Source organism: Gorilla gorilla, chromosome 10 (genome assembly GCF_029281585.2).
Source record: "Gorilla gorilla gorilla isolate KB3781 chromosome 10, NHGRI_mGorGor1-v2.1_pri, whole genome shotgun sequence".
NCBI lineage: Eukaryota > Metazoa > Chordata > Mammalia > Primates > Hominidae > Gorilla > Gorilla gorilla.
Genome location: NC_073234.2, coordinates 35,393,714 through 35,537,892, shown reverse-complemented (window position 1 = coordinate 35,537,892; position 144,179 = coordinate 35,393,714). Strand labels below are relative to the sequence as shown.

At 37.9% G+C, this 144,179-nt stretch overlaps 2 long non-coding RNA genes across 2 annotated transcripts; one reads left to right on the top strand and one right to left on the bottom strand.

Moving 5' to 3' along the window:
* The first annotated feature begins 8,573 nt into the window (after positions 1-8,573).
* On the top strand, positions 8,574-23,901 carry LOC109029117 (uncharacterized). Its single transcript, XR_002008136.3, has 5 exons — positions 8,574-8,882; positions 16,923-17,065; positions 19,045-19,141; positions 20,385-20,439; positions 23,725-23,901. It is a non-coding gene; the product is annotated as an uncharacterized lncRNA (long non-coding RNA).
* Positions 23,902-45,978: 22,077 nt separating this feature from the next.
* LOC109029072 (uncharacterized) lies at positions 45,979-131,693 on the bottom strand. The gene is made up of 3 exons (XR_002008071.4): positions 131,287-131,693; positions 126,672-126,736; positions 45,979-46,095 (listed from the first exon to the last, which is right to left on the bottom strand). It is a non-coding gene; the product is annotated as an uncharacterized lncRNA (long non-coding RNA).
* Positions 131,694-144,179: the final 12,486 nt, after the last annotated feature.

Below are 144,179 nucleotides of genomic sequence, written 5' to 3'. Positions count from 1 at the left end.
ATAGGAATTAGAAGAAGTAGGAAGAGAAAAATCAGAAGAGCAGAAACAGTAGCAGCTGACACCACCACTAGGATCAATTTATATGTTTAATAGTAATAAAATATTTATTGTTCATAACTAATATTATGTAACTAGTATTAGATTAACATTCTAACATTTCCTTCACACTCCAATGGCTCATCTTATACGTGCATTTCGAGAACACCATCTAGGTGATGTCACCATTCATCTGAATTAAGCACCAAATAACTTGCTCTTTCAGTTCTTGATGTTCTTTCAGTTCTTGTTCTTTCAGTTCTCAATGTTCTCCTTTTATCTCTGCACCTGGTCTTTTCTTTTGTCATCTGTTAATACTTCCCACCCCACCTCAAGCTTCTGTGCTTCTAGATTGCTTGCTTAACTATTCCTTTAAAATGATCTTATGTTGCCTAGAGACATCCACTCTACTAATCCCTGTCATCATCCATATATATCCCCTTTACGGTCTTCACTTCCTTTCCAATATGACACAAAAGACACAACCAAGTACATTGGTCAATGTCTAGGATTCTAGGGTCCCACAGACCTGAATGTGTAATGCAGGGTGAGTTGCTTTACCTCTCTGAGCTTCAGTCTCTTTAACATGAAAAGTGGGGATAAAATAGAAGCTGACATAGTCTTCTTAGGAATATTTAATAAAATAAGGTATGCAAAGTATCATCTAGAATGCTTGTGGTTCTGAAAAAGATCAGTCAACTGCATGAATGTTAGTGAGTGGCCAAGTGGATGAAGTCTAAAAATAGTGAGTTTTGCAGCATAAATAAGTAAATATTCTGTAGTATTTTGATCATTTATGCCTGTTGATTTATCAGCTTCCATTCATCCCCATCTGGACTCTGCATCACCCTAACACAGCTGAAGATAAAAATGCTGACAGTTTGCCACTGTTTGCCTTCCTCACAATCTTGTCATTTCATTATTGATCCTTAATACTTCCCTAGATCTTGAATAACTCTCCTCTCCCAGCTTCACCATTGACAGCTCGATTTGGACACTATCAACGGGTTCAGTGTTAAAAGCACTGAGACACAGAGAAGTCAAAAAATGCAGGGTGAGTAGGCTGGGATAATATATATCCTGAGATCTACCTCCAATACTGCACTGTAACGTTTAGGATTGGATTTATATATTACTTTTAGGATTGGAATTCAGGGTCATAAAATAATTTGGTTTAGAAAATGATTAACAGTTATAGAAAATTAAGTTGGGGGCTTAGAAATGCTTCTCCATTTCTACCTGAATAATGCAGTCATCAGCTTGACAATGAAACATGCTCAGTGGCCATTCTTCACACAGTGCATGTGGTATTTTGGGTCCAAGTCATCAGTAGCTGAGCAGATAATTTTTAAGGACAAAGTGTCATTCTTAAATTTTGGGTTAATTTGTACATGCCAGGTTTGATTTTGAATGCATGGACTTGGTGAAAATGTAGGTACATGTGGCTTAAGCTGTCACTTGCAGTAACACTTTCTCATGTATATGTTCCTGAAGTCTCACATCTATAAACTGCAAATGTGGAACAATTGCTCTGGCAGTAATTGCTAAAGCACACAGGAAAGTTTCTCCTTCAGATATTCTCATTTCTCTGGTTTCCAGGCAGTCTCCCATCCACGGCACCACCCCACCCCACCACATTCATTCTCATTCTGCCTCAGATCGTTTCCCCCAAGTGGTCAAACCTTGTAAGTCAAGTGGCATTTCTGTGATGCCATTCTTTCCAAATTCTGCAGATGGGCTAAAACTAATGAAAGCTAAACCTGAGCATAAAAGGCAATGACTTTTATACCTCAGGTACACACAATAGCAATCATTTAAGTTTACTGGAAACTTCATATTTTATATTACTAGAGCCCAGAATAGAATTCTGAGCACTTAAATTGGGCTCCTAGGATTCTATTAGAGGTTAATTTACACTGAAAGCATCTAGGATATGTAATTTTATAAACGTTGAAGCCCGGAAAATGTTCTTAGTGTTTATAGGTTGGAAGAAAATAACTGAAAATGGTAACAAAAAGAAATAGTCTGTTTATGCTTTTTTAGGATTATGTATAGGGTTACATTTTGATAGTCTGCCCAGAATTTTAAAACATTGGATATATATCAAAAGTGCTTCAGACATGCCTTCATCTTTGCCTTTATTATTTTAGAGACACAATTTCCCTCCACCTTGGCAGAGGCTGTATGCCATAATTTCTCATCTGCAACATGTATATCAAGATAGCATGGCCAGACCTCAATTGAGAACCTTCATGCTTTCATGAATACCAAACAGACACAGCCATTTAAGATGATGTCACTTCAGAAGACATTGCTAACCCTGAACCCATATGGTGCAGAGTAAAATTGAAATGGCCAGTTTCTATCAGCCCTCACAATATGGACAGCCATTTTCATTCAGCCCTATGCAATTCCATTCAGGTTCTCCATCTTTTTCTTAAGTTTTAGATACTAGGGCTATGTAGTGTGCATTTTATGAGCTTAACTACTGGTGAACAAAACAGGAATACTGTACTTTGTGAACTGTTTATACTAAGCATGTTTATTCATTCCAGCATTATTCTGGCTTTTAAAACATGCAACATATTTCACACATCCTAAACTTGTTCTGTTCAGTAAGTCAGAATGCCTTTAAATCTTTCAGTGGTATAAATAACAGCAAGTAGTACCTAAGAAAAGAGGAGGCATGAGCATACATTTCACCCAGTAGCACTTGTATGCAAAAAAAAAAAAAAAAAAAAAAAAAGGCTAACGTTATTATTTGGGAATTGCAAATAATAAAAAAAAATAATTTTTGCTAGGAGGACCAGATTTTGAACTTATGTATCTGCAAGGTATGCTAAGACAATATTAGACTTAAAATGAGGCTGGGCGTGGTGGCTCACACCTGTAATCCCAGCACTTTGGGAGGCCAGGGTGGGTGGATCACTTGAGGTCAGGAGATCGAGACCATCCTGGCTAACACGGTGAAACCCTGTCTCTACTAAAAATACACAATACAAACACACACACACACACACACACACACACAAATTAGCTGGGCGTGGTGGCGGGCGTTTGTAGTCCCAGCTACTCGGAAGGCTGAGGCAGGAGAATGGCGTGAACCCAGGAGGTGGAGGTTGCAGTGAGCCGAGATCACGCCACTGCACTCTAGCCTGGGCAACAGAGTGAGACTCCATCTCAAAAAAAAAAAAAAAAGAAAGAAAGAAAAGAAAATGAGAAAATTGTGGTGAGAAAATAACTGTAATGGATGTAATTGGACTAGGATAGTCTGCTCACCAGCTGAATGTGCTGATGGGGAACATGTTTAAGAGGAGACACTTCTGCACGCCTCAGCCTTAAAAAAAAAAAAAAAAATTAGAGAAAGTAGAAATGGCCCAAAGGTGAGTAGCTTTGGTAAGCTACCTAACGTCTATATTGCTTCATTTATTTACCTTCACAATAGGTTGCACTTATTTTTGTAAGTCTTGTTCAGAGGGCAAAAACAAAGTAGGCTGGGGCTAGCCACGAGCAGCTGGGTGTGTGTCATGATATGAGGGTACCAAGGACTGGATCAAATGTGGAGAGCAGAGCATGGTCAAAGCCAAAGCTTTACGGTAACTGTTAAGTCCAGAGTATGAAGCTGAGGTAAAAATAGGGTAGTAAGTAATGAAGTTTAAGACCAGGACATAGAGTGGGACATGGTACTAGGTATTAATTAAATGTTCTGGAGGATATTATTAACGATGTATTCTGTGATTTATGAATAGGGACCAGAGAGCCCCTTCCATGTGACGCCTATGACAGCACCACATCAGCTTCAAGGAGAGGTGTCAGCAGAACGTAACTCATATTTCAAACCTCTCCCAGCTCTATAATCTCACAATCATTGTTCCTCTTTTTCTTCCAGGCCTCAAATTGAAACCAACCCAGTCCAATTGCCCCATGGGTTCCCATCTTCAGAGAAAATTCTTAATCTCTCTATGAGGACTTAGAAGGTCATTTTCAATAATCTCTTTTGTCTTTTACTTGCCAAATTTCTTATATTTCTTCTGTTTTTTTCTTTCAACACACTTTTTATTTTTCCCTGCAACACATTGCATTAGGCCTTGTTCTATGCTTTATTCTAACATATTTATTCTTTATTTACTTTCTTCTAATGTATTTTATTTCACTAACATGCCATTCTATTCCTTTTGATTTCCTTGGGAAGCAAATTCAATGGTGTATATTTTAACAGTCTTAAAAATTATTGTCCTATTTTCCACAAAGAAAAAGTCACATTATGATAGAGTTTTCTAGGTACTTTTTGGTCCTTTTTTTTTTTTTTTGAGACGGAGTCTTGCTCTGTCGCCCAGGCTGGAGTGCAGTGGCGTGAACTCCACTCACTGCAAGCTCTGCCTCCCAGGTTCAAGCCATTCTCCTGCCTCAGCCTCCTGAGTAGCTGGGACTACAGGTGCCCACCACCATGCTCAGCTAATTTTTTTGTATTTTTAGTAGAGACGGGGTTTCACCATGTGACCCAGGATGGTCTCGATCTCCTGACCTGGTGATCCGCCTGCCTCGGCCTCCCAAAGTGCTGGGATTACAGGCGCGAGCCACCACACCTGGCCTCTTCATGCATTTTTCTATAGCCATATTCACTGAAATATTTATGCTATTGCTCCCTAAATATTTAAGAAACATGATAAGTTACACTATTTCTTAGTTCAGGCTGCATTTTATCATAAACATATTGCCTTTTCGTGAGATGCAGTGTTGGCTCCTAGGTCTTGGACCATCTAGAAAGTGTGCCAGTCCATGCATCCAATAAAATCCAAGTTTGGAAAAAACATTCATTCTCCTTTATATCAGAGTCCAGGATAATTCTGGTTTCTTTGAATTTCAAAGCATTACTAGATTGTGGGCTACATTTTCTTGCAACTAGTATTCCTTCCTATATAATTTTTGCTGTTGTTTCTTGAATTACTAAATGTTTTTAAAAATTCGGTGTATTTCTATCATACAAGTCAAATTATAATAAAACTCAAGTCTCTGCTTGTTTTCATTCTGGATTCTTTTCTGGGCCAAGGATTGCCCAAATTAAGATAAAAAGTAAACCCCTGGGCTGCGTGATAACACTTAAGTTCTAGTGCTCAATCCAGGGCCACCACATTGAGCCAGGTAGGCCACATATGCCCAATATTGTAGAAAGTCCTCAAGTTGTGCAATTTGGCAAAGCCACGGATCCTCCCTAATGCCATGACTTATTAGCTTTATGATATATGACAACATAACTACATGATCCTAATAGTATCCAGTGCTTCACCATGCAGTTGTATTGTGAAAGCATTTCGTAAATCATATTGTTCTATACAAATCCATTTCCTTTTCTCTTTGATAATCTCAAATTCAAGGAGCTTTAAATATATAATACGTTTTCATTATACTTTTGCTGTAAAACTGCCACTGTTTCCTGACATTTAAATTTTCTATCTAGGCTCAATCAATAGATATGGATATGTTTTCAATCTCTGAGTCACCTAATACCTAAGTGCTCTGAACAGGTGTCAGCTAAGAAACATATAATCCATTTAGTGGAGACCTATAATACTAGTTTTGTTTTCACAGATGGTGTTGGATTATTAAAGTGGAAATAGGCCAAGAAGTTTTAAAAGTACCTTTCCACTTAAGAGAGGGACATGTATTAAGCTGGACCTTGTATTATTTAAAGCTGTGGTAAGTAAATTCAGCTCTAATCTTCTCATAGCCCAGTCTGACTAAATCTATTATTTTCTATGTCTCCTAAATTTTAGTTTTCCTGTTACTAATCCCTACATCATACAAAGAGTTTCTGGGAAGAAAATATATCATTCACCTTCAGTGTGTTTAGTTCGTGGCCATATCCTTTTATTTTCAGAAGGCAGGTAATGGATACTAAGGTGTTGAAACAGAGTTAGGAAAACAAATAATGCTAAATCTACCACAGTTTGACCATGCGGAAGTCACTCAATTTATCTTTAACTCAGTTTGGGTATCTGTTAAATAACGCAATAAGGTTTTTTAAACTACTAAGTTTTTTAGTTTATAGAAGTGTTAAAGTAGCTCAAAATGTGTTACTTTTTGAGATATAAATCCAAAGTGTTATCATTATTTACCTAATCATATACAATATCTACTACTGGTCTTTTAGTTAATAAAGGTGACAGTGTTGTGGAGTAGAAAGATTTGGAGTTAATGAATTCAGCTCTTTCACTTAGCTCTGTGACCTTGGGCAATTACACTTGTATGATTTTGGCTGCCTAGAATCTGACCTACCTTTATATTTCTGGAGAATTCCCAATGGTATGTGTTCTGTTGAACAATCTCCTTCTACAGATCCTGAAAAGAGCCAAAACCTACTTGTCTCTCTGTCTCCCACCACCAGCACCAAGAGCGTTGGCACAAAATCTGGGCTTCTCCAAGCAAATGCTTCCATCTGAGACTCTGAACTTGGGTTGAGTAAAACAGGCAAAGAGAGTGGAATTCATTTTGTCAATGGGAATTGCAATGGTGGTACTCTTTTGGTCAGGATGGAAGTTCCAGGAGTTTCCATTTGGCTATTTCTCCCACGTGACTTTTATCGTATTGTCAAAATGCCGACTGAGAATTTAGCTGATTGTTGATATATCTATTTCAGCTTTATATTGAGAAACAGAGAAAAAAAAACGGGATGGATTCAGGGTGTGATTTTTATATCAAAATTATAGTTATCATCTGACCTCTCAAAAACTGTCACTCAAAAAAGTGGATTCAACAGTGTTCAAGGTTCCAAACAATTAGTTTTTAGCTCAGAGTTAGTGCTGATTAAGTCCAAAAGCAATTTTTTTTGTAATTTTTAGGCTGTCCTAGTCTATAGGGTAGGCTAGAGGAATGTTTACACTAATGACATGAAGCCATACTCTACTGCCCATCCTCAAGCATATTTGGGCTCCCTTCAAGTGATGCTGGATATGTAAAAGTACAGTTATCAGATTACAGTAATTTTCCTCTCTTTATGAGGATACTCTCCAGGCAAATGAATTTATCAGAAACTACATTGAATGTAATCCTAAAAAAAACTAAATTTTTTAATGTGCTAAAACTTGAATATCTAAAATACATTAAAATCTCAAGCATATGTAAATGCTAAATAAGTGAATACCATTTAATTGAAAGATATTAAATCTGTCATTTTTTATTACCAAAAACTCACTTTGAGGTACATACTGCATCAGACCATTTTACAGTTGGAGAAGTAGGCAGCGAGCAGTAGCCTTAGAGGATATTAACTTAGAATTTAAAACTTGTGGGTTTTTTAATTTAAAAATCAATCACTCTATAAATAAAATCCCAAAGGTACCAATACTAAGAAAATATTTTAATTTCTTCCATTTTAGAATATTCAATAAATATTTGATTTCAGAATTAATTTCACTACTTTTGAAACATGTATTTTGAAAGGAAAATAATTAAGATGGATAATACCACATTCAAAATATACTTAATCTATGGATCATATTATGAAGTATCTCTTTAATCTAAAAAATTATTTTAAAAATTTTAACAATTGGGGCTTGGGATGAAACTATGATAATTAACAGAGTGGGTGGCCTAGTGATTGTCAAGTTGACCAATGGAATAGAGTACAGAAGCCCAGAAACAGAAATATTCAAGTATGGAAATTTGGTATATGCAGAGATGAGAAAAGAAGGGACTCTTTAATAAATGGAGTTAAAAAAAAGTTATCAGTTATGAGAAAAGATAAATTTGACTTGCACATCATGTCATAATTTAAAAAAACTCTGAATTGAATAAGGATTGAAAATGTAAAAACTGGGGAAGGTGGCCAATTACAAGCAGCTAGTGTGTGCTGCTCTCATGGAGAGAAATAGAAGGAGCAAGTGAACACAGTGCCTTCAACTGAAACATCCAGGTGGATGCATTGGGATTCATCAAGACAACAATTCAAGTGATGAAGAATGGAGAAACGCAAGGCAGTACAATCATCAAGCCAGAGGAGGCTCCCCAGCCCAGGGAAGTGGTGAGTGAGTGAGCAACCCCGGACACCCATGCTTCTCCCATGGATCTTTGCACCCCCGTGTCAGGAGATCCCCTCAGGAAACCACTCCACAAGGGCTTGCAATCTGATGCACAGAGCTACAAGGAGTCTTTACAGCAGCCACTCAGGCACACATGAATTCGTGGGAGCTTTGGATAGCCAGGCTTCCCAGCAAAAGTGGCTGCAACTCTGGCAAAGTGGGAGGTTGGCCCTCATACATACCCCTTGGAAAGCAGCTGATTCCAGAAGGCTGAGCAGTGATGATCTGCAGGCCCCACTTCCGTGACACGTCACAGGACCCGCTGACTTGTAACTCCAGTAAGCCACTGGTAGCAGCATTGCACCTCTCTGAAGGAGCTCCCAGAGGAAGGGGTGGCTGCCATCTTAGCTGTTTCTCAGTTTTAGCCATCGTTGCCTTCAGTGTAGGTGCCCTATGAAAAAGTGGCCAGACTGTTTTTTATGCAGGTCCATGACCCCCACTCAGTGGGACCTCCTGACGGGTCACCAGCCCTTCTTGGTGTTTTCCAGCTGGCAGTGGTTCTGAGTCTCTCTGTGACGGAGGCCCCAGTTGGGGGGATGGACCGCCATCTTTGCTGTCTAACAGCCTTAGCCATTGTTGCCTTCAGGCTCTAGGGAGTCCGAGGAAACCAGGGAATGAAGCGCTCCCCAGCACAGTGCAGCAGTTCTACAGAGAAGCAGCCAGACTGATTTTTCGTTCAAGTCCTTTATCCTGTTTCTCTTTACTGGGCAGAATCTCCAAACCGAGGACGACAACCACCCCCATAGATGTGTTCAGGCAAGCAAATAGGTTCGTACCTCCCTGGGATGGAGGTCCCAGAGAAAAGAGCAGGCTGCCATCTTTGCTGTTTTGCAGGCTTTACTATTGACACCTTCAAGCACAGGAACACCCAAGGTCACTAGGGACTGAAGTGAACCCTCAGCATACTGCAGCAGCCCTAGGGAAAAGCGGCCAGGCTGGTTGTTATGTGGGTCCCAAATTTTGTATCTTCTTACTGGGCGGGTCTTCCAGGATTGGATCTCCAGCCACCCCCTGCTGGGACTATTGAGCCAGTAGGAGCTCTACAACTCCCTGGGACAGAGCTCCCAGTGAGAGGGGCAGGTTGCTATCTTTGCTGTCTTGCAGCCCACACCCTTGCTGCCTCCAGGCTCTGGGGAGTCCATGAAGCCCAGGGGCTGGTCTGGATCCCCAGCACAGAGCACCCACCTCACAGAAAAGTGGCCAGACTGTTCTCTGTGCAGGTCCTAGTCCACACTTCTCCTCACTAGGCAGGGCTGCCTGACCTGGGACTCCAGTAAAACTGCCTTGCCCCTGCCTGATTACCTCAATTAGAAACAGCCCGGCAGTTAAAGGAATACCAACATGCAGAGATGAGAAAAAAACAACACAGGAATTCTGGCAACTCAAATGGCCAGAGTGTCTTGTGTCCTCCAAACAAGTACGGTAATTCTCCAAAAAGGGTTCTTAACCAGCCTGAGTTGGCTGAAATGACAGAAATAGAATTCAGACTATGGATAGGAATAAAGATTATTGAGATTCAGGAAAATAGCAAAACCCAATCCAAGGAAACTAACAATCAAAATAAGACAAAATAGGAGCTGACAAACAAATAGCCAGTATAAAAAATGGACCTAACTGATCTAATAGAGCTGAAAAATACAGTACAAAAATTTTACAATGAAATCACAAGTATTAATGCAGAATAGACCAAAAAATGTCAGAACTCGAAGACTGGCTCTCTGAAATAAGACAAAAATAAGAAAGAATAAAAAGCAATGAGCAAAACCTCTGAGAAATATGGAATTGTGTAAGGAGGCCAAATATACAAATTATTGGCATCCCTGAAAGGGACAGGGAAAAAGTGAAAAACTTGGAAAACATATTACGGGATATTGTCATGAGCATTTCCTCAACCTCACTAGAGAGGCCAACAGTCAAATTCAGGAAATACAGAGAACCTCTGTAAGAGATCTACTGTAAAGCACCTATAGTTAACAATACTGTCTTACATACTTAAAATTTTACTAAAACTATAAAGTAGTTCTTAAGTGTTCTCATCACAATGATGGTAGTAGTAACAATAATAAGTGAAGAGGGTATGAGGGAATTTTGGAGTTAATAGATATCTTTATGGCAGATTGCAATGTCTACTTATATCCAAATTTATGATGTTGTATACATTAAATATCTATAGCTTTTTGTATGTCAATTTTACCTCAATAAAGTGGGTTTTTTTAATATATAAAAAAAGAAATGCCTGTAGTCCTGGCTACTCAGGAAGGTGAGGCTGGAGGATCACTTGAACCCAAGACTTTGGGTCCAGCCTGGGCAACATAGTGAGATCTCATCTCGAAATTAAAAAATAATAATAATAAGACATCACAGTATCAAGGCTAGTAATCTTTTCTGTGGCTTTCACTGTACTGCCTGATGACACACGGGATTATAATGAAATATGAGGTGTCCTAATTGCAGTAACTAGATATAAAATAAAGTAGAATGAATTTGGAATGGTAAGAAGGGCAGTAGTTTTTCAAGATGTAAAGAAATGAGAAACAGGAATACGATTGTTGAAACGTAAACAGGAAGAATCAACAATATGAGAAACATGCAAGTGAACAGAATTAAAGACCTCTGCCATAGAGTATTCGAATTTAATCTGCATTTGGCAAGCATTTCATGACACAGCTTCATCCACTTTACCACTAAGCTAGCCAAGACAGTGGTCCTCAAATTTTAGCCGAAATCAGAATCACCTGGGAACCTGGTCTAACCCTCAGAGCCTCAGGTCTATCCTCTTCAATAAGCCTGCCCCTCTCTGTTCTTTCTGAGTTCTGGTGTTGTGATATGTACTAAAGTTTGAAAGCCAGCGATTCAGAAAATACACAGAGGGAAAACTCATAATGTCACCAATAGCTGTAATTATTCCCCAAAAGATAGAGCAGAAAACTATTCTTTTCCCTCGGTGCCCATGCAAATCTGTTTTCTGAGGCTCTTTGGATCATTTTAACAAAACCTAGGTAGATGCCATGTCTCTTCTGATCACTCAGAAGATATAAAGTCCTCTAGTCACTTTTAGTTACAAAAAGCTTGATTTCGGTATTCAAAATATTCTGAAGTAATAGTTAAAGCTCCAAACTTCATTTAAAGTTTATCCTCTCCTGGCTCAGGCTAAGGAATAGGTTGCTAGACTGCAGAGTGGAAAGGGCAACGTTTTTGGGTTTTGTTTTTTTTTTTTAAGTTTTAGGTGTTTTTTTCACTGCCTAAAACGTTCACCCCACCTCCCTCTCTCAACAACTGGTTTCAGATCATCTAGATCTGTGGGAGGCATATTAAAAAGCAGTAAGGTCCAAGAAAGTTCTCACTTGACATGCACCAATATGGTCTGGATTTGGTTTCTCCTGATTCTTGGAGCATTTTTTACTTCCTATGGAACCCTGTCACTGGCAATGGAATCTCCTCTCCCACTGTTGCTCTTTAAATACAGCTGAGGTCTCTTCTGCCTGGCCATTTACGACTTCACTCTGATTTTTTGAGGTCCATTACACTCTCCAAGGAGACAATCACCACTCCAAGGTGACTTCAGGTGTGCTTCTCTCTTCCATTTGGCCTTCAGGAGCCTTCCTTCCGAAGACCTTTGGCAACACAGGCTGTTCCTAAGGCAACCCGCCTCCTCTCTGGACAACTGCTGGGCTGGTCAGGGCAGCCTGTGCCTTTAGGCTTTTCTAGCAGCAATTTCTGCTCCATGACCCCAGACTCACAAAGCAACCTCTTACCCTGAATCCCCTCTTACTCAGCTGGAGGGGAGTTGAAGCAGACATGTCATAGCAGTCCAACTCAAGTAATCTCAACTTAAAGAGATATAATTAAAACTAAATAGCATGAAAAGGTAAACACAAAGCAATTGGCCACAATGTATTAGGTAAAATAAAGAAAAATGTAATAATAGCCATATTATTTGAAGAAAGTAGAATTGAAAGTAGCTTTTTTTAACATGAGTAAAAAAAGGGTCATTAAGATAATATGAGGTAAAACTCATAAAATATATCAAAATTCATAAAGCAAAATTCTTGGTATTTAGCAACAATTTGACATAGAATTATTCAATTTTATACATATTTTCTGTCCTTTAAACAATTATACAGAATATATATTAAAAATTAGAATAATGAAATTCAGAATTTTATATATATCAAATTTTGTAAGCATTTAAACAGAGTTAACCAGAGCACATAGTCCTTAAAAAACTATATATATAATAATAAAGTCTATATATATAAATAATATAGTTTTATATATAGTTTATAAACTATGTATTATATATAAAATAATATATATAAAACATATAGTATGTTACACATATTATATTTTATGTATGATATAATGTTTTATTTATTATATAATATTAATCTGCAAAAAAAACTAGATAAATTCCAAAGTGTCAAAAATGTGCTACCTATATTCTTTCTCTAGTAAAACTAGATATTTACAGGTGAAATACTGAAGAAAGACCCAAGTCAGTTGACAATTTGAAACATTTCTTAAATATTGGAACAAAAATATCAATCTACAATTATAAACTATTCAGAAACTAATGATGATGAGTGACCTCTATTCCAACATTTTCAGGAGATGGTCAAGGCAATTTTGTTTTTAATTATGATTTAAAATCATTTAAAATGAATTATTTGTCTTTTATTTCATAAATTTAAAACCAAGAATTTGGAAAACAATCCATAGAAATCTAAGGAAATCAGAAAGAAAATATTAGAGTTTTGGGAATACAATTCTAGATAAATCAAAATACCTACCTTTTCATTTATTTATGAAAAAAATTATTGGCTGCTTAATTTGTGCTCAGCATTTTTCTATACATAAAATAGGCAAGATTCACAGGTCTTGTGCTCCAGAAATTTAAATTCAGCAAGGATTTATTATTTATTTACTTCCTTTATGTAACTAGATGGTTAAAATATAAGTGATAAGCTCCCTGATAGTAATAAGTACAGGCAACAGAGAGAAGGTAGCTGGACCCCCTACCAGCCATAACGCAGCAGTGATGGTTTGCTGAGGGACAAGTTACATAAACTAAGTCCTGAGGGTAAATAGCATTATCCATCAGGAAGGAGAGCATTCTCAGCACAAGGAGAATGTGAAAAGAGAGAAAAGTGAGTATGTTTGGAGAACTAAAGATATTTCAACATTGTTAGATATTAATGATGAGATGTAGTCTGAGAGAGGTAAGCTTTAACCTATCATAAAAGCTTTATAGAAAATATTAGGCCGGGCGCTGTGGCTCACACCTGTAATCCCAGCACTTTGGGTGGCCAAGGCTGGCGGATCACGAGGTCAAGAGATAGAGACCATCCTGGCCCACATGGTGAAACCCCATCTCTACTAAAAATACAAAAATTAGCTGTGCGTGGTGGTGTGCACCTGTAGTCCCAGCTACTCGGAAGGCTGAGGCAGGAGAACTGCTTGAACCCGGGAGGCAGAGATTGCAGTGAGTCAAGATCACAACACTGCACTCCAGCCTGGCAACAGGCAACAGAGTGACACTCCATCTCAAAAAGAAAGAAAGAGAGAGAGAGTGAAAGAAAGAAGGAAAGAAAGAAAGGAAAGGAAAGGAAAGGAGAAAGGAAAAGAGAAAGAAAAGAAAGGAAAGGAGAAAGGAAAGGAAAGGAAGAAAGAAAGAAAATATTAAGGAATTTCAACTTCATCCTGAGGAGGTAGAAAGGATTGTGTGTAGGAGTGTGACTTGAGAAGATGTATATTTGAAAAATGTTATGAGATGGGAAGGATACATAGCCTCTCCTTTTCAGGGTGAGACCCACACTATCCTAGGAGGAGAAGGAGTTCGGAAGAAGAAAGGAACACCCCAAACCCAAAACATATGTAAAGGGAGTCAGAAACTGAGTACCAAAAAATACTGACTACTAAAAAACAGAAGTGCCAAAAGTGAAGGGTAAAAGTAAAAGCTGCCAGAGAGAAAGGGACAAGAAGAACACAAATCTTGAGTGAAGACTGGAAGTGCAATACTATAAAATTTACAGAGACTTTATAAATGACTAGAAGTGAGGGAAATTGGCACAGCATCCATTGATAATGACAGGAGAATAATTTCAGCAGAGGGCTGCACCACAATTTCATTAGGTTTCCTTTAGGTATCCTGGAATGCTACTTTCTAGAAACTGGCCATCAGTCTTATTCTGTAACTTTAATTCTCCAACCAATTTAAAATGATTATATTCTCATCCCCAAGATGCCTAGTGGGCTGAACCGTAATACTTAAAATTCAGGTTTGTCTATGAGATAGTGGTGATTGCTTGGAACTGGTAATAGTGGTTACTCTAAGCAAGGACTTTAAACAAAACAAAAGCTTTATGAGAAATTTCTGGCTAATATCTTTCAAATAGATTATTATTAATACTGGAAGGTTTTAATAAAATCATGCTAATGTCATTCTAATGTCATTCTCAGCAACAGTGTTATTATAGCATCAACTTATAACCAAAGCAATATATATTAGAAGTGACCGGCTAAAATCAGAAATGTGAATTATGGGAATATATGAAATTGCAACAATAAGTTATTAGAGGTATGATTGATGAAGCATCCACCATGTGGCAAGTCTCACCCCAGAGCCACTGAGCCCTTCTGAGTTCATCAGTTTGGTTACCAATTATTTCCCAATATCCATTAATGGCAGGCACTAATTTTATTTTTCTCTATAGTATTCTTAAAGTACTCTTAAGGATAAAGTAGAATGGAAGTGAATCATTTGTTCTTGCTGTAATGACTGGCCAACTCAAAACATTAAATGCCAGCTCTGAGTGTTATGATGAATGCCACCTTAAATACATAAAATGAAAAACTTAATTATGTTGACATAATAGATGAAGTCATAATTTGCAGAATTTTAGTAAAATCGGAATTCTAGGATTACATATGCATATGATTAGCTGTTCATTCATTTATTAATTTATTCACTCAATCACCTGTATACCAAATATGTATTAAGTATCTGTTATGTGCCAGGAACCTGTTCCAGGTTCAGAGAATACAGTGAATAAACAGACTGAACCCTGCTCTCAATGAACATCTTCATGTTACTTGATATGAGTTCATTCCTTGAAGTAAGAAAAATTCATTATGAATTGCCTGTTTTAAAGACAGGGCATGTGTACTTTGAAAGATTTAGATAGAGATTGGTTTGTGACATATAGTTTCTCTCTTTCCCAAATATATTTAAAATATTTATTGTCTCTCTTTGACAAAAAAATGAAATCATGGCTCTCTGTTGAAGGCCAAGGAAAAGGATCCATAATATATTTACATTTCTATCCTTGAAAAAGAATTCTAATCACAACAGAAGACTTTTTTTAAATAAGCATTTTAAAGAAATTATAATTTCAAATTGGAAATCTGTCAGCCAAACACTTAATTCATCAGTCATCTGCATATTTCAAGACTCAGTAATCTCCAGATGTGTCTCAATTATACCAATAAAATAAGACTAAGTACATGTCAACCCATGTTTTACAACTTGCATAGCTTACTTCTAATGCCTTTGTTCTGCTTACATATTGTGAGGAAGTATTTATCTTTTTGCATATTTCTGAGTGATAGCATATAAAGACATACAGTATTTAGGATTTTTACAACTTTTTTACTTACTCATGAAACATTATCACTCATAAATGCAAAAGGCATGCATAATGGTAAGGAAACCTCTGTGGTTTTCTTTAAATTCAGAAAGAACTTCATTAAAATTCCCACAATTTTATGACTGTTGCAGTCTAGGCCACATAATTTATTTTTATTTTGTGACTTGCTACAAATAAATTCTTGCTTAGTCCCAGACTTCTCCTAGCTTGATAAAATTTAAGAGCCTCTTTTAAATTTGGATACATTTTGACATCTTCAGTGGGTTTTATATGTACTCAAGTTGTTCTTTCCCTACACAGTTTTCTCGTATTATCGAATAAGCTAAGGAAAAACTGATGTTATTACTATGTTTGGTGAATTTTCAAATTTAGTATTAAATGTGTGCTCTTTTGTAAAAATCTACTTGTAATTCATGTGTTGAAATGTTTCTTCACCCAACATGGCACATGTATACATATGTAACTAACCTGCATGTTGCGCACACGTACCCTAAAACTTAAAGTATAATAAAAATAAATAAATAAATAAAAAGAAATGTTTCTTCATCTTTTACTCTAATTTAATCCACCAATTGATCAATCATTAATTCAACATTTATCTAGCCCCTACTGTGTTTGACACACTACTCTGGTTGCAAAAAATATAAGTGAAGAAAATGAACGAAAATTCCTGCCCTCATAGCACTGTCATGCCCTCTCAATAGTAAACATTTTTTTTTAGAAATGCAACCTTCTAACCACAAAATTTAATTGTGCTTCACTGTCTTCAACCTCTCTTAAAGTTTCAATTATTTATAAGCATAGTTTTTCCAAAAAATAGATTTCAAAATCACAATAACATAAAGCACGTTTCACATCTCTGTTGTTTCCTAAATTTTTCCAGGACTTACTTTCCAATTAGAAACACCTTGTGTTATGTCTCTTCTTATATCTAAAATTTTTGGTAAAACAACTGGCACAAATAACAGAATGCTCGATAGTTTTACCATTGAAAATATAAATACGAATAATTTTTAAAATTTAGTAGTATACTTTAAAATTTCATATGTTGAGAAAATATAGAAATTGTGGCAGAGGTTGATAGTAGTCCTCCAATGGATATTTTCTCCTTTCTTTGTAATTCAACCTTGCCCTTGTTGGGTTCTTTTTTCGTTTCTGCCAGCTAGAACATCAATAAGATGCTGGAGTTTAATCAACCACAGCAGACTGTGAGGTGGAAGCCACTTGGTGATTGTGGGCCAGCACCAAGATCGAAGGCATTTGGATCCCTGGTGATCACAGACCTAGCATGTCATCTCTGCAAAGGTGACATTAGATTCTATTTGAAGAAGAAGACATCCATATTGTTTAAGACATTGTTATTTGGAGTTTTCTGTCAGTAGCAGGCAAACCTAATTCTAACTAACATAGCCTACAACTTACTTTCACAAATTTAACAATCTATGCTACATCCTGTATAATTCTTACCATCTTGATTATTTACTGAAGATGATGAAATGTTCAGTTATGTCACATGCCTATTATTGGCAATAGCATGATTCACCAACTCTTGGAGATTTTCCTGAAAAATAAAAACACTAGTGTTTGTTATGACCTTATTTGTATATAATCACAGATATATAGAAATAAACCAAATCAATCTTGAACAAAATAGCAAATAACTGGTGATAATAAAAACATCTATATGGAGAGAGACACAGCTAAAAAGGGAAGTGGAAGCCCCACCAATACCAGCTAAGCACGGGGAAGGCAATGCTGGAGTATTTAATTGAGTCATTTCAAGTTGTGTATGACTTTTACTTGCTTTTATCAAATACAATGTTTATTTCATTTAACCGCAGTAAAACGAAAACTGTGACTTGTGTTTCACAGTGAGTATAACTGATTTAATGGAATTGTTGCAGTTTTATCACTTTTCTGAGTTAAAGTTTGCCTCCCCTAACTATTCTGGAAAATAAAAATTCACATATTCTCTGTTCTTTTTTTCCTTCCTCTACTTAATTCTATCTTATGTATGACATTTTATAGAAGGCTCATCTTCATTTTCTAATCAAGATGGCATATATTAAAAATCAGATACATCATGTGTCATGCAACTATCATACGACACTGATTATTTTTCCAAATTCCAATGATTTACAACTGCCGTTTAATTGCCTGAGAGCATTTTAATCCAGGGTAGTTAACATTACTTGAACTGCTACATCATTTAATTGTAACATTATAGGTTTACAAGCAAAAGCAAGCCTTGAACTAGAGACAGCAAGTCTACAAAAAAAAAAAAATCCAAGAGAAACCATCAAGTTTTAAAAGTTGATGTCAGAAATATCTATTTCATTCAAATAAACTACTGTGAAATAACACACTTTAAAACATGTCAATAAAGAGCTAAGTACCTAAAAGTCAAAAATAATACCTAGATGAAAGAGATAATTTATGTGTTGGATAGTGAGACTGGGCGTAAAAAGTCTGGTTCCCACAACATTTATGAAATATTTACACCATTCCTCAGGAAATAGCTAGAATATAAACAAAGTACCCTACCTAGAAGAGCTTCAAAAATCATTTTTATAGTGGCAATTAATTTAATTTCTGAAACTCTGAGGAAATTACAAATCTATTGTGAATGTTTATGGTACTTGATAAATCAAGACCAGAAATGTTATCATCATTAACAATCATCAATAATTACAAAACTATTCAAGAGAGTCACATAAGAAAAAAATACTTTTAGCTTAGATGCAACAGAGCAAAAGTATGTTTCAAATTGTTTTTTAGCATGATACACAGAAGTCCAAGTAACATTTTAAAATTTTTGATTCTACTACACACAATTTTAATAGATTTTAATACATTACTAAACCAGAATAGCAAATGCTATACCCTGGTATCACACCAGCTAAAAAAAAATATGATCAGAAATTCACTTATTTCATAAATATAAAAGTGTGAAAATTTATGGACTTTCTTTTTTTATAATTTTAATTAAGTTTTAAAAATGTTAGCAACTCTGTGTTCCCCACTGCAGCACAGAGAAGCACTATGGTATTGTGATTAAGAGTGGTTAATCAAACTGTCCTGGGTTCAAATCCAGGTTCTGTGCCATCTGTGTAATCTTGAATAAATTACTCATCTCCACTTGCCTCAGTTGTAAAAATAAGAATAACATTTATCTCATAAGATCATGTAAGGAGTAGCTTGCAAAGCTCAGAGCTTCAAGTAAGAAGTGGGCATAAAAATCCAATTCTGGCCTCATTTACTCTCATTTATTTACTCTTTTTTAGGTCTTTGAGCAGGAGCCCAAGGAAGGAAAAATAAGGACACACATTTTTGGCTGGATTAGTAACATCTTTCCTTTGTCTTCATCCACCAGTGTTCTGGGTACACTGAAATGAAACAAGAAATTTGAAAAATCTTATTTTCCATGTCAGAAGCTATTACATCATTCCATTTGCAATAACATACTTTAATCTTCTCCAGGTTTCATAAATTCTTGGGACAACTATAATAAATGTTATTTGCTTGGAAAGCTAAAGAAGAACGCATAGTTAAATTTTTCAATGTATGACCCCCATTACACTAATACTGAAGGAGAAGCTAAGTGGTTGAATTGGAAGGATAGGCGATAATATTGCTATGCTTCTGAAAGAGTACCCATTCAGGAAATATTAGGAAATCTTAGTATTTGGATCCAAAGCCCTTGCCAAGAGACCTTGGCAGATGCAGCGAAGCAGTCCTTTATTAGATGTGTCAGTCTCAGCTGCACACATATCTTTATAGTTAAGATGTAAATGCTCCTCCTCTAGTCACAATGGAGACAAGTGCTGAAAAACCTCTAGAGACAGGCTATTTAACAACTAGTGAGATTCCTTGGACTACCCATGTAGAATCTCCTTCGTTTCATTGAGGTTTCCTCCCAATATACTCAGATAATTGATTTTTTTTTATTTTTTCAATTAATTCCACATTAGATTCTGTATTACTGTGAACCACACTACCGTTTATGGATAATTAACATCTGGTTACAAACAACGGTCTCATTGTTTTAACCTCATGTGGGCTTACAGGATTAATGGAAAGTTCACTGAAACCAACACTTCCTTATTCTGTTTAAGGATTATCAAAGATTTATGAATTCATTTTATAAAATTTCCATCCTTAATCATACTTTTTAAACACCTTCTAAAAATCAATTACCTCATTTTCAATTAATTAAGCTAATTAAACTATGAAAAATGTTCACGTGATGATGGCTCCCTAGTTAACACATTTCAAGAAGCTGTTTTGCCTTTCACATATCTTCTGTTACATGCCGAGTACTAATCTCTACCCCGATCCTCTCTATATTAATCCTAATTTTTAAAGGTAGAGACCCATACATTACATCTTAATATGTATTTTTTACATTTAAATTGTAGTCAAGCTTTTTAAAAATTATATCATAGTAAAATGCCTATTTTGCCATTGAAACAGTTGCAATATGACATTAACGTATGAAAGCATCCTTATGAACCCCACAAATATGTACAATTATTATTTGTCACTTTAAAAAAGTAAAGAAAAAAAGAGCACTTAGCGTTTCAGCAAATCAAGTCTTGTAAGTAATGCAAATATTGTCTTCTAGCTTCCCAGAAAGTGTGGAATATTGGCCTTCCTTTTCAGATTCATGTGAAAGCTTGGTAAGTATTACTCTTAGATAAATGAGATAGATGAGTGTTCTAAGCTCATCTTTTTGCTCCCAACTCTGGAGAGATAATGATGCCTACTTACGCTCGGATGCACTGGGTCATATACCTTCACCAGATCACAAAGCCCAGGTCAGATACATATGTGTGATGGTGTGTCACTTTCTACCTAGAAAATAGCTATCATTCCATCAGCCTTCAGTGTGTTTCTTCTAGGGGCATAAAAGGTAAGATGGCAAGGATGCCTAATGCTGAACACTAAGTGGACAAGTGACCTCCAGCAGGTTAGAGTTGCATAAAAGAAGGCTGAGTTAGTCGTGAAAGGAGCTAGAAGCCAACAATATTTATTTCCTAGCTATGTTACTCTCCTAGCCTCAATTTACTCTTACATAAACAGAGTAAAATCAACATGAGTGACCCACTAGAGCAGAAGAGGGTGCAATATATAGGAGGGCAATGATTTAGACCAGGCAGAAGAATGGGCTTGAAGAAGTCTTTCCCAGAGTAGTTGATGCTTTAAGAGAGGTATAGGACTCACCCGGGTGAAGAAGATTTTGAAAGAAAGGTGGCTTAGACAGAAGGGATAGTGAATGTGCAAGGTTATTGTGAGGATTCATGAGATAATCAAAACATTTATCCCACATTGTGCTTGGTCCTTAACTGTTAATACGTTCGCTCTTTAGTCCAACAAGGCAGATGTTGCCTAATCCAACAAGAAAATGTTTGCTTTTGGCAAATGTGCTGCCAGCGACATTCTTAGCACTCAACAGCAGAGCACCTTAGAACTATGGAAAGGCATGTCAAAGCCACTGCACTAGTGTATGACTTCTGCCATTGCACAGAGCCCTGCACTTAGGAGGTTTCTAAGCTTGTTAATGCTTTGCTGTTGCTGTCTTAAAATTCTTAATAATTTTGAACAAAGCACTCACATTTTCATTTTTCACTGGGCCCCACAAATTACATAGCCAGTCCTATTTGTGCTATCAGATAATCCCAATTTGTGTAAATCAGATGGATTGACATTCTGGTTTTCTTACTTCCTAGCTTCATGAACTTCTAGGAGCTTTAACGATAGAAATACCAAAATTTTTTTACTCATTTGTGACGATCAAACATATTTTGATTATAAAACTAATTTTTATTTTATAAAATATTACAGAAACAGAGAGAACACTATTCAGTCAGCTACTGAGATCCTTGTTTATTTAAAAAAAATTCACTATTTAGAATGATTTCAAATATCTGGAAATTAGTACATGCCTATTGCCATTTCCTCTCTCTTCTTCTCCTTCTCTTTTTCTCTGTTCTTATTCTCTCCTTTACAACTGAGCTTATAGTATATGGTAAATACTGTACTGAGTGCCAAAAACACAGATCCAAGCAGACACAGTCTCTTCTCTTGAGGAGCTTATGCTTACATAGAAGAAATAGAAACAGAAACTGACAAGGTTGGTGAAGTAATAGGAGTGTAATAGGCATTTCACAGAAAAAGCACAGGGTGCAATAAGAATACACAAGAGAGCAGTAGCTAAGACTTGGGGAGGTGATGTGAGTGAAAGTGGCTCTGGGAAGTCTTTCCCAAGAGAGTTGATAATTCAAGAAAGGGACAGGATTTAGATGAAGGAAGGAGGCATTGGAAAGAAGGGGTTTTAGGCAAAAGAGAAATTGTATGTGCAGTCATAAAAGCTTGAAACACATGTTTCTTATGAGAAAGCACAAGTAGTTCTATTTATTTGTGTCAGAGTTGCATGTGGAAGAGTGAAGAATGAGGAGGCTGGAAAGGGAAATAGGCAAAGGCCAGATCCATGGGTATTATAAGGGGTAAACCAGAGTTGTAAATTCACCCTGAATTTTCCTTGAAAATTATGAAAAGGTAATGAAAGTACAGAGATGATATGGCTAGATAACAGTGTAGAGATGAATGATAATGCAACTTAGATAAGAAATATTTGTGGAAGAACAGTGGACTCTAGTGATACTATAGAGTGGAAATTCAGAGCAAGCTTCAGGCCCTCTAGAAATATTTTATGGAGCAACTATTATGGAGCAAGTACTTTGTTAAGTTCAGAGAACACAGAGATAACTAAGATAGATCCCCTCTTCTCCGGAAGGGTTGAATGCAATGTAGTGAGTGCAGTGAGCATGCTATACCCATAATATTGAACGGAAAAGGGGCCCCCAAACTTCCTAAAGGACATAGAGAGTCTTTTGCAAAAGAACTGACACTAAGTCTCAGAGGAATGTCCTGAATCGAGACTTAAAAGATTAAAGGAATTAATCAGACACAGGATGAGGTAATTAGAAAGAAGGAAATATTCTAGGCAAAGAAAGTAACGTAAGCAAAGAAAAGGAAATGAGAACTTATATAGACAGTGCAGAGTCCAGGGGAGAGGTGGATAAGAGACTGAACTGGAACAGTAATTGTAGAGATGACGAATAAAAAGGAAAGCCAGATTTGTGGAATGTTTAGGAAGCATTAGCATGACTTTGTCATTGTTTGGATGTGAGAAGTGATGGAGGTGGAGGAATGAGAGGAGATTTCTTTTCCACCTTGCCTTTTTTACCCCTTAAGTGCCAAAAACCACAGACAATTTCCCAAGCTATTAATTTTAGCTAAGTGTTTTTCCTCCTCAGGCTATGTTTTAGGAGGACAGTCTGTGGTATAAATCTACAATCAATGTAAATTAATATAACTACAGTCACACTACTTACTGATTCCAAAACAGATATACTTGGAATCCCAGCACAAACTCGTTTTTTCACATATAGCTCCAGACACACTCATGGTCAACATGTCCCCTTGTCAAACAACAACTACTTACCATCAACTTAATACATCATATACAAGGTGTAAAGATATCTCCTTTCTCAAATCAAATTCAAGTGGTTCCACTGTAGAATCACAGAATTTCAAGTTGGAAGGCATCTTAATAGTTATAGAATCCAAATATTTGGGACACTCTGCAATTTGAATTTTGTATTCACAGTTTTCATGAGGTCAACAGGCTAGAGAGCAAGACAACTTACCACTTGCTTTCATAAGTTTTTCTTTAAGTCCTAGGTCTGAGAAATAAAGTGATTTGAGAACCTGAGAACAATAAAATATGACTACTGATTTCATAGCCCCATGTACTTTCAAATTCACTTTCCTATGTTGTCAAAGCAAGGTTGATTTTTTTCCCTCCTCATTTAAATGTTTCTCATGCTTTTTGGTGTAAGAATTATATTAAAATGAAATTAGTCACTGCTTGTTTTTATTTTGCCTGGTTTCTTTGACAGGAGAAAAGAACACAGACTAAAAGGAATATAAATCCAAAAGAATGAGTGAAATGGGAATACACAAGGCATGAGCAATAAGACTGTTCTCTCAGAAACAATGAGAATAACTGCTCTACAGCTTACAAACCAGAAACTTACACGTTGTATCTCATTAAATTTTATTTTGAATATTGAGAACATTCAGTGCGTGGATAATATTTAAAAGTCATAACTCCGGAGGTAGAACCGGTTGATGAATAAGAAAAAACCTCTAGTCAAAACATAATTTATCTATTATGTACAGGACAGGCCAAAACCTTGTTTTGCCTCCTGGAAAATTATTTACAAGAAAATGATTGCTTAGAATGTTCCTTCTTAAGGAGGTCCCCCAAATCTCTAAATATAGATGGTTACATAAACTAATTCAACCTAGAAAACAAGCACACCCCCTACTTATGTATATACATGTCTTACCAGATTTATAACCTATACCATTTGGAGCAAGGAAAAAGGATTTACATATTGAAACAAAAGGAAAATTATTTTTTTTATTATTTGATAAGGCAGTCATAAATTTCTGACATAAACACATGATTATAAATGGAAGGTGTCTTTCTAATATATCATACTAGATATGCTATAAGCTCTGAAACATGAGATCAATCCATGACTAATGGCCAGATAAAAGTCATGACTGAATAAATGGGGTAACAGCCAAGGAACAGATTCCTGTGAATAAATAATAATCAAATGCCACACATATAGCTTAATTAACACTGCCCTTTACTTATTTTTAAAAATCTTGCATTCATTCAGTGAATATTTGAAGATGTACTATATGCTAGACTTAACTCAATTTGTAGCAAGTTAATGATCATAAATAGGTGATGAAATCTAATCTCTTCCCTAAAAGATTTTTGTCTCATTCACTGCTGATCTTGTGTGCTTTTTTGTTGTTGCTGAAATTGATAAATGTTCACCACATTCAGTAATACTTTCCAGACTTCCAGACAAATGAATTCATAACATACACATTCGCTTCCCGTTAAATACACAAGTTTTATAGTTTTTGTTTCCAGAGAATCCAGACTAAGTTTATTTTTAAGAAGAATTAATGAAATAAGAAAATGATTGCTTCACTGAGTAGTCTAGACTCAAAGCCACCGGTGGTCTAGATAGTAACTTCAGTGACGCACTTCTTTTTTCCTCAGGGACCTATTCCAATTAAAATGAATCTACTCTCCTGTAAAGCTGTCTTTATCTGGCTACCACGTACTTAATGAGAACTTCAATACCTGCTCCTGACAGGTTCAGATAGGCTTTCAGGACAAATTCCTTTATTTTTGCTATTTTATTTTATTTTATTTTTATTTTTATTTATTTATTTATTTATTTATTTTTGAGACGGAATCTCGCTCTGTCACCCAGGCTGGAGTGCAGTGACACGATCTCCGCTCATTGCAACCTCTGCCTCCCAGGTTCAAGAGATTCTCCTGCCTCAGCCTCCCCAGCAGCTGGGATTATAGGCGTGCACCACCACGCCCAGCTAATTTTTTGTATTTTTAGTAGAGATGGGGTTTCGTCATGTTGGCCAGGCTAGTCTAGAACTCCTGACCTCAGGTGATCCGCCTGCCTCAGCCTCCCAAAGTGCTGGGATTACAGGGATGAGCCACTGCGCCCGGCCAATTTTTGCTATTTTAAATATCGACTTTGCAATAACTTTTCCTAATATTTTTAAAGAGATGGTCTTATTTCCTTTTATCTTTTCTACTATAGTTTCCTGGAAAAGGGAAGACTTTTTTAGGAATGGAATTTTGTGATTTCTTTTCATTGTTCTGAGCATATATCTGTTTTTTGTTCATCTGTTTTACTTGCACTTGAGGGCAATGATCATATTTATGGTTGTATTTTGCATTATAACAAAAAATATTTTTAAACCATAATTCATCAGTTTAGTATGCCTCTGCAGATTATGCAGATTAATATAGACATGTTTATATTATACCAATCTACTAATATTAATGTAGACAGTAGTGATTTTATAATGTTCCAAATAGCTAATTAATTAAGGTTTTCTGGGATTGACACTCTGGAATCGAATTTCTCTAAATATTAGTCTACAGAGAATGCTTATGAAATTAGACTGTGGACATATACAAACTAGTGTTAAGGGCTCAATAAAAGAATCTTATTAACCTCAATTCTTCTCTAATTATTCAATGTTCCATTAGGTAACTTGATAACTGTATCTATTCCTTAAAATGCTGAATTGATGTCTCTCTCAATTTGACTCAATGTCTTCAACAACTTTCCCAAGGTCACACAGCCAACAACAACCTAGAAATGGATTAAGATCTGTATAACTGAAAGGCTCGCACGTTCCACATGAGACAGAATTCCATCAACACACTGTCCCCGCCTCCCCCATATCCTACTGCTTTTCTTATATTTCTATATAAGTGACGAGCAACCTAATCTACTAAGTCACTCAAGTCAGAAAACCAAAAGTCATCTCTAATGGAATGGATGTTTGTGACTCTCAAAACTCATGTTGGAATTTAATCCTTCATACAGTGCTATTCGGAAGGTAATGAGGTCATGAGGGTGGACCTTTATGGGTGGGATAGGTGTCCATATATAAGGGACCCAGAAAGCTCTCTCACTCTTTCCACTATGTGAGGATACAATGAGAATAGGGCAGTCTGCAACCCTTGCCAGAAGCCAACCACGCTGGCACTCTGATCTTAGACTTCAATCTCCAGAACTGTAACAAATGAATTTTGTTGTTTATAAGCTACCTAGTCCATGGTACACTGTTAAAGCAGCCTGAACTGACTAAGACACCATCTGAGACTGCTCTCTCTCCCTCAGAGGACATTTATAATTAGGCCCTCAGAAGAGCTGAGTTTACTTTTTTGACATTCCTGGTGCCTGACCCTTTATTTCCATTTCTTCTTCCACCATGTTAGATAAAGTCTTCATGCTTTTCCCCAACTGAAGTTCTCCTCTTCCCCTCCATCATCAATCTTCTATACATTCCTATAATGTCTGGAAATTAAATAACAGGTGTTCAAAAACTATTTTTTTAATGGATAAGTGTGTAGAGCAATTCCACTATTCCAGGTAGGTAATTCAGGAGCTAGAATTCCACATAACTGAAATGAGGCAACATAGGCTCAAATCAACTAACCCTTACCAATCCTCCCATCATAAATCCTCCTTAACATAGACAAACTTTCTAAAAGGAAAAACTAACTTCATGTACACACACACACACACATACACAATTCTTGAGTGACACCTTACAAGATAAATTTCAATTTCATTTAGCATGTGATATATTGTTCCCTGTGATCCAAGCCTTTCTAGCTCTTCCTGGCATTCCACACCTGTACCTTATTCTCCAGTTATGATTAACCACTCAGTCTTCCATGAACATGTCAAGGGTTTTCGTGTTTCTACAACTTTGTTCAGCTACTTAAATTATCCTAATGTATCTTGCTTTCCCCAGATTCTTCAGGTCAAATGGTGTCTCCTTGGTGATGCCCTCTGTTAGTTTCTCTTATGGAGATATTGTGACAATGTGAATGACTGACCAACATTAATGTCACCCCAAATAATTGGTTTAAATCAGGATAATCTCATTCTTCTATTCTATACAGATTCAGAATGGTGCAACATGCAACTCTAGCCTACATCCTCTGTTACTTTGTATGTTTGACATCTATTACAAAACTTTAGTTTCTTTAGTGGCAAGAAATCTATCACTTAACTTTGTAATGGTCATATATATAACTCATCTAGTAGATACAATCATATATCATTTATATTGTAGGTATTGTAGGTAATCATTTATATTGTAGGTATTGTCATTTAGAAAGCAGAATTATATTTGCATTTGTGATGGTTAATATTGAGTGTCAACTTGATCGGATTACAACAGCAAAGTATTGTTCATGGGTGTGTCTGTGAGCAAGTCACCAAAGGAGATTAACATTTGAAAACTGGGAGTTGCAGATTCACCCTTAATCTGGGTGGGCACCATCTAGCGCAGCTACGATGATAGCAGGCAGAGGAATGTGGAAAGACTGGACTGGCTTAGTCTTCCGGGCTACATCTTTCTCCTGTGTTGGATGCTTCCTGCCCTTGAACATCAGAATCCAAGTTCTTCAGCTTTGGGACTCTCCGACCTTTGACCATAAACTGAAGGCTGCACTGTTGGCTTCCCTACTTTTGAGATTTTAGGACTTGGACTGGCTTCCTTGCTTCTCAGCTTGCAGACAGCCTATTGTGGGACCTCATCTTGTGATCATGAGAGTCAATACTCCTTAATAAATTTCCCTTTATAAATACCTATCCTATTCTTACACTGACAAAGCCATCAAAATGGGAAGGATAGGGGAGAACAGCAGCATAAGCGGCTGGCAGAGGTAGGGAAAGACCAGCAAGAAGAAGAGAGAGAAAGAGAAAGTCAGAGAAAGAGACAGAGAGAGGGAGAGACAAAGAGACAGAAAGTCAAAGAGGGAGTCAGAAACAGAGACAAAGAAAAGGAGTCAGAGAGAAAGAGGGACGGACATAGAAAGTCAAAGAAAAAGTTAAGAAGAGAGGAAAAGACAAAGAAGAAGTCGAAGAGAGTAAGAGAGAGACGGAAGTAGTAAAGAAAAAACAGTGTACCCTATTCTTTTAAAAGCCAGGGTAAATGTCTATCTACCCAGTCAAGGCAAATTCTACTTACATGGATCTTCAACCCATATCGGCCTCTCAAACAGTTTGCAAGAAATAATGAGATCTATTCTTACTTTACAATCTCAAATAGACTCTTTGGCAGCAGTGACTCTCCAAAACCACTGAGGCCTAGACCTCCTCACTGCTGAGAAAGGAGGACTCTGCACCCTCTTAGGGAAAAAGTGTTGTTTTTACACTAACCAGTCAGGGATAATATGAGATGCCACCCGGCGTTTACAGGAAAAAGCTTCTGAAATCAGACAACGCCTTTCAAATTCTTACACCAACCTCTGGAGTTGGGCAACATGGCTTCTCCCCTTTCTAGGTCCTGTGGCACCCATCTTGCTGTTACTCGCCTTTGGGCCCTGTATTTTTAACCTTCTTGTCAAATGTGTTTCCTCTAGAATCGAGGCCATCAAACTACAGATGGTCTTACAAATGGAACCCCAAATGAGTTCAACTAACAATTTTACCGAGGACCCCTGGACCGACCCACTGGCACTTCGCCTGGCCTAGAGAGTTCCCCTCTAAAGGACACCACAACTGCAGGGCCCCTTCTTCGCCCCTATCCAGCAGGAAGTAGCTAGAGCGGTCATCGGCCAAATTCCCAACAGCAGTTGGGGTGTCCTGTTTAGAGGGGGGATTGAGAGGTGACAGCGTGCTGGCAATCCTCACAGCCCTCGCTCACTCTCGGCACCTCCTCTGCCTGGGTTCCCAGTTTGGCGGCACTTGAGAGCCCTTTGGCCCGCCGTTGCACTGTGGGAGCCCCTTTCTGGGCTGGCCAAGGCCAGAGCCGGCTCCCTCAGCTTGCAGGGAGGTGTGGAGGGAGAGGCGCGAGCAGGAACTGGGGCTGCGTGCAGCGCTTGTGGGCCAGCTGGAGTTCTGGGTGGGCGTGGGCTTGGCGGCCCCGCACTCGGAGCAGCCGGCCGGCCCCGCGGGCCCTGGGCAGTGAGGCGCTTAGCACCCGGGCCAGTGGCTGCGGAGGGTGTACTGGGTCCCCCAGCAGCGCCAGCCCACCGGCGCTGCACTCGATTTCTCGCCGGGCCTTAGCTGCCTTCCCACGGGGCAGGGCTCGGGACTGCAGCCAGCCATGACTGAGCCTTCCCCCACCTCCGTGGGTTCCTGTGCAACCCGAGCCTCCCCGACGAGCACCGCCCCCTGCTCCACCTCGCCCAGTCCCATGGACCACCCAAGGGCTGAGGAATGCGAGCGCACGGCGACTGGCAGGCAGCTCCACCTGCAGCCCCGGTGCGGGATCCACTAGGTGAAGCCAGCTGGGCTCCTGAGTCTGGTGGGGACATGGAGAGTCTTTATATGTAGCTCAGGGATTGTAAATACACCAATCAGCACCCTGTGTTTAGCTCAAGGTTTGTGAGTGCACCAATTGACACTCTGTATCTAGCTGCTCTGGTGGGGCCTTGGAGAACTTTTATGTCTAGCTCAGGGATTGTAAATACACCAATCGGCACTCTGTATCTAGCTCAAGGTTTGTAAACACACCAATCAGCACCCTGTGTTTAGCTCAAGGTTTGTGAATGCACCAATCGACACTCTGTATCTAGCTGCTCTGGTGAGGCCTTGGAGAACCTGTGTGTTGAAACTCTGTATCTAACTAATCTGATGGGGAGGTGGAGAACCTTTGTATCTAGCTCAGGGATTGTAAATGCACCAATCAGCGCCCTGACAAAACAGGCCACTTGGCTCTACCAATCAGCAGGATGTGGGTGGGGCCAGATGAGAGAATAAAAGCAGGCTGCCCGAGCCAGCAGTGGCAACCCGCTCGGGTCCCCTTCCACACTGTGGAAGCTTTGTTCTTTTGCTCTTTGCAATAAATCTTGCTACTGCTCACTCTTTGGGTCCATGCTGCTTTTATGAGCTGTAACACTCACCACGAAGATCTGCAGCTTCACTCCTGAGCCCAGCGAGACCACGAGCCCACCGGGAGGAACAAACAACTCCAGACGCGCTGCCTTAAGAGCTGTAACACTCACCGCGAAGGTCTGCAGCTTCACTCCTGAGCCAGCGAGACCACAAACCCACCAGAAGGAAGAAACTCCAAAGACATCTGAACATCAGAAGGGACAGACTCCAGACGTGCCACCTTAAGAGCGGTAACACTCACTGCGAGGGTCCGCGGCTTCATTCTTGAAGTCAGTGAGACCAAGAACCCAACAATTCCAGACACACTATTAGTTCTGTCCCTCTAGAGAACCCCGACTAATACAGACTGTCATGTAGGAGACTTAATCTTAGTTGCAACTGTCATAGAGTAGGCATTTAAATGTTGACATAGTAAATTGATATTTAAAAGTAGTGTTTATATGATAATTTAAATAAAGATGTGACTTAATTTGAACGTTTTTCAGCATAATGCATTTTTGCCACTCTATTACTATAGTTGATGTATTAGTCTGTTCTCGCACTGCTATAAAGAAATACCTGAGACTAGGTAATTTATAACGAAAAGAGGCTTAATTGGCTCACGGTTCTGTAGGCTGTACAGGAAGCATGACACTTAGGGAGGCCTTAGGAAACTTTCAATCATAACAGAAGGTGAAGGAGAAGCAGGCATGTCTTACATGGTCAGAGCAGAAGGAAGAGAGAGGTGGGGAGATGCCTCACACTTTTGAACAACCAGATCTCATGAAAGCTATACCATGAGACGGATGGTGCTAAACCACTGGAAACCACCCCCAAGATCCAATCACCTCCTACCAGGCCCCACCTTCACTATTGGGGATTACATTTCAACATGGAATTTGGGTGAAGACAGATCAAAACTATATCAGTTGGTGTTTTTTCTTAGAGATTTCATCCAATATTTTCAGATTCTTTAGACTGTTTATGGTAAACTTTTTATATTTCAGATAGCCCTGTCCTTAAAAAGATGTGCTACAATGTATGCCATTATACTCTTTTCTTCTTTCTTGAGATTCTATAATTGAATCTGATTTTGTCATGTTTCCTCAATATATTCTTAAAACAGTTGATCTGACCATACATTGCCCCATTTCAGTTATATGGAATTCCAGCTCCTACAGTACCTACCTGGAATAGCAGTACTCCTCCAAACACTCATTCATGCAAAAAAATAGTTTTTGAACACCCATTTTAAAATTTCTAGACATTACAGGAATGTATAGGTGGCATTTTGGTTCTCAGTTTCTCACACTATAAGATATAGGAAAGAAATAGAGCAGTTTGGCATTAGAAAGCTGTTATTGAAACACCAGGGGTTTGGCCTAGGTCCTGCTGCTCACTACACAGAAAGCGAATCACTGAGGCAATGAGTGTTGCTAGGGAAGAAGGGTTTAATTGGGTGCTGCAGCTGAGGAGATGAAAGATCAGTCTCCATTCCCTGACCAAATAAAATTGGGGGTTTATGTAGTAGGGAACAAATGTAACTCTTTGTGGGAAAACAGGAACTAGGCAGGAAGCAATCACGATGAGTGAGGAGCTTGGCCTCTCATAGTCTGGATGTGAGGACCTGGTGAGTTTCAGTTCTTTGATACGTTTTGAGACATCTAGTAGTCCTTTCCTGAGGAAGGAACTCAGATAAAACAAATGTAAATTTCAAGCATTAAGACCAGAATTATTTCCATGTTTAAATATGGTCAATTTCTATGTTTATTTTAAAAAAAACCTGTATATAGAACGATTTAGGTGGTTTTAAAACCATATAAATATTGGAGGGAGATATATGTAGATTCGGTCCCAGGCCTTAAATTTCTAACTGCCAGACTTTGGAGAAGTTACATCATGTCTGTGAGATGCTCAGATTCTCCATCTGTAATCTGGAGTAAACTGTTGGGTTATTGTAGGATTGTATGTCTGTGAAAAGTATTTTGCATTCTGCCTGATCTTTAGTAAGGAATCAGCAAGCAGTAACATTTCAACAGAAGTATTTATAGGCAATCATGAGGTACAAGGAAGAGAATGTCCAAGAGGAAAATAGGGAGGCTTCATAAAGGAAGTGTCACAAGAAGATAGACTTGAAAAATTAGTGTTGTTTTGCAGGTAGACAAAGGAGGGAGGACACTCCAGGTAGAGAGAGCAATGTGAGTAAAGGCACAGATACTTATGATACAGGATTTTTCCCTGACCCTTTCATGGGACTCGCTATAGTCCCTTTCTTCTACTGGTAACATATATTCTGAAAAAAAATATATGGTTGGTTCTAACGTCTCCCTGTTGTATTCTCATTTCATTATCTGTGTAGAAGGTAAGCCCACAGTGCCTTTATCATAACTTGGCCCGTTTTCCTGATGCAATACTTGACTTGTTGATAGAGTTGGGCTGTTGAAAGTATCTAACTATAATCTTGGCAACAAATATTATACCAAAAGCTAACAGTTTTCCCTCATAATCAGTTTTTTTCTTAAGCACACTAGCAACTCTATTTTTACCTCTTTTTTGACTCATCTACACAACAGTTGAGCTTCTGCCACCAAATCTACTTGATACAATTCATACCACTCTCTCATGACAGTCATTCCCCATTTTTGTCCAACAGCTTTTTAAGAAAGTCAGTACTGAGAATTCAAGTGCATTGACTCTCCTTTGCTTTCAATTATCTTCTCAAGATTATCTGAGTTCTTCTTTTCTTACTACCTTAGTGCTTCCCTCCGTGTGTGTGTATTTGTGTGGTATTGTAGATTTCTGAGCATAATTAAGATCACCACTAGTGTCTCCTAGGAGTATATCTTTACTGAGAGAATAGTGATATCAGAAATGCACTCTACACCTGAAGGCAGAAGATATTTATCTATTAAGTTTAGCTGTAGGCTGGTCTACCTTCTCGTCCTTTTCTTAGGATAAAGGAAGGTATGGAAATAGGATTCCCATGAGAGGAATACTATTCCTCTAGTGTAAGACATGATATAGAAGACCATGAAATTCCTTATAATAGAATACGAATGAAGTATTCAATTATGTTTTTAAGTCACATAACACAAAGGCAAGTAAGGTTTTGTTCACTAAGGCTAAAGAGTTCTCTAAATCATAAGTCCTAAGGATTCTAGGCAATTCTGAAAGATGTGGCAAGAATGACCCACATGATCTTGCAGTCACTGAGGCTAAGTAGGGTACACTGCCTGGAGTCCGACATAAGTGGTGAAGAAACAGACTCTAGAGCTAGGATACCACTTGTAGCCACGTCATCTTGGGAGAAGACCCTCACCTCTCATATGCTTCAGTTTCATCACCTCCAAAATAGTTTTGGCCTCATAGGTTTGTTACGAAGAGTTAAAGAACTGATACATTAAAGCTTGGCTGGGACGTGGAAAGCCTTAATATATGTTGAATATTCTGGTTTATAATTCCAATGAGACTACTAAAGCAGAAAGATGAAGAAAAGACAAAAGTGCCATGCTGATCTACTCTCACTAAAGCTAAAAGGGTTTGTCTTGGCCTGAGTACCAAGTGTTTATTTTACGGGATTAAGAATGGTTATGCACTTTCTACATGCTAAAATTTCACTGGTGCATATATCACATAGCCCTCCTTCCCTAGTGGCTTCTCCTGCTCACCCCCTCTTCCCAACTGTTTTTTATACATAAGACAAACATTCTTCTCTGAAAGTCTCCACTATGTGCACAATTGATCCAAACGGGTCAGAGTTTAACTCTTTATTCCCTTGTATCTTTCCTCTTGCTTAGTTTTTAATTATGCCGATTCAATGTTAAATTCTAAAAGGATATTTCCATTCTGTTTTCAACTCTTACCTTTTGATATATTTTAAATGCTTCACTACTAACATTTCTCATAAAATAAACACACATATCATTCCCAAATCAGGAAGATGTGTGATCCAAAACCATTCATTCTAAAAGAAACAGAAATCCAGATCAGTAAAGGGAAAATGGGTCAGAAAAAAACACTGATGCACATTTTTATTTTAAATATATTGTGCTTACATTTCCTGTAAAATTATAATTATCAGGAACCAGCAGAATTTGACTTATGGTTTTTATTCTATTTAAAATCCAACAGGGCCAACCAAATGTCATAAAAGTGATTTTTTTTTTCTTCTTGCCTGATTGAATTAAGACATGACTGTTTTGGTACAAAGTTATCCTCAGAACTCAGTAGTTGACTTGAGCTTTGTTTAAGGGAATGAACAGTAAGGAAAAAGTTAAAGGAGTTCACCAAGACCAAGCAAGAGAAACATGGGACTGAATGCTCTCATGAGTCCACTACAGAATAAGATTTGTTTTAAATGAATGCGGTATCTCAGTTCAGATCTCTCAGTTTGGGGTTCTGTAGCAGCTGGCAGTCATTCTACCTTTTTTTAAAATGTCCTAATTACAGTATATGTATCTAATCATTCTATCATACGTTTCATTTAACAAGCAAGCTCTAGGCCTTCTCTGTGTCACAGAAGAAAATATATTTTCATGAAGATTATAAGAAGGCAAACGAGGAAGGGAAACCATTTCCTGATAAAAGCTGTTTCTAAAAGATATAAATAGAAGCTTTTCCAGGACTGTAGCTTGATGCTATATTGGGAATCACATAACATTTACAATCCACTTCTATGCAAGGCAGTCTTGTGCTAAAGAATCGCTAAAAGAGACAGTGCCTTTGGAATGCACCACATGTGTTATTCAAAAGCAGTGGCAAGTCGAAGCTCCTATCTTAATCCTCGCTTGTTATTATGGTGGGTAGCTTTCTGGTTTTTTGCTTTGTCCAGGTAGCATTGCAGTATTTTGCCCATTAGAAGTAGATAGTGAAAACTCTTCTCAAAATTCAATTTACTTGATCTGTTGCTACTATGATAGAATTTAAAGTTTTTTTAAAAATGGGATAAAATATTACAGTTCAGCTCCTTTAGAATAAAAGAAATAGATTTAACACGAAAAGGGAAAGAGAATTCATTCAAATATCTAAAACTGTGCCAATGCATTGATCTAAAATGTTCATGAAAAGCTAATAAGAATGCCTAAAATTCTGAATTTAGAAACTTATTTTAATATATGAGAGTTTATTAGAAATACCTACTCATTGCCTTCCTAAAGAACCTGTGATATGTGAAATTTTACATCCCAGTGTCTCAGTTTTTTGCATAAATTCTAGATTGTTCAATATTTTAAGCAGTTCTTAGAAAGAAATCTTACAAACAGATGTGCATAATAAAGTTGTTTGTGAAGCTCTCTAATTAAAATAATTCTGTGAACTTGGATACCAATGTCACTGTGATATTTCCCTAACACTAAATTTTATCATAAATTTTCAAGTTATAAATGCAATTCTTAACCTGAAGATGATGTAAAAGGATAGTAAAATTATGTTACATGTAAACCTGAGGAGGAATGATAATCATAGGACTATAGACAAAATTTTTCTCAAGAATATCAAAGGGCTGGCCAGGTGTGGTGGCTCACACCTGTAATCCTAGCACTTTGGGAAGCCGAGGTGGGCGGATCACGAGGTCAGGAGATTGAGACCATCCTGGCTAACATGGTGAAACCCCATCTCCACTAAAAATACAAAAAATTAGCCGGGCGTAGTGGCAGGTGCCTGTAGTCCCAGCTACTTGGGAGGCTGAGGCAGGAGAAAGGCGTGAACCCGGGAGGCGGAGCTTGCAGTGAGCCGAGATCGTGCCACTGCACTCCAGCCTGGGTGACAGAGCAAGACTCCGTCTAAAAAAATAAAGAAGTGAATTGATAGTTCAATATAGCACTTATAATTTCAAGTGTAATGCCAAATAAGTAGAAAATGAATAAGTAACTTCTGAGCTAGAAGGGAAATGAAACAGTAAGAACAGTGGAGATGAGTAGAAAGTAGAAAATAAGATGGTAGATTTAAATCTAAATGTATAAATAAATAATTACATTAAATGTAAACAATGCTACAGTGAAATGACAATTTTGTCAGAGTAGATATGAACAATTCTTTTTAGCTAAAGAGATATATAAATGAGAATACATGAAGGTTGATGAATAATGAAAAAATCAAACAATAATCAAAGTTGATGTTGGCTTCAAGAGGCAGTGTAAGTTTCCTACAGCCCGTTTTCTGCTGATTATAACTGAAAACTCTGCGTGGGCAGGGGGAACTGTCTGAGGCTCTCTGAAACGTAAAGGGGAAGGGAGTTAAAACTTGAAGAAGTGGCCAAGGTGGGCAGATCACGAGGTCAGGAGTTTGAGACCAGCCTGACCAACATGGTGAAACCCCGCCTCTACTAAAAATACAAAAATTAGCCGGGCTTGGTGGCGTGTGCCTGTAATCCCAGCTACTCAGGAGGCTGAGGCAGGAGAATTGCTTGAACCTGGGAGGCGGAGGTTGCAGTGAGCCGAGATCGCACCATTGCGTTCCAGCCTAGGCGACAGAGCGAGACTCTGTCTCAAAAGAAAAACAAAACAAAACAAAACTTGAAGAAGTAATCCACACACAGGAGTAAGTTTCACTTTTTTTCTTCCATTTCAGCTCCAAGAGTGGACCCCTGTTGGACAGTAGTACAATGCAGACATCTAAAACTCAAAACCCCACCTTCTCTTTTTCCAGATTAGTCATGAAAAAAAGCTCTAGCAGGCAGGAGAGTAAAAGAGACAGAGCCATAAAGTTTCTCCTAATTCTGTTTATGAATTCACAAGAGTCTTGTCCTAGGTTCTGAACCACACATGCACAGGACAGACAGAAATCAGGATAGCAAAGGCTTAGAAAACTGCACAGAGATGTAAGGCACCATGCACAGAAAATGAGTCAAAGCTCATAATATGCAACTAATTAGGTTGATTACCTGCTAAAGCAAAAACAACATCCTCCAATGGAATCTCACAGAAGCCAGAGTCTACACTCGTAACATTTACAATGTGCTGCATAAAATCCAAATTACCTGACAAAGACCTATTCTTTTTTCTTTTTCTGAGACAGTCTCGCACTGTCACTTCGGCTAGAGTGCAATGGCGCGATCTCGGCTCACTGCAACCTCCGCCTCCCGGGTTCATGTGATTCTCCTGCCTCAGCTTCCCGAGTAGCTGGGATTACAGGCGCACACCACCACACCTGGCTAATTTTTTTTGTATTTTTAGTAGAGACGGGGTTTCACTATGTTGCTCAGACTAGTCTCAAACTCCTGACCTCGTGATTAGCCCGCCTCGGCCTCCCAAAGTGCTGAGATTATAGGCATGAGCCAATGCACCCAGCCCCAAAGACCCATTCTTAACAGAAAGGCAGCTGTAATAACTACATCCATACAAAAAGGAAAACAAAAAATAAATGAAAAATAGAAAATCACAATAGAGATATATACACTATAAAAAAGAGAAGTGAAAACTTAAGGACTAAAAAAATACAATGCCTGAAATAAAAATGTCAATTAATGGTCTTGAAAGTAGAATGAAGTGACAAAGAAAAGATTCTGTGAATTTGGAGATATGTCAATAAAAAGTATCCATATGAACAACTGAGAGAAAAAATGTTTTTTAAAATATCTATAGCCTAAAGGATCTATGGATTAACACAAAAAGATCAAAGACGTGTATTTAGCCCTAGATATTTATAAAAGTTTAAGTATGTATATGATAATCCTCATAATTCCACTTTAAAAATACAGAGATGTAACCAAAAAGACAACAGATAAATTAAAATGAAATATTAAAACAAAAACTGCCAATCCAATAGAAGGCAGAAAAAGAAGAAACAAAAAACAGAAAAAACAAGCACGTTCCCGCTCCCCAAAATGGTACACTGAAATCCAACCATATTAATAATTACATTAAATGTTAATGATCTCAGACAAGTGAAACAAAATACTGCCTTACAGGCCAAATCCAGTCTGCCACCCATTTTTGTAAATAAAGTTTTATTGGAACACAGCCATGCTCATTTGTTTATATATTATCTATGGCTGCTTTGTATGACAATGAGAGTTGAATATGTGCAACAGAAATTGGTGGCCCACAAGGCCAAAAATATTTATTTGGTCCATTACAAAAAAAGTTCACCAACCATTGGTCTAAATCTCTGCTATGCAATAGAAATATAATACAAGCCACTTATGTGATTTTTTTCTGTAGGTACATAAAAAAGTAAGCACACTTAAAAACAGGTGAGAATAATTTTTAAAATATATTTTATGTAACCCAATATGTCCAAATTATGATGTAAACACATAATCAATATAAAAAGGTATTTAAAAGATATTTTACAATCTTCCTACTAAGTCTTTGAAATCCTGTGTGTATTTCCAATAAAAGCACAACTCAATTCATACCTGCCATATTTCAAGTGCTCAGTAGCCACATGTGGCACATAGCCATGGTAATGCATTGCACAAGTCTAAACACTTCAAGAGATGAGACTTTGGTACGAGAGATCAGCATGTGTTGCTTGGGAAGAATGTAAATAATGGTAGCCAGAGAGAGGACTGTGATATATTAAATATGGCCACAAAAACATTGCAACTCCTGTCATTAAGTAGTGGAATCTATTTACCTATTCCTTGAAAATAGGCTTACCTTCTGACTTGTTTTGACTAACAGAACGTGATTAAAAAGTGTTGTATGAGTTCTAGAGCCTAATTCTCAATAAGTCTTGCAGCTTTTTCTTGACATGCTTGGAAATTACCCTTGTTGTTTAAGGAAGCCTGGATCCAACTTTTGAAGGATAAGAGATTTCACAGATCATTGATTACAAAGGCAATAGCCAACACCAACACCCCAGACAAGAGAGGGATGCTACCTTCGATGCAGCCTCCCTGCCCGGCCCCAGTCAAGCCACCGATGACTGCTACTACCTGAGCAAGCCCAGGGGAGGCCTGCGGAAAACAGCCTGGCTTACCCAAGGCAAAATTTCAGAATCATGGGCACATACATGGTTGTTGTTTGAAGCCATTAGGTTTTGGAGGGCAGGAATGTAATGCAGCAATAGATGACTGACAGAATATAATTCTATAACCCATGCCACCTGTGTAAGGCCTTTCTGGGAAGTAGGATTTCTTGCTGAGCAAACTTCTATGCCTTTTACTAAAGTACTGAGGAAATTCAGCTGCTCTCTTTGGATGAAAAGATATTTAGGGCTATTTTTAGCCCTCTCTGCCACTTATAGTTTCTAAACAGCTCTTTTCATTGCCTATTGTCAGGTCTATGGCCAGGACACATCTGTAAGACTACACTTTCTGGCATTCCAGTGAAAAGAGCCATTTAGTCTCTCTACTCTCAGACTTACATTCCTACATTTAATAAGAAATGCTGTAATATTCCCTTTTTCTATGTGTTCTAAGATTATGGTTGTCTAACTCCCTCCTTCCCTCTACAGCTTAACAAGATTAGCTTATACGGTGGTGGAGTGGGTGGCTGCTTCTGCCCAGTCACCTCTTTTCCTAATTTTTTCCTGTCTTAAAGCTATTCATGACAGATTCCCTTTGAAAAACCTCTGGCTGGCCAAAATGCAGTCCGGTCACAAGTCTAAAGTATACGAATGAGAGTGAATAGAGAATGGGAAATACATTGGTTGTTTGCACATTATCCTACACTATGGTTTCAATGGTTGTCTCCTCTGAAATTTATGTTGAAGCTTAATCCCCAACGTGGCAGTATTGAGAGGTGGGCCTTTAGGAGGTGACTGGGTCATGAGGGATAGATTAATCCATTCATAGATTAATGGATAAATGGTCAATGGATGGGTTTTCACAGGAGTGGGACTGGTGGCTCTGTAAGAAGAGGAGGAGGCACCTGAGCTAGCACACTCAGCTCCTTCACCATGTGATGCCCTGCACCACCTCAAGACTCTGCAGAGTCCTTACCAACAAGACAGCACTCACCAAATGCAGCCCTTAGACTCTGGACTTCTCAGTCTTTTTAACTGTAAGAAATAAATTCCTTTTCTTTATAAATTACCCCATGTTTCAGGTACTCTGTTATAAGCAACACAAAACAGACTAAGACATCTTACCACATTCATCTATCCAAATAAGTTGCAAGTATATGGTCAGTAAGTTATCTTATAAGTGCTCCCACACTGAATGCATGGTAAATGCCAAATATGTAATTGTAATTTATTGGTTGAGCCAATAAATCCATCCAGATAGAATTCATGCCCTTCACATGTTGGTTTTACTCTTCTCTGGATGATGGTGTTACCTCCGATCATTTTGTACTCAGTTGGCATAAATTTTTCTCTAAGGCTGGGCACAGTGGTTCACACCTGCAATCCAAGCACTTTGGGAGGCTGGGACAGGCGGATCACCTGAGGCCAGGAGTTCAATACCAGCCTGGCCAACATGGTGAAATCCTGCCTCTACTAAAAATACAAAAATTAGCTGGGCGTGGTGGCAGGCGCCTGTAATCCCAGCTACCTGGGAGGCTGAGGCAGGAGACTTGCTTGAACCCAGGAGGTGGAGGTTGCAGTGGGCCGACATCGCGCCACTGCACTCCAGCCTGGGTGACAAAGTGAAACTCCATCTCAAAAAAAAAAAAAATTCTCTAAACAGCCATGTAGACCATTAGTGTCTACTGGATAATTTTCTACTCAGAGACAAATAGAAAAGTGAATATGAGAGAGAAAGAGAGAGAATTATTGTTCACTTCATACCCATGAGAACATATTCTTAGTTCCCTTTTGACAGAAAATAGAGAAGTCCTTAATCTATAATTTTTGATGCTTTGATTAACCCAACAAAACAATAGCTGTGGTTTACAATCTGCTTCAATCAAGTAGATTTTATAGCTCACTGATTTTCTAAAATATCCTCATAAATAGATTCTATTATTATTACTATAAGACAGTGTTATTATGCCAGTCATTGACACAATGTATGTGGGAATCAGTGCAAGACCCTGGAACATTGGTCTGGCATGAAACATAAATCAGATGCCATTCATTATATGAATGAATAAAAATATGGCTGGGTGCGGTAGCTCACACTTGTAATCCCAGCACTTTGGGAGGCCAAGGCAGGCAGAACACTTGAACCCAGGAGTTTGAGACCAGTCTGGCAACATGGAAAAACCCCATCTCTACTAAAAATATAAAAAATTAGCCAGGTGTGGTGGCACATTCTTCAAGTCACAGCTACACGGGAGGCTCAGGCAGGAGAATCACCTGAGCTCAGCAAGTCAAGGCTGCAGTTAGCCATGATCATACCACTGCACTCCAGCCTGGGTGACAGGAGTGTGACCCCGTCTATAGATTCTCTACTAATTTTCTAAATTATCAATGTGATTAGGAAATGGCAAGAGCTCAGATTTATCTAACAAGCAGCATTTTTTCAAAAATCCAAATTCTTTTTTTTTTTTTTTTTGAGACGGAGTCTTGCTCTGTCGCCCAGGCTGGAGTGCAGTGGCGTGATCTCGGCTCACTGCAAGCTCCACCTCCTGGGTTCATGCCATTCTCCTGCCTCAGCCTCCCGAGCAGCTGGGACTACAGGTGCCCACCACCATGCCCGGCTAATTGTTTTTTGCATTTTTTTTTTAGTAGGGATGGGGTGTCACTGCGTTAGCCAGGATGGTCTCGATCTCCTGACCTTGTGATCCACCTGCCTCGGCCTCCCAAAGTGCTGGGATTACAGGCGTGAGCCACCACTCCTGGCCCAAAAATCCAAATTCTTAGCTATCTCTTTTCAGATCCTATTGAAACTTTAAGACAAAATAATAGAAATATTTTTGGAAATAATATAAAATGAATACATAACATGTTTTCCATACATATGTAGGTCAAAGTGATGGCAGCGGTGTCCCATCCAGAGTGGTCTCTGCAAAGATGCCGACTACAGCAGGGGGAGGCATGGCTGGGGCTGCATGCCCTGTGGAGCTGGCAGGGCCGGGAATAGGTGGAACCCTGCCCCCTACCCAATTGGCAGAGCGGGAGCCCCACACTCCCAGGCACAATTGCAGCTGCTCAGCTGTGGCTCTGGACCCAGGCATCCCTGCATTCTTAGGGGCAAGGAAGCCCTCTTTCCTAGGCAGGCTTGGAGGTACCTGCTCCTGCTCCCTGGCCTTGCTCCACTCCTTGCACCCGCTCCAGGACAGAACGAAGTCGTGGCTGAGCCTGAGCAGTGTTGCAAACCTGCTGGCTGTGCACACACTTGGGGTGGGACTGACACACCAGCCTCCTGCTGCCTTGGCCCCCTCCAGACTTTGGGCACTAACCTAGCATGGGAGGGAGGCCAAACTGGGGGCTGAGGGCAGCTTGGCACAGGCCTGCAGGTGCCCCTCTGTATGAACAGCCTGGGCATGGTGGACAACAGGAGGCACACAGACTCCTGGGTAGAAAGGGGTGGGTTCCTGGTGAAACCCCACCCTCAAGCCAGGGATGGCCTGAAGCCTGGGGGCTGGGCTGCCAGCTCCAGGTGGAGGTTGCAGCCCATAGTGAGAACTTATGGTGCTTTTTCCCAGCCACCCATGGCCATCCATGGACCAATTGACATGTACTTCCTCCCTTCTGAGCCCATTAAAAAAAACCCAGACTCAGCCAAACTCAGAGAGCTGTCAGGACTACCAGCTGCAAAAACGAGCTACCCATTTTGGGTCTCGTTGACTGTTGGGATGATCTGCCTGCAGAAAACAGCTACCCACTGCAGTCTCTTCGCCACTGATTGCTGAGAGCTGGGTACTTGTTGGGACAACCTGCCTGCTGAAAGGAGCTACCCACTTCGGGTCTCCTGTGAACTGTCCTGTGCACAATGAAGCTCCTCTCCGCCTTGCTCACCCTCCAGTTGTCCACATACCTCATTCTTCCTGGATACGGGACAAGAACTTGGGACCCACCAAATGGGCAGGACTGAAAGAGCTGTAACACAAACAGGGCTTAAACATGCCCCCTAGCTCACCAATTTGCAGTTGATGAGAAGGAGACAAGAGCTGCATCCCTCTGGGGAGCCCAGACCTAAGGGCTCCTGGAGCCAGGGCTGTGGCACCCTCTTTGGGGCTCTGCAGTTCCTGATGTCTCCAAGCTTCCAGGCAACATTGTGTTCCCCTTGTCCAGATGCAGGTGCCCACAGTGGGAGCCACATGTGGTACATCTGGTCCAGCTGCAGCCTCTCAGTGAGCCAGCACCTGTGCTGGCACCTGGAGCTGCCCACCCCTCCGCAGGGGCCAGCATGCCTGGTTGTGTGCAGTGGCCGGATCCGTGCTCACTCACCCACATACCCCTTGCCACTCCATGCCTGGCTCACCCTTGGCAGGTGTGGAATTCAGGCCAGTAGTGCAAGCTGAGTGCAGCCTGCCAGGCAGAGTGGGCGGAAGGAGCCCAGCGAGACCCAGCAATACTCAGGCAGAAGGCCCCGCCAGCTACAGAGGTTTCCAGCTGGTGAAGTAACACCCCAAAGAATCTCATAACAGATGTTTACAAAGTGAGCAAACTCTGCTGTCTTATTCTAGAGAGATAGCAAGCAGAATGACATTGGCAAATATGGGAGACTCTTAGAAGGTCCTGATATAAATTTTGAAAAAAAAACTTTATGATTTCGAAAAGCTAATTTCAAAGTCTGATTAAATATTTTAGCTTATTAACTTCACTTAGTAAATAATTTCAAAGTCTGATTAAATATTTTAGCTTCTTAATTTCACTTAGTAAATAACTACTTCCAAAAATGTAATAATGTAGGTAAATGAGCATCCCATAACAAAAGGTCCATTAAAAGACAGTTTTTAAGAAAAACTTCCTGCTTTTTACTACTTTTTATCCAAAAAGAAGAAAAGGAAAAGGAAAGAAAATACCCTTAGTACAATTTTTATTTCTTTGTTGCTTTTGTTCTCTCCACTCAGTTTATTTTCTTTTTGAGTCCAGGTATTTAATTTCATCAAGCCAAATGGTTGCATCATTATAAAAGATTCTGATTTCAAATAACGCTGGATTTGATGGAACCAGTGATTCTAAACAGGCATAACAATGCATCAGGACTTCTCAGAGAAACACAATGGAATAATAAAATATGATTCATAAATATAAAATTTACAATATTAGTAATTTTGTTGAAAATACCTACTGAGCCAAGTTTTCCTTGGTGCCAAAGTCACTCCCCAACAGTAAACATAACAGTTCCAAAAAGTGGAGTTCCAGTAGCCTGAGAAAGTTAACACTGTTCTTGAAGGATTAACTGAAATCCAAAGAAAACACAAACCCGTAAGTGTAGAGAGTTTCATTAAACTGAAATTAAGAGCAGTACTTTGAGAGACTGCTACAGAGAAAGCCAGGTTAAAAAGTGTCTTTTCAGTTGAAAAGAGTAATAACCACTTAAAAACTATTCAAGGTCATTTAAATACAAATATTATATTAAGTCTATTTGACCATAGTTTTTGGAAGGCTTAAGACTTTTGGGGATTTTTTAAAAATACAATATGCAAACTTTTTAATGCGTATATGTATTTTCCCCTCAGACTTTTAAAGCAAACTAAATTTCCACCCAGATATGTAAATATGCATACACAAAATGCCTTTAAGTTACTCTCTTTCTTGGCTCAGAATCCTGTGTATAGTATGTATGATGTTAATGAAGTTAATTACAAACCTGTGGTCAGGATGCGAACCCACCCCCATGACCTCAGGGATCTTATTCTATCTGTTACAAACTCTTTCTCCAATACCTTCAACATCTCTGTTTACCCACGCAGACTGGCACCCTTAATTGTTTCTTCTCTGTGGGCAACAGAAGCTCTATAAGAAAAGTGGTGACTACGTTCTCAATGCATAAGCAACTTCAGGATCTACCTCCTAGGGTTCACTTTAAGGCTTTTCATGACAGCTTTACTTACTCTTGTTTGTTTTTGTTTCCATCGTCTCCAATTGAGGGTCTCCCTTAGATACATGACAGTTGAAAACTCCACTTGCCTTTTAGTTCTCTCCCCTCTTGGAGGACTTTTTCCTTTGTTCTGCAGCCCAGAGGCCAGTCTCACCCTCATTCTGCTGACTGTTTTCTGGGTCTTGGGCTCACCTCAGGGCCTGGCCTGTCCATGGCCCCGCTTTACTCTTTATCCACATATGGAGTTAGCAGAAACCGAATCTTTTCTTACAGCTTTTAAATATGTTTCAGTCTATCTCATCTAAAAAAATCTTTCATTACTTAAGTTCCTACTGTAGGTTCAATCCCGCTGTCTCCTTCTCTTTTTAATCAAGCTCCTTGAAGATATAGCCTGAACTTCAGTCTCTATTTCACGACCCCCAGAACATTGGCTTCTGTTCCCAGCAGCACAAAGAGCTTGTTCTTGCTAAGGATGCCACTGGCCACATCACTAGCTCCAGGGGATACTCTTGTAAATTTATTTCAAACTCACTGTGGCTTGAGACACTATAGGCCATTCCCTCTTTCTTGGAATTCTCTCTGATGATATGTGTGGCACTTCATTCTTCTGGCTTCCTGGAAAAAATAATTACATTAAGTACAAATGAAAATTATCTCAAACATTCATAAAAGTATGAAGATAGTAATATGAAACTTGTTAATAGTACTACACATTGAGTACAAAGCAGCAAAAACTGCAGACACACGCTACATGTTGGTCTTCAATATCTACTTGTTTCACTTTACCGGAAAGGTGCTGAGTGGGCCAGGAGTTATTCCAAGTTGGTTTTGATTCTCGAGGACAGGGAAGGTAGTCTGGGGCCCAAACCAGATCTACAGCCTGCACCAGACAAATTGTATCAAAGCCTAATGCTTCACCTGGAGGGTCAACTCTCCAGAGCTAAGATTCTCCTACAGTTGAAGCAGGTATGGTAGCCTGAAGTTTCCTGATAGAAAAAGAAAAATAAAATGAAGGAAGAAGTGAAAAATTGGACAGGCGCAATTCTTTGTCTCCACTGTAATTTTCAGAGTGGTTGATGTGAGGTGCAGGGCTGAAGGCTGGCTGGAGGGAACGAGGTGCTTTCAATGATATGCTGGCTTTTCTGAGTGGAAGGGTAAGTGTCAGATCTGCTTTACCCTCCCACTGAAGTTTCTTTCAGTTCAACAGGTATTCCTTGAATGTCCACTATATGCCAGGCATTCTGATGGGCAATAGGGTCACAAAGACAAGGAAGGCACAACCTGTATCCTCAAGGAGCATCAGTTTGGTGAACACTTGATTTCATCAGGTGAGGATCAGAGAGGCTCCTCTCCAGTGAAACATCAGGATCCTTAACTCATCTGGTGGATTCTCCCCATTCTTCTCTGCTGAATTCACCAACCCAATTACACTCCTCAGTGCCGTGACAATCCTGTTTGTACCTATGCTTCTGAGCTTTCCTAATGATACCTTGGATAAAGATTTTATTACTATCCTCAGTTTGTTAAAGGAAATTTCATTTCCTATGAATTTATTATTATGGGTATCAATGTACTGCCTGCATTAGTCTTTAAGAGATGCTGTTTCTGTTGGATAAAACATTGGCAGAGTCTTTTGGCTCATCCCATGTTATCCACATTTCTGTTCCTTTTGTAAGTATTCCTATTGCTTTGGGATTTTAGTTGTTAAGAGGATAGTCAAATAGAATCAAAACAATTATGCAATAATGTGCATGCCAAGGTTTCCTGGCATCACTTACCAAAAATCTACAGTGTTACAGTGTATTGCCCAAATATTTTATTTACATTCAACTTGTCCCAAGGTATTGCTAAGAATAGATATGAATATATAGCCTGTTTGCTCGGAGTATTAAGCTACATAGCCAAATTTGGATACGTTAATGTTGTATCTGTATCTCCCTCATGAATAGAGAATATGGAATTGAAAAATGACTAGCATGGAGGACAGAATGACTCAGAAATCTAAGAATAGCCAAATCATGTGAAAAGACCCAAAGGCTGCTTCAGAATGAACTGCATCTGCCTGACTCACAAAACTGGCAAATTACAGTATTTAGATCTATGCAAAATAGCATTTCACCAGCATTTTATCTGCATATTTAATTTTGCTTTGGGTTAGTACAGATTTTACCTTCTTTCTGTGAGATAATGTACAGGTTCAAAGGTGTACTCTAACTCAGAAAATAATCAAATTTGTTTTGTTTCTATCAGATTATAAAGTCATAACTTGGAGTCTTCAAAGTTGTTTTAGGAATAGATTTGAAAATACACTTTGGTTGAACCAAATGCTCCTCAGGAGTCTAGGAGACACTAGTCACCGAAGCACTGAGAAAGGAACATAAAAGCCTCTGTTACTATGGGAGGTCCAGTGTTGCCCTAGATAAGCACTTATCCAGGATTCTGGGAATAATCAAACCTTCTAAATAGTGTCCCCTCTGCTTTAGGATCATTAGCTGCTTTATTGGAATCTAACTGGGAAGAGAGCCAACATTAATATGGGGAGACACACTCTTTACTATGCTCATCACCACACTCACCACCAATATACCATCAAGGAAAGAATGCAAGAGGCGGTCACAAAAGCTGAATGTCCTGCGTTAGCCACCATGTCAGTTACCCTCATTACCATCACACTGTGCCCCCTTGAATTCCCACAATTTGCCCAGCAAACAAACCTACATCCCGAACCTCTCCCCTGAAAGTCCTTGAAGCCCCTTGCCTTTGTTAAATTCTGGATCTCGTCTATGGGCTCAGCTTCCCTGTGGCCCTCTCACATGAAGGTTGTTTTCCTCAGAAGTACTAAAGGCATCCTTGCAACCACCATAGGCATCTTTGCAAACACCATTGCTGTCTCCACACCATTATTTCATCTGTAAATCCGCTGCTTCTTCTAGTTTCACGCCAACTGGAAAAAATACCCAACTCCTTTATCCTGGCTGTTATCTACCAGTCTCCCATTTATCTCCCCTCATTTATTGAAGATATTAACTTCCGGTTAGCTCTCATCATGCACAATGACTCCAACATCAATACAGATGACTCACTCAGCAGTCTGGCTTCTCAGTTTCTTGACCTTCTCACTCCAATAGTTCCCTTCTGGTCCACTTTGGCCACTTACTTCAAAGAGCTCATTCTTCACTTGTTTACGCAAAAATGCCCATCCCTAAAACTTTGATCGCAGATGTTCCCTTCTCTCACCACTACCATTTAGCTTTCCACCCATATGGCTTAGATGCGTCACCCTTTGATGTCAATGAGCCAATCTACCATTTTCTGCAGTTACCTTCAGTCCCCTCCACGCTTCAATTTCCTCCTTCTCTGTCTTAGATGATGTGGTCCTTCTTTATGAATTCTCTTTCACAATTATTTTTAACTCCCTTTTGCCACTTTTCCCTTATGTACCAGCTTACTAAAACTCTAATCCAGTATGGATTAAATCATTTATGTTCTCCTTGCCAGTGAATATTGCACAGAAAAATTACATGACCAAATTGACTTTTTATTTTACTTTATTTTTTTTTCTTCTTTTGTATTTGTAATAATGTTAAGGAGTGCAAATGCAGTTTTGTTACATAAACTTATTTTGTAGTGATGAAGTCTGGGCTTTTATTATAACCATTACTTGAATAATGGACATTGTAGCCATTAAGTAATTTCTTATCCCTCACCCTCTCCCACTCTCCCACCCTTTTGAGTCTCCAGTGTCTATTACTCCACTCTGTTGTCCATGTATACACACTATTTAGCTCCCACTTATAAGTGAGAACATGCAGTATTTGACTTTCTGTTTCTGAGTTTTTCACTTAAGATACTGGCCTTCAGTTTGTCCATGTTGCTGCAAAAGACATGATTTCATTCTTTCTTACAGCTCAATTGAATTTCATTATACACACACACACACACACACACACACACACACACACCACCACCACATTTTCTTTATCCAGTCATCCATAGATGGATGCTTAGGTTGATTCCATATCTTTGCTATTGTGAATAGTGCTGCAGTAAGAGTGCTTTTATTTTAAGTGCATTTTCTTTTAAAAAGTCAAATTCAATAACAAGTTGACTGTTCAATAACAAGAGCAATCTGTTGTGTTTTTCTAATAGGCTTGGTTTTCTATCCCAAGATGATTATTTCACACCTGTTTTGTCTCCTCAAACTTCATCCTAAGGTATTCTTGGTTATCCTTTCAGCTGAAGACTTCGCCTTATATGTCAATAGAGAAAGTAAGAATGGCCAGTGGGAAATTCTTCAGCCCTTCACCACTGCTTCTACATACAAATAAGATTCTAAAGAAAATGACCTCAATCAGATGGCAGCATAGGAGTTTTTGGTGCTCATCCCCTAACGGAAGCATCAGTTTGAATAAGCATCCATGCAGGCTGTACCTTCGTGAGAGCTAAGGATTCCAGGTGAGAGATTATATCAGCTCAATTGAACACAGCAATAAGAAAAGAAACACTGAAGATAGTAGAGGACACAATTTCACTTTACCCATGTCACCCCCTCCTCCAAGCCCATGTAGTGCAGCTCAGAGAGACATACCCTTCTCATGGGGAAAAGAGAGTGTAATGAGTACCCAACTTCACCACCAACCCCAGGACCAGACCCAGAAAATCCCAACACCGAGCCAGCCCCTGTCGATACAAGCTCCAGGCCCACCTGCCCACTGACCCAGACACTGGGCCAGCCTGCCCAAGAACTCCAAAAGCAAGCTTGCTCGTGGTCCCTGCCAGCTAACCTACCTCGAATCTCTAGATGAGCTGACAGATGAAGGGCTCTTTCTGCCAAAGCCAGTCTGTAAAGATTGGCAAAGGTGCCTACTTCTCCCAGTGCATAAACACCCAAAGCCAGGCCACAGAAACATGGAACGTCATCGCTGACTCTTCCTTTTCTCAGGACATGTCACCATTTCATGAATTTAAAAAATCTGTCTATTCTTTCACTAAAATGTGTCTTAAATCCATGCACTTCTCTTCATTTTCATTGCCAACAAGATAGCCTAAGTCACTAACATCTCTTTTCTAGATTTCTCTGTGAGCCTCTTAACTGAGCTACCTATTCAGAACAACCCCATGGGCATGAGACCTGTGCAGTCACCCTGGCCCTGCACTTAAAAGAGCCCTGAGTTTTGTTTAATGCTCTGCTGTTGTTGTCTTGAATTTTTAATAATTTTTGATCAAGGGGACCACATTTTCATTTTGCACTAGAACTCACAAATTATGTAACATGTCCTGTTCCCATTTGTAGTCTTGTTTCTTCTTATCCACTCTATGCTAGAAGTCAGGATAATATTTTAGTAATGTTAATCACGACACTTCCCTGCGTAAAACGTACTGATGGCTTTTCATTGCATTTGTTTTTATTTTTTTATTTTTCTGTAAGCTATTGGGGTATTGGGATACAGGTAGTATTTGGTTACATGAGTAAGTTCTTCAGTAGTGATTTGTGAGATTTTGGTGCATCCCTCACCCGAGCAGTATATACTGCACCATATTTGTAGTCTTTATCCCTCATCCCCCTCACACTCTTCCCTAAGCCAATGTCTAGAAAGGTTTCTCCAATGTTATCTTCTAGAAATTTTATAGTTTCAAGTCTTAGGTTTAAGTCCTTAATCCATCTTGAGTTGATTTTTGTATAAGGTGAGAGATGAGGATCCAGTTTCATTCTCCTACATGTGGCTTGTCAATTATCCCAGCATCATCTGGTGAAAAGGGTGTCCTTTCCCCACTTTATGCTTTTGTTTGCTTTGTTGAAGATCAGTTGTCTGTAAGTATTTGGGTTTATTTCTGAGTTCTCTATTCTGTTCCATTGGTCTATGTGCCTCTTTTTATATCAGTACCATGCTGTTTTGGTGACTATGGCCTTATAGTATAGTTTTAAGAGGTGACAGCATGCTGGCAACCCTCACAGCCCTCGCTGGCTCTCGGCACCTCCTTGGCCTTGGCGCCCACTCTGGTGGCGCTTGAGGAGCCCTTCAGCCCGCCACTGCACTGTGGGAGCCCCTTTCTGGGCTGGCCAAGGCCAGAGCCGGCTCCCTCAGCTTGCCGGGAGGTGTGGAGGGAGAGGTGTGGGCGGGAACCAGGGCTGCGCCTGCTTGCGGGCCAGAGCAAGTTCTGGGTGGGCGTGGGCTCAGCAGCCCCACACTCAGAGCGGCCAGCGGGCAGTGAGGGGCTTAGCACCTGGGCCAGCAGCTGCTGTGCTCGATTTCTCGCCACGCCTTAGATGCCTCCCCGCGGGGCAGGGCTCGGGACCTGCAGCCTGCCATGCCTGAGCCTCCCCACCGCTGGCCGCCATGGCCTCCTGCACAACCCGAGTCTCCCCGACGAGTGCCACCCCCTGCTCCACGGTGCCTGGTCCCATCAACCGTCCAAGGGCTGAGGAGTGCGGGCGCACAGCTCGGGACTGGCAGGCAGCTCCACCTGTGGCCCTGGTGCGAGATCCACTGGGTGAAGCCAGCTGGGCTCCTAAGTCTGGTGGGGACTTGAAGAATTTTTATGTCTAGCTAAGGGATTGTAAATACACCAATCAGCACTCTGTATCTAGCTCAAGGTTTGTAAACACACCATTCAGCACCCTGTGTCTAGCTCAGGGTTTGTGAATGCACCAATTGCCATTCTGTATCTAGTTAATCTGGTGGGGACTTGGAGAACCTTTATGTCTAGCTAAAGGATTGTGAATACACCAATTGGCACTCAGTATCTAGCTCAGGGTTTGTAAACACACCAATCTGCACCCTGTATCTAGCTCAGGGTTTGTGAATGCACCAATCTGCACTCTGTATCTAGTTAATCTGGTGGGGACTTGGAGAACCTTCATGTCTAGCTAAGGGATTGTGAATGCACCAATCGGCACTCTGTATCTAGCTCAAGGTTTGTAAATGCACCAATCAGCACTCTGTGTCTAGCTCAGGTTTTGTAAATACACCAATCAACACTCTGTGTCTAGCTGATCTAGTGGGGACCTGGAGAACTTTTGTGTCTAGCTCAGAGATTGTAAACGCACCAATCAGCACCCTGTCAAAATGGACCAATTGGCTCTCTATAAAACAGACCAATTGGCTCTCTGTAAAATGGACCAATCAGCAGGATGTGGGTGGGGCCAGATAAGAGAATAAAAGCAGGCTGCCCGAGCCAGCAGTGGCAACCAACTGGTGTCCCCTTCCACACTGTGGAAGCTTTGTTCTTTCGCTCTTTGCAATCAATCTTGCTACTGCTCACTCTTTGGGTCCACGCTGTCTTTATGAGCTATAACACCGCGAAGGTCTGCAGCTTCACTCCTGAAGCCAGTGAGACCACGAACCCAACTGGGAGGAACGAACAACTCCAGATGTGCCACCTTGAGAGCGGGTCTTGCGGGAGCAGTCCACTTCCTTCAGGGGGTCTGTGGGTTCTCTTGGGATTGCTGGTTTGTTCTTGCAGTCAATCTGCAGCTAAAATTCACAATGCAAGCCTCCGCATGCTGCTCTGTCCACAGCTGCAATCTAGTCCTGCCTCCCATCCACCATGATTCCTTAATCTCTTTCCATTGCGTTTGAATAAATTTCTCACTCTTACGATCTGCAAAGACCTGCCTGCTCAGGCAGCAACCCTCTCTTTCCAGCCTCATCACCGTCACTCACTAAAGTTTCAGGCACACTGGCATCTTTCAGCTTATTGTACATGGTGGTTTCCTTCCTGCCTCAGATCTTTTGCACACGCTGTTTCCTCTCTTTAAAACACCCATTCACATAATACTTCCATCTCATCCCTCAAGACTCAGCTTAAATAATAGCGTTTAATTTGTCAGGTATGCTAATTGCCCTAACACCACAAAAATCTCAGAGGTTTATCACACACTAAAAAAAGTTTATTTCAGAGTCATACACAGTCCAATTAGCTCAGCTCAGGTTTGTAGGGGCAGACTTCCTAGTGGGGATGCAGGGCCCAGCCTCTTCTAATGAAGTGGCTCCATCACTTTCTAAGCCCTCAGATTCCTGGACTGTATCTGCTGTATGCAGCAGGGATATGAGGGAAAAACGTGTGGAGGTCACAGGAGAGAGGTAGCACCAGGGATTGAAGGGGAGTTCGTCAATTTTGCCCACATTCTGTTGGCCCCATTTAACTGTACAGGAGGTTGAGAAATGGTGTTTAGCTATGAGCTCTGAAGGCCAAGGAAATGGGTTTCAGTGCATACGACTATGTGACCTCTGCCACTTAGGGAGATAATGTCCCTTACTATGATGTGCATACTCACCATCCTGTATATCCCTTACTATCCCGTGTAAACTCACCTTCCAGTACATCCCTTAGTATCCTGTGCATAATCACCATCCTGTACACCCCTTACTATCCTGTGCAAACCCACCATCCTGTACACCCCTTACTATCCTCTGCAAACTCACTATCCTGTACACCCCTTACTATCCTGTGCAAACCCACCATCCTGTACACCCCTTACTATCCTGTGCAAACCCACCATCCTGTACACCCCTTACTATCCTGTGCAAACTCACCATCCTGTACACCCCTTACTATCCTGTGCAAACCCACCATCCTGTACACCCCTTACTATCCTGTGCAAACTCACCATCCTGTACACCCCTTACTATCCTGTGCAAACCCACCAGCCTGTACACCCCTTACTATCCTGTGCAAACTCACCAACCTGTGCATCCCTTAATATCGTGTGCAAACTCTTGTTCCTGTACATCCCTTAGTACCCTGTGCAAACCCACCATCCTATGCATCCCTTACTATCCTGTGCAAACCCACCTTCCTGTGTATCCCTTACTATCCTGTGCAAACCCACCTTCCTGTGTATCCCTTACTATCCTGTGCAAACTCACCAACCTGTACTTCCCTTACCATCCTGTGCAAACTCACCAATCTACATCCCTTACCATCCTGTGCAAACTCACCAATCTGTACACCCCTTACTATCCTCTGCAAACTCACCAACCTGTACACCCTTTACTATCCTGTGCATACTCACCTTCCTGTACATTCCTTAGTATCCTGTGCACATGTACTCTCTAGGCCACATCTCTTACTCAGGGAGATTACTTGCACTTTTGAAGACAGTGCAGAATAATATTTAGAGGCACATGTTCTGGAATTTGATGTCAAACTCCAAGATCATCACTTATTAACTATGTAATCATGAGCAATCTACACAACCTGTCTCAGCCCTAATTTTTTTGTTGTTAAAAAGTGTAAAAATAGAATCCATATCACAGAATCATTATGAGAAGACATGAGGTAATATATGAAATATGCTTAGTACTATGCTTAGTTTTTTTGTTTTTTTTTGTTTGATTGATTTTAGACTCGGGGATACTTAAGCACATTTGTTACATGGATATATTCCATAATGTTTGGGATTGGGCTTCTGTTGTACCCATCACCCAAATAGTAAACATAGTAACCAACAGGTAGTTTTGCAACCCTTTCTCTCCACCATCCATGCCTCTTTTGGAGTCCAGTGTCTACTGTTTCCATCTCTATGTCAGTGTGTACCCACTGTTTAGCTCCTACTTATAACTGGACAGTATTTTATTTTCTGTTTCTGTGTTGATTAACTTAGTATAATGGCCTCTGGCTGCATCTATGTTGCTGCAAAGGACATGATTTTTATGGCTATTCCACGGTGTATATGTACTACATTTCTTTATCCAGTCAACCATTCATCGGCATCTAGGTTGATTCCATGACTTTGCTATTTTGAATAGTGCTGAAATGAACATATGAGTGTAGGTGTCTTTTTTTTGGAGGGGGCATGGGGGATGGAGTCTTGCTCTGTTGCCCAGGCTGGAGTGCTGTGGTGCGGTCTCGGATCACTGCAACCTCCTCTTGGGTTCAAGCGATTCTCCTGCCTCAGCCTTCTGAGTAGCTGGGATTACAGACGCTCATCACCACGCCCAGCTAATTTTTGTATTTTTAGTAGAGAAGGGATTTCACCATGTTGGTCAGGCTTGTCTCAAACTCCTGACCTCGTGATCCACCCACCTTGGCCTCCCAAAGAGCTGGGATTACAGGTGTGAACCACCGTGCCCAGCTGAGTGTAGGTGTCTTTTTGATAGAACAATTCATTTTGCTTTGGGTAGATAACCAGAAATGGGATTGCTGAGTCAAATGGTAGATCTATTTTCAGTTCTTTGAGAAATCCCCAAACTGCTTTCTACAGGGACTGAACTAATTTACATTCCCAGAAACAGTGTATAAGCATTCCCTTTTCTTCACATCCTCGCCAACATCTGTTAATTTTTGGCATTTTAGTAATAGCCATTCTGACTGGTGTGAGATGATATCTCATGGTAGTTTTGATTTGCATTTCTCTGATGATTAGTGATGTTGAGAATTTTTCATGTTTGTTGGCTATTTGTATATCTTCTTTTGAAGAAGTGTCTGTTCATGTTCTTTGCCCCCTTTGTAGTGAGGTTATTTGTTTTTGTTGTTGTTGTTGTTGATTTGTTTATGTTCCTTATAGATTCTGGATATTTGACCTTTGTCAGATATATAGTTTGCAAATATTTTCTCCCATTCTTTAGGTTGTCTGTTTAGTCTGTTGATAGTTTCTTTGGCTGTGCAACATATGATGAACAAAAAGCTAATTTTACTTAATATATGCAAAACTGAAAAAATGAACAATCATCCATAAAATGGTAAAAAAAGAATGTATGAACAGATATTTCACCAAAAAGGGAAAGAAATACTAACAGTCAAAAAACATATAAAAGAATTTTTTTAGTCTAGAATTTTTAAAAAACTAAACAAGAATATATTATGATGCTCAAACACTTAAAAATTAAATAAAATAATTCAACTTTTTAGAGAGCAGTTTGCCGAAATTACTCAAAATTAAGGCATATATTATTTGACTCAGAGATTTCCCTTTTAAGAATTTATCATGCAGATATATTCCCAGAGATTTCCCTTCTAATAACTTCAGTTTAATTAGGTCTCAATTGTCAATTTTTATATTTGTTGCATTTACTTTTGAGGTCTTAGTCATAAATTCCTTGCTTAGGCCAATGTCCAGAAGAGTTTTTCCTGTTTTTTTTTTTTTCTAGAATTTTTATATTCTGAGGTCTTACACGTAAGTCTTTAATCTACCTTGAGTTAATTTTTGTATATGGTGAGAAGTAGGGATCCAGTTTCATTCTGCATATGACTAGCCAGTTTTCCCAGCACCATTTATTAAATAGGATATCCTTCCCCATTGTTTATTTTTGTAGACTTTGTCAGAGATCTTAATGTAGACACCTTTATTAATATTCAGCACTATATACCCAGTGTCTGGCCTAGTATTAATATATTACACAAGCAAGCACTGAATGCTTATTGGTTAAATAAATGAAAAATAATAAGTAAAAAACTTTGCCTCATAGCTAGGACTCCAATAAAGACAAGAGTTATCTACTGGAACCCTCAGTTTACTAAGGACCTTAGTTGCTGGTGCTTAGCTCTCAGAAGGCTCTAATCTTTTAGGTGGTCTTAGACATGGCAATAACAAGCAAGCCCTAATGTCATCCAATTATTTAAAAACTGTCTAGCAATGTGTGTAAACTTAAATAAAATCAACATATCTCTTTTTCTTCCCTTAAAATTTTAAAGGCACGTCTCCATTTACATCATTTGATTTTCATGTTTTTTAAATCAGAAATTTTTCACACCTGTGGGGAGCGCTGAGATTTCTTTTAAAGCAAGGATAATGATGAAAGGAATAAATTATTGATTAAAATTAGCATAAAACTTGAAACTTAGCATTACCATATCATTTTAAGATAGTTTGAAAAGTTAATCATAAAAGTAAATATGTGTTTTAGAAAATTTCAAATGCTATAGAATAATGCAAAGTACAAAAGAAGATATTGTCCTCCACTACTGAACCCCAAAGCTCAGTCTCCAAAAAGCAGTGTTTACAATTTTTCATGCTTGTTTTCAGAAAATGTCTATGCACATATAAGCCTAATAAGGTTTTTTTATTTTTGTTGTCAAAAGAAAACACGAAAACATGTATACAAATTTTTCTGCAACTTGCTTTTTTTATTAACAATTTAACTTTGATAGTTTTCTCCAGTGACTCATTTCTCATTCCTTTTACTGACTGCATGACATTCTATTAATAAATATACTATTATTTATTAACCAGTCTCTTATTGGTAGATATATAAGTTGCTTATTCATTTGCTATTTCACATGACTCTGTAATTGGAATATTTGAATATACTCTGTAGAATTACGGGAATAGTTCTGTGTAATAAGTTATTAGAAGGGAAATCTCTGGGAATATATCTGCATGATAAATTCTTAGAAGGGAAATCTCTGAGTCAAATAATATATGCCTTTAATTTTGAGTAATTTTGGCAAACTGCTGTCTAAAAAGTTGAATTATTTTATTTAATTTTTAAGTGTTTGAGCATCATAATATATTCTTGTTTAGTTTTTTAAAAAATCTAGACTAAAAAAATTCTTTTATATGTTTTTTGACTGTTAGTATTTCTTTCCCTTTTTGGTGAAATATCTGTTCATACTTTTTTTTTACCATTTTATGGATGATTGTTAATTTTTTCATTTTGGGTATATTAAGTAAAATTAGCTTTTTGTTCATCATATGTGCTGTACATAACTGTTCCCATTTTGTCATTTTGCTTTGACTTTGTTTATAATTTTTACAATTGAACAGTTTACAATTTTTAATAGTCAACGCATCCATCTTTTCCTTTCCTGATTATTTCATGATGCATAGTAATGATTTTTACACTTATAAATAATATTCTATGCTCTTTTTTGGTGATTTTCAAATTTTCTTTAAATCTTGGATCTACTTGAAATTTGTTTTGGTATAATAAATGAAAAAAGTTACAAACTTATTATTATATTTTGAAATTTTAAATGGTTAGGAAATTGCTTCATCTTTTGCTAACTTTTCTTCATTATCTTAGTTCACACAGGCTGCTGTAACAAAATACTGTAGTATTGTGTATTCTCCAAAATACTTGGAGATTGTGTGTGTGTATAGCTATATATATATGCTTCTCTGGAGAACCCTGACTAAAATACTGTTATTTTGAAATATAGCCAAATGTACATCTATGAGTTCCATTTAATTAATTCCATTATTTTGATCCACTATATTCTTATTTCATTTGCCTGTCATGTGAGGTGAGTTATAAATCTCCTACTATTATTGTTTCTATATATTGCAGCTTTGAATTGTTTGTTATTCTATATATTGCTGCTTTGAATTGTTTGATGCTGTTTTCTCTGGAATGCAAAGATTCATAATAGGGCATGATGGAGCATCTTGCATTAAACCAAAGCCTCTGCTGAACACAACTAGATAGCCAAGCAATAGAATAAGCCTGTGGCCATCAGACTGCTGCCAAGGGCAAACAGGACATGAAAGTTCGAGGTCTTGGGAAGGACAAATGGCTTGGGGAGCCAAGTGGACAATTCACAGCTGGGTGTTGTTGTTGTTTTGTTTTGTTTTGTTTTCCCCCTTAGAGCACTTGTTAGTTTTGTGCATAGAGCAAGAGACTGAAGATTCAGGTAAAAGGCCAAGAAGCTGCCCCTGCTAAAGAGGCAGAAAGACCATCAGAACTTCAGGCCATCTCATGAGGTTGGAAAGACACAATTTAGAGGCTTGAGGGGATGGGATTCTAGTGAGAAATTGGGGGGTGGCGAACAACATCCAGTACGTTGCTGGGTTTCGTTGATGATGTTGGTTGAATTCTACAGCTATGTGAGGAAAGGAATCTAAGAAGCCAAGCAAAATGCTTTTGGAAAACGAGGAGTTTTTAGCAGTCTCACAGTGCTTAGGAAACAGACTTTAAGTTCTAGACACATGAAGGGATGGAACCCAGGAAGCATCCTGAACCTCAGTCAGAACACATTGGGAACTACATCCTAGAAGCAGGGATGAAAGAAATCTAGATAGAGCCTTAACACAACTTCAATTTGGCCTTCAATTTAGTTTCTGACTGGATTAAGAGGATCAGGCCCTCACTCCTTCTGCTCTTTGGAGATGATAATATGATCAGTCTTTTATAATTTTTTATATATGATGTCAGACATTGAATAAAAAACCTACCAGCTGTTATAAACTTAATGTTTGTACTCTTCAAAATTTGTATGTTGAAATCTTAACCCTCAATGTCATAGAATAAGGATGTGGGGCTTTTGGGTGGTGATTAGGTCATGATGATGGGATTAGGATCCTTATAAGGGGATGAAGAGCCTAGAGCTACTTCTCCCCTCCATGTGAGAATACAGTGTGGACACAACCATCTGCATACCAAGAACGGGCACTTACCAAGAACCCAACCATGCTGGAACCCTAACCTTGGATGTCCACCCTCCAGAACTGTAAGAAATAAATGCTTGTTGTTTAAACTACCCAGTCCATGGTAGTTTCTTATAACAGCCTAAACAGACTAAGAACCAGGCATACGAAAACACAGGACTATATGACCTAACACCACGAGAATAAAACACCAATAAAAAGAGATCCACAGGTGATCCAGATATTGGAATTATTCAATAAGGACATTAAATCATTATAACTAATACACTCAAGAAAACAAAGAGAAAGATGAAAAATAGATGAAAAGATAGAAAATTTTACCAGAGAATTTAAATCTCAATAAAAAAGTCACAGGGCAAAAACAGGGCAACAATACACACTCGGCACTACTAGAGGCGGGAGGTGAGGAGCAGGACAAGAGTTGAAAAAGTAAGTGTTGGGTACTATGCTCACTACTTGGGCGGTGGGATCATTCATACCCCAACCTCAGCATCATGCAGTATCCTTAGGTAACAAACTTGCACATGTACCCCAAGAGTCTAAAATAAAAGTTGAAAAACAATAAAAAATGAATAAAATGAGTAAAGAATTTCACATGGAAATTCTAGAAATGAAAAACAAAATAACACACTTGATAAAGGGACATGATCGCAGATTAGACAGAGTGGAATCGTGACTTTGTGAACTGAAATACAGATTAACATAAAATCTTTTAGACTAAAGCTCAGAAGGATAAACGATTTTAAAAATGCAAAAATATATATAAGAAAAATAATCCAAATGTCAGACACATGTTATTGGAATACCAGAGGAGAGGAGAGAGAATCAAGCAAAAGCCATATTTGAAGAGAAAATGATTGATGAAAGCCATCAAGCCACAGATTCGAGAAGCTCTTTGAACTCTCAGGATGAATACAGGTGAGATGAAACCTGGACATATCATAGCAAAACTTCTCAAAGCCAAAAACAAAGAGAAAATTTGAAAGCACTCAGAGGTAGGGGGTTGGGGAGACTGGAGGGAGATACATTATTACAAGGAGCAACAATAAAACTAATTGAATTTTCAACAGAAATGATGAAAGCCAGAAAGTAATGAAATGCCATCTTTAAAGCACTCCCGATGAAATGCCATCTTTACATCTTTAAATTAGTTCTCTAAAGAACTAATTTAAAAATAAGAATAGAAAGCTGGTAGGTTTTAACTCAACTACATCAGCAATAAAACTGAATAAAAATAAATGAGAGACTGCCGCACTGTGAAAAACAAAAACAAGAGCAAAAAAAAATTACAAGCACATATCCCTAATAAAAACAGAAAACAGATTGAGAGCAAAAGGCCAGAAAAAGATATGCCATGCAAATATTAAGCAAAGAATGGTGGTGTGGCTATATTAATAAAATTTTAAAAGACTTTACGTCAAAAGGCATGACTAGAAGAGAGATTATTTTTAATTATTCTTAATGATGAAGAAATCAACCCAGTATAAAACATAACAATGCTAAAAATCTATTATTTGTAACTAATACAACTTTTATTTGTAACTAATAAAAATGATTGAAATTATAGGAAGACAAAAGAGACAGGATGAAAAGGAAAAACAAACTCATAACTAGTTTAATATTGGTCTCTGTGTCATTATAGAGCAAGCAGACAAAAAACTAGTAAGGATATAAAAGATCTGAAGCTAATCTATAGTGTGGACACACTGTATGATCCCCCTATGTGGCAAATTTCACTAATTATTCCATACCATTCCAAAGTGATGTGTATTTGTTAATTTTTGAGTACCTTATTCTTTATATATCAGTTAGCTCATATAAAGTGCACTGTACTAAAAAATTAACAAAATCTACCATCCAGTAAAGGTTACCAAAATTCACTGTATGAAGGACTGTCAAGTGAGTCTTAACACTTTTTTTTATAAATCAACTTTTTTGAGATATAACTTACATCTAATAAAATGCATCCATTTCACATGCACAGTTTGATGAGTTCTGACAAATGAATACACTCATGTTGCCACCACCACAATCAAGATTTAGAAAATTTCCATTATTTACATCAAACAACTAACTCCCAGGCAACCACTGACATGCTCTATGCTTATTAGGCAGTATAGCATAGTGGATAAAAATAAATCTATGGAGTCAGACTGCCTCAATTCAAACCCTAGTCTCACCACAGCTAGCTGTATGCCAGCCAAGACGTCATTTAACCTTTCTATGTCTCAATTTCCTTTTATGTAAAATGGATATCATAATAATAGTAACTTCCTTTAAGGTTGTTAGGAGGATTAAATAAGTTAATGTACGTAGGTGCTTATAATTGTGCCTAGCACATACTAAGTGACATATAGGCTTTAGCTGTGTTCCTAGGGTAAAGACGTCCATTGCCCACACGAACTTTGCTTAGAGACCTATTGTTAGATGAAGGAGGCAATAATGATAGCATGGTTCATTATTTTCCCTGTACAGAATTTTAACAGAAAATTTATTTATGAAAGCAACTTCAATTGCTAAGCATATTATAAGATTCAACTGAAGGTATGAGTTGCAATTCTACTTCCTTTACAAAGGCAAAAAAATGTATATTTATTGGAGAATCAGGGTTATTAAGAGCACCTGTTTATTCAGAAGAGCCAAAAAAAGTAGTTTGCATTGTTTAGCACATTCTGTAACAAGCAAGCAAACAAGAAAACTCTAACTTTTTTCCATTGTTCTAAGTAAATTAGGTACCTGTTAAGTGATAACAACAGTAATAGTATCTACTTCCAATTCTCACTCTTCATACTTATGAGCAAAAAAGTAAGCATCATTAATAAGACAGGATAGTCTTAAATGTCATTTTCATAATTAATGCCCTGGACAAGTAGATTAAATAATTCAAGGGGAAAATTATCTCAAGTCACTTCTTGTGAGCAGAAACTGTGCAATCAAAAGACATTTTTAAATCAAATGCATATTTAGAACAAATTCAAGTATAATGTGATTATTTTATAAAAAGTAAATTAAGAGATTGGTGGATTATTTTGCTTTTAACTAGTTTCTCTCTAACGACTATAGTACCAATTACAATTAATTATATAAATTATGTCTAAATAAAGTACATAAATATCTTCTGACAGTTTTATATTCAACTTCCATGGTTCAGGAAAAGAATCTAAATTTATAATCAAGATAAACTAGGAACTGATTTAAACATCTTGATATAAGTAGGAGAAAATCTGTAATTAGCGTGACATACAAAGAACCAACAGCAACCGATTATTGCTTTAATTGAATATTTCAATCTGAAAGTTGTTTTTTTAAAGATCACTATCAATGGCAAACTTTAAAAATGTCAACATTTAAATTTATATTTAGAACATTGCTACATGTACACAATAAGAAAATATGTGAAATAAAAATGGAAAGAAATAAATCACCAGATTTTTAAAGTAAACAATGTTTAGACCCAGCCCTCATAAAATTGACCATTTTACTTATAGTTTTACTTGGCATTACATAGATAAAGCGTCAATCTTAAAACATTGTGTTTTACCTTAACTACCCTCGCAGTAAGGCAATGGTCACTATAGAAGAATATATATCAATGATCATCTTTATTCCAGAAATTACACTAAAGAAAATTAAAAAGACAAATTAACCAACCACAATGTATAGGCTTTATGTGGCCCTTTTTCAAATAAACAAACTGGAGAAAAATGAAAAATGTGAGTACTAACTGGACACTTGACAATACCGGCAAATTGACTTTATTTTTAAGGTGTGATAATAGAATTATGGGTTTCTTTATTTTTTAGAAATTCATAAAGAAATACTTACCCAAAAAAAGCCAGTATGATGTCAGGAACTCAACCTAATGGGAGCAAGAAGGAGGTAAGTAATTGACAATAAAAACAAAATAATCAGTCATGTCCTATTGACAACAGGGAAGTTCACAATTAGTGTGTAGTAGTTCACTATACAATTCTCTCCTTTTGTATATGTTTGAGATTCTTCATAACACAATTGTTGTTAAAAACGCACTCTTATTTCAAGAAAACAGAGAGAATAAAGATATATGAGGTTAAGTATGTGGGAATATTTGCCTCCTTCATAGAGAGCTCTTGAGTATTTAATTCATTCTATGTGAAATAAAACATGATCTGTAGGTTAAGACTTCTTTATCTCAAAAGGTTACATTGAAAAAATTAAGATCATGGCAGGAATTTATTATATATCCTTTCTCTATCTTTCTGGTTTCTCCAAAACTGTCATAATATCTATGGTCCTGCAATTTGCAGTTTCATAAAGATATTGTTTAAAATAAAAGGCAGAGAAGAAAGAAAAAAATAGTAAACTCTCAGAAAGTATTAATATTATTCTATTACTGACTTGTAACCACAGTGGTGTTGGCTGTTGCTGTTGTTGTTGCTATTCTCCATTTTCTCACATCGGCACCAGTTGGTAATTTTTTCTTTAAAGTCTTATACACTGCTTATTAAAAAGTATTGCTTTCCACTGGATTGTGTCAAGTTAAACTAATGAAACTAAATGTCATGTGCTTTAGTGTGTAAACATCAATGTCCTTAGAGTATAAAAATGTACCTTAAGAAGAATGCAAGGGATGACCTCTGAGAAGCTTGTTTGCTGTTCTGTGATGTTTGAGGTAATCATAACAGGAATACATGTGTTCCCAATCTCCTGATAATCATGCCGACAAGTTTCAAGACACTATTGCTTACTTTGTACCTCAAGAATTTGAGAAATTATTTTTCTTTTACCATGGGATCCCCGATTCCATTTTGAATATTTCACAATTGCTATCTCAGATCCAGTCAGATTTTTGCACCTGAAATTTGTAAATTTTGCAAATTTTTTTTTTGCAGATTTTGCAAAGAAACTGGTACACTCATTTCCCTTCAAACACTTTGATGTCATATGAGAGATAGTTGCATCTTGCCACGGTTTATCACAGTAAATTCAATCTGTGACTGTATTGACATAAAACACAAACATCCAGATGAAAAGTGAAAAATTCAACGAATCATTTGAATATTTCTATACAGGACTCAGGTAGTTGAAAATAATACAGTTCAATTACATATATTTTCAAATATGAAATCCAAACAATAAATAAAATTCTGATATTTTTGTCGTGATCTATATGAAGACAGACAATAGCAATAAAATAACTGGAATACTGACCAACTTTTATACGAGAAGATTTAAATGGTTATGAATATCCTGCAGACAAAAACCATAGATCATTTTTAACAGATTACATTTTTCTACTGCTTTTATTTTTAAAAGAATTAGCTAAAAACTACTTCTTTTAAAAAATATTTTAAAACTAATATTTCTATATAATATGTGAGGATAAGGATCTCTTATTTAATGATAATAAGCTCCTGAGTTGCCAAAGATTCTTAATGTTAAATCAATAAAGAATACAGTTGCAGGACATTATTTAAAAGCCTCATATAATTGCTTTAGTCATGTTGATAGCAAATGCTTCCAGAGTGTTTTGCCAATAGAATTCAATAACCACAGAAGAGGCGACAGGGAATGTAAATTATAGTTTTTTCAATTCTGGTCCTTGATAATATATTCTCTAAAAGTCAATACAGTTTTCTAATTTAGATGGTAGTAGTTTAGTTTCTAGTGATTAAGTAACCATTTAGAAGAGGTTAGTTGAGGCAAAAAAGCAAAACTTCCCAAATCCCAAAATGCAAAGAAGTCTAGAAACCTTCATGGCCTCAGACGTTCATCATTAGATGTCACAATAACATGACATTCATTTTCTTAAGTGGTTTATTAGCCTCAACTATTTGTAATATTTACTATTTAATGGCAAGGGAGAATTGTCAACAATTAGCTCCTGGAGACTGGCCAATTGACAACATTAAAATAATGTTCACCTCAGCAAACTTCCTAATGCTAGGTAAGTAACAAAAATGAGTAAGAAACTGACATTGTTGCTATGAGGTATTCACAGGACATCATCAGAAGCAGGGTGGCCAGAAGGCTTTCTTTGAGTTACCTAAACACAGCTTCAAACTGCACAGGAAAACCGGCACCTGCTGAGAAAGTTCAGCCACATGCCTGTCTGAACTCAAGTAATAGAAAATGGTTTTCTCCTTTTGATCAAAGAAAACATACAGAGAGATAAAATGGTTGCATTTTATGAATTTACCATAAGGAATAATAAATGACAATTGCATCTGGAATCCAAATATCCAAAAATGACAGAATGCCAGGACAGGTGCATTTATCTTCTCATCCACATACACAGACAGAGTATGTGTGTGTGTTATTTAGGGAGTCAGACAGATCTGAGTTTGAATTTTAGCTTTACCATTTGCAAACTGTTAGAAATTAATCTTTCTAGTCCCAGTTTTATAACTGGAAAATGAGAATAATAATTGTGTTGATCCATTGTTGTAAAAATTAAGTAAGATAATGTGTGTTAAAATAGTATCACTGTTCCTGAAAGTGCTCAATAATTACTAGTGTTCACATTACTGTAGTCATTCATATGTAGAGTTTCCAGATTTAGAAAAAAATAGAATTCCCAGTTAAATTTGAATCTCACGTAAACAATGAATACATTTTTAGAATAAGTATGTCTTATGCAATATTTGAAACACTCATTCTAAAAATTGAATTATTGTTTATCTGAAATTCAAATTTAAGTAAAGATCCTGCCTTTTATCTGGCAACCTTATTTACACATAAATGTGGTCAAGAAAATTCGTTTATTTATCATTTAGCTAAGAATGTATTGATAAAAACTAAGATACCTAAGGCAGTCAAACAAAATGTACACATTAAAATTCATGGTCATTGCTAAAGGAAAGGCTCCCTATGCCTTCACTCAGTATCTATGAACCTTAACTTCGGATCTCAACAATTTATTTTCTGAGTAAGAGATGCTAGTTTTGGAGAATTGCGCTTACAAAAAATATAAAAGTATACTTGCTGTGGGAAAATTCCAGGCTCCAAAAGGAGGATTAGCGCAAACTAGGGGCTACAAGAAGTGCTCCCAGGCAAGCCTGTCTTTCCTGAGGCCCTGGGCTTTGTCTTCTGATTTTCTCCTGTCAGCTTGCAAACCCAGACGGAGCCATAGACTTTGGCATTCCTATTGTTATCTCTTGTGCTACCCCAATATCTGGCCACAGTCATGTCTCTGATTCTGTTTCAAATCTACAGACTGAGCGTTGGAACAGTGACCATGTTTTCTCAGCATTTCCACCCGTTTTGTTCCTGGCTTGACTTTGTACTGCCATCTCTGTGCCAATAGCCTGCACAAGTCCCTTTTGCAGGGTTACCAATACAGGAACTGTTTTCTAAGCCCAAACAGATTAGACTCTACAAATTATTAAAGAGCCAGATATAACAGGAACACTGATAGCAGTGAGAAAATATGGTTAGCAACCTGACAGCAGTGATATGCTATAATAATAATGACTGACATTGGTCAAGAACTTACTATTGCCAGTCGCAGTGTTAGACACTTAACTACTTTACCCCTTGCATCCTCTTCAAAGTAGGCAATGTTACATCCATTTTAAAGATGAAGAAAATGAGATCACAATGATAGTATGTGTCAGAGCTAGAATTGAATACACCTCTCTAACTCTATGAACCACATCTCTTTGACCAAAAAAGCCTGCCTGCTCAGTGAAAGGGGGCACAGAAAAGAAAAAAATTAACTGTCATGAACCCAAAAAAGCACTGTAGTCTTGTGCCACTAAATATAGGTAGAAATGCTTACCATTTTTTTTTTGTTTTGTTTTATTTTTAAGTTCTGGGATACATGTGCAGAGTGTACAGTTTTGTTACATAGTTATATATGTGCTATGGTGGTTTGCTACACCTATCAACCTGTCATCTAGGTTTTAAGCCCCACATGCATTAGGTATTCATCCTAAAGCTCTCCCTCCCCTTGTCCCTCACCACCAACAGGCCCCAGTGTGTGATGGTCCCCTCCCCATGTCCGATGGTCCCCTCCCCATGTCCTTGGGTTCTCATTGTTAAACTCCCACTTATGAGTGAGAACATGTGGTGTTTGGTTTTCTGTTCCTGTGTTGGTTCGCTAAGGATGATGGTTTCCAGCTTCACCCATGTCCCTGCAAAGAAACGAACTCATTCTTTTTAATGGCTGCATAGTATTCCATGGTGTATATGTGCCACATATTCTTTATTCAGTCTATCCTTGATGGATACTTGTGTTGGTTCCATGTCTTTGGAGTGCTGCAATAAACATATGTGTGCATGTGTCTTCACAGAATGATTTATAATCCTCTGGGTATATATCCAGTAATGAGATTGCTGGGTCAAATGGTATTTCTGGTTCTAGATCCTTGAGGAATCACCACACTGTCTTCCACAATACCATTTGTATTTATATTCAGTGGCCTAGATAATACATATGTATGCAGTGGTCCTAGACTACAATACTACATATATATAAATGGGACCAGATTGCCCACTCTATTATGATGCAGGTCAATTCAATATTAAAGTTTAGGATACAGAATTATCACAAAGACTTAAATTATTCAGAGAGATAATATAGTGAGGTAATGAAACAAGTTTTGGGGTGACAGGGTCAGAAGGACCTGCATTTCAATCCTGGCTTCACCTCTTCCTTCTAGTTATGAGAAGTGGACCACGTTTCTTGGCTTCTTTAGGCCACAGGTTCTTTTATGAAATGAGGTTGACCATGCCTACTCCATAGGTTGACTGTGAGGATGAAATGTGAGTACAGTTAGTGTGTTTAGCTCAGTGACAGACATATCATAATCATTGAAAAATTTTAGTTTAAAAGAACACAAGGAAATATGCAGTCTATTTTAGACTTTTGTCCAAAACAGGAGGAGAGGGGAGGGGAGAGGGAGAGGGTGAGGAAGAAGGAGAGGGAGAGGGAGAGAAGGAAGGAAGGAGAGAAGGGAGGAAGGGAGGAAGGGAGGAAGGAAGGGAGGGAGGGAGGGAGGGAGGGAAAGAGAGAGAAAGAAAGAGGATCAATCCCAATCCCTCAGTCAAATGAAAGTCAGTTATTCTCAGGGTTCCCAATAGCAAAGCTGTGTTTGTGTGTGTGTGTGTCTGTCTGTCTATCTGTCCTCTATCATTTATCTGTTTCTTTGTATTCACTCACAGAACTATTTAAACTCTATCCTTTCAACAAATTTCAGATCCTGAAGAATTCTTCCTTATTGCTCTAAGGCTTTGGTTTTTCTAGCATCTGAGGAACAGCAGTGCAAGTGTGAGCACCCCAGCCCTAGCATTGGCACTAACCTTCTATACATTTTACATACTCTACTCTCACTAGATATGGTCTGTATATTATATACGCTATACCTATACCTATTTACTCCAGACTTGCTCTTTATGTGCTAGTTTAGCAGCTACACCATCAAACAAGAAAATCATCTACCAGAGCCAATAATATAACCCAGAATGGAATCGTGTCTAAAATATAATCATAAGAATGTAACACATCTCCACTCAAGAGTAGCTCTTCTTTTAAGCAATAAATGCCAAAGAGTGGTTGAGATAAATAGTTGTATCAGGAACATTTAGCATTGTGTGGCATTTTGGGAGTCAGACTGTGGGATAGCCACACCTGGGTTTGTTTGAAAGATGCTGCAAACATTCAAAAGGTAGTTGTGGTGGGTGGAATCAGCAGTGGGCATGTAGACCAAAGATTTAGATTGTAATTCTAGTTCTACCATGCTCTAGTTAAGCCTCTTAAAATAGAGCTTCAATTTCCCTGTCTACAAATTGCGTGTAATACCACCTAAATTGGAAGACTGTTGCTATAATTAGGCTTTGTAGGTAAAACTTGGCACATAGTAGGTACTTAAATGTTAAATGATGTGGTTGGGAAAGTTTCAACCCTGCCTTTGCTCTTCAAGAAAGAGTTAGTAAAAGCAGAATGACTGTGCTTGAAGGATTTGTCTACTAGTTTCTATGAAATAGAAGAAATCTTCCTGAAATGTTGGCTAGTTTTTGACATCAAAGGAGATAAGTACCCTTTGGAAACTCATAGAATGCAACTTTTTGACACTTGCTTTTCTCCAGTTTAAGCCACTGCTGAGTGAATTAACAAAGTATTAAGGCCATAGAAAGTACTTCTTGTAATTTTTTAAAATGTGTGTAGGAATGAATGTACTTAATGCCATTGAGCTGAACTATAATTTTCAATGCTGTTTATAAAAATGGCCAAGATGGCAAATTTTATATTATTTGTATTGTACCATAATGCAAAAAATATTCAGGAAAACTGTGTGTGTAGGAATGAGGGGAGAATATAGGAAGGGCTACTTTTACTAAATATCCAGGTGGAAGGAATTTTTTGTTTTTATTCATTGTTTATTTTCTTCTCACGTTTAAAAATTTAAATGTAAAGACTTAGAAAAAATAAGACTAAAAGTACTTATTATGAATCTTTTGATTTGAGCAATATTGTATGAGAAGGGTGGAGACGGTCAAAGTACAAACTGATCATTCTACACATGGATGAGTTCCAAAACACCTGCCTAGAATACAGAGAATTAAAACTTTGCAACAAAGTAGAACATTGAAGTTAATTTACCTAATGGTATTAGGTCAACCTGTCTCAACTAGCTTTCTGAGCAAACAAATGCTTTCTTTTAGGTATTTTCATTAGTTGTACAGATATTACATAAAAACATATGAGATTCCTTGAAGACAAATATAGTGCTTTAGTGCCCCTCTATGAGAGATTTTAAAGTGCATATACATCCGATCCAATAAATTATAAAAGTAACATATTTCAATAACTTAAAATGTAGGAAAAAAACATAATACTCAATGCATTTTTTGCTTTTATGTATTAGTACGTAACTATAGTTTACATAGGTTAATTTTTAAGAGTAGTAGTTGATATTTTATTTTGGGCATATTAGCTCATTTAGCATTCCTATGCAACCTACAAAGCAGATATTATTGTCATCAATTTACAGACACACATACACGTACACAAAACAACTGTGAAACTCAGAGAATCTAAGTTATTTCCCAAGATTGCACAGCTCATTAGTGGCAGATAGATTTGAATCCCTGTATGTCTGGCTCTAAGGTGATGTTTTAATCATGCTATCACAGAGTTTCTTTGAAATTGCATACCATTGAATTTTTTTTCATTTTCTCATTCACCATCTATCTATCCATTCAACAGGCATCTGTTGAATAAATATTGAATGTGAGAAAGAAAAAAATTATCTGAGCAATAAGAGCTCCTTTTAATTATCAGTCCCAAAGAGGCATTTAAAATGTAACAAGTCTCACTCTCCCTTGAACTAATTACCTCTTGAAACCACTTGCTATGTGGGCATTTTGTGACTACTGATGGCAAGTAGCCATAAAATACCACACTCTTACCACCATAACTCTTACCCTTAGTCTAACAATGTATAACCAATTGCTAATCAAACCTATTTCTGTAACAGACTAAGAATTCCTGATGAACTACTTTTATAATTGCCCCTGCTCCTGATTTGCCTTTTCTTTTCTTTTTTCTTTTTTCTTTTTTTTTTTTTTTTTTTTGACAGAGTCTCTTGCTCTGTCGCCCAGGCTGGAGTGCAGTGGTGCGATCTCAGCTCACTGCAACCTCCGCCTCCCAGGGTTCAAGCAATTCTCTTGCCTCAGCGTCCTGAGTAACTGGGATTACAGGTGCCCGCCACCGCGCCCGGCTAATTTTTGTATTTTTGTAGAGGCGAGGTTTCACCTTCTATTTTTAGTAGAGGTGAGGTTTCACCATCTTGGCCAGGCTGGCCTCGAACTCCTGACCTAATGATCCACCTGCCTCGACCTCCCAAAGCGCTGGGATTACAGGCATGAGGCACTGTGCCTGGCCTGCCTTTTCTTTAAAAACTTGAGCCCCTCTTTTGTTTGCCAGAGCCCTTCCCAAGGCAACTTGGAAGTGTGTCCCTGGCCACAGTCCTCAATCTTGTCCCAAATACTCTCTCCATGTTAATTTTGCTTCAGCTTCTCCTTTTTAGGTCAACAAATGAATGATACTAATATAAAATCTGATGAACCATTCAGATTATACTACCAAAAACAAGCCTACTTACAAAGGCTTTAGCTATGTATGATGTATGTGATTCTCTCTCTCTTTTGCTTCTTCTAATAAAAAAAAAAAAAAAACCTGGGACACATGTGCAGAACGTGCAGATTTGTTACTTAGGTATACGTGTGCCATGGTCGTTTGCTGCACCTATAGACCCATCCCCTAAGTTGCCTCCCCTCCCCCTCCACCTCCAGCAAGCCCTGGTGTGTGTTGTTTCCCTCTGTGTCCATGTGTTCTCAATGTTCAGCTCCCACTTATGAGTGAGAACATGCAATGTTTGGTTTTCTGTTCCTGTGTTAGTTTGCCAAGGATGATGGCTTCCAGCCTCATCCATGTCCCTGCAAAGGACATGATCTCATTCCTTTTTATGGCTGCATAGTTTTTGATGGTGTATGTGTACCACATTTTCTTTATCCTGTCTATCATTGATGGGCATTTGAGTTGGTTCCATGTCTTTGCTATTGTAAACAGTGCTGCAATAAACATACGTGTGCATGTATCTTTATAGTAAGATGATTTTTATTCTTTTGGGTATATACCCAGTAATGGGATTGCTGGGTCAAGTGGTATTTCTGGTTCTAGATCCTTGAGGAATCGCCACACTGTCTTCCACAATGGTTGAACTAATTTACATTCCCACCAACAGTGTAAAAGCATTCCTATTTCTCCACAGCCTCACCAGTGTCTATTGTTTCCTGACTTTTTAATAGTTGCCATTCTGACTGGTGTGAGATGGTATCCCATTGTGGTTTTGATTTCTATTTCTCTGATGATCAGTGATGTTGAGCTTTTTTTCATATATTTGTTGCCACATAAATGTCTTCTTTTAATAAGCTTCTGTTCACATCCTTTGCCCACTTTTTGATGGGATTGTTTATTTTTTCTCGTAAACATGTTTAACTTCCTTGTAAATTCTGGACATTAGACCTTTGTCAAATGGGTAGATTGCAAAAATTTTCTCCCATTCTGTAAGTTGCCTGTTCACTCTGATGGCAGTTTCTTTTGCTGTGCAGAAGCTCTTCAGTTTAATTAGATCCCATTTGTCAAATTTGGCTTTTGTTGCAATTGCTTTTGGCATTTTTGTCATGAAGTCTTTGCCCATGCCTATGTCCTGAATGGTATTGCCTAGGTTTTCTTCTGGGGTTTCTATAGTTTTGGGTTTTACATTTAAGTCTTTAATCCACCTTGAATTAATTTTTGTATAAGGTGTAAGGAAGAGACCCAGTTTCAGTTTTCTGCATATGGCTAGCCAGTTTTCCCAGCACCATTTACCGACTAGGAGATCTTTTCCCCATTGCTTGTTTTTGTCAGGTTTGTCAAAGATCAGATGGTTGTAGATGTGTGGTGTTATTTTGAGGTCTCTGTTCTGCTCCACTGGTGTAAATGTCTGTTTTGGTACCAGCACCATACTGTTTTAGTTACTGTGGCCTTGTAGTATAGTCTGAAGTCAGGTAGTGTGATGACTCCAGCTTTATTCTTTTTGCTTAGGATTGTCTTGGCTGTACAGGGTTTTCTTTGATTCCATATGAAATTTAAAATAGTTTTTTCTAATTCTGTGAAGAATGTCAATGGTAGTTTGATGCGAATAGCATTGAATCTATAAATTACTTTGGGTAGTATGGCCATTTTTGTGGTATTGATTCTTCCTATCCATGAGAATAGAATGTTTTTCCATTTGTTTGTGTCTTCTCTTATTTCCATGAGCAGTGATTTGCAGTTCTCCTTGAAGAGGTCCTTCACATCCCTGGTTAGCTGTATCCCTAGGTATTTTATTCTCTTTGTAGCGATTGTGAATGGGAGTTCTTAATTTGGCTCTCTGCTTGCCTATTGTTGGTGTAAAGGAATGCTCGTGACTTTTGCATATTGATTTTGTATCCTGAGACTTTGCTGAAGTTGTTAAACAGTTCAAGAAGCTTTTGGCCTCAGATGATAGGGTTTTCTAAATATAAAATCATGTCATCTTCAAAAAGAGACAACTTGACTTTCTCTCTTCCTATTTGAATACCCTTTATTTCTTTCTCTTACCTAATTGCCCTGGCCAGAACTTCCAATACTATGTTGAATAGGAGTGGTGAGACAGGGCATCCTTGTCTTGGACTGGTTTTCAAAGGGAATGCTTTCAGCTTTTGCCCATTCAAAATGATATTAGCTATGGGTTTGTCATAAATAGCTCTTATTATTTTGAGGTGTGTTCCATCAATACCCAGTTTATTGAGAATTTTTAGCATGAAGGGATGTTGAATTTTATCAAAGGCCTTTTCTGCATCTATTGAGATAATTATGTGGTTTTTGTCTTTGGTTCTGTTTATGTGATGGATTACGTTTATTGATTTGCATATGTTCAACCAGCCTTGCATGCCAGGGATGAAGCTGACTTGATCGTGGTGGATAAGTTTTTTGATGTGCTGCTGGATTCAGTTTGCCAGTATTTTACTGAGGATTTTTGCATCGATTTTCATCAGAGATATTGGCCTGAAGTTTTATTTTTTTGTTGTGTCTTCTCGGTTTGGTATCAGGATGATGCTGGCTTCATAAAATGAATTAGAGAGGAGTCCCTCCTTTTCAATTGTTTGGAATAGTACCTGAATGAATAGTACTAGCTCTTCTTTGTATTTCTGGTAGAATTTGGCTGTGAATCCATCTGGTCCTGGGATTTTTTTTGGCTGGTAGGCTATTAATTACTGCCTCAATTTCAGAACTTGTTATTGGTCTATTCAGGGATTCAATATCTTCCTGGTTATTCTTGGTATGGGGTATGCATCCAGAAAATCATCCATTTCTTCTAGATTTTCAAGTTTATTTGCATAGAGGTGTTTGTAGTGATCCCTGATGGTAGTTCGTATTTCTGTGGGGTCAGTGGTGATATCACTTTAGTCATTTTTTATTGTGTCCACTTGATTCTTCTCTCTTTTCTTATTAGTCTAGCTAGTGGTCTATTTATTTTTTTAATTTTTTCAAAAAACCATCTCTTGGATTCATTGATTTTTTTGAGGGTTTTTCACATGTGTATCTCCTTCAATTCTTCTCTGATCTTAGTTACGTCTTGTCTTCTACTAGCTTTTGGATTAGTTTGCTCTTGCCTCTCTAGCTCTTTTAATTGTGATATTAGGGTGTCTTTCTAGCTTTTTGATGTGGGCATTTGGTGCGATAAATTTCCCTCTTAACACTGTTTTAGCTGTGTGCCAGATATTCTGGTACGTTGTCTCTTTGTTCTCATTTGTTTCAAAGAACTTCTTGATTTCTATCTTAATTTCCTTATTTACCCAGGAGTCGTTCAGAAGCAGGTTGTTCAATTTCCATGAAATTGTGTGGTTTTGAGTGAGTTTCTTAATCCTGAGTTCTAATTTAATTGCACTATGGTCTGAGAGACTGTTATGATTACAGCTCTTTTGCATTTATTTGCTGAGGAGTGTTTTACTTCCAATTATGTGGTCGATTTTAGAAAAGGTGCCACGCGGCTCTGAGAAAAATGTATATTCTGTTGATTTGGGGTAGAGAGTTCTGTAGACATCTACTAGGTCCACTTGACCCAGAGCTGAGTTCAAGTCCTGAATATCCTTGCTAATTTTCTGTCTCGTTGATCTAATACTGACACTGGGGTGTTAAAGTCTCCCACTGTTATTGTGTGGGAGTCTAAGTCTCTTTGTAGGTCTCTAAGAACTTGTTTTATGAAGCTGGGTGCTCCTGTATTGGGCTTATATATATATTCAGAATAGTTAGCTCTGCTGGTTGAATTGTTCCCTTTACCATTATGTAATGCTCTTTGTCTTTTTTTATCTTTGTTGGTTTAAAGTCTATCTTGTCAAAGACTAGGATTGCAACCCCTGCTTTTTTTTGTTTTCCATTTGCTTGGTTAATTTCCTCCATCCCTTTATTTTAAGCCTGTGTGTGTCTTTGTATGTAAGATAGGTCTCCTGAATACAGCACATCTATGGGTTTTGATTCTTTATCCAATTTGCATTTAATTGTGTGTCTTTTAATTGGGGCATTTAGCCCATTATGTTTAAGGTTAGTACTGTTATGTATGAATTTGATCCTGTCATCATGATGCTATTTGGTTATTCTGCACATGAGTTGATGCAGTTTCTTTATCGTGTCATTGGTCTTTATATTTTGGTGTGTTTTTGCAGTGGCTGGTGCAAGTTTTTCCTTTCCATATTTAGTGCTTCTTCAATGAGCTCTTGCAGGGCAGGCCTGGTGGTAACAATATCCCTCACCATTTGCTTGTCCGGAAAGGATTTTATTTCTCCTTCGCTTATGAAGCTTAGTTTGCCTGGATATGAAATTTTGGGTTGAAAATTCTTTTCTTTGAGAATGTTAAATATTGGACCCCAGTCTTTTCTGGCTTGTAGAGTTTCTGCTGAGTGGTCCGCTGTTAGTCTGATGGGCTTACCTTTGTAGGTGACCTGGCCTTTCTCTCTGGCTGCCCTTAATAGTTTTTCCTTCATTTTGATCTTGAAGAATCTGACGATTATGTGTCTTGTGGTTGATCTTCTCATGGAGTATCTTAATGGTGTTCTCCGTATTTCCTGAATTTGCATGTTAGCCTGTCTTGCTAGACTGGGGAAGTTCTCCTGGATAATATCCTGAAGTGTGTTTTCCAGCTTGTTTCCATTCTCCCCCTCTCCTTATGGTACTCCAATCAATCATAGGTTTGGTCTTTTTATGAAGTCTGATATTTCTTGGAGGCTTTGTTCATTCCTTTTCATTCTTTTTTCTGTATTCTTGTCTGCATGTCTTATTTCAGTAAGGTGGTCTTCAAACTCTGATATCCTTTCTTCCACTTGGTCGATTTGGCTGTTGATACTTGCATATGCTTCATGACGTTCTCGTGCTGTGTTTTTCAGCTCTATCAGGTCATTTATGTTTCTTTCTAACCTGGTTATTCTAGTTAGCAATTCCTCTAACCTTTTATCAAGGTTCTTAGCTTCTTTGCATTGAGTCAAAACATGCTCCTTTAGCTCAGCGTAGTTTTTTATTATCCATCTTCTGAAGCCTACTTCTGTCAATTCGTCCATCTGATCCTCTGCCCAGTTCTGAGCCCTTGATGGAGAGACATTGCAGTTATTTGGAGGAAAAGAGGCACTCTGACCTTTTGGGTTTTCAGCATTTGTTTCATCGATTCTTTCTCATCTTCATGAGTTTGCCTAGTTTCGGTCTTTGAGGCTGCTGATCCTTGGATGGGGTTTTTGTGGGGGTCTTTTGTTGTTGTTGTTGATGGTGTTGTGGTCACTTCGTGCTTGTTTATTTTTCTTTCAATAGTCAGGTCCCTCTTCTGTAGGGCTGCTGAAGTTTGTTGGTGGTTCATTTCAGGCCCTATTCATCTGATTTGCTCCTGTGCTTGGAATGTCACTCAAGGAGGCTGGAGAAAAGCAAAGATGGGTGCCTACTCCTTCTTCTGGGACCCCTGACCTTGAGGGTCACCAACCTGATGCCAGTAGGATCGTTCCTGTATAGGGTGTCTGACAACCCCTGTTGGAGGGTCTCACCTAGTTGGGTGGCATGGGGAGCAGGACCCATTTAACAAAGCACTTTGTCCCTTGGTGGAGAGGGTGTGCTTTGCTGCGGGGAAACCCACTCACCTGGGCTCCCCAGATTCTTCAGAACAACCAGGAGGAGAGGCTAAGTCTGCTGGTCTGCAGAGACTGAGGCTACTCCTCCCCTAGAGGCTCAAGCCCAGGGAGATTCAAATTCTTTCCCTGAGCCTCTGGCGGGAGTTATTGTAGATCCTGCAAAGAAGCCCCATCCAATGAGGAAGGATGGGTCAGGGTTAGGCCTGAAGGGGCACTCTGGCCACAGATTGCCACAGCTGGTGTGTTGGGCTGTGGGGACAAGTCTTGGGACCAAGCCGTCCAGCCTCCCTGGCTCCAGCAGGGGAAAAGTCCAGCCTGGAGCTATAGAAATGGGTGCCGCCCTTCCCCAACCCAGGGAGCTTAGCTTGTTAGGCAGTTGCAAGTTCCGATGCTGGATGCTGCTTCCCCAAGGAGCTCAAATGGTTTAGATAGCAGGCAGACATGCCTGGTGCTGGTCACCTCTCCCCCGGGAGTTCCATAGGCTTAAGCAGATTCCAGCTGAAAGGCTGTAAGAATCTGCATGTTCCGGGGTTGGGATCCTAGTTCCCAGTGGTGTGATTTCGCTAGTGGGATCTTCTGATTCATGGGTTGCACAGTTCTGTGGAAAGAGCACAGTTCCCCAGCTGAGTAGCATGCTCTCTCACCACCTCCCTTGGCTGGGAGGAGGGAGTTCCTCTTCCCCAAGTGGTTCTCAAGTGGGCCATCACACCACACTGCTCTTCCTTCTCTCTATGGGTCACACCAGCCTTCTAGTCGGTTTTGATGAGAAAACTTGGATGCTTTGGTTGCCGGTGAAGGATTCACATGCTTATTATGTTTTTTTCCGATGGAAGCCTCTGAATGCCGCTGTTTCTAGTTGGCCATCTTGGTCCTGTCCCCGTATAGGTTTTTATGTATAATCGTCTGTGTCTTTTTAATTTAATATACTACTATAATTTTTAATGTTGTTTATAAAATTTCTGAGTTACCACTTTTAATAGTTAAATAGTATTCCTTTACTGATGTATCATTATTTACATAACTCTTCTTCTATAGTTCAATATTTGGGTGGTTTCTAATTTGGGACTGCTATTTAAAGTGCTGCAATAAATATGTTATTTTATACATTTTTATTTCTTTTAGAGTATTTCCACAGGACAAATTCCCTTAATTAAAATGTTTGTCTATATTATACATATTGCCTTATACAGTTTAGATATTTGTCCCTGCCCAAATCTCATGCTGAATCATAATTCTCAGTGCTGGAGGTAGGGCCTGGAGAAGTGTTTGGATCATGGAGACAGATCCCTCACAGCCTGCTGCTGTCTTCCTGATAGTGGGTTCTTTCCAGAGAGCAGGTCATTCAAAAGTGTGTGGCACCTCCCTGCCTACTCTCTTTCTCCAGCTCTGCACTGGGAGATACGTGCTCCCTCTTCACCTTCTGCCATGACTGTAAGCTTCCTGAGGCCTCCCCAGAAGCAGATGTCAGCACAACATTTTCTCTAGAGCTTGCAGAAGTGTGAGCCAATTAAACCTTTTTTCTTATAAATTACCCAGTCTCAAGTATTTCTTTATAACAATGCAAGAGCACACTAATTTCCAAATTGCCTTCCAAAATGATCATACCAATTACATTATAATACAAAATATTAGAGTTGTTCCTGCTTTTATTTAGATTTGCTGACTTTAAAGGGAAATAAATAATACTTGTTCTTTTTTTTTTTTTTTTTTTTTTGGAGATGGGTCTACTCTGTCACCCAGGCTGGAGTGCAGTGGCATGATCTGGGCTCAAGCAATCCTCCCACCTCAGCTTCTGAGCAGCTGAGACTACAGGTGCCCACCACCAAGCCCGGCTATTTTTTTTTTTTTAATTCTTTGTAGAGATGGGGTCTTTCCATGTTGCCCAGGCTCGTCTCGATCTCCTGGGCTCCAGCAATCATCCACCTCAGCCTCCCAAAGTGCTGGCATTATACACATGAGCCACCACACCCGGCCAGTTTGCTTTTGATTACTAAATATATTGAGTTAAAATCAAAAGTCACTGTTAATTTGGATTTTCTGACACTTGTAGTTAAATCTAATCCTAACTAATACAGAGACTGACTTATAATTTACAATGAATACAAAGAAGAGTAATTTTTTACTTAACTTCTTGGGTCATTTACGCTTACAAAAGATATATTGCCATTTTATTCTTTCAAATATAGTAACAATAAACCTTGTACAATTCAAAATATTCTCTAAAGATAATTTAGAAATGCAAATACAGTTTAAAAACTAATTAATTGTGACAATTATGACTACGTTTCTGTTTACAGACACTAGTAAGCATGGAATTACCTAATTAGTAGATTGAACCATTGAAATTGCCTATATTTGGCCACGTTTTCTACAAAAAAAAAGTAATTTAATGTATCAACCCAAAACACACATAACGTGAAAAAATGTTTCTCTACACTGTAGCCCTCAAGTTAGCACTCGTGAGCATCCTTTCTTGCATGAGGGCCTATTTTCAGTAAAGAAAATGAAAACATTCACAGTTCATGATTTTAAAATTAGTTTTATGTGTGTGTGCTTTAGTAAAAGAAATGCAATCTTTGCAACTGCACTTATTTCAATTAAGATTTTTATAACTTTGTGCTAAAATTTCAGAAACTGCATAATCAACTTACACCACAATATTTGATGATAAATCTGTAATTTTTAACACATGTTGTGTGAGATATGGTAGTACAGGATACTAAGGAGTAGCATTTTTAGGCTGGAGAGAAAAACTGACCTGAGTCTCAGCATAGACCAGTAACAAAAGAGATAGCATGGGAGGAAGTCATTTTGAAGTTCTAGGGAAGCAACAGTAGAGACTCTGCCATTTAAAGGCAAAATCAACACTGCATCTATAAATTTAATATACTTCTTTTCTTTTCTTTCTTTCTTTTTTTTTTTTGAGTACTTCATTTGACTGACTAAGGAACCTTCTCAGGTACTTAAGTAGTTTTATGCATCTAACGAAAAAAATTAAAAATACGGTGTATTATATATATGTGTGTGTATATTCTTAAAATATTTCAATATATATATTCTAGGAACATATATATATAAATACATATATATGTTCTTAAACTATTTTAATATTGTATATACATTTTAGTAAAACTTTCGAATGAGAACTCTAAGACTGATCTATTCAAAGTCCAAATTATCTTAAATATCTGTAAATATGAATAGGTTCCTTAACACAAACATAACGATATAAAGATTTAATTCTCTTTTATTTATTTATTTATCTTTTTTTGAGACGGAGTCTCGCTCTTTGGGCCAGGCTGGAGTGCAGTGGCGCGATCTCGGCTCACTGCAAGCTCCGCCTCCCGGGTTCACACCATTCTCCTGCCTCAGCCTCCCGAGTAGCTGGGAATACAGGCGCCCGCCACTACGCCCGACTAATTTTTTGTATTTTTAGTAGAGATGGGGTTTCACCGTGTTAGCCAGGATGGTCTCAATCTCCTGACCTCGTGATTCAACCGCCTTGGCCTCCCAAAGTACTGGAATTACAGGCTTGAGCCACCGTGCCTGGCCAATTCTCTTAAATATTTCTAAACTTAAGTCTAGATTTTCTTAGGGTTGATAGATACTTGTGCACTAAAGAAAGTGTTTTGTCATCCCAAACAATGTGGAGTATATTTGTAGGAGGTAGGGGTGATCCTTTCATTAGTCACATGAAATTGCAGAATAGCCGTAGATTTTGGCCAGTATGGTGAACAAGAGTCTCCTTGGAACAAACTGAGCCTAATGACAATCTACAACAAGGATTTCAGAGGTTAACTCTCAGCCTTCCCCCAATATCCAGTTGATCTATTGTGCAGGTTTACTATGAGAATTAAATGAGTTAATATACGTAAAGACTTTATGTCGGTGCCTGGTAGAGGGGAAGCTCTATGTTATCTCATAAGCTTCATCTGACTAATCAGTCACAATCTCCAGGGTCATTCTCCTGCCAACATTTTTGTCTCACAGTGGTCATATGTGTGGTTCCTATAGTGCTTCCAAATGCTAAATCCCTGGCAGCAGCCTCAGAATGTCAGCCCTAGATACGCACATAAGATTTCACAGTCCTGGCAGGATGAAACTACTGAAGAGTGGGGGCGGTTTTCCGTGAATAGCTGAAGGAGATGGATTTTAGTCATCCACTTTAATATTGTAAAGGGGTTTCTTTTCAGAGTGATGAAAATGTTCTGGAATTAGAGAATGGTGATAGTTGCACAACCTTGTGAATATACTCAAAACCACTGAAATGTCCACTTTAAAATGGTGAGTTTTTATGATATGTGAAGTATAGCTTAATAAAAATAATTTCAACAAGTAATACAAAAACAAAAGCTAGATCTTTAGTCACCAAGGCTGCATTAAAAAATTACCCCCAAAACATGGTGGCGGAAAACAACCATTTACTTTGGTCATGTATTATGTGGTTCAGGAATTCAAATAAGACAGAGTAAGATGGCTTTGGTCTGTGATGTCTGGTACCTCAGCTGGAAGGCTTCAAGGGGGTAAAATAATCTGCAGGCTCACTCATTCACATGTCTGGCAGTGGACGCTTGGTTGACATGTTAAGGCTGAGACCTTAGTTGGGGATGTTGTCTGTAGCACTTTCCTATGGCCTGGGCTTTCTCACAGCATGGTGGCTAGGTTCCAAGGACAAATGTCTCAATAGAGAGAGAAGAGACAGCCAGGTGGAAGCTGTTTCACCTTTTGTGACCTAGCCTGTCAGAAGTCACCTCCTGTCTCCAGTGCATGCCATCCCTTAGAAGCAAGTCACTAAGGCTAGTGCATATTCAGTACTGGGAATATAAAAATATCTTCTTTCTTTGGAGAAATGTCAATATCACACTGCAAGAAAAGCACAGGAATAGGCTATATTTGAAAACAAAATCTGCCACGGTGTTCAATAATCATATCTTCCTGAAAAACAGTTATAATCTACTCAATGTAAATTTTGCAAAATGGAAGCCCTGAGATTCTGCATATAAGCCATTAGACTTAAAGCAAAAACAACATGAAAAAATTTCTTCAACAGTATGACAATGACATTTAAAAGCTGTATTTATCCTGAGCACTCTTTTTTGTGTGTATTCAAGCAAACTCATTTATTCATTTATTGAACAGAAATGTATTATGCCAAATATTCTTTTATGCTCTGGGATGTACGAGTGAGCAAGAAAAGATAAATGGCACCTAGCCTTCACAAGAAAAAAATAACTACAATGGAATTACATAAATGTGGTAAAAGGGAAAAGACGGCGTTGTAGGAGCACAGTTTGGTGATTCACTCAGATAAGCCAGATCTGTGAATAGCTATAGTATGATATGTGGATTAGGTATTAATAACAAACAAGATTCAGAGAAGACATATTAGTTGCTGGAAAGGAAATCCCTCCCAAAAGTCAGGCCTACATGAAAGAAGGTAGAAATCAGAAAAAGACTTAGGCAATTTAAATAATTAGAGTAAAACAGGATAATTCAGTGGCAGAACTTATCTTCCTTTATCCTCTCCAACTCCTTTCCAGCCTCCATTTTCCCAAACAACCACCCTAGAATAACTTGGTGAGGTAGTCAAGAATTTAGATCCAGGAGCTGGTTTTTGGAAAAGATTAACAAAATAGATAGACCACTAGCCAGACTAATAAAGAGAAAAGAGAGAAGAATCAAATAGACGCACTAAAAAGTGATAAAGGGGATATCACCACTGATCCCACAGAAATACAAACTACCATCAGAGAATACTATAAACACCTCTACGCAAATAAACTAGAAAATCTAAAAGAAATGGATAAATTCCTGGACACATACACCATCTCAAGTCTAAACCAGGAAGAAGTCAAATCCCTGAATAGACCAATAACAAGTTCTGAAATTGAGGCAGTAATGAATAGCCTACCAACCAAAAAAAGCCCATGATCAGATGCATTCGCAGCTGAATTCTACCGAGGTACAAAGAGGAGCTGGTACCATTGCTTCTGAAACTTTCCAAACAATAGAAAAAGAGGGAATACTCCCTAACCCATTTTATGAGGCCAGCATCATCCTGATACCAAAACCTGGCAGAGACACAACAAAAAAAGAAAATTTCAGGCCAATATCCCTGATGAACATCCATGCAAAAGTCCTCAATAAAATACTGGCAAACCGAATCCAGCAGCACATCAAAAAGCTTATCCACCACGATCATGTCAGCTTCATCCCTAGGATGCAAGGGTGGTTGAACATATGCAAATCAATAAACGTAATCCATCACATAAACAGAACCAATGACAAAAACCACATGATTATCTCAATAGATGCAGAAAAGGCCTTCGATAAAATTAAACACCCCTTCATGCTAAAAACTCTCAATAAGCTAGGTATTGATGGAACGCATCTCAAAATAATAAGAGCTATTTATGACAAACCAACAGCCAATATCATACTGAATGGGCGAAAGCTGGACGCATTCTTTGAAAACCAGCACTAGACAAGGATGCCCTCTCTCACCACTCCTATTCAACATAGTTTTGGAAGTTCTGGCCAGGGCAATTAGGCAAGAGAAAGAAATAAAGTGTATTCAAATAGGAGGAGAAGAAGTCAAATTGTCCCTGTTTGCAGATGACATGATTGTATATTTAGAAAACCCCATGGTCTCAGCCCCAAATCTCCTTAAGCTGATAAGCAACTTCAGCAAAGTCTCAGGATACAAAATCAATGTGCAAAAATCACAAGCATTCCTATACACCAATAACAGACAAACAGAGAGCCAAATCATGAGTGAACTCCCATTCACAATTTCTCTAAAGAGAATAAAATACCTAGGAATCCAACTTACAAGGGATGTGAATAACCTTTTCAAGAAGAACTACAAACCACTGCTCAATGAAATAAGCGAGGACACAAATGCAAAAACATTCCATCCTCATGGATACGAAGAATCAATATCATGAAAATGGCCATATTACCCAAAATAATTTACAGATTCAATGCTACCCCATCAAGCTACCATTGACTGTCTTCACAGAATTAGAAAAAAACAACCTTACATTTCATATGGAACCAAAAAAGAGCCCATATACCCAATAAAATCCTAAGCAAAAAGAACAAAGCTGGAGGCATCATGCTACCTGACTTCAAACTATACTATAAGTCTACAGTAACCAAAACAGCATGGTACTGGTATCAAAACAGATATATAGACAAATGGAATGGAACAGAGGCCTCAGAAATAACACCACACATCTACAACCATCTGATCTTTGACAAACCTGACAAAAACAATCAATGGGGAAAGTATTCCCTATTTAATAAATGGTGTCGGGAAAACTGGCTAGCCATACACAGAAAACTGAAACTGGGCCCCTTCCTTACACCTTATACAAAAATTAACTCAAGATAGATTAAAGACTTGAAGGTATAAAACTTAAAACCATAAAAACCCTAGAAGAAAACCTAGGCAATACCATTCACGATGTAGGCATGGGCAAAGACTTCATGACTAAGACATCAAAAGCAATGGCAACAAAAGCCAAAATTGACAAATGGGATCTAACTAAACTAAAGAGCTTCTGCACAGCAAAAGAAACTGGCATCAGAGTCAACAGGCAACCTACAGAATGGGAGAAAACTTTTGCAACCTATCCATCTGACAAAGGGCTAATATCCAGAATCTACAAAGAACTTTAAAAAATTTACAAGAAAAAAACAAACAACCCCATCAAAACGTGGGCAAAGGATATGAACAGACAGTTCTCAGAAGAAGATATTTATGCAGCCAACAAACATATGAAAAAAAGCTCATCATCACTGATCCTTAGAGAAATGCAAATCAAAACCACCATGAGATAACATCTCATGCCAGTTAGAATGGTGATCATTAAAAAGTCAGGAAACAACAGATGCTGCAGAGGATGTGGAGAAATAGGAATGCTTTTACACTGCTGGTGGGAGTGTAAATTAGTTCATCAATTGTGGAAGACAGTGTGGTGATTCCTCAAGGATCTAGAACCGGAAATACCATTTGACCCAGCAATCCCATTACTGGATATATACCCAAAAGATTATAAATCATTCTACTATAAAGACACATGCACACGTATGTTTATTGCAGCACTGTTCACAACAGCAAAGACTTGGAACCAACCCAAATGCCCATCAATGATAGAATTGGATAAAGAAGAATATAAAGAAAAAGAACATAAAGAAAATATGGCACATATACTCCATGGAATATTATGCAGCCATAAAAAAGGGATGAGTTCATTTCCTTTGCAGGGACATGGATGAAGCTGGAAACCATCATTCTCAGCAAACTAACACAGGAACAGAAAACCCAGCACAGCATGTTCTCACTCATAAGTGGGAGTTGAACAATGAGAACACGTGGACACTGGGAGGGAACCATCACAAACTGGGACCTGTTGGGGGGTGGGGGCCTTGGGGAGGGATAGCATTAGGATAAATACCTAATGTAGATGAAGGGTTGATGGGTGCTGGAAACCACCATGGCATGTGTATTCCTAGGTAACAAATCTGCACATTCTGCACACAAATCCCAGAACTTAAAGCATAAAAAAAAAAAAAAAAAAGATTTTAGGTAATTGCACAATTACCTAAATTTTGGAACTCCACAATTCTGGAACTTCAAAAGTTCCAGAAACTTTTGAAGTCCTAAAAAATGGAAATACTGTTTTTATAAACAAAAATTTAACTGACCCACATAATAACTTTTATGTGACATTACTATGCCCATGTCCCTAGAGTTAATATGTTTATTAAATGTATCACTCCTCACTGTGTTTAATCATTAAAGTACAGCTTAGCCCTAACCAATCATTTCCAGAAATTTTCATATTCTGTAGTCACACTGATGTTAAGCAGCATTTTCTTTAAAATGCTTTGAATGGAACTGGGTTTCCCTCCCCCCAGCCTTAATTATTTTAGATAAAAGAACATGAAAGTAGTGACAACGTAATTATAGCTTTATGCAGCTGAAATTCAATCTCTTTATCAAGTTACATAAAAGAAACAGAGGACACTAATTCACCCAGAGAAAAGAACCAACAGCTGTAAGTTTTCCTGTCCAAGGTGGTTTGTCTCTGAAAAAGGAGCTTGCAGTCTTGTGAAATGCCATCTGGGATGAAGTGACTCCTGCCATTTTGAACACAAAAATACAAAACAACTGCAACCAAGGAGATACTTTAGTCTGATTTTGAAACCACAGGATAAAAAGTTATTTTTAGTGCAGCTAAAATCCCTATAGGTGAAACTAGCTTATCTTTCTTTTCAAAAGTGAGAAAAGTAGTTTAGGAAAGGCCTTTCGGAAAACTTACCTTCTTAATTTTTTTTTCTTATTGTCTAGAATACAGTCCTACTCCTTTCTGCTTTATCCTCCTTCCCCATCTCCCAACCTCACCTGAACTCTTGTCATTGCATATTGTGGTTTCTTCTATTTCCAACATTAGACTGCAAGCTTTTTGAGGGCAGGAACTGGTTTCACTGTATGTATATACTAACAGCTGGCATTTGTGGACACACAAAGAATGTTTCATGAAAGAAAGAATAGGAAGGAAGGGAGGAAAATAGGATAGAAGAAGAAGGAAGGAAGGGAGGAAGGGGGAAGAAAAGAGGGAGAGAGGGAAGAAAACAAGAGAGGAAGGAAGGAAGGAAGAAAGGAAGGAAGGGAGGAAGGGGGGAAGGGGGAAAGAGGGAAGGGGGAAGGGGGGAGGGAGGGAAGGAAGGGCAGATAGAGGGAAGCTAGCAAAGCGAGGAGTGAGGGAAAAATTGATTTTGAAGATTGAAGCAAATTTGACAATGACAGAACGTAGGTTCTGAGCAGTATTTTAGATTTTTTATTTTTATTTGTTTAGGTTTAATATTTTGACTTTAATAGGAACTAGGATGAGGGTTTCATTTTCTCTCACACTGTTTTTTACTGATCTACATGAAAGTAACATCTGACTTACAAAGAATAGGTTACACATTTAAGTGCTGTTGCCATTGATGTTGCTAGGAAGTGAGGGCAGGGTTATATTCTGAGATTTTTCTCATAGACTCCTTTTTTCCCTGCATTTCCTCCAGATTCGTAATATGAGGGAGTTAAAGGTAATCATGAAGACTGAAATACAAAACCACCTTGCATTTTACTACAATCTTTCTCACAACTCCAGTTAACATGTTCAATTGTACCAACTTTATTACTCATCAAAAAAAGAGGTATCTTGAAATACAAATTACTTTTTGATGGGCTTACATCACTATCACTTTATCACAGAGAGCTCAACAGTGTTACTGTGAAAGCAAAGGGGCATTACCATCTAGGGGACATCTTTGCAAGTTAAATTCATAGTAGTTTAAAAAAAAGGTGCTCATGATACTTCTCAGACTCAGACTTTATTGCTAGAAATTGCATTATTTCTTTGTTGATCTCTAGTTGTTAAAAATAATATTCTCAATATAAATATTGTGGAATGAATTCTGAATAGAAGTTATACATACTGAAAGAAAAGCCTGTATAATGATATGCATTCATATGATGTCAACCTACGATGATAAACCTTGACACAGAAATCTGGAAACAAAGAAATGTTGGTTTGCTTTTTCAAAATTGGAAACATGGATAAGTTACCTAAACTTATATTTGAGAATTAAACCAAGCTGGAACTCCTTCCATATTTTGGAGAGGACAAATATCCTTAAATAAATACATAAGGATGAGTGAAACTTTTAAAGACTTAGAGTCATTTGGGCTGTAGCCCTTATACCTGGAAAAACAAACCAATTCTGGTCATGAGCTTAATGGTGTCAAAGGACACTTGCAAAACAAATCTGGCTGCCATGTTTGTGCCTCACATGGAAGAACTAGTCTGCTATCAAGGGATACCACTGGTGATTTCATGGTGTTGCATGTATTTCATGTCACTGGTGAAAACAATTTTCATTGTCCTTATTCCCTGAGGGAATCATACAAAGGGCACAATTTAAAAAACCTTGTAACTATGATCAAAGTTATCTATAATATCTATAAAATCCTTAGATTTTAGAAAGATCTAGCTTGGTTAATGAATAGAAGATTAAGGAGGTTTTAAATTTTTTCATCACAATTGGTTAATAAATTAACTAAGAAAACTCAGCACATTAAGTGTCTCAAGAACCGTGTCATAATGTACAACTTTTAGAAATAATATGCTATTGTTCATCAAAATGTTATTTGGTCTATTACACCGGTTCCTGTGAATTTAACTTCAGATCTTTTTAGAGGGATCTGACACATAATGACACATAAATCTTGTTGGGATCCAAAATAGAATTGAGCTCAAATATTTGACATGACTTTTATGGAGATAGAGTTTCTATTCCAAAAAAGGCAAAGCAATATCTAATTACCATAAGACATAGCAACTATCAAGAATCATATACGAAAAATATGCCCAGGAAGCCCTATTTTATTCTCAGGGATGAGGATTTAAGATTAAAGAACATTTTAATAAATAAGAGAAGACATAGGCAGAAGAAACCCAGTAAACAAAATTTGTTTTGTGATGTTATTTAATTTTTTGTCTTTCCAAAAGTGGAATCATGATACGTGCCCAATGAAAGTAAGTAATTTATTACTAGAACATTAAACAGGTTGTAGGCATAGGATTCAAGTTATTTTGGTATCCCATCTGGCAGGATCTTGTGACTACAACCAATGAATACTAATCTTCTAATCTATATGCCTTGGAGATAATTCTTCATGAAATTTCCTAGGGAAATATGATGGTCCAAATCACAGTGGATATGTGGTCAGGGGGCGAATCATGAGGTCAGGAGTTCAAGACCAGCCTGGCCAACATGGTGAAACCCAGTCTCCACTAAAAATACAAAAAATTAGCTGGGTGTGGTGGCATGCGCCTATAATTCCAGCTACTCGGGAGGCTGAGGCAGGGGAATTGCTTGAACCCAGGAAGGGGAGGTTGCAGTGAGCCAAGATCATGCCACTGCACTCAAGCCCAGGCGACAGTGCGAGACTCTATCTCAAAACAAAAACAAAAACAAAATATTTCTTATTTTGATTGTCACAGAATTGTAAAATTTTGTTTATTTTTATGTATCAAAATAAAGGAAGAACTGATTTCCAAAGCCAACATGAAAGAGAAAATTGCATATTATCTTACAAATTATGCCGTTTTGATGGCTAATTCCTGTGTTTCCGGAAAGTTGATTCTTTTTTTTTTATTTATTTATTTATTTATTTTTTTATTATACTTTAAGTTTTAGGGTACATGTGCTCATTGTGCAGGTTAGTTACATATGTATACATGTGCCATGCTGTTGCGCTGCACCCACTAACTCGTCATCTAGCATTAGGTATATCTCCCAATGCTATCCCTCCCCCCTCCCCCCACCCCACAACAGTCCCCAGAGTGTGATATTCCCCTTCCTGTGTCCATGTGTTCTCATTGTTCAATTCCCACCATGGATGAAATTGGAAACCATCATTCTCAGTAAACTATCGCAAGAAAGTTGATTCTTAATGATCCAAACTCTCTACATTGTACAGTTACGGTCGTGATTGCTATAAAAGCAACTATGGCTAATTATAACCAAGTAAATGTAAACACCATATTTATTTGAATAATGAATTCATGGTAAGAAATGCTCTAGATGAATGTCAAGAACATCTTTCAAAGTATGAAAATATAAAGAGGTCATTATGACTCTTAAAAATTCTAGTTCCCTATATGGCCAAATATCATGTGTGAACTGATTGTAATGTTTCCCAGCCAAGTGAGTAAGTATGATAAATAGAATCAACTGGTCTCCATTAATAAGTGTAGCTAATTGATCAGTTCTGAGAAGGGTACTGGACTCTAACAACCTCAGAGTAATTGAAGTAGTCTATGCTATTAACAATTTGTAGTCGAGGAAACTAAAGCACGGAAATCATCAGAGAAAAGCAGTCGTCATTCCAGGGCTGGGACCTACAAGTCCTAAATCACGTCTTGACTTACTACTAAATTATGTTCCAGGGAGTTTCCTGTTTTCTTATTACCAGTCTTTATTTTAGATTGGGTTTGAAAAACTTCTCACATTGCTTTCAGTGATTTATTTTCTAGTACAATTAGATATAATGATTAAAACATTTAACTTTTTTTTTTTTTTCCGTGAACTTGGATAACATCTAAACAGACTCCCCCTTCCCATACTCTATAAGTAAACAGGACAGAGTGGTCACAAAGAAGTGCATGCTTTCTCTGTCAAGGTTAAACTAAAACTGACAATAATATACTAGAACAGAAAAAAAAAACACCAGAGGATTGGTTTTTTGGTTGTTGTTCTCCCCTTTCTTTAAAAGCAAATAGTCATTTAGCAACATATCAAAAAGTCTTATTGGAAAAATATATCTTCGTGTTATCAGTGTTACTGCACATATTCCATGACAGAGAACAGAACAATAATTATCCTGCCAAGCAAATCATAAATGATAAATATATTTTCAATTCTTCCCTATTTTGAAAGCTCTGTAAATTTTATGCATTGAATTATCATGGAACGGAAATTCAGTAAACATGAAGGCAAGTTGATTCTTCTAGTTTAGAAAGGCTTTGTGCAACATAATCAAGAAAACTCCATCTTAAAACTTCTTAAAATCAGGCCAAGTGTCTCAGGAACCACAGGCTTCTGTATAATGTAACTGTATAGAAGAACAAATGATGCAATTAAAGCAAATGGTGCTTGCAACATCATTTTATGTGTGCATACTTCTGTAACTGAGCAAATGAATTAAATTAGATTAGCCTGTAATGGTGATCAATGGACTTAAGCTGTCTCAAAATTATACAAGGTATTAATTGTATATAAGAAAAACTTATATACAATTGTCTTATATAGGCTTATATTGACTTATATAGAATTGTCTCCAGGACATATAGATTACAAGATTAGTATTCATTACTTTTAGTCACAAGACCTGCCAGTTTTATATATTATATATAAATGATATAATGATATAGAACTGCTTTAAGTCAATGAAATATATTCAGAATTGGATTTTTTCAAGTATAGGGAAAGAAAATTAAGACACACAATTAAACATGATTTACGGTCATTTAAAAGTGTCTCCTAACTACAGAAATACAACCTGAATCCAGCTTGGTAAATTAAAAGACTAAGAAAACTTACAATTGTCTTTCTTAATGGAAGGCTTGAATATATAAATGAGTATAATAGATAAATAATAAAAAATGGAGGGTAATAAATGTGTGTTTGTGTTAATCTTCTTCCTGCTGACATGTCTTTAAATGAGTGTTAATGATTCCTAAGCGGGTTTTATTTGTCCGTTTTATTCCTCCAGTTCATGCCTGATTCCCTAACTAAGCTGTGCAGTCAATGTACATAGTTATTGTTCATTGTTTATTACATGAATTACAAACAATCAGCAGAAACAATAAAAACACAGATGCTCAATAAATATCTGTTAAATAAAATGAATATATGGAACTAGAGAAATAAAAACTCTAGATACTCCACAAAATAATCTTCTCCGTGACTAAACTGCAGTTTGAACATTTAACTATATGAAAAGTCACATTAAGCAACACATATACACACAAGTAGAAATTTAATAACAATTTGTTGAAGCCTGGTGTGGTGGCTCAAGCCTGTAATCCCAGCACTTTAGGAGGTCGAGGTGGGTGGATCACTTGAGGTCAGGAGCTCAGAACCAGCCCGGCCAACATGGTGAAACCCCTTCTCTACTAAAAATAAAAATAAATAAATAAATAAAAATTAGCCAGGGATGGTGGTGCACACCTGTAATCCCAGCTACATGGGAAGCAGAGGTTGAACTCAGGAGGTGGAGGTTGCAGTGAGTGCAGATCACAGCACTGCACTCCAGCCTGGGTGACAGAGTGAGACTCTGTCTCAAAAAAAAAAAGAGAAGAAGAATTTGTTGAACTTAGTATGATGTGAGTAGACCCCCCCGAAATATTGACTATTTTTCCCAAATAATAGCTTTTTGTAATTAAAGTATTATATTAACTAAGGATTTTATTTAACGTGTTATAGTCACACTACACTTATTAAAAAATAATTTGACTTGATCATCTTGAATGCAAATATAAGAAGGAAACTAATTACTTATTTTCTACAATGGACTTTACTAGACAATGAAGGTGCTAAAAATTATGTTTAAACAAACAATGGGAAAGGCCGTTTCATAGTCCTTTATTACTATTGGAATTTGGAGCTATAGCAGGCCATTAAATACATAAAAGTGACTTACATTCAGCCCTGAAATATCCTGGCATTACTCTACTGCTATCACTCAGACTGTACCCCTTAGACTCACATCACAATGAAGTGCTTTTGGGTACTAAGGCAAAATCTCTCCATGTCTCACATCTCAATGAATCTGTTTATAGTGTAATAGCAATAGTGTAATACTGTATAATGTAATTTCAATTCCTTTTGCACTTTATAGTATAATAGGAATTGTGAATTTGAGAATTCGCAATTGGTACAAGCACCATCTCTAAAGGTCACCAACCACCTTCCCAAAAGTCACTAAAATCTGCCCCCTACTTAACTATCCAGCTGAATTTCAAGGCTCTCTGACTCTTATGCCACCTGAGTCTTCCTTCCAGCCGTAGGAAACTACTTGCAATTCCACCAACATCCCCCACTCTCTTTCACACCTCCAAGCATGTGCACTTATTTCTTCTGTTTCAAACTCCTTCTTCCCTCCTGCACTGACTCCTTCATCTTGTTAAAACCACTTACCTCTCAAATCTCATACTTGATTCATCCTTCTCCTTTATCAAATCTTCCATGATCAACAAGACTGGATGAAACACCTATCAAGTGTTTATTAGTTATACAGCAATTGCCATTTTACCAGTCTCTCCCCACTACAGTGGGAATACAGAATGTTTTCATTGTTCTCAGGAATCCCCAAAGCCTGGAATTTTACCTTGTATATATGGCAGATACTCAACAAATACGTGCTAATGAATGGAGAATAAGTAGAAGTAGAAAGACAACGAATACATTTAAAGTTCTTTTTTTTTCAGAAAAAAATTTTTTTTTGAAACAGTCTCACTCTGTCACCCAGGCTGGAGTGCAGTGGCGCCATGTCGGCTCACTGCAACCTCCGCTTCCTGGTTCAAGTGGTCTCGCACCTCAGTCTCCCCAGTAGCTAGGATTATAGGCACGTGCCACCACAGCAGGCTAAGTTTTGTATTTTTGGTAGAGACAGGGTTTCACCATGTTGGCCAGGCTGGTCTCAAACTCCTGACCTCAGGTGATCCGCTCACCTCCGCTTCCCAAAGTGCTGGGATTAGGGGTGTGAGCCACCGTGCCTGGGCCACATTTTTTTAAAATACATTCATGACTGTGGTAGGCCAAATAGTGACCTCCCAAAGGACACTCCCTGTCATCATTCCTAGAACCTGTAAATAGTTTACCTGGCAAAGGGAAATTAAGGTTGCAGATGGAATTAAGATTGCTAACCAGCTGACCTTAAAATGGAGTGATTATTCCATTCTCAGGAGAGACATGGAATTGAAAGACATGAGTTGGGAGAAGGTCAAACAGATCGTGAAGCTCCTTCAGTTCAGCATATCAAAGCACCATATTTTGGAATATTGGTTTCTGAGCCCAAACATGCTTATCCTCGTCAGTCAAGTTACTCACAATTATAAAATCAGTTTGTACAGTGAAGCTTCCAACTCTACATAAGAAGTTAAAAGGGAAATTTGAAGTCTAAAAGTAAGAAAAATGTCCTTATTCATCAGGAACACAAAGACTTTATGTGACAATCTCAAACTCTTCCAGAAAAAAAAATAGGAGAAAATCAGTTTCTCTCATCCTTAAAACAGGCCCCTGAGAATGAAAACAATCACAAACAGCCAGTGATTTGGTTGTCTCTTCCTCACTTGGTTCTTGGGTTAGCTGGATGGCTGACTACTCGTGGAAACTGATTGTTAGATGCGGTAAACCAACCAGCATAGCTCTTTGTGAAGGGAATTAATAGTATGAATACATAGTAATTAACCTTAAGCTTCTAGTAATTAACCATAAATAGACCAGACTGTTCAATTCATTCAGATTTCAGGGAAAAGAAGCCACAGACTGCAGTGTGCTTAGTACTTCAATGAGTCTATCCGCAAAATATTTTTGCTTTAAAAAAATATTATTTGGCTAGTGCCTCAAAAAAAGTGTTTGACCGAAGTGTTTTGAATCAATGACTTCCTGTAGACAGCCTCAATATAGGGTGCTGCACAGAAGCCAAGAATGGAGCAATCTGCAAAAGATTTCAGCTGGCTGAACTCTGTTGGGGAGTTTCAGGGCAATGTTTGAAATAAGTGTTCATCCTGAAAATGTTTACCTTAAACTTGCCTTCCTGTTTTGTTTTATTTTGAAATCTGCTTTTCAGCTGTAAGAATGCCATCACAATGTTTGCTTACCTAATTGGCTTCATAAAGCAAGTATTGTCCAGATGTGGCTTTAGTGTTCTATACACTCCACAAAGTAGTGTACATAAAGAGAAGCTTCTTTGGTACTGCAATGTCACGTCTTTATTTCCATGTGTAACACTGATATGCAGTCATGTATTTTAACAATAATGTAGATTATCAAAGAGATTGTGGTTACAACACATTCTTGAGTCATCTTATGTTCTTAAAAACTTAAATACATGGGTGAATAGAACCAATTCCTTTGATTTTCTCCAAGTAGGATATAAACCTAAGTATTTCATTACAAAGGAAGAGCCTCCTGATTTTAATGGACTCTTCTTTTGCCTGAAAAAGTATTATTGGATGTCAGCCAAATGTGATCTTATATTTTTCTCAAGTTTCTGGTATTTTCACCTAAGTTATTCTTCATTTCTTCTTGTCAACTGCTGTGACTACATCCTTTTCAAAGTTAACAATGTCCGTCTCTACTTTTCCTTCCATATCTATTATCACGCTTGGTTGAAATTATCTCCTGCCTAAACATTTTCAATTTTCCTTGAAACTGTTTTTAATTTTTAATTTTTTTTCTTTTTTTGAGACATGGTGTCTCTCTGTCGCCCAGGCTAGAGTGCAGTGGCACAATCTCCACTCACTGCAGCCTCCACCTCCCAGGATCAGGTGATCCTCCCACTTCAGCCTCCCGAGTAACTGAGACTACAGGTGCATGCCATCGCCCCTGGCTAATTTTTTGTATTTTTAGTAGAGACAGGGTTTTGCCATGTTGCCCAGGCTGGTCTTGAACTCCTGCGCTCAAGCAATCTACCTCCTCAGCCTCTCAAAGTGCTAGGATTATAGGCGTGAGCCACCGCGCCTGGCCAAAACTGTTATCTAGCCTACAAGTCTTATATGCCCCAATCCATCCTACAAGTCTCCCTCTTAAAAACATTCAATTCCCCTCAAGCAAAACAAAACAAAACAAAACAAAACTCTTCAACTCCCCCCTTTGCCAACCAGATAGAATATCTTAATACCATAAATTATTACTCATCTATATATACATTATGCTCCAGCTAAAATGGGGAATAAACTATGGTGTCTTGAAACACATTTTATAACTTCTTTTATTCCCCCCCACACAGAAGGCTTTTATTCATTTTTGTTTATCCAGAGTAGGCTTCACAGGAAACTTCAGCTTTCTACAGTCTCTCTCTCATATCTCTGTTCTCATATACTTTGTCTATCCTAGTTATTTTAGTCAGTTGTGTTTTGCCTTGTAAAATTCTTTGTAATGTATCCTTTATTGGTAATTTTTTTTGTGCTGTGTTAATCCAAATCCTGAGGTTCTGTGAAGGACTTCAGTTTATAGTTCAACAAGAATAAGTTCAACAAGAATAGCTCTGTTTGGATGAGAATAAAGTTTGACAACGAGTGACATATACTATTACTCAGCTCTTAAACCAATATTTAAGAGCTAGAGAAAAGAGAAACTGATTTTTTTTTCACTTTAATTTGCATCTGAAGTATTTTATATATAACAGAGGCCAAAGAAACATTTAAATATCAGTTAAGGCTTTACCTCTAGTGAGTAACTTAAAACATGCAATTCCTACAATAAAACATAAATACTTAATTTTAAGAAGCAGTTTTTCATCTCACCTGAAAGTATATCCTGAAAGGGTTACATAGTAAGTTCCTGACCTCCTAAGGAAGACTAGGTAGCTATTTCAGCAGAAATGTCATGACATCCACATTTCTACCTAATGGAAGAACAATTTTTAGCTTGGAATCCAGGCAGAATTTTCTCACTAAAAGTGGACCAATTTTCGTGACCAGCCTGGCCAACATGGTGAAACCCCTTCTCTACTAAAAATATAAAAATTAGCCTGGTGTTGTGGCAGGCATCTGTAATCCCAGCCACTCAGGAGGCTAAGGCAGGAGAATCACTTGAACCCGGGAGGTGGAGGTTGCAGTGAGCCCAGATCGCACCATTGCACTCCAGCCTGGGGACAAGAGTGAGACTTTGTCTCAAAAAAAAAAAAAAAAGTGTACCAATTTAACCTCTCCTAACCATGTCACACACAAAGTTCAGAAATTAGAAGAATGTGTTTGTGGTATAATACAAAAAATATACATATCTGGTTGTTGTTGCTCATTCCTGGCACAAAGCTTCAAAAACTCTTAGAATTTCCTAAGCGATAAGAAGAGTCTTTTTTATGTTAATAGGGCAACTCAGGGTGGGACCCTGAATAGCTTCAGGTTGGGGTCTGGTCACCAGAAAGGCCAACTATGTGATTAGAGCATTGGAACTTCGCACTAAGTAAACCTCTGGGAAGGGGAGAATGACTGGAGATTTAGTCCAATCACATGGCCAATGATTTAATCAATCATGCCTGCAAAATATAATTCCAATAAAATCTCTGGACACTAGGGCTCACTGGAGACTCCTGGTTGGTAAACGCATTGATATGGAGGAGGGTGACATGCCTGGATTCCAGGAGAAGAGGGCATAGAACTGTGTACTTCTCACCTTCCACCCTAACCTTGCCCTATGCCTCTCTCCATTTGTCTGTTTCTGATCTATATTCTTTACTCAAAAAACTGTAATCACAAATATGGCACCTTCAGTGAGTTCTGAGTCATTGTAGCAAATTATTGAACCCGAGGTGGGTGTAAAATGCCCTGGATTTTCAGCCAGCCAGGAAGAGGTGAGGGTAGTTTGGAGGCACTCAAATTTGTGGCTGGCATCTGAAACTGAAGAAGTCTTGTGACAAACTTTGTTCTTAACTTGTGCAATGCTATGGATTGAACACTTGATTCTCCCCAAAATGTATATGTGGAAATCCTAAATCCAAGGTGATGATATGAGGAAGTTGAGCCCTTGGGAGGACAGAACCTTCATGATTAGGATGATAAAAAACAGATCCCAGAGAGCTAGCTCACCTAGAGCCAAGACAAAGACAGAGATTCTTGAAGACACTGTTTGAGAATATATGTCTGGAGGAGTCATAACTAAAGCTATATCCACCTCCTGGGCTTTTTGATCATGTGAGCCAATAAGTTCATGTTTAGATTAAGACTGAATTGAATTTCCATCACTGACAAACCAAAATAACCCTGATTCACTTATATAACATTACCAAGAATAGGCCCAGCGCGGTGGCTCACGCCTGTAATCCCAGCACTTTGGGAGGCCGAGGTGGGTGGATCACGAGGTCCAGAGTTTGAGACCAGCCTGACCAACATGGTGAAACCCTGTCTCTACTAAAAATAGAAAAATTAGCTGGGCATGGTGGTGCCTGCCTGTAATCCCAGATACTCAGGAGGCTGAAGCAGGAAAATTGCTTGAACCCGGGAGGCAGAGGTTGCAGTGAGCTGAAATTGCACCACTGCACTCCAGCCAGGTGACAGAGCTAGACTTTGTCTCAAAAAAAAACAACAAAAAAATTACCAAGAATAATATCTAGATGTTACCAACAAATGAAACAGAAACTATCTTTATATTAAATGTATATGAATTATTCTATAACTGTGACATAGCATGCCTTAAGCCCAATGGCAAATAAATGAAAGCTTCAGTGTAATTGCTCATGAGAGTGGAAGCTGATTGGAGTAAATACTTTTCCTGGGAGCTTGGCTTCATTTTTCACCTATCCTTTATTTTCCACTAGCCCTTCTAATAATTTACTCAAGGAGGTTGGGGAACATACTGGACACAGCAAGCAGAAGACATGGGAATAGTGAGCTGAGACCATACCTTCTCAGCCCAAACAGGTGCCATTATTTTCACACTTGTCATTTTTGGATCATTTGTTTATTTAAGTTCAGTATCAAATTTAGGAACTGTGTTTAGGTATGGAAAATTCCCTCCTCCTTTCCATATATGCATTATATCCACATTTGTGCATCTTTCTTTCCTTTTCAGTAAATATTAATTTAAGGCTTCTAAAAGAAGAGAGTCTTGTACAAACAACCTTATGACTTCAGAGTCATCCATCTTTTTTAAATTTTTTTTTATTATTATTTTTTGAGATGGGGTCTTGCTCTGTCGCCAGGCTGGAGTGCAGTGGCGAGATCTCAGCTCACTGCAACCTCCGCCTCCCAGGTTCAAGTGATTCTCCTGCCTCAGCCTCCCGAGTAGCTGGGACTACAGGCACGGGCCACCATGCCTAGCTAACTTTTGTATTTTTAGTAGAGACGGGGTTTCACCATGTTGGCCAGGATGGTCTCGATCTTTTGACCTTGTGATCCGCCCACCTGCGCCTCCCAAAGTGCTTGGATTACAGGCATGAGCCACCATGCCCAGCCTCATTCATCTACTTTTAGGAAAGGTATTGGAGGCATCCCTTCCCTAGGCTACAAAGCTCGTACACTGTGGGATGATGTCACATAAAGGAGCACAAACCCTAATGAAGAATTCTGTTAGTTCTAGGGAGCAAGAAAAATGCAAAGCAAAGTCTCTACTATTCTCCACTGTATATTTCATTTGTCCACACACTCATAGATATAAAAGAGCTTCAAAGGACACATAAGGAGGCCACATTAGTGAACACTATATGTTTTTGTAAAGAGATAGTCATATTTCTTTTACCAAAAATGTGCCACCATGAAGATTTAAAATGCCATGCTGAGACCCCATAGTCAGTGATAGCATTAAAGAACATAAAAGACATCCTGGCTAACACGGTGAAACCCGGTCTCTACTAAAAATACAAAAAATTAGCCGGGCGTGGTGGTGGGCACCTGTAGTCCCAGCTACTTGGGAGGCTGAGGCAGGAGAATGGCGGGAACCCGAGGCAGGAGAATGGCGGGAACCCGGGAGGCGGAGCTTGCAGTGAGCCGAGACCCGGCCACTGCACTCCAGCCTGGGCGACAGAGCGAGACTCCATCTCTTCAGCACAAAGTAGAGTGATGTCAGCAGTAAAAATTTAGATAAAGTGGCAAAAGAAAGAACTGATAAATTACAATGTGTGGAATCTAGACACTTGAATGTGTTCGAGGAAGTTGTAAAAATTTTTTTTCTAGGATATGGTTCATAATGAAAATACTGTGTACCATATGCTTGCCTTTGGGCAGGGAAAGGACTAGATACATATTTTTAAGCCATTTCCAGCTCTTAAGTCCCAGTCATTTCTAAAATGAAGAAAAAGAGCTGCTGTTGACTGAACCAGTGTGTTTTTCTCTGACTCATGCACATTATTGGCTCAAGGAGAAGAACAGATGTGGGTCATCAGGGTGCATCACCAACTTTTTGGCTGATTTAAACAAGCTAATCTTCTACACCCTGCACTTGCAGATGTGTGGTAATAGCTAACGTTTAACACTTCAAAACAATGGGAGCATCGCTAGTGAAAAGGATACAGATAAAAGTTTTTAACCTTTGTTCTCATCACTTAGAATGTAAAGCACGTCTCGTGAAAGTCAGCCCCAGACACAACTTTATCAAGTGCCATTTTGCAGTAAGTTTAAGAAAGCAATACATTGAATATTCTTTTACTTTTCCCCAATATGGCTGATTCTCTGGTGTTTGCATTCCTTGGCCATGAATTACTAACTCCTGTTATTTTTTGTTTTCCAAGAAAGAATTAATCTGAAAGTATAATTTTTTTTTCCTGGAGATATTCTGCTCACTTTCTGGCTGTCTACAGATAAGCTGTGTATCTGAATTGATAAAAACCAGATTGTCCAACTACTGATGAAATACTGATAGCACCATGAAAATTTTTGTATAAAACTCTATTAGGATTCCTAACAATGTGCAGGCCTTTGGCCACTTGTGTTCACTGAGGTTAGGCATGCAGCCTAACATTGCCTTGAAAAGCATGGATCTATCCCAAAGCACAGCCAATGTCATACTAAAACACTTAAAGGAGTTACAGACACACAAATTTTAACGATTTAAGGCCAGATTCAATCCTTTGAGACATTTGCGTAACTCCCACTAGAAATTAATAGAGGTTGCAAAAATACAAATTTGGGTAAAAGTTTTAACCTTACCCAACTCAGTGATTCAAACATTGTTCTTTAATATCTGCTGGTGCAGAAAACTTTATCTAATGTTGCTCGATATCTAGACTATCTTCTGTTAGCAATTTGGGAAGTTGTCGAAGATACCAGATCATGTTCGTTGAGCTAATATTGTGCTCGGCATTTCAGAAGAGGGTCTGGCTACTGCACTGTTCTGTTATTGTTAATGTTATCACTGTGGCTGGTGTTGTTATTAATCATAGACTCATCATAAATTTATAAGGTGGATATTTGTATTTTAGTTTTATAAATGAAGAAAATGAGTGGTTGGGGAGTTAAGTCATTTTTCTGAAGTAATGCAGCAATGTGGTTTCAAGTCAGGATTTACACCCAAGACACTATACCTTCTACACGTCAGGCACTTTCACCTACACCAGGATTTACAAATGGCTCAACACAAGCACCATGGGACTGAATACAGAAGAGCAGAGTAGTGAACACCTGAGGATCTGCCCAAAATGTGGGGCCTCCAACCAGCTTAGGCCCAGCCCTGCACAGCCCTGTAGATCTTATTTGTGCCCAGAGGTACAAGAAATAAAAATGTAGAGGGGTAAAAAATGACAGAGGTTGAAAATATAGGCCCTTAGATCAATCAACTCTCTTACTAACTACACTGACTGGTCCAAATAAACTTCTCCATCCTCAGTTCTGTTGGAAAGCAGCAGAAATAAGACCTATTAAGTTATTCATAATATTCAGTAACATCTAGTCAGTTTTAATCTTTTGATATATCTCCTAATTATTATGTACTCAATTTAGAATTTTAGAAAACACCCGTCTCTTACTCCCCTTGTTTTCATCCTTCCTTTTTTCTGAAAAATGTAAACTATGGTGCAAGAAAACACCACATTGTTCATCATAAATGAGAAAACTGGAGGTTTATTCAAAAGTGCTAGGTTTACAAAACTGGGCCAAGAATTTATAAGGTGTAGACTTTCTCTGACACCTGACAGCTTGAATTCCTCTGACTGTTTTGACACAGAAATATCAAGACATTAGCTTTCTGGCCCTTCTATATAATACCTTGCCAAACCCACAACATGTAGAAACCTATCAATGTGATAAAGAATATGAAAAACAAATCCTGGGAAAATGATTAAATTCGGTGGAGACTTTATTCCAATAGTCAAATTCATCTTTCTCGGAAGAAGTAGAGGAATCTGCTAACGTCACCTTGGAAAATTTGAAAATGAAATATGTTTACCTCTTTTTACTTATGCAAATAACATCTCAACTTAGTTAAAACAATAGATTCAAAACATCCTGTGATTGAAAGGGCAGATTTTTTTTCCAGTTACTTACCCCAACTGATTAAAAACAGAAAAATCATAATGTATGTCATAAACAGAAGTGACATAAAACATTTTCCCCAAAAAACAATGAAAAATTAGAAACAAATGCAAAAAGAAACACTAGAGAAATAAAAAGAAAAATGTAGGTCATGGAGAAAAAGTGGTTTTGACCAAAATAAAGTTTTAAGACATTAAAGAACTAATCCACAGCTTTGATTTTGCCTGTATAATGTAGTTACTAAGGGCATAGGTTCAGCCACTTGATAGCTGGGTCATCTTGGGTAAATTACTTCATCTCTCCTTGTCTTGCTTCCCTCCTTTATATTGTAGCCATACCTACCTCAAGTGTTATTATAAAGACTAAGGAATTTGATACTCGTATACTCTTAGAATCTGCATTGGTATATAAAAATATCTTACTGCATAACTGCCAAATGTATGTCACAACTTTATTAAACTTTAAAATGAATTTGAAAGGAAGCCACATTTAGAAAGCTGCTTAATGTATTGAATGCCATATTTTCTACCCTTTCCATGTAATATTGGGGGAGAGAGGAGAAACGCTATAAAGTTGTGCTCATCCTCTTTCAGCATCTTATTCATTTTTTAAGTTCTTACATTTATTTTAGAAGAATGCTGACACTAAACGTGACACAGTAATGAGTAGCAAGGTTAACTGCATCCTACATCTCTTGGTGGGGGGGTTATATTATTTTCTATCACTGTAATTAATTAAATGTTCTTCCTATAGCAAATCAACCATTATGTTAGGAATGGCATTAGATTATTTGCTAAGGTATATGTGTGCAAATATTATACTAACATGGAAGAGATGGAAGATATAGTCAAGTCCCCGCAGTTGGTGTCTACATATGGAAAAAGTCAGCCCTCCATATACTCAGGTTTCATATCCCATAAATACTGTATTTCCCATCCACATGTAGTTGAAAAAATATCTCTGCAGTTCAAACCCATGTTGTTTAAGCTTCAACTGTATTATCTAAATATCTATTTTTTTTTTTAAGTTTGAAGTTTGGTCTAGAGCAGCGGTTTTCAAACTTTAGCATGTATTAGAATCACCTGAGGTCTTTAAAGATGGGTTGCTGGTTCCAATCCCAGAATTCCTGATTCAGTAGATCTGGGATGGGTCTGAATATGTGCATTTCTAACGTGTTCTCAAGTGATGGTGATCTGGGAACCACACTTTGAGAACCTTTACTTGAGACTTATATATTAGAGTCACTTGGGGAGATTTTTTTAAATACCAATAGTTAGTAAATCAGAATCTTTGGGGGTGGGTGGATCTGGGTATCTACATTAAAAAACAAACAAACAAACAAAAAGCCCTCCCTAGCTGAGTCTATGGTAGAGCCAGAATTGAGGATTCCTGCTCTAGAGAAATGGTTGTCAAGGACAGGTCCAGAATCAGATTCACTTGGAAGTTTTTCCAATGTCCTCCTTTCCCCATATCCAAGGTTGCATGATGCCCTAAGAAGAGGTGGAAATACAATTTTTAAATGTTTCTCAAAATTAATCTTGAGATTATTTTAGTTAAAATTACCTTATATTTATGAAAAATGAAGATCCCTTGCCTACCTACAAAGTCTCAGATGCTTCACACTTTACACAACACACCTGTGTTTGAAAATTAGTGGTGTAGGGTTAAGAAGGAGCAGGTTCTAATTATTTCTTGCAGGTTAGGAGGAGCACTGGAACCTCACAATCAATATAATAACTGGTGAATTCAGAGCTCCATAGCACCAGCCCTAGAGAGGTGAAAGAAGGATCCCTGCAAGCAGGAAGTCAGGACGGAAAGGGGCAGATGGGCAGGGATAGCAAAGTGAGTGCTGAGTAGACTCTTCTCTCCTTACCAGAACCAGTAACCACCCTGCTGGCTGCTCCTCTAATTTGCCCTGGCACAAGGACAGAATGTGTTCTGCTGATACACATTTCTAAAGCACCAAGCAGCCTCTGCTGACAGCTGGCTTGGTTGCTGTGTCAACGCAGAAAAAGTGAGAGCGCAGAAGAATTTGGTAAGAAAATATTTTTCTTTACTTTCCCTTCTAAATGGAGGGAAAAGTCATGGTGGGGGTGGGGACAGATGGGATGCAAATGTGATTATGTAAGGCACTGAGAACAAGAAAGACTATGCAAAATGTTTAGGAGAGTGGGTATTAAGGAGAGAATTGACTTTGTGGAGCTGTTTGTCTTACTAACAGCCATTCAAAATCTAGCACCATATTACTTGTATGTATTGTTATTCTATTAGCGATGATTTCAAAATGCCTAGACTATTTTCTGGGCATCTCCAAAAAGATAAAAGTGAATTAAGAACTCTCACATCACCTTGGAAAGATAAAGACTAGTTATGTGTTGTCAGCCATAGTCTTTCTCCACAAGGCTTGCCAGAGTTTTTTTTTTTTTCTTTTTTTCTTTTTTTCGGTTTTATTTCTAGAGCTGATGGTCTCCTGATGCCTTCACACCAAAAGGGAACCCAGCTCCGTTAGCTGGCTTCTAGGTGAATCTCTTGGCTGATGTTGTTTTCCATCAGCCTACAGCTTGGTTGTGCATTGGCAGTTTTATGCAATACTGGGTTCAGCAAAAGAAACAAAGGACAATGGGCTCTACTTAGTGAAATCTGCGTAAAGAATTTTATATCCCAGCATAGGTTTCTGAGATTCTCAAAAAAGTAAACAAATTCTAAGATATAAATATCAGTTCACTTATTAATGTCCCATGCTTCTAAGCAGCATTTTTCCATGTGTGCTGTGGATGGTCACTCTAACTCCTTAACAGTCATTTAAAATGTTACAATGAAAAATACACAAAGTACTAAAAATGCATCAAACATATCATAAAGTTGTAAAGTCAAATAATTCCCCTGTGAACTTCACTTGAAATGAGGAAACTGAAAGAGCTTGTTTTCTTTGCACTTTATGTGAAGTAACCAGAGGGTTTTATTTTTGTTAATTTATCAGATTTACTAAGATTGTTCTCATTTAAAGTAAAACTAATTCTAGGAAGATTGCATCTCCTTTGCTGTGCTATTGCTTGGCATTGTTGAAATAATAGCTACTATACCAACATGGCACATCTTTTCAGTAGTCTCATCCATTGTTGCTATTCTGTAAAAAGTGTAGACAGTTTGGAAAGCACGAGCAGACTAGATTTATATGCGGAGGGGTGAGAATAAAGAAAGAAAAGACAGTGGGAAGGCGCACTTTCCTTTGGGAGTGCAAGATTTAAGATAGCAGCAGTTCATGTCTGTGTCAAGAAAGGATAATTTACAAATTCAGAATAGAAGCTTAGTTTTTACTCTGTTTTGCAAAGAGAATTTCTTTCTTTCTTGAGAAAGGCCATAGATCCTGACAGCACATGTCAGAATGGGAAAATATTTCTCGAGTGAGCTGCCTACCGTGAATATAATGAAGTGAAATTTGTATATTTTTGTTTAGACTCAAAAGCACCACCATTTACTGGTATAAACTCATTTTAATGAGATTAGACAATTTTAGTAATAAAAATTTACAAGTGGAGTAGCTAAATGGTAAAATGGCAAACATGATGAGAATAAACATACATAAAAGTCTTTCCAATTTTCCATGCAAAGTGTCCTTACAACAGATGATATAGAAAAAGACCATTTATTTTTCTAGCACTATTCTTTCCTTATGATGAGACTAAACGTACATTTGCTACTTTCTCCTACGCTGTTTTGGTCATTTACTACCATTTGAGCCATGAGATATGGCATTAAATAACACTCTTACTAAAAATAAAAAAATTCATATTGGTTAAACTAATTATTGAAAATAGAAAAAAAAAAGCGTGTGCTTTTAAAACCAACCGATATGAATTAGTATTTTACCTCTAAGAGTTTCTGAATTGTGAGTGAAATCAAAATATTGCTCTAGGGCAGAAGTCTTTCAAATGTATTCTGTGGACCCATAGGGGTCCTAGAGAACTTTTCAGGAGTTAGAAAGATCAACAGTGCTTTTATTATTATAGTAAAGTGTTCTTTAATTCTTTCATTGTGTTCACATTTGCACTGTTGGTGCAAAAGCAAAGGTGAGCAAAGCTACTTGTGCCTTAGCCCTACATAAGGCCATGGCACCCAACAACTTCTCTATACACTCTCAATCTAAAAAAAAAAAAAAAAAAAAAAAAAAGTTTCAATTTAGAATTTCCTTCATGAAACAGTAAAAATTATCAATTTTATTAAATCTTGGTCCATTAGTCTACATCTTTTAAATATTCTATGTGATGTAATGTGGCACACATAAAGCATTTCTGCTGTATAACAAAGTACAATGGTTTTCTCAAGTAATAGGACATGTGCAATATTTTAAGTTGCAAACAGAACCAGGGCTTTTTTTCAGGAACACAATTTTTACTTCAAAGAATGCAGATAAACTATCATTGTGCAGATTTGTCCATTTGGCTGATAATGTCTTCAAAATGAAAAAAGCCAATTACTTCAAGAAAAACAATTAACAGGCTTATTGTCAATAATAAAATGCAAGTTTTCAAGCAAAAATTGGAATTTTGGAAAACTGCTATTTGCCACTGTGAGTCTGATTACTTCTCAATACTTAAGGACTTTTTAAATGAGCTCAATGGCTATTTTAATGAAAACTGTTTTTAATAACATATAATAAAATATGTCTACATTTAGGAGGACTGTATTAACTCAACAAATCAAGAGTCTCCAAATGAATAATATATCATGTTACAAAACCAAGGATGGGTAAAAGTACAAGAGACCAGCAGATTGTAATGTACAGAGTAGATAAAGTTCATTAACAAGCTTTCAGATCTCACATCGCAACTGAACTTTAAGAAACGATCACTTGAATTTTTGTATAATATCAAAAGAGACTACTCACAACTACCTGAAAATGTTACTAAAAGATTCTTCTGTTATCAAATTAGATATCAGTGTGAGGCTGGAGTCTTCATTTCCTTCAACCAAAACAACATGTTACGAAAGATTGGATGCAGAGCAGCTGTAAGGGAATCAGCTGTCTCCTATTAAAGCCAGACATTAAAGAGATCTGCAAGAAGCAGAAATAACACACAGTTTTCATAAAAGGGTGTAATTTACGATATGTGTTAGTTTTAAATAAACTAAAATATTGTTTAAATTCTCAAGTTTGACTTCCAACTCAATAAATATGTATAGATATAACCCATATAGAAAAACACTTTTGGGATCCTCCGTAATTTTTAGGAGTATAAAGTGTTCCTGAAACAAAAATGTTTGGGAACTATTGCCCTAGTCTAGGGTTATTTTCACGGTCATACTGTGGACAAATATTGACTGCGGCACACATAAAGACAGTTTTGTAAGTATGAGTAGTGAGAAAACATTTTAAAATATCAATCATCCAGAGAAGGTTAGAAAATTTGCACACTTTATGAATGGTTCCAATAACCCGCAGATTGTCTCATATTAGACTTCCTCCTGAGCTGATCTCCAGTCATATAAGAGTGCATATTGCTATCACTGCTTGACAAACTGGTGTAAAAATTAAGGAAACATAACTTTTCCTTGTAGCATCTTAAGAATAACAAGTTGTCCTTGACAGTAATAAAGAAATAATGCAGGGAATTCAGAAGAAAACTATTTCAAGGGAGTCACAGAATAAAAGCCAGAGTAATGAGTTAGGTGACAACAACATTGAGACAAGAGAAAGAATAGAAACTGCTTTAAAAAATTTGCAAAATCTACTGATCGCAGTGATCCTTCTCTTTTTTGTTGACATACTTAAGAATAAATTTTAGAATAAAAAAATTCTGGAAGATCTCTCTGGTGACTTAAATGTTCTAGATACAAAGCTGGTCGCCCATGGTAGTTGGATGATGTGTTCATTTCTACTTTTCATTTGAATGCGACTTAGAGATAAAGAAAGAAGAAAGAGTGAATTCATGTTGATATCAGTAGAGCATGTACCACTCAGAAAATTGAAGTCGGCCAGTTATATTAACAGAGGGGATTTGACAGAAAGGATTGTAAAGTATTATGGAAGTAGAAACTGCAGGAGGCAGATACCACTCCCTAAATCTGAGGAAACAAGAGGAGGTTAGTAAAACTCAGAAGCTTGGAAGAGGGGCCTTGCAGAACTGAGACCGAGGCCTCTGAAGAGGGGCTGTTGTCTGTCTGGTGTTGGTGCCTTAGTCACCTGAAGAAAGGGCCACCACAGAGCTGGGACCCACACTTCCTTGCAGGAGCCACTGCCCAACTGAAGCGGATGCCTCAGGAGCAAAGAAGTCAGTTGACCTCTAAGGAGAAGAGTTATTTCTGGGGAAATTATAGAATCCTTATGTGTTAGTGCTCATATTGCCTTGGAATTGAGAATACTACCAGTGCAAGTAAAAATGGAAAAAAAAATAGAATATCATGCATAGGACTACACATATGCTAGACTCCAAATAAAGCTGATGAGAGAAAATAAATGATAGAAAAATAAGCAAAATTCAGTTGCCAGAAACTTAAAAATGATTGTAGTGCAATCTATCAACATAATTTCAAATAATTAAAATGAGAAAGAAAATCACCTGAAGAGATGTTTTAAAAATATGAAATATAGAGGAGGACATGTAAGCAAGGATGAATACAACGTATGTCACTGGCCTACCAAAATTGTTTCTGAAAAGTTATAAGGACCCAGATAAACAAAAATCATTTTTAAAAAAGGATAAAAATATGGGTAATTTTAAATGTATAACAAGAAAGATAATGCTCTAAAAGAGAGATGAACTATGTAAAGAAGATATTATATGAATAAGCATCAGAAAAGTTACTATTCCTGTATTTTGTTACCACTTTCTGTTTCAAGATAGTACTCTAGGCGGGCACAGTGGCTGACACCTGTAATCCCAACACTTTGGGATGCCAAGACAGGAGGATCCCTTGAGACCAGGAAGTTTGAGACCAGCCTGGACAACACAACAAGACCCCATCTCTACAAAAAAAAAAAAAAAAAAAAAATTAGAAAAAGTAGCTGGGTGTGATGACATGCACCTGTAGTCCCAGCTACTTGCGAGGCTAAGGTGGGAAGATCGCTTGAGTCCAGGAGTTCGAGGCTGCAGTGAGCTAAGATTGCACCACTGCACTCCAGCCTGGGTGACAGAGCAAGACCTTGTCTCTAAAAAAAAAAAAAAATCAGAAAATAAAGATATTACTCTTCAGTTAATAAAGGGGAGAAAAAAATTTGTTTTAAAAAGAACTAGAGCACAATGAAGGTGAAACATGTGTCAGAGAATATCTAATTTAAATAAATTCCCTTCTCTTGGCTCACCTGAATTGCCTCCCAGAGAACTGAAACAAGGCACAGATGTTCACTATAGAAGCGACATCTGGAATCTTTGAAAACTAAAGATGGGAGGAATGCCAAAACTCCAAACTAAGCAAACATTTTCCTGGTTATCTAAGAACAGAAAGGACAGATGCTGTGAACCAGAGTTCAGTAAGTTTGATATACATGTTTTCAGTATTGGTTCTTGAAAAAATTTGTGATGCCAGCATATATTCCAAAAGAAAAGTCATGATAAAATAACCCCATTAACTTTCTTTAACAAAGATATTAGACAGTGGATAGAAAACTGACATAGATACATCATAATTTAAATTAAAGAAGGTAATGATACAAACTCTTTTGACATGTTTGGAAAAGTGTCAATGGTGACATAACCTCTTTGCAGTAACCAAACTAATGGGTACGTATCAATAGATTAATAATCTAGAGGGAAGCCAAGACCATGTGCTGTTGACCAGTGACTTGAAGGAAGACATGGAGACAGCCTCATCAAGTGTGTAGATGACACTTTGCTGGAGGGATATAGCAAATACATTACATCTGGATTTAAAAAGATCTCCAATTAATGGAATGAATGCTATGATGAAATCAAGAGATGCAATTTATCATACATAAATATAAAATCATGATTTTAATTTTTTAATTGCAGGATACAATAGTCCTTTTGTGGAAATATTTGATCTGAAAAAAGACCAGACAGTTCAGTTGACCACAGTATATGATAAAGCTGTCAACAATGCTAAAATGTACTATCCGGTTACATGAGCTGATACAGTATCTGAATCCAGGTATTGGTGGAAGGGATTATCGTACTAAAATTTCCAAGTCAGATAACCTGTGGAAAAGAGTATCAATATACCCACTGGAAGAGGGACATTGACAAGCTGAACTTTATTCTTAAAAGGTCAAATGAATTTTTAGAGACCCAAAATGTGTTGGCTCATGAGCATTTAGCCTAAAGGAGAAAATAATAATTTCACTAATTATCTACAAATATGTGATGGCTTATTTTATGAAAAGCTCATTCTGAGTTTGCAAGACACTAACCAAAGACCACAGTGAGAAAGTACAGAAAGTACCTTAGGTGAACACACAAAGAGCCCGCCCTAGTAAAACCATCTCGTCATGGGACATCAGTGTCCCAGAAACATCCAGACAGAAGGGAGGAGGTCAAGTGGAGATCCTACAAGACGATTCCTTCATTTAGTGAGAAATTGCACAAGCTTTTGTTCTAAGATCTCCACCACTTTATACTTCCATAATTTTATATAACCAACAGTATCTAGAGACATCCAGCTGTGTAGTTAACAAGTACTATTTGTTAACTTGTATTACTCAGACCTCAGTCATCTTCTTATACTGTCCAAGCAAATTAAGAAAAGCTGAGGTATAGTTGAATTATTTGGGTAATAGTAGCTATAAAAACTCAAGTAGAAAAGGGGGTAGTCACAACTTCAAATTTACAATAAAAAAAACAAGTTTATTGTGAACCCACAAATGAATCTGGCTAGTATTGTATTTTAGTAAGAATCAAGAGTGAATAATAAAACAGCTCTGAAAGTGACGAAACAACTGTACCATGTAATATAGACAGTCAGAAATAAACTTTGTTCAAACAAAATTCTATTTGAGTTCCACATACGTGGCTTTTCCTATTCTGGGTCTCAAAATCCTACCATAATAGACACATAGAAGCAGCCTAGTTCAAATATCAATTTCATTAGATTCTGTACTTCTGGGCATAATGAAGGAAGGATTAGTAGAGTGGTTGAGAGCCTGGAATTCATTAACTTCAGCATAAGTACATACTGCAATCTCCAAGGGAGTTCTAACACATTTTCCAGTCATCCTCATATAAGGGACCAGTAAAAGTCTTTAGCCAGAATAATTAAGGGAATATTTCAGAAGCATTTCTGTTGTATACAATGCTGGTGATCCTCTTCTGTGTGTCTGTGCAATTCTTGTCCTCTGTTGGTCTCTATTGCGATAATATTTCCTTCTTTCAAGAGCCTTATTATTATAAGAGGAACTTTTACCCTGTTACATGCATAAAGTTAAATTTACATACAAATTACTACATATCAACTAGTCACAAAGCACAAAGTGTTGAAAAAAACTTTTGTAAGCAGTCTTTGCTTACCTCTCAAATGCTTTGCAAAATGTCTATGCCTTTTTTTTTTTTTTTTTTTTTTTTTTGAGATGGAGTCTTGCTCTGTTGCCCAGGCAGGAGTGCAGTGGAGCCATCTCAGCTCACTGCAAGCTCCGCCTCCCGGGTTCACGCCATTCTCCTGCCTCAGCCTCCCGAGTACCTGGGACCACGGGCACCTGCCACCACACCCAGCTAATCTTTGTATTTTTGGTAGAGACAGGGTTTCACCATGTTAGCCAGGATGGTCTCGATCCCCTGACCTCGTGATCCACCCACCTTGGCCTCCCAAAGTGCTGGGATTACAGGTGTGAGCCACCACACCCGGCCATCTATGCTTTCTTATATTGTTACTTTTTACCTTGAAGTTGCTTTTCTATAGTTTGTTCATTGATACAGCCCTGCTGCATAACATAGGGGCCCTTTGTTCCCCATGATCAATACTCTGTTCTCCGTGGATTTTGCATGAATTCATCCTGCTGTTCATCCCTGTTCTAAGCATGGATATATTCTATTCCCTTCAATGTGAAGAGAAATCTCCTGATTGGGGGCTGCATTGGAGAGGAAAGGAGACCTCCAATAGACCAACTCGGAGACTACATGATACCCTATATTACCCATTACCCATCAATTGCCCTCCTGGATGGTGGTGGCTCAATGTATTGTTTGGTTTGGTTTTCCTTTATTTCATGCCCCCTGTTCTATGTACTAAGCAAGCATGAAAATAAAAGGTATAAACAGAAAAATACTTAGAGAAAAAATTTAAATTTTTTCCATACTATATCATAGGTAATATGGTCCTACACATCTAAGATATTATATCAAGTGGCTAGTTAGCATTTTCACAGGGAAACTCCATTTCACTAAGTTTGACAGTTGCTTTGACCTGAAAATCACTTCCCCTTGAAAACTACTGAATTTTTCTCCTGGCCATGATCAGAGACCTCTAGTCATGCATCTTCTGTACTTTCCCTATTATCACTGTAGCCCCAACAAGCTCAGTGTCCTTGATGAGTTGGTGAAAGGGGTACAGAAATAAGAGGTCCCATTTCTCTTGCCAGGCTACTTTATGAGCAGACATTATGCCTCAATCTTTTGTGCCTCAGGATCTGTTTTCTCATAAAGTAAGTGTAGTTTATTTACCATACTCAAGCTCTACGCAGCTACAGTTTGAGTTAAATAGGGTTTAGAAGACTGTCATGACAAGGTACATAGCATTTATAATGTTATTTCTACAGGAGAATGTACCCTTCACTTCAAAGAATTGATTTACAAATAATTTTTTGATACATAATTATTTGCAAATTGATGAGTTGTACTTACAGTCTTCAAAATTATACGTACACCACAGACATGCTATGGTATGTATTTTTCCTACCAGAGAGAACTAGAAAGTATCTTTCCCATTTGAGTGTAACTAACATCTAATTTTTTTTTTTTTTGACAGAGTTTCATTCTTGTTTCCCTGGCTGGAGTGCAATGGCACAATCTTGGCTCACTGCAACCTCTGCCTCCCAGGTTCAAGTGATTCTCCTGCCTCAGCCTCCCGAGTGCTGGGATTACAGCCATGGGCCACCACGCCTGGCTAATTTTTGTATTTTTAGTAGAGACGGGGTTTCACCATGTATGTCAGGTTGGTCTCAAACTCCTATACCTGAGGCGATCTGCCCACCTCAGCCTCTCAAAGTGCTGGGATTACAGGAGTGAGCCATCGCACCCAGCCCTAAATATTTTTAATAACACTAACTTAAGTCCACATGATCTGTAACAGTAAAGTATCAGGTATTGTATAAATGTTGGTTTATTTTCTTCAACTTGTCTTGACTCACATACCATTTTCACACCTTGCTGAAAGTGTTGGGTGTCAATAAAGCAAGATACAAATAGATTTGATTCATGAATGTTTGAGCTCAAGGAACAGACACCTCCTGGCACCAGTCCATAGGTGGGACAGGTGATCTATTGCTTCTCTGCAATAGTCTGTCTGACTGCAAAAAATATATGATTGTTGAAAAGGTAGCTACTTGTCCACCTTGAATGGGAAACCTTGCTGACTTCGATTTCAGGTCACAAAAATTGTTTGGGGTTCTACTTTTTCTGAGATTTGCAGAGCGCTGCCTAAAGAGCATGACTTGGCACAAAGCTCCTTTATTTCAGATTTCATAGATTTGCTGTATTCAGTATCAAAATATGCTTTGTAGGTAGCCAGGAATATTGCACGTTATGTTTATATTCTAGTTTTGACCAATTTTTCTAAACGACATCATCTAAACTTACCAGTTGGCCTAATGAGAGTTAAGAGAGGAGAATCTAAGGAATGTGGCTTTCCTCAAAACAAACTGAAAGGTGAAGTCACAAAGCACACAGTGTTGAAAAACCTTTTGTAAACTAATAACAACAGCTGCTTAATAAATGGCTTTTGCTGGGATGGAGGAGGGAGTGCCTGCCTGCATAGCTCTGCACACAGGCAAGTCCATCTCATGTTAAGTCAGAGGAAATTCAACAATGTTATCTAAAACATACAAAGGGCATAAACTGATATAACTTTAAATCAACTGTGTAAATATTCTTAAGTAGATATTTAAAAAATGTTTTCTTTTGTCTAAACTATGAAATATGGAATTGGGTAGCTTTCCCATTTCCTTTTAGATTGTTTAGGACTCACACTACTTCTATTTCCTGTTTTTTTTCCTTCTAATATGAACTGTAGAAATACAAGCATAAATTTAAAAAAAGAAGAAAAATAGGCTCTGGTCTAACTCAATGTGTGTTATGACTTAGCCAAGATCAGGTATACGTGATGAAAACTAACAAGAGGTTTCCATCTCAGGAGGAACATGGTGTTTCTTTTGACTTTGCATTATGTGACATGATAAAAGGACTCCATTTTCCTAATCTTTTCTAGCCATTTCAAACCACATTTACTAGCTAATATTAGTTACTGCTTGTTTCAGTTTTTTCTTACATGTGAAAGTATAAAAGCCTCCAGGAAGTTAATATTAAAGTTAGATGCTCAAATATACATTGATAGAACAGAATTTTGGAAACAACTTGATTAAATTACAATCACATACATTAAAATTTAATGAGAATTCAAACAGAAAAAAATGTAAGTTGTACTGATGAAAATTATAATTGTAGTGTTAGGTAGAAATTCATTAGAGGATAAAAGGGATATATATTGCCCAGCTTGAGACCAGCCTGGGCAATATATGAGATACCCATCTTTTCCAAAAATTGAAAAAAAATAAAATAACTAATCAAATACCTAGAGCAAAATAGCATTGTACCTGAAAAGGTGGATTGAAGCAATACTATTAGGGGTATTTGAAAGGCAATCTCAGGATGCCATGGAAGTTTTCTGAGCAGGAAAACTGCATTCATTTATTAATCCATTTAGCATATAATTTTGGAACACACACTATATATAAGGCATTGTCTTAGGGGGTATGGGATGAAATAAAGGTGGGCAGTCTCCCTTATCTTTAGGGAGATTCACAGTAGAGAAAGCAAGATATGTATACAAATAAGCAAATAACCCATATTTTAGCTGACTCACTCTACCTTTTGAGATTATTATAATTTTAAAAACCAGTAGCAACTTAAGGGAGGTGAGTGTTGTCTCTCTAAACAGACAGGCACAATTAAACTATGTCTGTGGGAACAAGGCCAGCTCAGTGATATTTGCTTCCATCTCTACATCACTGCAACAGTTTACCTACGCTGTGTGCCAAGCAGCAAGAACCTAGAAATACTGGTCTCCCCAACCATGGAGTGTTAATGTGACACCAAGTCAAGATGGCACAGATCCAGGTTTTCCTACCTAGCACATCTATACAACGCTGCCCTTCATGAGTGTTGACATTTTTGAAACCAACATTTATGTTAAAACAATTTCTAGAGCAGGATACAGTAATACAAAGGATATGGCTAAAATTAGACACCTGGATATTAATTCTAACATTATCTCTGTACAAATCAAGGCAATGGTATTCAGCCTCCCTGCCACAGTTTATCTGTCTGGTAAAACAAAGAATTAGATCAAATTATTCTAAGGTGCTTTTCAGTTTAAATATTCTCCACACTTCACAACAGGGCAGTCCGCGCTTCCCAGACTTTTCATCGGGACCTCTTTTTCTTTTCTCAAACAGCAACTGCAGACTGGATGCTTTATGAAATCATTTACCTCCCCATTTTATCAATCAAAGATAAATGTGTGCACAATTAATACCACACTGACTTAATATAAATTTGGTATTTAAGTTGGGCCACGCAGCCTTATCTTGGGTAAGCACATGCAGTTCATTAGCTTTGGGGAAAATATTAAAGGTGTGAACTACATAGGGATCTAGGTATACTTGATGAGAAAGCACCAAACTGAGGAAAAGACACCATCCAAACCTGCCGTAATTAGGATGGGTCAGCTAGAGAGCTTGAACAAATAAATCATTTTGGCCTCTCCGAGTTTTGATTTCTTCAAGTGATAAATGAGAGACAAGAGCTTTGAATATTTTTAATTCCACAGTACCAGTAAAGTTTTCAAATATGAAGTTGAGAGGCAGCAACTAAGGTCAGTGGTGGATTTATCTCTGAAGTTAAACTTGAGCTGCATTTAAAGGCGTGTATAAGGTGTGGAGAGTTAGTGAGTAGAAACCAAATGAGAAAAGACAAAGAGATATCAAAAATCAAGGCATGTCTAGGTAGCTAATAATAATAATAACTAATCAAGCTGAGCTCATGTCTTTTGGGAGGCCAAGGTGGGAGGGTCACTTGAGGTCAGGAGCTTGAGATCAGCCTGGGCAATGTATGAGATACCCATCTCTTCCAAAATTGAAAAAAATAAAATAACTAATCAAATACCTAGAGCAAAATAGCATTGTACCTGAAAAGGTGAATTGAAGCAATACTATTAGGGGTATTGAAAGGCAATCTCAGGATGCCATGGAAGTTTTCTGAGCAGGGAAATTGCATTCATTTATTAATCCATTTAGCATATAATTTGGGAACACACACTATATATAAGGCATTGTCTTAGGGGGTACGGGATGAAATAAAGGTGGGCAGTCTCTCTTATCTTTAGGGAGATTTACAATAGAGAAAGCAAGATATGTATACAAATAAGCAAATAACCCATATTATAGTTGATTCACTCTACCTTTTGAGATTCCAATAACATTGAATCAAATCCCCATTCAAATTGAAGAGGAAAATTAGTGAGCCTCCTCTGATGGGGTTTTTACATTGTGCCTATTTATTTCTAATTCCAGTTTTGGCCAAGTTCTCAATGTCTTGCTTCTTAATTCTTGGCACTGCTTCCTTCTGTCTACCATGTATTGACCCAAACATGGAACATGCTTTCTTTTCTCTGATCTCCCCAAATATAACTCACACAATTTGTACGTGTTGGATGTTTTCTGTGTGCGTCTCCAAATCACTCTCCACTTTATCCACTTTGTCTTGTAATCTGGGAGTCTGAAAGGTATGTTCTGCTCAATGGTCTCCTGTGCCCACTGATTTCCAGTTGGGTTTGGTGAATGGAAGATGCTGGCAAGATCAGAGTATGGGGGTAAAGAAACGTAAAGGAGTTAATTTTTTCAGCTCCCTTCTTGGTGGATTGCTGCATATTGCCTGCGTTTATCTACCTACAGCTCCTATAATATCAGGTGAATGGCCTTCCCATCTAAGAGAGAGGCTCTCTCTGGGTTCCTTCTAGTTAGTGCTTCTTTTCTATACCCCTTTGGGTCCAGGCAACTGCACTATCCCTTCTTTGTTTTCCTAAATCCTGATGATATCTCTTATGTAATCACTTTTAAAACTCTCCTTGGTTACCAAATTTGAGTGACTATCCATCCCTTGCCAGGACCTTAATTGTTAAAATGGAGAATAGAGATTTCCTAAATATTTAAGGTATAACAGTGAGGGTTACACTATAGCACACAGTGTAACTTCAATATCAGAGAGCAGTTTTTATTTAATTTCTTTAAATTTTTAAATCCACACCAACATGGCACATGTATACATACGTAACTAACATGCATGTTGTGCACATGTACCCTAAAACTTAAAGTATAATAAAAATAAATAAATAAATAAATAAAAGATTCTGAGATAGCCATCAACATGGTGAAACCCAGTCCCCATCACACACACAACACACACACACACAAAAGTTGTATATATTTATCACGTATTGCATGTTGTTTTGAAATTGTGGAATACATTGTAGAATGGCTAAATTGAGATAATTAACATATGCAATGTGTATTACCTCACATACTTGGCCTTTTTTATGGTGAGAATACTTAAAATCTACCTTTTAGCAATTCTCAAGAACACAATACATTGTTATTAGCTATAATCCATAATCCTGTTCCTAAAAGCCTTTTATTGTTTTCTCTCCTCCTTCAATTCTATCATCATCTCTTATACAGCTTGAGACATTCATTATATTGCTTAGCCCTTTTCTTGCCTATAATTTCCCTTCCTCCCCACTTTGCGTATTTTTTCTCCAACCTTTCCCACATCTTTATATATATGTTGAACTCTACCCATCTCTCGGTCTCATCTTTGACATGCTCTTAGGTCTTTCTATAATCAAAATCATTTCTTGAAATGTTTTACTAAATAAAGGCAGTTCTCGTTCTTGCCTCTAGCTCATTTACTGCTCTTCTGACTCCTAGATATTCCATGAGTATAATACAAAGATGAGAGGTTTTTCTCTACAATCACAGAGGTAGAGATTCAAAGAAATTCAAAGAAGTGGTAAAAGGAGAAGTAAGTTCATGATATGGGAAAGCATGACTCATGTGAGTAGTTCTGTTTAGCTTATTAATGATGAAAGTGGTGTTTGAAAAGACTAATTTGGCAGTAGTATGCTGGATAGATTCAGGGGAAGAAAAACTCAAGGCAGGAGACCAGCCTATTTCAACAGTTTATGCAAGAGTTGATTAAAAGTTCAACCTAGAATTGCAGTATGATAATAGAAATCAGAGCACAAATATAGAAAAAATAGGAGACTGTTAAAACAAAAGGTTAATCTTAATCTCTGTCCTAAAATGAAAAAAAAAAAAATGGGTGTTCTACAATAAGATTAAAAATAAGTTGAAGAATAACTTTTTTTTTTCAGGTTCAGAGTGGAAGTTTAACAAGTGAAAGAAAGAGAAGAGTTCTCTGCACAGAGAGGAATCCTGGAGAAATGGGCTGCAGGCCAGACGTGGTGGCTCACCCCTGTAATCCCAGCACTTTGGGAGGCTGAGGTGGGTGGATCACCTGAGGTCAGCAGTTCAAGACCAGCTTGGCCAACATGGTGAAACCCCGTCTCCACTAAAAATACAAAAATTAGCTGGGTATAATGGTACATACCTGCAATCCCAGCTACGCAGGAGGCCGAGGCAGGAGAATCACTTGAACCTGGAAGGTGGAGGTTGCAGTGAGTTGAGATGATGCCACTGTGCTCCAGCCTGGGTGACAGTGCATGACTCATCTCAAAAAATAAATAAACAAATAAATAAAAGGAAAAGAGAAAATGGGTTGCTGCTTCCGCAGTGAAGTGCAGGAGGTTTTATAGATGAGCTTGAGGAGGTGGTGTTTTACATAGGGTACAAAAGATTGGTTGGATCAGGTATGCCATTGGTATAGTGCATGAAGAAGCTGGCCACCGCACCCTAATCTTTTAAGAATAATATTTTTAAAATTATATATTGTCTTAGTCCATTTGTGCCGCCATGACAAAATACCACAGACTGGGTAATTTATACATAACAGAATCTTATTTTTCACAGTTCTGGAGGCTGGGAAGTTCAAGATCAAGGCGCCAGCATTGGTGTCTGGTGGGGGCATTCTTGCTGTGTCCTCACAAGGTAGAAAAACGGAAGGACAAACACTGTGCCCTCACATAGCAGAAGAGCAGAAGAGCAAAAACGGCCTAAGCTAGTCCCCTCCAGGTTTTTTATAAGGCACTAGTCCATTAATCACTTCCCAAAAGGCCCCACCTTTCAATAAGGATTGAGTTTCAACACTTGAATTTGGGGGACCATTCAAACCACAGCATACATATACATCTGTAAAATAACTTACGCTTGCAGCACTATATGCCTAGCAATATACTGACACATTAATACTCAGAGATTAAAGTGACTTTTGTGGTCACCTAGCTAATTGGTGATAGAACTTGAAATGAAAACCCCAGCATCTAACTCCAAAATATGTGTTCTTAACTGTTAACTTGTTTACTCCTTGTTCAGTTATTATTCCCATTCACAGAAGTAGACATTATTAACACTCCCATTCTACTGAACAGGAAAGAGAGGAATACAAAGTTCAATAACTTGGTCACAGCCCTAAAATAGAAAAGCATGAATTTGACCCAGTAAGCCAAACTTGGAGCCTGTGCATGTTATGTTAACCATGACATTATGCTGCCTCTCTGAAGACATCTTATCAATAAGGCTTAGTAATTCACTTCTTTAGATAATGAAACAAATGAGGTGTAAAATGAACCTGAGGTTTTAAAGTTAAGACAGCTAAACTGTAGTAAAAACCTAGCTTAGCTCCCTATTACCTGCTCTAACTTGAGCTAAGCTCAAGCTCCTTATTTATGAAATGGCTCAATAATCCTTTCTTCATGATATGGTATTGAGGCTTGGAGGAGAAAACATCCATAAATGGTTTAATGTGGGCCTTGTACATACTACGTAGTTGAAGACAACAATCACACCTGTTCACCTTGTATGTCCAGCATCACACCAGACTCATAGGAGATAATGTAAATTTTGCTTAATGTATGTATTAGTCAATTAAATAATTGATTGACAGACTGATTGATTAATAGAGTTCTGAATCCCCATCTGATTCCAACAACCCATCTCTCTTTTCTGGCTCATTTCTAGTCTATCATTTTAAACTTGAATCAATTTTCTGTATATCCTATATCCACTAGTAGATTTAAAAAGAGATGATGGCAATTTTAGAAAACATAAGGATAAGGCAAGTCTAATACATAAAGAATTTCATCCATTTAATCATACCATCATCCTTTTAGACTGTTCATTGCACAGAAAAATTACAGTTTCAGAAACCTCACTCTTTCTCCCTCCCAAATAAGATCTAAAATATGTTTTATTGTATCTGACTCCCTTCCTTCCTCTAAAAACCATGCTTCGGTTTTTTAATGAAAAAAAAATAGACAAAAGAAAAAGAAGAATATAATTCTGAGTTATTGAATTTCTGATTCATTTTTGTTCACTAACTTTTTTTTTTTTTTTTTTTTGAGACATGGCCTCACTCTGTTGCCCAGGCTGGAGTGCAATGGCATGATCTCAACTCACTGCAGCCTCAATCTCCCAGGCTCATGGTTCTGCCCACCTCAGGATCCCCAAGTAGCTGGAGCTACAGGCATGCACCATCGCATTTGGCTAATTTTTGCTTTTTTTTTTTTTTTTTTGCCTTTTTTTTGTAAAGACACGGTTTCGCCATGTTGCCCAGGCTGCACTAACAATTTGAACTGGGTTTTCAGTCACCAGGTAGGCCTGTAAGTAAATCTAGAGTCTTGAATATTGGTGGCATTCCAAAAAATTAGCAGAAATTGAATGAAAAATTTGTAAACTTTCCTTCAGTTGGCCAAAAAACAAAACTAAATAAAATTTATATTATAAAAAATATTTAAATAGATTATTAAATTTTATTAAAGTAAAATTTATATTATAAAAGATAATATAATAAAATTCTTTGATTTTTCAGTCTTGGGACAGTTTTCTGAAGGAGACATAAATAATGCTTTAAAAAAGAATGTACTCATGGTCATATTTTGGTAAATTTTGGTAAAATGCCTTTCCGTTTCCCACATTTTGCCCTCCTCCCCTTCACACCCCCCTCCCCACTCACAGTGGCATGTCAAGTTTTCGTGGTAGTCAGCTCAGTCAGTAAAGATAGAGACTTTATGTTTTCAAGGCATAGGTATGGCAACATCATGCTTGGAAGGAAATAAAATGTGCCTGCAACTGTGATCACACATGCCATAAAAATAATACCACCATCTGCAAATAGGAACTCACATTTGTATTAGGCTGTGACTTATTTTCTACAGAAAGAGGACTCGTTTAATCATTTTTCATGGAAAGCAAAACACTACAAAGGAAATATAAGATTTTTTTTGACATTTTACTCTTTCAATGCAGATCTTTGTTCTTTTTCAGAGAATAATATTCTCTTAGTAAGTACCTCTTTCACTGTCATGAAAAGTCTAACTTTTTAAGAGTGAGGATCTAAAATGTCTGTCTTCTAGCACAGTTTAGGAGGGACTCTTCAAAATATGCTATGCTGTAAATCGGGGAGGCTTCTGGCCCTTGTCTCAAGCTCTGTTGTATTGAACATGTTAAATAAATCAGCAAAGAAGTATTTTTAAAGATAAAAATAAAAATATTCACTCTCATAATATATCAAGTGACCTCTGAAATAAGAAATGGCATAAAAAACAGGAAAATTAAAATGTGGGATGGGTTGCAAATTCATGAAAACATGTATCTCCACTTTTCCACGTTCACTCCCTGCTACTGATGCTGCCACTCCTGTTCTTGGATGCTCAGAAGAAGCTTTCTCGTTTACGACCGCACTGATATTTCCTCTAGGGAAGGAAAACAGTCCACAAGTGGTGCAATAACCTAAAAGGGAAACATCTGTTTGGAGCATGGAGCAATTTGTTGGCCGAGTTCACAATACAAAGATTGCAGCTGAAATCCTCTATACGATTCTGCAGGTCTCACCAGATCACAAGGAAAGGAAAATTGGTCTTTATAGGAGCATCTCCTGGGACCTAACTGGATTAAAGAATAGGCTGTGTTTTTCATTTAGATAAAGTTTTTTAGATAAAGTTTTTTTAATAGTACAGAAAATTCAAGAAAAACAGCACTTAATAAAAGGATATGGCTAAAACAGTAAATTTTACGTTATGTATATTTTATCACAAAAAAGAAAGATAAAAGGAAAAAAACAAGACACATCCTACTCCTCACATTTCAGATTCTAAAACAGGTGTTAAATACCCCAAATCTGAATATTACCAAAGTAAATCTAGCTTGAAGGAGACTTTTGCTGTAAATTCGCATCCTCAACTTTTACTAAGAGGCCTTTTGTTTCTGTAGAGACTAATGTCATTTTTAAGGTTTTGGTCTTTTAAAAGGGCCATCCTCTCATCCTATCAAGCCTGTGTTCACTGAGAGGGTTTAGAACATACCCAGAGGTGTGAGGATCTAACATTAGGTGTTACATGTACATGAAATTAGCATGAAAAAAAAAGAGATAAGAATATGTTGAAAAGTTATTGGAACATAAACTAATCTAAAAATAAATACATAAATACTGTACCTCTTTTCAAAGCACCATACTGAATTTTACAAGTAGACAATAATGAAGTGGCTAGACAAATCTGGCAAATAAACTAGGTGCATTAATTACCATGAGGCTGCTGCTAACCGACAACCGTTGGGTGTCACCCACCACACATTTGAAAATAATTGCATTTAAAACTGGATATCACTGGTTATATAGTTTGGGGCTAATTTATTTATTTTCAAATTGCTTTATAAAACATAACTGATAAAAGAGAAAATAGATACATTAGGCAACATACTCACATTTGAGTCATATCTAATACTTGTATGTCAACAAATTAAATAAAATCGAAACTAATCATTGTTAATAAAAATTCCATTTGAACTTCTATAAATTTGTGGTCATATGAACCACTGTAGAATCTAACTTGATTATTCCACAATGTATATGTACTTCAAAACATCATGTTGTACATGATAAATGTATACAATTTTATCCACAATTTAAAAATAAAAAACTTTTTAAAAAATTAAGAGGATTAAAAAAATGATATATCAGGTCAAGTGCAGTGGCTCACAACTGTAATCCCAACACGTGGTGGCACCAAGTCAGGAGGACTGCTTGAGTCCAGGAGTTTGAGACCAGCCTGGGCAAGACAGTTGGACCCAGTCTCTAAAAAAGAAAAAGAAAATTAGACAGGCGTGGTGGTAGTGGTGCACACCTGTGATCCCAACTACTCAGGTGGCTGAGGCGGGAGGATCACTTGAGCCCAGGATTTCAAGGATTCAGTGACCTGTGATGATGCCACTGCGCTCCAGTCTGGGCAGAGAGCAACACCTAGTCTCTTAAAAAAAATTTTTTTTAAAGATATGTCATGCTGGCCAAGCGCAGTGGCTCACACCTGTAATCCCAGCACTTTGGGAGGCTGAGGCGGGCAGATCACCTGAGGTCAGGAGCTCAAGACCAGCCTGGCCAACATGGCAAAACCCCATTTCTACTAAAAGTACAAAAATTAGCCGGGTGTGGTGGCAGGCACCTGTAATCCCAGCTACTCAGGAGGCTGAGGCAGGAGAAGCTTGAACCAGGGCGGCCGAGGTTGCAGTGAGCCGAGATTGAGCCACTGCACTCCAGCCTGGGTGACAAAAGCAAGACTCAGAAAAACAAAACAAAAACAAAAAGGTATGTCATGCTAACTAATCAAAAATAAATAAAACGTAAGTTTAAATGAGGGGAAAAATATAATTCAAAATTATTAAAAGAGAAAAGAAAAAAATTTTATCTCTTTAACTTTAAAAAAAAATTCCAAAGAAACTACAGACAATCCTTTCACAACATGAATTTAGATGTTTTCCTCGTCATCCTCTGTTTAAAAGAAATGACGACATACATTTGACGTATGTCCCGATTCAACATAGGGCTACAGCTATCAGTGTTTTAAATAATCTATTATCGGTTAACAATAAACTGACTGGTACAACAAATCCTTACTTGTCAACAGGTATTTGTCAGGAGGCCAGACTTCTAGTTATGATGATGAGTGTTTGTGTTACACTGCTAAGTTTGCAAAGTAATTTTTCACATGCAGTATTTCATTTGAATCCCACCGCTCCCTAATAAAGTACTATCACCAGTCTCCTTTGACAGAGAAGTAAAGTGACAAAGTCATAACGTTAGTACAGAAAAGAGTTTCAAATAGAACTCTGCTGCCATAACTCCAGTTACTCAGAATCTTTCCAAAAAAAAAAGCTCAAAATACAACTTGAAATGCAGAAATAAAAACAACCACAAAGGCTTTGAGAGTTTTAATTATTTGTATCAAGTGAATATTCTAGTATTCCAGCACTTTTAAGTAATAGTTCATAGTTAATACTTTGAGACCTACGAAGAAGGCACAAGACAAAAAAGAAAGGAAGGAAGGAAGGAAGGAAGGAAGGAAGGAAGGAAGGAAGGAAGACATAAGAATCATAAAAGTATAAGGTTCTGTTGGCAAACTTTGTTCTCTCATAGGGCAACATAGGATTATCATTTATCAGTACTTTCTAGGGGGTTGTCATAACAAAGTATCACAGATTGGGTGATTGATTTAAACAACAGAAATTTTGTTCTCCTGGTTGTGGAGGCTAGAAGGTTGAGATCAAAGAGCAATGACCACCTTTTCCCTGAGTCTTCAGATCATCTTCCTTCTGTATGTGTCTGTGTCCAAATTTCCTCTTTTTATGAGGGCACCAGTCATACTGGATTAGAGCCCACCTTAATGACCTCTTTTTAACTTAATTACCTCTTTAAAGACCCTATTTCCAAATACAGTCACATTTTGTGGTACTGGGGGTTAAGATTTCAACATATGAATTTCAGGAGACACAATTTAGCTCATAATATATAACTCACAAATATTTACCACCCACTTACTATGTGCAGAGCACCATGCTGAACTCAGAGTACTAATCCCTGCCCTTGATGGAATATCCACCTATGTATGTAGATATGACACAAAACTGAAAGCTAAATAAAACTCCAAAAGTCAAATGACAACAAAATAGACTATTGCAACTTCATAATCTTTTTGGCCCACATGACAAAAGTTATATTTTATCAGTATATCCTTTTCAGTAGGGAAGTATGTACTAGATTTTAGGAAGAATACTCCTCAAATGGTTAAAATATTTATAACTTGCTGTTCTGTCAACTGCCTGAAAAATCAATTAGTATCATATATTCCATTAATTGATAATAAAGATATCACTATTATATTATCAGAAAAAAACTTTTTAAATGACTAAGAAAGTTAGTACATAAAATATACTAAAAAAGGGAACAATATGAATTTGTAAGTTTGCAACAAAGGGAAAAATGTAAATAATGTGATAGTCACCAGTGAAAGGAATAAATAGCTTTAAATACAGGGGCTAGCTTCAGCTTGTTTTTCTAGTTCTTTAAAAATATATGTATAGTTTCAGCCAGGCGCGGTGGCTCGTGCCCGTTATCCCAGCACTTTGGGAGGCCGAGATGGGCAGATCACGAGGTCAGGAGATCGAGATCATCCTGGCTAACACGGTGAAACCCTGTCTCTACTAAAAATACAAAAAATTGGCTGGGCGTGGTGGCGGGCACCTGTAGTCCCAGCTACTTGGGAGGCTGAGGCAGGAGAACGGCATGAACCCGGGAGATGGAGCTTGCAGTGAGCTGAGGTCGCGCCACTGCACTCCAGCCTGGGTGACAGAGCAAGACTCCGACTCAAAAAATATTCTCCTTTCTATTTTTTGTACTTGAGGTTTTTGTTGAACCCAAACCAAAACATTTGAAAATATTTTGAAATATGTGAAAAGTATAATACACATCTGGATTTGCCCAACCCTAGTAAGGATACAGGAAGCATTATTTTTATTTAACATTTATATGATAGCTGCAATGTGTCTCAATCCTCAGGTATTTTTTACAATAGCCCTATGGTGCAGGTTATAATTATTATTTTCATTTTGGGCAAGAAATTTACCAGTACTTGCACAGTGGGCTTCAAGTAGAGGTTTTTATAGGTCTGTGTTCTTTAGAGGTTTTTGTTGGTAGGAACATTGGACCAGTAGACACAAACCTAGCTCCAAGTCTTGGCTTTACTTCTTATTGACAATTACATTGTATATCTTCTTGGTAGATTTTATCATTTTGCAGTTTCTCCCTTTCCTTACTAATATATTTTGATTTAAACACAATTTTGCCAGGTATTACTATTACTATACCAGCTTTCTTTGGTAACTATTTGCCCAATGTATCTGTGGTAGGCAGAACAATGACTTCCTAAAGATGTCCACATTCTAATCCCCAGGACTTGTGAATATGTTATAGTATATGGCAAAGGGAAATTAAGGTAGCAGATGGAATCAAGATTTCTCCTTAAAATAGGGAGATTATTCTGGGTATGTATTCACAAGGACGCTCAAAAGTAGAAGAGAGAGGTAGAAGAACAGAGTCAGAGAAACAGATGTAATGACAGAAGTAAGTTCAGGGTTATGTGATATGATAAGGACTTAACTCACGTTGCTGTCTTTGATGATGGAGAAGGGACATCACAAGCCAAGGAATGTGGGGGGCCCTTTAGAAGCTGGAAAAAGTGAGGATGAAGAATGTTATGAGATATATATTAGTTATCTTTGCTGCTGTAACAAATTACCACCAATTTAGTGGTTTAAACAAAACAAATTTAATATTCTCCTTTCCTACAGCAACTTGATTTGCCTATTAACCTTAGAGTCACTGTCTTACATGCCATAAACATTTATACTCATCTTCTTTCCTTAACAAGTTTCTGGAAATGTTATGTTTAATGACATATATTCAAATTAAAAATATTATTATCTTGCCAATTATCTAGCAAGATAAACAGTAAAAAATAAGTAAACATATTCTTTAAAATTTTAGCAATGTCATACAATACTCAAGTTAGAAGTGACTATATGAATTTTCTATATAATTCCCTCGTTACGAGTGTGTGTGTACACGTTTTTAGTTTTATTCTAAATCCTGGTTATACCTGGCATCATGCTGGCATTTTTGGCTGTAGTCAAACACAGATCAGTGTCTTTGGAAACAGGTTAACAATTTTTTTTTAATTTGAAATGGTAGCTCAGAATGCATTATCCTCTAAGACCCATTGTGGACTATGGACTATCTGTTTTTGTTTGTTTGTTTGTTTGTTTTTGAGATGGAGTCTCGCTCTGTTGTCCAGACTGGAGTGCAGCAGAGCGATCTTGGCTCACTGCAACCTTTGCCTCCTGGGTTCAAGCAATTCTCCTTCCTCAGCCTCCTGAGTAGCTGGGATTACAGGCACCCACTACCACGTCCGGCTAATTTTTGTATTTTTAGTAGAGACGGGGCTTCGCCATGTTGGCCAAGCTGGTCTTGAACTCCTGACCTCAAGTGATCTACCTGCCTCAGCCTCCCAAAGTGCTGGGATTACAGGAGTGAGCCACCGTGCCCATCCCCAGTGTGGACTATTTCTCTCCACTTATCTAACTTTACATTGGTCATATAAGTAACTCAGGTAACGTGCAATGATGGTAATAAAACATCTTTTATTTGAGATGCATTGCATAACTCATGCCTCCTATTATAAACAGACGTCATCTAAAGAACAATTACTCCTTCTGATGTTTATTTACAATCCTCACCCTTCACATGACAAAATGGTGGTTAACATTAATTAGTTTATTTAGCCATAAATTTTTTTCAACTTTGGGTAACACCATCACAATGAAAGAATGACATTACATAAAAGGGCAAAAAAAAAAGAAAAAGAAGCATGACCTGTTCAACTACTTTTATTGGGTTTGAGTTGATACATTATCAAAGAAGACTGTCATTGGTTTTATGATACCTGTTAATTTTTAACCAGCAAAATAAATTTATTTTCACTCTTCGTCTTGACTTTGTGCTTGATTACTTGCTTGCTTTCTCTCTTTTTTCCTTTCCTTATATCTCTTTCATTTTTTCTCTTTTTAAAAATCAGAGTATATTCTCTTCCTCTTATCAATACCCCCAACTTTTAACATCTAAATCTTTAATTATTGTAATTTGATATATTCTCTACCCCTAGTGATTATCAGGAGGAATATACCTCTGTAGTATTCAAATATACTTGTAGAGCTAGAAAAACTGAAATAAAATTGACCTCTTAATATATCTAGTAGCAAATTACAATCAGCATTCTATATTTATGAAGAGCAAAAGGATTGCTCAACTGTAGGGTGAGGTCAACTATAGGGGGGCTTTATGGTGATGGTGGGTCAGAACAGTACTCTTGGAGAACCAGAAGCAGAGATCAAGAATAACCTTAATTACCAACCTACTCAATAACCTTGAACAAATCAACAATTTATCTTTTTTCTTTCTCCTTGACAATTATTTCTTCTGCCTGTTGGCTTGGACTGACCTAATGCAATGCCCCAATAATTTACCTCCACTAATTGAAACTTTATATGGTATGAATTTATGCTTAACTTTATACTCTATACAATGTTTGATTATACAAATCACAGTTTTGAACAAGACTGCATAAATATAGGGTTTTGATTAAACTACTTAAATAGACAAATTGTGATCAAGTACTTTAAGAAGCATTGTTTGCCTATAAATATGATTCTTACTATGGTTGATCATTTCTTGGTCTTTACTGAAGGTCTGTCAGGACTTCTAGTTATTAGGGGCCCTGTTATAGGAATGTGAATTATTCTGTATTTGGAAGATATAATATTGCCTTTTGTTAAAATTCCTCTATAATTTCAATATTTTACCCCAACATAGTTAAGTTAGTAATAGTTTGCAATGTGAATTAACAAGGTAGGGATACTGAAATATTTTTAGGGAACCCAATGATGTTATGTGATCACGGCTATAAAGCATTAATTTTGGTTTATAAAACTGAGTTACATTCTCGTTGTTTTCATGAAGAACACAAAATCCCTCTCCACTTAATTGTTCCATGCTTGTTTCTGTCTTCAACATTTTCTTGTGTTATAACGTTGTTAAATCAGTTATTTTTTACCTCCTCAAACTATTTTATAAATTTATTCATCTTTCAATAGCCTTTGTAATGGAAAAATTTCACTTTTTCCCCAAATTTCCTTAGGTTCTCTCTCTTTTCATGAAAGCAAAGAAACCCAAAGTATTAAAATATAATTTACAAAATTTGATTGGTGTCCTGAAAGTCCCATTAAAAATAATATGCCATTACCATGAGGCTTACTAGAAAGGAATTGGCAAACAATCTCAACACAATGAGGCTGTTTTGTGGAAATAAAGGCACAGCATATTGTAACCCAAACCACAAGAAAAGACTAGTTGACTATTTCAGTTGGATAACCCAAGTCCTTCTTCCTGCCTCAGTAAGTCTGGGGGCATATGTCAAACAGCTGCTCTCTTTTATCCAGAATTAGCTGCATTTAGTGGTAGGTTAAATGACCGCCACATGCACAATTCGTATTTCGTTTTACAGGGGACAAATGAGTATCCTCAGACACAGGATAATCAAATGATCACCCAGTATATGGCCTTTATAGTGTATGGTTTTGATCAGAGATCGTACACAATGAAATCACCATCTTACACTATTTATCATGGCAGTCAGTGTTTTTCTCTACGAATTCCAAGAAGTGCCAAGATCTATTTTATTTGTAGGATTCAGCCTTCTAGAACCATTGTCTACAATTTTGTTATTAGAAGTTTTCCTAACTTTATTATTCCCATAATCAAATTTTTAACCTTAAGAAATTTCCCACAAGGATAGCAAGGTAGGTTCCATAGGGTGCTGGAATGTTTACCGTTATACTGCTAGATTTGACCATTTGCCTCATTAATTAATAAAGGAAAAAACATAATGAATCCCACAAAATATAATATAATCCAGAAGATAATTATCAGTTCTAAATTTTCAATTGTTATAGATGTAAAAGACATTCTTCATACTAATTTTTCTACCCAGCAAAATTATGAAGCTTTATCATGTCCCTTATAAAGACTGCCACACAAGACCTATTCTTGGTACCTCTGGGAAAATGGCACCATCTTCCTATTTTCTAGTTCCTTATCCAGCGGAAATCACACGCATCTAAAATGGCTAGAAATTATTCCTAATGGTCTTCCAAACTGCATGTTGGGAAGAACCAGAAGCCACTAGAAAGATATTCACTGAGCGTTCATTTCCTAAATGATGCAATCAGTTTCATTCATATTCCCATGCAAGAAAGAGGAAAGAAAGTGGTACCTGCCGGGGCCGGGTGCGGTGGCTCAGGCCTGTAAATCCCAGCACTTTGGGAGGTCGAGGCGGGCGGATCACGAGGTCAGGAAATCGAGACCATCCTGAATAACACACCCCGTCTCTACTAAAAATACAAAAAATTAGCCAGGCATGGTGGCGGGCGCCTGTAGTCCCGGCTACTCAGGAGGCTGAGGCAGGAGAATGGTGTGAACACGGGAGGCGGAGCTTGCAGTGAGCCGAGATTGTGCCACTGCACTCCAGCCTGGGCGACAGGGCGAGACTCCGTCTCAAAAACAAAAAAAAAAAAGAGGAAAAGAAAGTGGTACCTGCCTCCATGATCCTCTTCAACTGATCTGTAAAGATTGTGTGTGTGTGTGTGTGTGTGTGTGTCTCACTGGAAGGACAGTGGCTCAACAAAGGGCTTTTGTTGTTGTTCGGGAAATAACTGTATTAAATCTTCCTTGAAACAAGACAAATATCTTAAGTATTTTTCATTTGAAAGTAATAGAAATCCACCATTCAAGTTCAAGTGGAAGGGGGAATTTAGAGGAGAATACAAGGTTATCTTAGAGTTACCAAATACAGAAAGTATATTTAGGCCCTAACAACAAAATGAAATACTTTTAAAGCTGATTTGTCCCTCTCTCAGACAACTTCTCTACTTTTCCAGGCTATCTTCTACAAAGCAGTTTTTTTCGTTTCTCCATAATAGCAGCTTTCAAGTGAGTTGAGCTTCCTGTCTCCAACTCTCTCTAACTTATAGGTAGAATATCCATTATTGTCTAATTCAGTCACTGGGGCTGTGAATTTAAATTATCAAGAGACTGAGTCTGATTGTCTCAGCCTGGGTCACATTCCATCTTGGACCAATCAAATGTGGCCAGGGATTGGGGGTTTACCTGATATGCAATGTCACCAGGGCTGACTGTGGCTGGAAGGTCTGAAGAAACTGTTTCCTCTTCTGCCAAGCAAGTCATCTTTTATAGACAGTGAGTGCTGGTCATAAAACTTGTTGCATTTAGAGAAAATTAATTTCTACAGATTTTATAAATGCCCTGCATACTGAAGATGTTAAATAAATGGTAATCATGATAATACTGATTTGAAGGCATTCTTTCTAATAAGGCGAACATGACATTTAACTACTACTACGTTATAAATATTTTTAATTAGCTGGATATAGAAAAACATTTGAAACTCAGGCATATATTTAATAATTACATTTTGAAATTTAATTTCTCACAATGGAAACAAAAAGTTCATATTGAAAAAATCTTTTATAAACTACTATTAGTGTTTTTCATCAGATTTCTATCAGTAGTTATATACAAATGATAAACTCAAGTGTATGTTTAAAACTCATTGTAAAGTCAGCATAAAGAAAAACTATCAGCTTAAAATAAAACATCAGAATGTTTTAAAAATATTTATAATATCTTCCACTTACAGCTGCTGTGACGGCCACATCCATGTACTCACATATATATGCTACAACAATTCTTATATTCAGATATATTTTAAACATTTTACAAACAAGGAATCTAAGATTCAGGAATATTATATTTTGCCCAAATTATACAAGACAAGTATGTATTGGTAGCAGGATTCTCTAATAGTAATCGGGTAATCTTTCAACTTCCCAAAGGCATCTTTGCAAAAATTAGAGGAATCTAACAGTTTCTCAAGGCAATATACCAACATCTGCTAGAAAATTGGCATTATAAATAGAGGAACCCATAATGACTACAAATGTGAATGCCGCCCCCCCCAAGAATTGGGCAATGCAAAATCTGCACAACAATATATGCCAGCCTGTTAACTTAAATAGTACAGATGTTACTAGTCAATTCTTCTTTTTACATGGAGTACTATTCATTAATGCCCTGGCCCTCCCCTTCTCTCCCTCCATTTACCCCCAACCCTGTTACCTAGATAAATGATTAAATTCTGAAAATGTTTTAACTCATTTGTTCCATTGATATCCCAGTGATCAAAGACTTTAAAAGCATTTTTCAACCACGGTTCCACTAAATCTCTGTATATAATTCAATCAATAAAACATCTTGGGATCCTAGAAAGGCACATCATTTATGGCCCACTATGATCTTCTTTATTTAAAAATATCTTAGTTCTATGGCTAAGAAGGGAAATTTCTTTTTTTTTTTTTATTTTTATTTTTATTTTTTTTTCTCTCCACCTCTTTTTTTTTTTTTTTTTTTATACTTCAAGTTTTAGGGTACATGTGCACATTGTGCAGGTTAGTTATATATGTATACATGTGCCATGCTGGTGTGCTGCACCCACTAACTCGTCATCTAGCATTAGGTATATCTCCCAATGCTATCCCTCCCCCCTCCCCCCACCCCACAACAGTCCCCAGAGTGTGATGTTCCCCTTCCTGTGTCCATGTGATCTCATTGTTCAATTCCCACCTATGAGTGAGAATATGCGGTGTTTGGTTTTTTGTTCTTGCGATAGTTTACTGAGAATGATGGTTTCCAATTTCATCCATGTCCCTACAAAGGACATGAACTCATCATTTTTTATGGCTGCATAGTATTCCATGGTGTATATGTGCCACATTTTCTTAATCCAGTCTATCATTGTTGGACATTTGGGTTGGTTCCAAGTCTTTGCTATTGTGAATAATGCCGCAATAAACATACGTGTGCATGTGTCTTTATAGCAGCATGATTTATAGTCCTTTGGGTATATACCCAGTAATGGGATGGCTGGGTCAAATGGTATTTCTAGTTCTAGATCCCTGAGGAATCGCCACACTGAGTTCCACAATGGTTGAACTAGTTGACAGTCCCACCAACAGTGTAAAAGTGTTCCTATTTCTCCACATCCTCTCCAGCACCTGTTGTTTCCTGACTTTTTAATGATTGCCATTCTAACTGGTGTGAGATGATATCTCATAGTGGTTTTGATTTGCATTTCTCTGATGGCCAGTGATGATGAGCATTTTTTCATGTGTTTTTTGGCTGCATAAATGTCTTCTTTTGAGAATTGTCTGTTCATATCCTTCGCCCACTTTTTGATGGGGTTGTTTGTTTTTTTCTTGTAAATTTGTTTGAGTTCATTGTAGATTCTGGATATTAGCCCTTTGTCAGATGAGTAGGTTGCGAAAATTTTCTCCCATGTTGTAGGTTGCCTGTTCACTCTGACGGTAGTTTCTTTTGCTGTGCAGAAGCTCTTTAGTTTAATTAGATCCCATTTGTCAATTTTGTCTTTTGTTGCCATTGCTTTTGGTGTTTTGGACATGAAGTCCTTGCCCACGCCTATGTCCTGAATGGTAATGCCTAGGTTTTCTTCTAGGGTTTTTATGGTTTTAGGTCTAACGTTTAAATCTTTAATCCATCTTGAATTGATTTTTGTATAAGGTGTAAGGAAGGGATCCAGTTTCAGCTTTCTACATATGGCTAGCCAGTTTTCCCAGCACCATTTATTAAATAGGGAATCCTTTCCCCATTGCTTGTTTTTCTCAGGTTTGTCAAAGATCAGATAGTTGTAGGTATGCGGCGTTATTTCTGAGGGCTCTGTTCTATTCCATTGATCTATATCTCTGTTTTGGTACCAGTACCATGCTGTTTTTGTTACTGTAGCCTTGTAGTATAGTTTGAAGTCAGGTAGTGTGATGCCTCCAGCTTTGTTCTTTTGGCTTAGGATTGACTTGGCAATGCGGGCTCTTTTTTGGTTCCATATGAACTTTAAAGTAGTTTTTTCCAATTCTGTGAAGAAAGTCATTGGTAGCTTGATGGGGATGGCATTGAATCTGTAAATTACCTTGGGCAGTATGGCCATTTTCACGATATTGATTCTTCCTACCCATGAGCATGGAATGTTCTTCCATTTGTTTGTATCCTCTTTTATTTCTTTGAGCAGTGGTTTGTAGTTCTCCTTGAAGAGGTCCTTCACATCCCTTGTAAGTTGGATTCCTAGGTATTTTATTCTCTTTGAAGCAATTGTGAATGGGAGTTCACTCATGATTTGGCTCTCTGTTTGTCTGTTGTTGGTGTATAAGAATGCTTGTGATTTTTGTACATTGATTTTGTATCCTGAGACTTGGCTGAAGTTGCTTATCAGCTTAAGGAGATTTTGGGCTGAGACAATGGGGTTTTCTAGATAAACAATCATGTCATCTGCAAACAGGGACAATTTGACTTCCTCTTTTCCTAATTGAATACCCTTTATTTCCTTCTCCTGCCTGATTGCCCTGGCCAGAACTTCCAACACTATGTTGAATAGGAGCAGTGAGAGAGGGCATCCCTGTCTTGTGCCAGTTTTCAAAGGGAATGCTTCCAGTTTTTGCCCATTCAGTATGATATTGGCTGTGGGTTTGTCTTAGATAGCTCTTATTATTTTGAAATACGTCCCATCAATACCTAATTTATTGAGAGTTTTTAGCATGAAGGGTTGTTGAATTTTGTCAAAGGCTTTTTCTGCATCTATTGAGATAATCATGTGGTTTTTGTCTTTGGCTCTGTTTATATGCTGGATTACATTTATTGATTTGCGTATATTGAACCAGCCTTGCATCCCAGGGATGAAGCCCACTTGATCATGGTGGATAAGCTTTTTGATGTGCTGCTGGATTCGGTTTGCCAGTATTTTATTGAGGATTTTTGCATCAATGTTCATCAAGGATATTGGTCTAAAATTCTCTTTTTTGGTTGTGTCTCTGCCCGGCTTTGGTATCAGAATGATGCTGGCCTCATAAAATGAGTTAGGGAGGATTCCCTCTTTTTCTATTTATTGGAATAGTTTCAGAAGCAATGGTACCAGTTCCTCCTTGTACCTCTGGTAGAATTCGGCTGTGAATCCATCTGGTCCTGGACTCTTTTTGGTTGGTAAACTATTGATTATTGCCACAATTTCAGCTCCTGTTATTGGTCTATTCAGAGATTCAACTTCTTCCTGGTTTAGTCTTGGGAGAGTGTATGTGTCGAGGAATGTATCCATTTCTTCTAGATTTTCTAGTTTATTTGCGTAGAGGTGTTTGTAGTATTCTCTGATGGTAGTTTGTATTTCTGTGGGATTGGTGGTGATATCCCCTTCATCATTTTTTATTGTGTCTATTTGATTCTTCTCTTTTTTCTTTATTAGTCTTGCTAGCGGTCTATCAATTTTGTTGATCCTTTCAAAAAACCAGCTCCTGGATTCATTGATTTTTTGAAGGGTTTTTTGTGTCTCTATTTCCTTCAGTTCTGCTCTGATTTTAGTTATTTCTTGCCTTCTGCTAGCTTTTGAATGTGTTTGCTCTTGCTTTTCTAGTTCTTTTAATTGTGATGTTAGGGTGTCAATTTTGGATCTTTCCTGCTTTCTCTTGTGGGCATTTAGTGCTATAAATTTCCCTCTACACACTGCTTTGAATGCATCCCAGAGATTCTGGTATGTTGTGTCTTTGTTCTCGTTGGTTTCAAAGAACATCTTTATTTCTGCCTTCATTTCGTTATGTACCCAGTAGTCATTCAGGAGCAGGTTGTTCAGTTTCCATGTAGTTGAGCAGCTTTGAGTGAGATTTTTAATCCTGAGTTCTAGTTTGATTGCACTGTGGTCTGAGAGATAGTTTGTTATAATTTCTGTTCTTTTACATTTGCTGAGGAGAGCTTTACTTCCAACTATGTGGTCAATTTTGGAATAGGTGTGGTGTGGTGCTGAAAAAAATGTATATTCTGTTGATTTGGGGTGGAGAGTTCTGTAGATGTCTATTAGGTCCGCTTGGTGCAGAGCTGAGTTCAATTCCTGGGTATCCTTGTTGACTTTCTGTCTCGTTGATCTGTCTAATGTTGACAGTGGGGTGTTAAAGTCTCCCATTATTAATGTGTGGGAGTCTAAGTCTCTTTGTAGGTCACTCAGGACTTGCTTTATGAATCTGGGTGCTCCTGTATTGGGTGCATATATATTTAGGATAGTTAGCTCCTCTTGTTGAATTGATCCCTTTACCATTATGTAATGGCCGTCTTTGTCTCTTTTGATCTTTGTTGGTTTAAAGTCTGTTTTATCAGAGACTAGGATTGCAACCCCTGCCTTTTTTTGTTTTCCATTTGCTTGGTAGATCTTCCTCCATCCTTTTATTTTGAGCCTATGTGTGTCTCTGCACGTGAGATGGGTTTCCTGAATACAGCACACTGATGGGTCTTGACTCTTTATCCAACTTGCCAGTCTGTGTCTTTTAATTGGAGCATTTAGTCCACTTACATTTAAAGTCAATATTGTTATGTGTGAATTTGATCCTGTCATTATGATGTTAGCTGGTGATTTTGCTCATTAGTTGATGCAGTTTCTTCCTAGTCTCAATGGTCCTTACATTTTGGCATGATTTTGCAGCGGCTGGTACCAGTTGTTCCTTTCCATGTTTAGCGCTTCCTTCAGGAGCTCTTTTAGGGCAGGCCTGGTGGTGACAAAATCTCTCAGCATTTGCTTGTCTGTAAAGTATTTTATTCCTCCTTCACTTATGAAGCTTAGTTTGGCTGGATATGAAATTCTGGGTTGAAAATTCTTTTCTTTAAGAATGTTGAATATTGGCCCCCACTCTCTTCTGGCTTGTAGGGTTTCTGCCGAGAAATCCGCTGTTAGTCTGATGGGCTTCTCTTTGAGGGTAACCCGATCTTTCTCTCTGGCTGCCCTTAACATTTTTTCCTTCATTTCAACTTTGGTGAATCTGACAATTATGTGTCTTGGAGTTGCTCTTCTCGAGGAGTATCGTTGTGGCATTCTCTGTATTTCCTGAATCTGAATGTTGGCCTGCCTTGCTAGATTGGGGAAGTTCTCCTGGATAATATCCTGCAGAGTGTTTTCCAACTTGGTTCCATTCTCCGCATCACTTTCAGGTACACCAATCAGACGTAGATTTGGTCTTTTCACATAGTCCCATATTTCTTGGAGGCTTTGCTCATTTCTTTTTATTCTTTTTTCTCTAGACTTCCCTTCTCACTTCATTTCATTCATTTCATCTTCCATTGCTGATACCCTTTCTTCCAGTTGATCGCATCGGCTCCTGAGGCTTCTGCATTCTTCACGTAGTTCTCGAGCCTTGGTTTTCAGCTCCATCAGCTCCTTTAAGCACTTCTCTGTATTGGTTATTCTAGTTATACATTCGTCTAAATTTTTTTCAAAGTTTTCAACTTCTTTGCCTTTGGTTTGAATGTCCTCCCGTAGCTCAGAGTAATTTGATCGTCTGAAGACTTCTTCTCTCAGCTCGTCAAAATCATTCTCCATCCAGCTTTGTTCCGTTGCTGGTGAGGAACTGCGTTCCTTTGGAGGAGGAGAGGTGCTCTGCGTTTTAGAGTTTCCAGTTTTTCTGTTCTGTTTTTTCCCCATCTTTGTGGTTTTATCTACTTTTGGTCTTTGATGATGGTGATGTACAGATGGGTTTTCGGTGTGGATGTCCTTTCTGTTTGTTAGTTTTCCTTCTAACAGACAGGACCCTCAGCTGCAGGTCTGTTGGAATACCCTGCCGTGTGAGGTGTCAGTGTGCCCCTGCTGGGGGGGTGCCTCCCAGTTAGGCTGCTCGGGGGTCAGGGGTCAGGGACCCACTTGAGGAGGCAGTCTGTCCGTTCTCAGATCTCCAGCTGCGTGCTGGGAGAACCACTGCTCTCTTCAAAGCTGTCAGACAGGGACATTTAAGTCTGCAGAGGTTACTGCTGTCTTTTTGTTTGTCTGTGCCCTGCCCCCAGAGGTGGAGCCTACAGAGGCAGGCAAGCCTCCTTGAGCTGTGGTGGGCTCCACCCAGTTCGAGCTTCCTGGCTGCTTTGTTTACCTAAGCAAGCCTGGGCAATGGCGGGCGCCCCTCCCCCAGCCTCGCTGCCGCCTTGCAGTTTGATCTCAGACTGCTGTGCTAGCAATCAGCGAGAATCCGTGGGCGTAGGACCCTCCGAGTCAGGTGTGGGATATAGTCTCGTGGTGCGCACCCACTGGCCTGCGCCCACTGTCTGGCACTCCCTAGTGAGATGAACCCGGTACCTCAGATGGAAATGCAGAAATCACCCGTCTTCTGCGTCGCTCACGCTGGGAGCTGTAGACCGGAGCTGTTCCTATTCGGCCATCTTGGCTCCTCCAAAAAAGAAGAAGGGAAATTTCTTAACAAACCTCAAATGTTCCTCCATTTTGTTGATTCCTAGTTTGAAAAAGCAAAATGTGACATCATTCAAGAGACATGTTTAGAAGACTTAACTACATGCATTAACTATGTTTACCATTGTTGGCTTATTTCTTCTATGCTTGCATGGCTAAACTTTTTCCAGAATGAGAGCTTTGCCACCGAATATTCCACTAGATGAAAAATGCTCAAGGAAGATGGAGGAGAGAAAGAACTACAGTTCAAAATCTCCAGGGAGGTATGTATAGTTAGGGAAAGTGCAATTAATATTATTAGACAAGGTTATATTTGGGAGAGGAGGAAGGGAACTCCTGGTTTTACAGTATAAGCTACAGAAAGTAAAACCTTATGAAACACTGGGTGATGGGGATTGAGGTTGAGGAGGGAAAAGGAGGAAGAGAAATATAGTATATATGTGAGAACTTGAAAAACACTTGCCCAGACATTTCATGCTGAATTCACGGCACCATTTTACTAGACAGCACCTTATATGACTACATCCTTTCATTTAAGAAATGGGAGGAGAGGTAGAACCAGCCTCTCCTTGACCTTGCCTTTAATCAAAGGAGTCCAAAGTTTTGGCTTTTGTGCAATATCAAATGTGTACAAGAGAACAGCAAGAGACGTAGAGTAGTGGCCTCAAAATATATCTTTGACTTTTTTCCAGTAGCCATATTCATACTATATTTTAATAACCCCATAAGTACCCATTTTAGATATTGTTTCTATGTTAGTGAGGAATGTAGTAACCTAAATGATGGTACAATAAATTTGTTTACATTTACAAACTTCAGGAAGCAAAGTCTTTTGAAATGGCTTTATGTATACATGTATGTGTATCTATATGTATCTATTAGTCCATTTTCACACTCCTATGAAGAAATATCCAAGACTGGGTAATTTATAAAGAAAAAGAGATTTAATGGGCTTACAGTTCCACGTGGCTGGAGAGGCCTCACAATCATGGCAGAAGGCAAAGGAGGAGCAAAGGCCCATCTTACATGGTGGCAGGCAAGAGAGCATGTGCAGGGGAACTGCCCTTTATATCATGAAACCATCAGATTTCATGAGACTTATTTACTATCATGAGAGCAGGATGGGAAAAACCCACCCCGATTATTTAATTACCTTCCATTGGGTCCCTCCCATGACACGTGTGGATTATGGGAGCTACGATTCAAGATGAGATTTGGGTGGGAACACAGCCAAACCATATCAATGTATATCTTCCTTTAACATTTTTAAATGGCTTGCTTATGTACAATAGTTGCATATAGTAATAGATTTGAGATGAGACCTGTAGCGTAAGTGTTTACTAGATGAAGAAGGTGTAGAAGATTTGTAGAGGTACAAATCGCATTCTTGGACAGAAAGCTGTGAGTCACAGTACCAGCTCCATTTGAACACGCAGGCAATGAACTAAAGAAGACTTGAAATAAGCCTCCATGAGTCTTCAGCAGGAGAGTCTGTACAGAGGAGGACAGTAGCAGCTGTCGGCTTAGCCAAAGCATTTTATTTTCCTGCTGGCGATTTCCACCTACCAGCCTCCATCTTACTTATTACTCATCAAATAAAAATACTTGGGGTTTTAAAAAATAAAATTTGATGTGAATCCACCAGGAGAAAACCTCATGAATATTTCTAAGTAGATCAGAAGTATTTTTTTCTATAGCCTACTAATGTCTCATTAATACTGTTTAGTGGAAAGGGTAATTCAGGAAGTAAATACAAGAGTCATCATACAGCAAAATAACCACTCTGTGGATTAAGGAGTTCTGCTACCCTTTGCTACTTCAAAGATCCAAAAATATATCCCAGTACATATTCTTCTGTCTTAATCACTTTTTAAAATGTTGAATCATGTAATTGAAGATATTTTATGTTAAAGAATTAGCAGGACAATTCACTTCAAACAAATATAAAAATAAAAATAGCAGCTCCTCAGAGAACACGCTTCATGATCAAAGTCTCCTTCAACACCTAATAGGCACTAGAAATATTTTAGAAAACAACTAAATCAATCATCATTTCATGACAAATCTTTTAGCTAATGAGTTCATTGTTTGTTAAAATCTTCTATGGTGTCTTCTTCAGTTCTTTTTACCAATCGTTGTATTAAGGCATGAATGTTTCTATTTGACTATAAAAACAAAGATTATATCTTACAATAAAATTATATTTCCTTGAATGATAAAATCCACATTTCTTCCCAATGTTTTCATAGTCCTCACTGAATCTTATATAACTAGTTCACTTATATTACTTTCTGGGTAGTCTTAAAAGGATTATTTTGCACTTACGGGATCTCATTCACTCTACCTCCATAAAAGCATCTTGGCAAGCCTTCAAAATTCTGTTGGCAGCCTGTCTTGGTAGGTCAATGGGTTCTTTCCCTGTTGTTCACATTTGTGTGTTTGCTTAGATCTTGACCTAGTAGAGAAAGTTTGCTTACTAGAAATGATTAGATAAAGATGTCCTCCTCGAAAATTTCTCCACCACACATTTTCTTTAAAAAGATTCTCTTAATGTAAGAAACTCCACCTTGAAACTTTTTTTTAATGCACAGAAAAAGCTGTTTCACAGTTTATGAAGCGAAAGGGTTTGGATCATAATATCAAAAGACCCAATACTGAGTGCCATAATCCTGAATGTTGAAATCCTAAAAGATCAAAATCTCTAAAATCTAAATCCCTATCATCTAAAATTCTAAACATTTAAAATTTGGAAAATCACCATCGCAGGAAAGTCACATCATGTTAGGCAGAACTATTACCTTGTTATTGTCTTTATAAAGAAGAAAATGGATTTCAGTTGAATCCCCAACTATAGTGACAGATTTGGAATTAGGTGCAATCAAGATTTCCAAGAGTGAATTTCAGGGTGTTACCAGTAAAGTTTGTTTTTTTTCCATTCAGCTCAATGCATTTGGAGAAAAATTCAAATGAGTAGATTGCCTGCACAACGCGGCAAGAATGAAAACGTCAGTTTAAAAATGCCTCATTTACCTGTGTTGGCATTCCTTCCAGCTGATGATATTCCAGGGCTTTTAATACATTAAAGCTGCATTTGCCTGAGGAAGCCAGCTAAGTTCCTGACTAGTTTCAAAATAATTATGTGCATAGTAGGATAAGAAGACACTTATGCAACAGTGTTGCTTTTTGATCACCAGTACTGTTTTTGCCAAATTTGTGTTCTGTATTGCATGCAGAATGGATTTCCACAAAGCCAAAACACAGAAGCATCGCAAGAAAATGGGAAAATTAAATAGGGAATGCGTATATTGAGAAGTGAAGCCAGCTGGACTTCCTGGGTAGAGTGGGGACTTAGAGAACTTTTCTGTCTAGCTAAAGGACTGTAAACGCACCAATCAGTGCTCTGTGTCTAGCTAAAGGATGTAAATGCACCAATCAGCACTCCATAAAAACACACCAATCAGCACTCTGTGTCTAGCTAAAGGACTGTAAACACACCAATCAGCACTCTGTAAAAATGCACCAATCAGCACTCTGTAAAATGGACCAATCAGCACTGTGTAAAATGGACCAATCAGCGGAATGTGGGTGGGGCCAAATAAGGGAATAAAACCTGGCCACCCGAGCCAGCAGAGGCAACCAGCTTGGGTTGCCTCTCGTATGTGATTTTTGTTGTAGTTGTTAAACAGATCTTGGAAATTTTTTCCTAGTTAAAAAAAAATGTTTTAAATTCATTTTATAGCCTCAGCATCGCTCTCCTCACCGTAATTGCATTAATTTTGTAAAACTAAATTGGAGTTGCGTGATCTAGCCTCTTCTGAAATGCAGTCTTTACAACAGTGAGACATGATAGAAACCATGCAACATAAAACCACAGGATTTTTAAAAAGCCGGCTCTGGGATGACTTATATGTTTCATAAACCAGCTTAAGGCTGAGTTATGAAAATATCATTTTAATACACTCCTTTAAAGATTCTTATGTTTGTCATTTATTTATTCCTTCATGCATTTTTTATTTTTATTTATCCATTTTCACTTATCTAGCAAGCACTTAAAGCGAGGGTTTGGGTTTGGTTTTGGGTTTTGCACAACATTGCAAATAATGCTATTGGAGAAAAATCAAAGAAATAAAAAAATCAGTGACAAGGTTCATAGAAGATCAAGTTTCCAGGGCTGCAGGTTGAAGGAACAGATTGAGCTCAGGCATGGCAGTGGTCTCCTGACACAGTTGTCTAGCACTGGCAGGCTGACCAGACTTGAGCGGTAGGAAACAGATGATGCTCATGAGGAGAGGTTTTTTAAATGTTTTCTACAATTTGCATCAGACCCTTTGCTAGGCATGAGAACATAAAGTTGAGTAAGAGGCAGCCCTTGTGCTAAGGAACTCTCAAATTTTTACTGAAGTCCCAAAGCACGTGTTGTTTCCACACAACTGATTTCTTGTTTCCTCTGAATTATTTCACAGTGATTTGATACCAATTATCCACTTAAAAACACATGAATAATTTTTCTTTAGCAGTCAGAAGTGTTGCATTTTTCTTTTTGATCTCAAACTAGTTCTTGATACTTCTGTTCAACTTCAACAAATTTATTTAATATGTTTTAAGCTTAAAATTATTTTACTTATAACCCTATCATACATGTATATCAAATTTAACAGTTTATATCAGCCATACATAACAATATGTAACAACCATGAGGCTGTAAGGGTTAAAATATTTTTTCTGAATTGAGTTACTGTAGTTATTAATATTATACAATCAAAATAACATATATTATAGACTATTTTTAAACCTAAAAATAAAATTGTATTCATACACTTATTCAAATAGGTGATCATTTAAAAAAAAAGATTAACTCATGTATCTGAATGAAAATTTCTTACAGCTAGAATACAACAATTTTATTCCTATTTTCTGAATCTAAGCACTGAAAAACTTATGCACATGGAAGTTGGGAACAGAAGACCTTTTGTGAGAGCAATGTCAAGTCTTTCTGAGTCAGGTGACAAAACTTATACAGATCAATCAGTTAACAGTTTGAGTAGGAGCTCCTTTTATTTATTTACTTACTTTTTGAAAGCAAAGAATTGGAAACTGCCACATCTTACAAAAGGATGTGTCTGTTACTGGGTCGACAGAGTCATCTACATTCTCAACATCAATCCCAGTAAGTGTAATGTTCCTTTGTCCCTGAGTTGGATTTTATACCTGAGGTAAGATGAGAAAGCTTGTACTCCATCACAGAAGAGTCATAAACTTTTTTTTATTAATTATAGCAAAGAGTGCACTTGGAAGCTGAGAATCAACATATTGATTATCTTAAATTCTGTATTAGTATAGTCCTTGGAAAGCCTCTTCAGCCTTTCAGGAGAACAGATATTTGGGTAGGAATTCCACTTCTACAGACATTGTGGTGCTTTGCAGAAGCTTACATAGTTAAAAGATGGGTACTTCCAAGAAAATTGAAACTATAAGTTTTGTGATTTGAGGAAATTACATTTCAGAGATAACAATGCACTCTTAAAAATATACACTATATGTGATTCTGTCTCTATCACAAGAAAGTTTGGTATTGACTAGGCTTTTTTAAAGAATTTTTATACTCATATCTTTCTTAACAAGAGGTAATCATGCTGTGCAAAGAGTAAATTAATTCATATCTCCAATTTTCAGAATTTACTAGATATTTCCAAAAGTGCAAAAGTCTAACATT